We start from the raw sequence: 144179 nt of genomic DNA on the forward strand, positions 1-144179 counted from the left end.
CTTTGAAGCCTTGAAGTAATCTAATCATGTACGGATGTATGGGTGTGTGCAAGTCTGCAGCAGCCAAAACAATCTTTAACTTTGGTCTGGATTCTTCATAGAGAATCAGCCTGTGAGTTTGTCCATTTCTTTACTTTTACAGTATTTTTTTTTTTTTTTATGAGCCAGTAATGTGCACTTGCAGTAGAGAAAGCCAGCCATGTCCTGAGCTGCATCTAAAGCAGTGTGGCCAGCAGAGAGAGGGAGGTGATTCTGCCCCTCTGCACTGGTGAGATCCCACCTGAAGTGCTGTGCTCAGTTCAGGGTCCACAGTACAGGAAAGATGTGGATCCTGGAGTGGATCCAGAGGAAGGTCACAAAGCTGACCAGAGGGATGGAGCACCTCTCCTGTGAGGAAAGGCTGAGAGACTTGGGGTTTTCAAGCCTGGAGGAGAGAAAGCTGCAGGGAGATGTTATTGTGGCCTTTAAATATTTAAAGGGAGCATATAAGAAAGATGGGGATAGACTTTTTATTAGGGCTTGCTGAGATAGATGTCCCTGCTCCTTGTGGGGGACGCTGGACTAGATGACCTTTAAAGGTCCCTTTCAACACAAACTATTCTATGATTCAGTAAATATCAAAAGGGATAAAAATGTCATAAATCTGTATATAGTTCAAGCTGATACTCTATTTCTACTGACAATGTTATAGTATTTTTGCATTAATGATGTCTTGAGATACTTGCAAGGATGATTAGTCATTCATATGCTAACTTCTTTAACTGTGTTTCACAACATTAGGCATACATTTATTTTTATACAGTTTATGATCACACAGTCCATTTTATCCTTATTTTTAGAACCAGGAGTTTTAACAAACCAAACATTAAAAAAAGCTGCAAGACCTGCTTGACCGTCAGTATTAATTGTAGGAACATTGAATTGATAAAGCTATATGTGATGAATGTGATATAAATTGTCCTTGGAATATTCTTCTCTTTTGCCTTGAATCTGGGTGATGTGTCACCCAGAGTTTTGAGCTCCCTACTGTGCTGGAATTTTATTTCAGAATTAATTGCAATCCTGCTCTGAGTTCTGAGAGACTGTCTTTTCTTGTTAAAATTAGACTATAGTATACTACCTCCCATACTGCACCCACTGCAATTTTTGTATGTTTATGTACATGGACAGCTTATCAGTGGCCAGACTTCATTCCAACACTTATAAAACAGTACCAAGACAGACTATTCTGCCAGTTTATTACATAAGAAGGTGTGCATTACACAGAAAAGTGTGGAGGACACAAAGGGCAGACCACAGTGTTTCCATCACCCTGCGAACACCCCTGCAATGCCACTTGCTTTCTGCTGAGGGTGATTAACTCTCAAACACGCTGCTTGATGTGAGATCACCTGGCTGCAGGATGACAGCCCAGGTCTCCTTGTCCCCTGCCAAGGGTGCCATGGCTGCTGTGCCTTGTCCCTTGCATTGGGCACCCTGACAGCACCCACCACTCCAGCTGCAGCAAAGGTTTTACAAAGCAAACCTAGCGGGTTTTATAGGAATTTTATATTAAACACTAGATGTCACTGGCATACTCTTAACACAGTTTGTTGGAATTGACTGTACAGTGCTTGCTCAGCCCCTCACCCAAATGCAGAAGCTTTTTTGGTGCCTATGCCTCACTGGCAGAGACACCCCCCCCCCCCCCACAAAATCCTCCTCAGGTCAGGTGTGGAGGTGTTTTTAGTGCCCTCACTGCCCAAACAACGTGCTTGCTTGGGAAGCAGCAAGTGTGTTTTCAGAACGGTGGGTTTTGCTGCATTTGTGTATTCTCATTGGTCTCAGACAAACACGTTAGTACAGGAAAGAAGTACAAGTTACCCAGAAAGAACAGAATTTATTACCCTGTTATCCTGCCATTAAGGAAAAAAACTAATCCACAGGGTTCTGTCCCTTCTCTGAAGGAGAATGGTTGTCCAGCACAGCAATCAGTTCATACCTGTTTACCCATGCTGTGAATAGCAAAAAAGCAGATTTTCTTTAGAAAAGCTATAAACAAGAACAGCACTTTAACTCCAGTGTAATCAAATTCAAATATTGCCAGAGGCTTTGTTTTAGAAAATTACCTTGATCATGAAATAAGATCTGAATAAATCATCTTGGTTATTTTTCTATCCTTTGGGCACATTTTAACAACTTCTTTGTAACAGGGCTTATGCAACACACTCCTGAGTCATGATGCAGGTTCAAACTCTGTGCAGGCTTTTCCTCTCTTTCCAGTAAGTCTGTGACTGGTCACAGCAGCCTGGAACCCTGGCACGGCCAAGGTAAACAAAAGCAGTGCCCAGTGGCAAACTGGAAGGTACATTTCAGCTTGTATGATAGCCTTTGGAAAGAACTGAGGCATCCTCTTCTCAGGACCTACTGCCAGACGCTGGGAAATGTGCAGACTGAAGTGCAGGCTGGCAACAGGCAGGACAGCAGCTGTCCCTCGGTGCAAAAGTCAAGGAGATCTGAAAGTGATCTGGCATGTATGACAGTGTATCTAAGAGCTGGCAGAAGACTTTCCCTGCCTATTTTGTTTGGGGGTTTTGTGGGTTTGTTTTTCCTTTTTTTCTCCCCCAGAGAGGTGGAGAATTGTCCCCTGTTTTTCAAAGCATAGAAACAGGTATGGAAACATCTGAACTCAGGTATCTGACCAACTGTGAGCTAGGTATGATACGATCTGCTAAGAATGAAATTGTTTAATGACCTCAGAAAGTCTGAAAACAATTATAAATTCTAGGGTTAGAGCTGAGGTGCTCTTTGTGCCTATACAGAGGTGATCACACCCAGCTTTTATTCAGGACACATCCTGTGTCCATCTCTGAAAGTTCCATTGACCCAGAAAGGAGGTCCTGAAGCTTCTCTCCATTCTGACACAAGTTGGTCATTGGAGTGGTCCTTATCATGCAGGATAATTTGGGGCACCTGAGGCAAGGCAGGAAAGAAATAATTTTATATTACATCAACTCCCTTATCTTAAGGAGCAAATATAGAGTCTCATCAGATATCAGCCACATGGAGCAGAATTGCAACCATTACAAACTCAGGAATTGTTCCCTTCCAAAAATGAAAATAGACCCAAACACCCTGTTTCCTTCAGCTCCACTTCCTTTCCCACACTTCAAATGCTGGATAAGGAATTGGTTTTTTACTGTGCTTTAAAGAGCCACCACCTCTGGCACCAATAAACAATTGTTATTCCTATAGAGGTCTCTTTATGTTGAAGTAAAAGCAAAAAAGGCAGAGCCCAAGCTCTCTTATTCTGGCTAGGCAAGAAATGAAAATGAGTAGAAAACAAAAGATGCTCTTCAAGATAAAGCCACTGAGGGATGAAATCTGTAATACACCTTTATTTCTGAATTGTTCACTCTTCCTTTATCCATTCATTGTGCAAAGATTCCATACAAAAAGCATGATTTACGTGGAAATCAACCAAGTAAAAATGCATATTTAAAATACATTACAAATTTATATAGTAGATTAGTATAGAATTTTCTTTCACAAATTCAATAAATCTTTAAATATGTTGCATTTAGAAAGCAAACAGAGATTTGGTTTTTTTCCAAAACTAACCTGTTATTCTGATCAAAAAGGGAATACACAAATATTCAAAATTTTTCCAATCTTTTTGGTCCCCCTTCCTAATGTGGAGATTCTCATTAATGACTTTTTTGACTCTCAAATGCTGATATAGGTAAAAAGTCACACATTTGAAAATCTAATTCAGCTTTCAAGGATGTTAATGTTCATGTGCACATACTTCAGAAGATCACTTGTTTACCTGTCTTGAAGAGCATATCTGATCCTCATGGCACCGTGCCACACAAAGGGACATTGATGTCCTCCTGTCTTACTCAAGAAAATTTTCACTAAAACCCTAATGGCAAAGAATTTTCAAAGTGTGAGTATCCTTCCTAATCCATCTCTCCACATTGTGCTATATTTATATCAACAACTTTCAAGCGTTCAGTTTCATTAATAGCAAAATCATAAAACAGCTATTATCATTGTAATTGTATTAACTCCAGTAAACACAGACTTTTTTTTTCCCAAATTCTTCAACTTTTAAATCTCTGCTGAAGTGCTGTTGCATATAAACATAATCTACTTGCTCAGAAAGTTAACATGACAGATTATGAAAAACAACCAACCTTTCCTTTGTTTGATGTATTTCAACATTATCCATGAAACGTTGATGACACTGAAATCACTAGGAACTCTACAATTAATTTGAACAAAGCCATCATTTTATCTCTGTCTCTCTGTGGACTGAGGACGATGTTACTCTTTTAATAAATTTCAGTAATCAATCTTTTTCATTGATTTCTTCGAGAGAGAAGCCTACCCCAAACATGTTATTCACAAAGTAACTAATCTACAGACCTAACAGGCAAATAAATACTTGCTCTTTTGGCATTGGACAGCTCCAACCCCGTATTCAATAGCAATACCAGCTATTCAGAATGCTCTGAGGAATTCAGAGAGCAATCTGTAGTGTGTTTGTGACAATCAATCACTCAGCACCATCTGCAGAGTGCTGCAGCTCTGATGGGGATGCAAAAGGTGGGGTGCCACCTTCTCCTCCCCGTTGTGCTCCTACCCTCCTGGCCCCGTGTGCCCCAACTCCTGCAGTGCCTGTTTGCTTCCACGCTTAGGGCTATGCTGGTTCTCTGGAATATGCTGCAGCTTCTTTTGTCCTTCCCATCACCTTCTGCACAGTGAATCCTGTAGCCTTGGCATTTATAAAGATCTTAGATGATTTAGCCACGTACCACGTAAGCTATTAGACACAGCCTTTTATTTTCAGTTATCAAACTGCAAAACTTTTTTCATCCTCCCTTACAAGCCTGGGTTATTAGCAGACCCATCTGTGAGATTCACCAGCCTGTGTGATTAACACACCCATCTGCTTCAAATCTGTTGATAATCCGCAGATCAAAGTCCCACTTGACTGTGGTCATTAACACCTTTCAGCGCAAGAATATAATTCAAATATACTTTTGCTAAGATTTAATTTTTTTTTTTTTTAAATGCTAAGAATCTGTTTCAGATGACTGTTTTCTCAAGGAAATTCCAAGTGCTTAAAGGCTCTTGACAAGCAAGTGAAAAAGAGGTTTTGGTGCAATAGAATCTGGGGCACATTTCTTTAACTGTTTATTCTTCAAAGAAACAAAAGGGAGGGACTCACACCTTTCCCCAGTTCTCCTGTATCCCAGCTTCAATATCTGCAACACAAACAGTATTTTCTTCGCATGAAATGTCTTGTACTTCGAACTCCCTTTCCATTTTCAGTGCCTCTCAGGACTTCTTGGTAACTGAGCTTCCCTATTTATTAAATGTGACAAAATGTTTCTTTCTCAGAACAGTAAAGTGCTCATGTTGGCTATCAGCCTCCGCTGCTTTAGTTTGGAAATTATGTAATGCAAATGGTAAAGATTTTTCTGTCCCTTCATGCTCCAGGACAGCCACAAATTAACATTTGTTACAAGCAAGTTAACTATTTTATTGCTTTTTAAAGTCAGATCTATTGATTGCATAATTTTCTATTTGAGTCTCCTTGGTACAGCTCCTTTCTATTTGAAGCTCCTTGGTAAAGCAACACTAGATCACAAAAATGTTGGCTGAAGTGAATCCAGGCTCAATATTCAATGCAGAGCAAGGAGATAAATCTTTCTGGGATATCATCTTTTTGTTCTCACATTTCACTGAAATACATTACTTGCTGTGAAGGGGAAAAAAGCCTCAAGGGCTCTTGGTATTTCACAACTGTGAATTTCCAGCTACTTGCTATATTTATGGCTACATTATCAGTCTTCATCAGGATGCAGTAAATACCTTTGCAGAGGTCAGTATCTTGGATTTAGTTCAATTGTTATTTTCAGTTGTGGTAGAAACTTGGCTTAAATCACGTCTGTCATGTACTTGAGACACTCAGCTTGTTCCACTGTCTCCTGCTCCTTCTGAAATGAAGGGCAGTGTTCCTGCATGGGGCCACTGAGACTGAGAAACTCTGCTTTGCTGCCTTCCTGACAACTCTCCTTCCGTCAGTCTTCTTCATCCTAGCACTGGTCTGATCCTTTAGACTCAACAGATAAATCAGTAATTTCTGCTTTAACATCTCCAGATGGCTTTCAATCTTTTGGTCTTTATTCCTAAACTTCCTTTATTCAAATCCACCTGTTTGAAAATCTATTCTTTCCCATGTATACCTGCAGTTATTGCAGCTCAGCAAAAAAACCCACATTCCTTTTCCATTGTTCAGTCTACCTCAGGTTTCAATATGGAGCACCATAGCACTCAGCCATGCAGAATTTCTGTAGCATCCAGACTTCCAGATTTTATACTGCCTGGATTCCTGTCACTTTCTTCTAAGTGAAAACTAATTCTCCCTACAAGGACTTTTCCCCCTATCTTTCCACTCCTACGCCTTCTACCCACCTCCATATACTTCACTCCTGTATTTGACACAGGCCTCTAATTAGCCTAATTAAATCAGATCAATGTGTCCCCTTTATAGAAATAAATTATGTATAAAAAAATTGATTGAGCTGAAATGTAACCCTCCCTGGAACATTCCTGCTCAGAGCAGATGTCATTTGTAAAATGTGCTAGCAACTTGCCTGCCTGAGACACAAATTTCTCTCTAAGTCTTAACTTGGTTGTTTCTTAGTCACTTGTTGTAACAGTTTTAAACTCTAACTCAAAGTCATCATTTCATCATTACCTTCCACCTAGGAGAAATACATTCATGACCCATGTTCCTTCAGAGAGCTGAGATTCCCTGCTCTTTGTCATATTTCCTCACTTTCACTTGTTCTCAACTCCTCTTTGTGATCCACCAGTTTCCACTCAGCCTCAGACAAGGTTTCACATTACTTGTTCTAAAAATAACAATCTTTTCAAGCTGTAAATAAATCCATCTTCCTCTCGCCTTCATCTCTGGCATTTTAGAACCTTCAATCCGGTGCAGAGAGAGTAACATCGTGTCCAAAGTTCCTCTTCTCTGGGGCTTCCCTGCTCTAGAGGTGGTCCCAGGGCTCCACACAAGGGTCAGCTCTGCTGGCTCTCCTTGACCTCACAGGACAGTGAGTTCTTCTCCTGCTTCTTCCAGGTGGTCAGTCAGCTCTACTCACAACCATTTAAAAACTATCCTGGACTTCCAACATGGAAACTGCCAAACCTTTGCCTTACCTTTCAGCCCATAGATCACTGCTTGGTATCCTGTTCTGAGCAGTCAGAATGTCACATCTGCTACTTGGGTTTTAGGGTTCAATAACAAGAATTTGATTTACCAAGATTTCCTTTTCTGTGTTCGGTTAAACACTTCACACTGCTACCAAACATGTGAGCCCCAAAAGTTAGTGTTACTTCTCCCTGCACTTACCTCCTATTCTTGTCTGCCATCTTCAAATCATGTTTCTTCTTCTTTAGACTGCAAAACCCACTCTTTTCCATTCTTCCAACCAACCCCTTTGGCTGAGTAAAATTCATTCTCTGAAAATGAGGGGTGATGTCTCCCTCTTCTGCTTCTTCAGTCACAGCAACCCCATTACTGAGGAATTGATTTCACCAAATGCAAGAATAAAGGGACCACCACAGAAAACTAAGGTGACCTCTGTTACATCAGAGAAAAATGAAATATGCTTCTATTTCAGAGCAGATCCTTTAGAAAAAGCTCCAAGTTTACTTTTTTATTCTTTCTATTGATACAGAATCCACAAACACTGGTAAACTGGTTCACTGCAACTTGGAGAGAGTTTCACTTCCAGCTTTCATCCATTTGACCTTGTTTTTCTTTTTGCTGGAGAGCAAAGAGCCTTCTGTCCTTCAAGTGGAACACTTCCTGTGTTCCTCTTTCCTTAGAATAAATCAGCTGAGAACCCTAAGGTATGAGTCATGTTTTCGAGGGCTTCAATAGCCCTCAGAGCCTTCTACATTCTTCAGTAGTGGAAAGCTCAATTGGTTGGACACAGATACAATTTTCTACCGTAGGTTGTGCTGTGTCAAATAACAAAACTTTTCCCATTCACTTTATCCGCATCACTTGTACTTCAATATAAGTACCAGGATCCCAAGGCCTTCAAGTATTAGAAAGATAAACTTTCCAAGAGCCCTGTTCCTGTGGACAGAAGCAAAAAAACATGTTTCAAAATGGGGTTTCTAATAAATTTCTACATAATTTCTCCCTTGGAATGCAGAAATTCACAAAGCCCTTGAAATTATTTCCTTACTTAATTTTCTCCTCACTTGAATAGTTTTGAAAGCATTGGTTAACATGTTGTCACAAATCTAGGCTCTCCTTTGAGATGTGCATGATTTTTTTGCTGGTTCATAAGGAATTCCAAACTCTGGATTAGTGGAAGCGACCACTGGAACCAGTGGAGGTCCCATTGAGAAACCATCAGCTAATCAAAACTACTTTCCAGCCAGACAATTACTTCTTTACCAGTCTCATGGGTTAAATCAAATTTCTTGCATGGGCATTTGGGACCATTAGAATGGTTTCCCAAATGAGGAAAAATGTAATTATTTTTAGTCTTTTCCACACTGTTCAAATTTTATCAAATTCTTCTAGTAAAGAAATCATGCCATTGTCACAAAGATTCTGAAAAACTACACAGAGGAATTTCCTATTCATTCCATTGCTACAATTTTGCCATTGGACTTGACCTGTTTTCCTCAATACCCCTTTTCTGATGTGTCCATAATACTACATAAATAGAAATTGAACAATGTTGTATTGTTTTACTTTCTTGTCTTCCCTCTAAACATCATATTTGACTTCCATGTTAACAGGTCCATGTGTTTTGTATAAGTGGTAGAATGAACTCAAATGTTCCCAGAGAATAATCACAGGTGTTTTTTCTGAATCTTTTGTGAGTTTCAATTTAAATTTTATCTTTTATTAAAAGCTTTTATTTATTACCAGCATGAGTTTTATTCTGTTTGTCCATAACAAATGTTAACTAGCTACAGATCACTTTACTATGAAGTTAACACAGAACTTGGTCCAACAATCTATTCCTGTTTGTGTTTCAAGATGAAACTTAATAAGGACATCCCCCAAGCTGGACAGAAACACTGTTTAGATGCCAGTTTTCTCATCAATTTCCTCATCCAAATTCCTATTCTCCCCTCCTTCTGCTCAAGCTCTCATTTAGAATGAGTTATATCCTGCCCTGCCCCTTCAGCTGCTTTCTCACCAGCAACATTGTCCTTTTCATCTGGTTGTTAGCCACTTTTGCCTTGTTACCCCTTTCTGTTATTCCCCTACAATTTAATCTTTTATTAATCCTGTTAGAAGCACAATCTCTCAGAAAATGAATTTAGCTAAAGCTTCTGGCCAACAACAGCAACTTTGAAGGGGCTGAAGTAGCTGAAAGATTTGCTTGCCTGCAACACAAAGTGGTTTGGAGGCCTTATGGTTTCTTAGAACTGGTGTGTGTTAGGTGTTGCATCAAAGTCAGCAGCTTTTCTCCTCAGTGCCTTGCCTATCTGAGATTTTTCTGGGCATCTTGTACTGTAAGCAGAAAGAGAAACATCATCAATTTCAGCCTTAGGCCTGGGTTTGCTTGACCAGTCAAAATAATAAGGAATCCACATTTGCAGCACGGAGGAGAGAGGAGAAAAAAAATTCTGTTTGTTATTTTTCATTTAGAGAAAAAAACCCAACTCCTTATCATGCTTGAAAATTATTTGTTAATATGCTTAATAACAGGTTTGAAAAATTCAGTCCATAAATAGTTTGGTTCAAATGCAACAAATGCAATTTTTAATTCCAAAGCAATCAAAAGAATTATGAGACCTTTTCCCCCCCAGATTATGAAAATTCATTTAGAACTGAATACAAAGTACAGACAGTAAATTCTGCTTTGAGACAAGAAAGAAATATAGCCAGAATCTCCTACAGAGTCCCTGATGGCTGAATGTGTGAAATTAATCACTGACAGGTGGAGAGGACAATTTACCACGCAGTGTTGAGCTTCCTATTCTCTGAATGACAGCCAGTTAGAATAAGAGAGCCAGCACTAATAAGAGGTGCTTTGCTGCATTAACTTTCTGATCACTAGCTGTGCACCTGCAGCAAAAAGAGTTTTGCCCAAAACCTGACCTGGGAGTATGTCTTATATAAGTATATATTAATCCTGAACTTGCATTTCCTTTGTCTCTCTTCCAAATTGCTGTCACCATTTTCAAACTCCTCCCTCCCCAGCATTCTTTACACTTAAATTTTTGGTGCAGACTCTGAATTTGTGTTTTGGCTGCCCTTTATTCTGCACAGGCTCCTTGGTCTTCAACCTCAAACCTTATTTTGTGGAAATACCCTACCCTATGACACCCCCTTGATTCAGTACTCAAATTTTCTGCTTTTTTTTTTTTTTTTGTGATTTTTTGTGAGTTCATTCACCATCCCTCCCAAATATATGACTCTTTGGGGTGCCCAGGAAGGGGTGAGTGTGGAAGCATAACAGAGGCATCACATGAAACAAAATTACATCAGGTTCAAAAGAAACAAAATGAGTCAAAATGTGGAAATTCTTGCCATGGTGTGGTCTGGATACCAAACAGAACTGCAATGCCTACCAATAACATCCCCTCAAACCCCAAAGAATAGCCAGTCCCTCCAACACATGTTAAAAACAAGTAGAAGATATTAGGTGAAATCACTGAGTTGCAGACCACTGGATATTGGCAAAGTAAGTGTTACTGTGTGCTCTAAAACTTTTTCCTGGGCATCCAGTATTGTCATCTGTAAAAGCAGGGTGTTGGGCTAGATCATCTTTGACTCTAAATATCTGTGTATTTATGGTAAAACCAGCCTGGATTTTGCAGAGAGGTATATAAAACATTTTTTCTACTTCAGACAATACTGGTAACAAATTTAAAAATATCAAGATAATTATAAATACTTTTTAGCAAGTGTAAGAGTGCCTTTGTTTCTTCACAGAAACCAAATGTGTTCTCTGTTGCAGAGAAAGTAAAAGGATTCCTTTGTTTAAGCTTCCTCTCTCTTCTCAAAATGGTGGTTAAAAGAGTGATACACCTCAGTCTTTGTCAGGATGAAAACCTCCCTCTTCAGCTCCAAATCCCTACCAGCTGAATAAAGTCCTCCAGCTAGTGGTCAGTTGTCTTCTAACCATCTTACCCTGAAGGAAACACACAAATCAGTCATGGTCTCCCTGGTTTTTTTCTGCCAGCACTTCCCTCTGATTGGATGACCAACATGAAGGAGGTGCAGACTTAAAATGAGCTGCAAGTTTAATTCCTCACCCTGATCCATACCTGATTTAAAGGAATAATGCCACATGAATAAAGGTAGGTACTTGTAAGTTGAAATGTGCCAAATCCTGGATGTACATTATCTGTCCTGCAGTTTAGAATAGGAAATGTAGGACAAACATTATAAACAAGCAACTAGCAGGCAACAAAATACCATGTATTTTTTTCCAGACAGGGTTTATATTTTCATACATACTTTTAAATGCTTGAGAAATTTTGGCTTTCATTTTTCTTTGTCATGGGTATATAAACACGCATATGAAAAAATACAATATTTGAAAGTCATTCAGGACACATGACAAATTTAAAAAGCTCTCTTCTGCAAGCATGTTTGCCTACTGAATTTCTTATCCAGGTTTTAAAATATGGTTCTATGTTCCCTGACACTCAAATGGCAGTATTTAAAATCACTGTTAAGAAGAAGATAAGCTTGTTTCAGTGCTGTCAGCTAAGTCCCCATACCTTTATCTGGAGTTTTCATATGCTACAAATTCAGTGACTGCTTACCTCATGTTCACAGAAATATTTCAACATTTTCTGCAGTTAAATCAGAAAAATCTTTGAGGATCAACGTGTGTGCCAGGGCAGGATTAAGCCAGTGCTTGATAGTGCATTGAATTAGTCTTTCTGTTGGCCTGATTACTTTAAGCTCTATTAAAAAAAACAGCTCACAATTATTAGGAGAGAAACCTTTTTCTAAATATGAACCTAATGCCAGGACTTCAAGCAATTAAAACCTCTTCTGTAAAGTGCATGGTCTCATCTATTGATCTCAGTAAACCATTCTGAGGTGCAGCTATTCTGGTTACCTCACTGCTGTTTGTTTGCAAAGCATAACCAGGGTTCACCATTTATGATACAGTGATTAAAGGAACACTTGCAATCCACCCCTGCATCCAGCCTTACTCCTGTACATGCTACTCCTGTCCTAGCTGTGGTGTAATTACTTTTGCTCTCCAGTCACTGAAGGGAGCTTGTGTGGGTGGGAGCACTGCTGCTCCCTGCTCCTGCTGCTTTATCAGAAAGCCATGCCTGAAGACTAATGCCTTCTAAGAACTGGGGAAACTCCCCATTTTTCATGTGGGAGCAGAAAAAAGCAGAGGTAGATGACAACTTCCCATATTATTACAATGGCAAATCATAGCAGAAAGAAACTGGAACACTACGTAGGGCCAGTTCTTTGGTTGGTATACATTTATTCTGCCTAATGTACTTTGGAAGAGTCCATTCACTTCACCTGAGGCTCTGGGTCTTTAAAGATTTGAAAAACAATTGCTTAGAAATAGGTAGATTTTCTGTGAGATTTTTTCCTTTTATTGAGGATTATTTTACTAGTATAGATATCAAGAAGGAGCAGCTTTTTAAATTCATATTTTGTAGTTCTTTTTTTGTTTGCTTGTTGGTTTGTTCTTCTGTTCAGCGATGTGTCGGTATGACATTTTTGATGCAAGTCAGTTCCTGCCTGCACTTGGAGCTGCTGCACCTTGAGCAGTGACAAATTCTAGACTGATTAATGCTGCACACGCTCCACAGAACATCCAGTTCCTACGGACACCGGCATGACTGCAACAGCAACAGGATATGATGGGTCTCTATCCTGCCCTGAAAAGTATTACAGCCCACACCAACTGCTTTCATTATGTAATTATTATTTTTTAATCTGGATCCAATGATGAGCTTCTCTGTATGCTGGCTTAACACTGTTAAATGTTAATGCTGCCCACAATACTTGGTGTGTTTTGTTCCATAAACCTAACAAAGCGTCTGTGCTCTCTTGCCAGCCACAGATTTATTGGGGTATGGATTGCACATATTAAACACAGTCATCAGGCCACAAAGGTTCCATCACAAACTGCCTACGAGCTAACATCATTAAGAGGCAGACTTCATATATCTTTGTGAGTGATACGCCAATCTTTCCCACTCCATTGACTAATGAATTGACGCACGCGATGTTCCTCTACATTAGTGGCATCCCTTTGATTTACAGCACCAGAGCAGGGGGCTGTAAGCACTCACATACTGATGAATTCCAGACAGCACCTGCACCTGCCTTCAGCAGGACGCTTCCCTCCGTGGAGAACAGTGCTTGCATCCCAGGATTGTGCATAATAAACGTAGTGGGCTTCACCGTCTGCATTTTCACCTCTACAGTGCCATCAGACTGCTTGCCTTCCTCAGCCAAATTCCCTAGCTGCTATAAATCATGACACATCCATTTACATGGTTTGTTCTCTGAGCACTGTGCCTGAGCCTTTTGGTTTGGAAGCTTTAAAGATACATCTGGGAGCCAGCAATGTATGCGTCCTCCCAGGGAAGGTGTGCCAGTGCCAGGGAAAAGGGCTCAAGAGGAAGAGAACAGTGGATTTTTGCACACAATGAGTGTCAGCCCTGCTAGTCTGCAGCTGTGGTGAGAAAGTAGAAGCCACTGGCCCAGCACTGCCCCTGTGAAATGAGGGGAAGAATGAGATTGTGAAAAGATGGAGAGTAATAGGGGATTTGGCCCAGAGCTTTTGTCTGTTGAACTAATTTACTGGCTACAGGCTCATGTTTTGATGGCAGCCTTGTATTTATGTTACCCACAGCACAGGCTACCCAGTTCTAATGACTGGCATGAAATACAGACTAATTTCAACCCTTTGCAAGTTGCCATCACATAGAACAGTCATCTTCCAGTCTAGTACTAAATCCATCTGATGAAGGAAAAAAGCCATTCTGAACACCATCCATTCTGAGAGCAGGGTAAGGCAGCAGCAATTGCTTAGATGTGTCCTGGATGAAAGACTGAACAAAATTTGCATTGGGAGTTTATGGTGTCCTGAGATAAAAAATAGGATGTGAAAGCTTTTTCAAAGTTAAAATAGGAAATTCTTAATTTATGTAGCAAATAAATCAGAATTTTAAGACATCTGATAACAGATGTACCACTAAATCATGCAGATCTTCCCACAAAGACATATATTCCAGGCTCTGAAACAACATTTCAATGAAAGCTGAAATATATTACTCTTTGTAGATTCTTGGTTTGTTTGTTTGTTTTAATTTTGAGCTGCCTCATATATTTATACAAATTTCATATCAGTGAGATGTCATAGATTTACACCTAGTAAACCACAGGATTTGGAGACACGAGCAAGTTTCTTCCTAATACTCATGGAAGAATAACTAAAAAGAAGACCTGACCACAGAGTTTAACATGAGGGCAAAAATACTTTCATTTAGCTCATTTGCTAAAGTGGTCACCTTGCTTAAAAAACAGCAAACTCATTGCATGACTAATAAATACACCTAGCAACAGTTTTCAAACACGAAGTGGAATTTTTGTGACTGAAAACAGAAAAATGTTCCCCTGGCTAGAGAGAGATTAACATTAGGGGCAGTAAATTCCATAATCCCTTTTAAATTAACAGATCCAGAATTTCATTGAAAAAAACAGGGAAACAAAGCAGAAATTCTTATAGTTTTCCATGCTCTGACTTTCTGGAGAGAATCTAGTGGTAATAGAAACCAGTTGTTAGTTTTTGTAGTTGGCAAAATTTGAGGCTGGAGAATGAAGGGAAAAAAACCAAAAGAAAGAGTTATATCACAGAGGAGGTTGTTACACTCTTTGCAATCAAAATTAGATCATTTTTCAAAGCTGCTAGAAATAATGTAAGCTGCTTCTGGGCATCTTTAATTTATGTGACTGCTACTGGCAAAGCAAATAAGGTGTTTTGATACTGTTCTTAATAGCATTATAGGGATAAAATGTGTCACAGAGTGACATTGCCCTACACAGCACTGCAGCACCAGATATACAGAGAATAAAAAAAAAACTTTCCTTTTAATATCTAGCTCATGTTGTACTTTGCTGTAGATAGAGCATAGTTATTATGCTGAACTGAGTAATAGAAAGAAATGGTTTAAAAATCTAGGTAAATTATAAATTAAATTTCTAATGGGTGCTGAACACACCTTTATTGCAGCAAACAATTGAGGCTGACTTGAGGCTGGAGCTGAATTTCATCATGCAGAACCAGCAGCACAGGAGCTGTCAGTGGAGATACCTGGGAATATATTGTGCCACATGGAATGAAGGGATTAACTGGTGGGTGTGAGAAGAGGAGAAGACACAGAGATGGGTGTGAGGCAGTGGGAGGGAGCACTGTTTGTGCAAGGTGCTAGGATGATTTGCTCTGTGCCTGCATCCAGGTGTGATGGGGGATCAACTTCCAGCAAAGTCTGTGGAAGGAAAAAATCACAGGTGCCAAAACAAGCTGGACTATCTGCTCACTGAAGGACCTGCTTGAAAGAAAAACAACCCTGCCTTCTCCTGGTCAGCAAGTGCAGTGGGATTCAACAGAAGAAGAGAAGCAATGGAGGGGAAAATTGAAGTTCTTCACCACCTCATCTCTAAAGTACCAGCCTGTGTATTCCCTTTCATGGCAGGAGTCCAGGTCTATTTCCTGTGCAGAGGAGGCTGGCTTAAAGAAAAGAACCAGGGAGCCTTGTGGGAAATATTTCCCTAAAGAGTGGAGGGAAGAAATACAACAGGTGAATGGTTTGCTGAAATAAGTGATTTTATTTAAATGAATTTCCACAAAACCTCATGTTTATTAGTCTCTCTCTTAGTATTCTTACTTGTGAGATCCTTGATGCCTTGGCTTTCAGAAACTTTCCTGTGCTCAAGATGTTGTGAGAAATTATATCATTTTTTACTGAAAACCTCTTTCCTAGATGTCATTAAACTATCCTGAATTCACTTTCTTTTTGATGTTTATATTGCCTTTAAAATTCCACTCCAAAATTCTGTTCTGTCCAACTCCTCTTCAGATCTGCTGGCTTCTTCACTGCCCTAACCCTCAAGGCATTGCTGAAAAGGATAGTGTAAATTTGTCAGTCTGGTATTTCAGAGAGCAAAAAATGGAAAAACTCAGTATTGCTCAAACTGCACTTACTCTCTCATATACAGAACTTCCCCATCTCTTTGCAAAGTGTAGGAACTCCTTCATGGCAAAAAAAACCAAAAACAACTCAAAAGAGCTCACTGGGAGCATGATGAAACAGAAAGTCTTAAAAAGCTGTTGATAACATGCAATAGAGTTTGTATATGTCTCTATAAACAAACTTACAGAAAAAAGAATATGCTGTTCACTGAAAACACTGCAAAAAAATTTAAACTCTCTAAGTTTCCAGTAAAACATGCATTATGCACTAAAAATGCACTTGTTTACATATGAGAATATCCTGTATCCAGCATCCAGCAAAGTAGGGCTGGCCCTTGCCTGCATATCTCTATAAATCCTGCACAAGTCTTTCTGTATCTCCAGCACCATCAAGCATATACTGTTACTGTGACTCCTGTGACAAGCTTCTTCCTTCTCATTAGCTACAATTTAGAGATGGGAAAAGAAGAAAAACTACAAAGTTTGATCTGAGATGACAAGGCTAATTTTGGAAAAAAAATGTCCTTCTACTTCTCCAGTTGTCAGGTCTAATCTAAAGCAAGCACAGTGTGCAGATAGTAAACATAATATCCTCCTAATTATATTAAATTACCTCTCAGGAGCTGCTCTGCCCTCTTGTCAAAGGCCAGGAACTGGCTTTTAATGATGAATATGAACCTCAGTGGGACATTCTGTATCATCATTTAGTTCAGCAAATGTAGCCCAGATCAGTTGTATAGGTGTAATTAGATGCTGAAAAATAATTACTTTGGCCTTACCATTAAAAATTTCTTGCTCATATCCCCTTGTGATCTATGAACAAATTACTTTATTAGGAAATCATTAGAGCTCAATTTGTCTCGATATACTACAGACATCAATATTCATTTCTCATAATGGAACCACACATTCTTGCCGTAAATTTGAAAACTACATAGCAGATACCAGTTTGGAGTCATTACTGATCTTAACAAAAAGACTGTTTTTACATAGAAAGATGTTTTTCTTCTGTACCAGCTTCCAGCAGAAAACTGAGCAATGTGAGTTTCATTGTTAGGCCATTAGCTCAGACAATCTTTGTATTTTTATGCACCACTGCATAGGGAGAGTTTTTGTGTGGCTGATCCCTTTGTGCTACTGCAATATCCAAGTTTGGGTCATTAGGAACAAAATAACTCCCCAAACAAACTATACTATTATGAGAACACTACTATTATCAAGGCCCTTAGAGCATCCCAGGTGGTTGGTTCCAGCTGTCAGCCTGTGCAAGGCAGTGGGGAGGCATCCCCAGATGCCCACAGGCAGACCCTGGCTTTGCCTGACCCATCTCACAGGACCCACAGGAGCTTGCTCTGCCTGACAGTGAGCACAGGCCCCCTTGCAGCTTCAGTTTTGTACCTATTTCTCTGCAGATTCCTCTGAGCAATGACAAAGCAGGTGACTCCAATGTCCTTAGTGTGGGGACATGGTATAGTTTCAAGTCATATCTAGCAGTTAACTGATTCATTAAACATTAGGATTTACAAAGCAGATGTGAGGAGGAAAGGAGACCCATCAGTCAGACCCCAGGTCACCTCCTGCTACAAATTGCTTTCACATAGTTCAGCCTTTAGCTTTCACACAAGTGCAAGATATCCCTGAAATTTATCATTGCATGACTGAGCAAAAAAACTTAGAGAATTCTCTGCAGTGGTGGTTGGAGAGTCACTGGCTGTTGAAATAAGTCAGTATTAAGCAGCTGCCATCTCAGTACTTCTCTGAACATCACACACCTCCATGCAAGTACTCCTTACATTTGGGCTTCTGAATTTGCATGTTGATGTCTGTAAACAGTCCTGCATTTTATAGCATGACATTTTTTTTCTGGATTTTGTATGCCACAAACATTTGCGAAAACTATTAATAAAAACTGTGTCTATAACCAACAATACAAGCACAGAATTCATAATCACTTCAGAAAAAAGGCAGCAGTGGGTTTTAAAAAATATAAAATATTGCTTGGAACCTGATAAGGACTGAGCCCAGTCTCAGACTGTTGATTTTATCTTCCATTTCAACAGGTACATATAAGCATCTGTTTCCAGTTATAAACTTATCTGTCTAGAATCACATCCTTCACATTGTCCACACATTTTTGGTCACTGCAGTGAAGTTCCCTCTGCCATGGCTCTGGTTCAGAAGCTATCAGAGTCCCACTTTCTCCACTCACAACCCTTTTGAATCCCTCTGACAGTAACAGTGTCATAGGTATCAGAGCTGTTCAAGCTGCTGAGAAAATGCAACACAAGCCATGGCATTCAGCTAAGAGGAAATTAAATGCCAGACCCTCTGTGCTCCCTTGAAAGTACTTAATCTATGGCACTGAAGTTCTTAAAACTGTGAGTAGACAATAAGCATTTCAAGGGAAATCCTCACACAAATGGAACACAGTGCATAAGTCATCAATACAAGTAGTATAAATAAGCTGAATAGGCAGCTGGAAAATGACAGCTACCTATATTATGAGACTTGAAAAGGGAAGACAAAATATAGGTGGATTTTTATCCTTTGGGTTCATAAGGCTGTCTGACAGACATATGTGTCTGATAGAGCATAAGGTCTTGAGAGACTAAATGAGCCAAATTCCTCCCTGGGTTAACTGTAAGTTTGATTGCCTCCCATCAGAATGGCTTGAACCAAGGGATTAATGTATGCTACAGCACTAGTTTGAGGTATTTCTCTATTAAGAGCTGCCATGCCCCAAATGGTATAATAATTCCTAGACCAGGAAGCATATATCCAAAATTAAAGGAGTAGAAAGAACAACAGAGCACAGAAACAAGCAGAGAATGAGTGCTCTCAGCCAGCACAAACTGAATGGTGACTAAAGAGCTCAAATCTTGTCTTGCTGCAAAAGGCATCTTCCAATTATACTAATTCTTTTATTTTTCCTTTGCTTGTCTGACACCCCCAGCTCCCAGTCAAATCCCGCCAGCATGTCTGGAACAGCGCGCAGGAAGGGACTCTGCTTTGCTCAGGGGCAAGTGTCTTTAAACATTATTCTGTCTCTCTTTAAGTTGCACAAATTTCCCTTGTTTTCTGATCACCTCCAGCTCCAAGTTCAGTCTGATGGACTGTCAGCTGTTCTTGAAGCTGGTTATTACTCAACAGTTGCACTCAAGGACTTGAAAGAGAAAGAAACAGGTCTCCCTTTTAACCTTGGAGAGAGTAACTCTCAAACTAAGGTACTCTAAAGCATTTCAGTGAAGGTGAGGACATTCCTGCAAAGTGATTTAAGCCTCTACTAACAGTAGATTTTCCTGGAATTAGAATACAAGTTGGAAAACATTGCTTTAGAAGGTTCATTGCCTTAAATTTACCTTTTCCTTTTTTGACTCGAAGCAATCAACTAAGAATACACAGTTACAAAAGCATTAAATAACACGTGATATGTTCAAGATCACAAGTATAGAATATGTCATTGAAGTTCTTTCTGCAGTTTTACTTTGTTATTGACCTTTCTAAGAGGACAGGAAAAGGTTTTGATTGTGGGAAAAAAAAAAAAAAAGATTTTGCAGTTGGTGGTTAAAATACAACTTTCTGAGGTCCATGGATTCACTTGTCTTTCTTACCTTGTCTGTTTCAGCTTGTGGGTCAAACCAGTCTGGCACTAGCATTGAGTACAAGCAGAGAGTAAGAGAAGAAAAAATAATTTGCCCCCACATGACAACCACCAGTGCACTGTGGATGGGTAAAGAACCACTTTTGTTTCAAACCTGACTCTGACAAGTGCCACTTGTTGGCTGAAAGTAGAAGAATACAGGAAAGTCAGTGAAGAGTCAACACCATCTGTTTCAGGATGTTGTGTGTGTATTTTATCTTTTTCCCTAGGCTGCTCAGTCATTCTTTGCCGTTGATTACCCATTTCTAGGTACAAGAACCATTTAGCTCTTTTTTTCATGGATCGAACTTGTTCCCAAAAATCTTGCTTTAAATATACTACTGGAGTGTCTCCTTCTTCTCCCAGTGCATTGTTATATAGTCTCATAAACTAAATTTCAGCTCCATTTGTTGTCATGTACATTAGCAAGTGGTACAGCTCAGTAAAACAAGATTTTAAAGTGAGCCAATTTTAAAGTGAACCAGTTGATGCTGGGAATCCAATATTCACAGTATATACATTTTATGAATTGTTGGGGGAGGTTACTTGGATCTAGCCTGAGCTCATGGATTGAAAAGTATTTTGTATTCAGAGTACATCATCCAGCTTAGTTCCCTTAGACTGCAATGCAGATTGTGCACTCTAAGACTTTTTGACAATGGGAAATAAAGTGCAGTCATTGGGAATCAAAACATTTGCTTTGAAAGCATATTCCCAATAAAATCTAAAGTGCTAATGTGGACACTCCCCCCAATACCTTTTTTCCCTATTACACTTATCAACCTCTTAGAATCAGCAAATTTTATACTTCACTGCTCCCTGTATTTTCCATGTTATTCATAAATACATTGAATTTGAAAATGCACTCTCAAATTCATGTCAAGATAACACATAGCTCCTTCTGAAAAGCCACCTTTTTGATGGATGAGTCAGCTTTATCTCCTAATCATCTTGGAATTAAAAATGTTGGGCCATGAGTCATGTTTGAAAGTGACAGTTTCAGCTGTTAGTCTGGCAACTTTACATTAACTCTCTTGGGCTGGTCTTTTAGTTCTCTCACAGTATGTCAAATCCACAGAACCAAGGGCAAATTGTGTTAGTACCTTAAACCTGTCCTACCTAAAACCTCCTGTTTAGTTCCTGGTTGGTATCTGCCAGCACCCCCACACCCTATCCATCAGACCTGCTCCCCAGCTGTCTGGTCCCCAGCCCCTGCTGTTGCAGGAGATGAGTCTGTCCAAGGTGCAGGACCTTGTATTTGCCCTTGTTGAATTTCCTGAGTTCCCTGTTGGTCCATTCCTCCTTTCCTCCTCTCTTTAAAAGGCAACTCTGCCCCTTGACTGCCCCCCAGGTCAGTTTGGTGTCATCTGCAAACTTACACTCGGTCTTCTCCTCCAGGTCATTGGTAAAGATATTGATCAGGAGAGGTTCTAGCACAGAACCTTGAGACCCCCAAGGTACTCATAACCATCCTGGAGCTACAGCTCCGACCATGTAGCACTGTGTACTCTAATACTGTGTATTCTAGTGTATGTATAATACTCTGCTATAAAAAACCAAGAGAGAGTTTTTTTTTTTTTTCATCTCCAAATAGATTTATTTGCAATTATGCCAGTATTTATACAAAACATTTAATAGTTTTGATATCTGAATTTATGGTTGTTGTAAATCAGATGCGTCCTACAGTGAATTTTGTTTAACAGTAAAGGTCATTCAAAAATGCCATCATAAAGCTTACTCAGGAGAGCACTAAATCAGCAATAGTTATTTGTCTTTGTGCCTTTGTATGAAGTCTTATGATGTGAACTATTAAATGAGAAATGTGATAAGAAGGTGATAAATATAGAATGGCATTCACATCAGTATTAATGAAGCAGCAATAATACAGAAAATCAAGTTATTGTTATTTCAAAAAACATTTAACAGTCAGAAAGGAAAAACAGAGAAGGGGAAAGAAGATGGCTATTTCAGGCTGCTGATTTTCAGGAAACATTAGCATTGCAATTATGTAAAGTTTTATAAAGTTACTTATAAATGTGCATGCACTCAACTTTTTGGGTTAGGGTTTTTATTTTTTATACAGTATAACGAGACAGAGATGAGCCACTCTGGAAAAGAAAACAAGTTGAAAGCTGTATGATCAGCTTGGATCTTCAGACATTCAACAACAGTTGTCTTTTGCTGTTGGTCTTTCATCTTATGTTCCAGCCTGGGGGTGAGGGCAGAAAAAATATAAATACTGTACGAAAGCCTGGGTTGTTCATGAGCTCTTTTTATGACAAGGAAAAGTAAGAAACAACAGAAGTCTACAGAGGGAGAGATGCTATAGGAATTCATGCTCAGTGATGATTTTAAGTGTTGCTTGGTGAGGTATTAAAGCATATTTTTAATGGGCTCTGACAGATAACCCTTGACAAATTTTGCTGCACTGTGTACCTCTCTGGTCGTCTGTGTCACCTTTCTGATGAAGGATACCACCGGAGGGCAGAGTCAGGAAGAACAGAACTGCTGCCAGCCTCTCAGTTGCTCCCAAAACTGCATCTTGACCAAAATAAACAGTTACATAGATAGGCTTAAACATAAACTGAAATGACAGATTGCAAGCTGGAGCAGTGAACAGTGGAGCCCAAGAAGGTATTTGCTTTGATGTCTTTGACCATCAGATTAAGATGGTTCTGCCTGTTTGCTTTGGCCTAATGATTTATTTCTGACTGTGCTTCTGCAACTGGTGCTCTAAAATTGTCCTTGCAAAATATAGACCCTTCAAACCATAAGCCAACTCTCTAATAATTCTGATTCTATACAAGATGAATAGAAGTAATGGACACATACCAGAAAATTATATTTACTCTTGGCATCACTATATACATATATCACTGTTATAAGGATGCAGCTGATACACAGAAAAAATACTACATTACATTACTGGCAAGAAATTTCATTGTGCAGGTAGGCTGTTTTGAGCTGTATTCTTTCCATAAGAGTTGAGTATACAGCTGTGGGGAGGACTTTCTCATTCCATTAAGGATCTCAGAAAAAGCCTTATTTTGCAGCTGCATTGAAGAAAAATAATGTCAGTTCACCATTAAAGAGATGTTACAGAATTTTATTTTTGCATGTGAAATAATTAATATAGTTTAAACATTATTCTTAACAGAAGAGTTGTTTTGAAAGCAAAATACTGAAATCATCTATTACGAAGCCATGAAAATCTGACATTTTGCCTTTGCTGCAATTTACTTCTGTGTTGCAGTTTTGGGAGATCTTTTTTCTATGTATATTACTTTTAGAATTGGCCTAACTTTAGAAATGTTTTGTTTTTATGCACAGACTCTTAAGAACTACTCAAATCACTTATTTCTGGAGTAGCTTTGACATATAGCCAGATACAATCCAAAGATAGAAACTTGCAAATATGTATTACTGAGTTAAAGTACAGGACAGGGACTGATGTAATTTGAGATCTCTTCTTTACTTAGAACTAAATTCATGTACACGAGACATCTGACAGACCAAAACTGTCAGGTTGGACTCTATGATCTCAGAGGTCTTTTCCAACTTAATTGGTTCTGTGATTCTGTGTTCTCCTGATGAACAATTTGAGGGAGCTCTTTGAGAAAATGCAGTGAAATACTCTTTCTCAACCACCATGTGTTAATAATAAAAGTACAATGCTGTATTTGATCCTGACTGTCCTTAATGTAGTATGACTACTTCACATGGAAGATATATTCAACTTGCTCAGTATATTTGCTTTATTCAGGGTTTCAAGTGGTTTTACAATATTTCAATAGCTCTCTACAAATTATGGAAATAAATCCCATTAGATGAGAATGGTTAAGATTTGAGATGTGATTTCTTCTAAACAAATTATAACAGGTTTTTTGTCAAGGTTTCAACTAGAACACTATATTCAATCTGAATGCCATAATTATGAAAGATGGTAAAAGTGCTTGATAAGAGAACAGAAGACTTACAAATGTGATGTATTTTTAAAAGATTTGAATTTGGTTAATCTACAGAAGAGAAAGAAAAGGATGTGTAACCAGAGATAATGGTAATTACCGTCGTCTGAGTCCACTGCAGGTTGGATAAGAGGTAATAAGTTTAATTTGCAGCAATTTAATTGCAGTAATTCAATTTAGGAGATTTAATTTAGACATTAGGAAATAAATTTTAATTAGGGAAGTAAAGGTCTAAAGGAATATGAAGATTGAAATAGATTGTTGGGTGCAGAATCTCTAGTCCTATCTGAAAAACAGGACAGATGAATAACTCTGCAGCAGTTTTGTCTTTGAAATGAAGAGCTGGAGATTAAGAGCTTCTGAGGTTCCTTCTGGAATGTATTCTATGTTTTATAAGTCTGTCTACAAAATATGCTGGAGCTGAAGAGACATTGGAAATGCAGATGGACAATTCTCACTCCACACCTCCAATCATCCGCGAAGTAATTCCCTCCCCAAACCTTGCTGCTTATAGATGTACATTTATAAAACATTGCTGTGTTGACACTCTTTTCCGTGTTTGATTTGATTTTGACAGATTGCTGTGAACAAATTCTATTAACCACCAGTGCTGAGAAAACACTTTAAAGCTGTTACACAGAAATACACCTTGAAAGTGAATAGAAAAAAAATCACAAGAAATGCCATTTACACTAGAAGACTGAATTATATGACATATATTATTGTGACATATGTATTATATAGCTCAGCTATTCAAAGAAGAAAAAACTTTTGGGGTGAGACTGCTACTTCTGATTGCAAGGCTTAAACAAGCTTCATGAACAGTTTCTGAGAAGAAAGCAGGGAAGGAACTACAGTCTTCTCATGGGCTGTTTGCACACAAAACTAAACTTGATGGATAGATTTTTAAGGGCTTAATGAGTTAAATTTGTCCACTATTTTGTCTTTTTGTTTCTCAGTTATCCCTCACTATTAGTGTCCACTGTAAGAAATTGCTAATTGGAGAAATTTTTTTGAGAGGGTAAATCTGACAGAGGAGAGACAGTTTTATTGTGGCTAGGTAAGTGACTCTGTGGGAAGGAGGGCAAAGAATTCTTTCTCAAAGTCCTGAGTCCAATAAAACCCTCTTTCTTTCTGATTACCTGTAATAAAAAAGTGAAAGCAATGACTTCATTTATCATGCACCGAAGGACACCCTGGGAAACCCAGCTTGAAAAATATGGGTGATACTGTGGTGGAGGTGATGGGGCCCATATCTGTTAAAAAACCAAACCTAAAAAGAACAACAAAACACCCTGGCTCCAGAAAGCAGTAATACTGCTGTGGCTGTGGCTACTGCCTGTAGTTTGATGGGGTGGGTGGCTCTTCTCCCACTCTCCCCCATCTGCTCCCCCATCTGTCGGATGGTTTTCCTTTCTTGCCCTTGCCCCAGAACTGATTGGCAGACATTTGGCATTTGACAGACATCAAAGTGAAACTGACTGGTGAAAATTCACTGCTTTGCTATTTCTCACCGCCTTTGACAACAGGGAGAGGAGAATGTGCATTTATGAGTATGCATTATTATTTGTAGAACAGAAAGCCTCCATTGGCAACTGCTACTGCCTATGAGCAGGTGCTGATCACTATCCTACTGACAAAGATTTGTAATTCAGTTGTTATTCCAGAGAGCCCTTTATGAACCAGAACTAATTTGCAGTTAGGCCAATGCTTGCAGAATGCTTCATATATTGGTCTTGGTTTGCTTTTTACCATACTGAGGGGTTTAGCCTTAACTGTGACTTGTTCTAACATAAATCAAAACATATTCTAACATAAATCAAAAAGTAATTGAGAATCAGGTTTGTTAACAGGTACTGATCTGAAGGCTTGAACCTTCAGTTAGGGAAGTCAGTCTATTCAGTGACCTAGAAAAAACAAAAAAAAAAAATAGTCTAGTATGAAAAGTCCATCCCTTCATGACCTCAGCACAAAGAGTAAGCCTTTTGACTGATATCTGCTGAGAATGGGAAAAGAAGTACTTCGGGTTTCTTGTTGCTATTGAAAAGAAATACTGCCATGAGACATGTTTTCCTGGCCACCACTTGTGCAAGAGCCCATTTGCTAGGTTTCTCTCACTACAGCCTTTGCTTTTTGGAGAACATTAATCACTACCTTTGTTGAAGAGGAGGAAGAGCACAGGTACCTGAGCTGAGGAGAGTTCTATAAAGTAGTAGTGAGGAAATGTCATAGAATCATAGAATGACTTTATTTGGAAGCAATCCTAAAGATCATCTAGTTCCAATCTGGACATGGACAGGGACAACCTCTACTACACCAGGCTGCTCAAAGCCTCCTCCAACCCACCCTTGAACACTTCCAGGGACAGGGCATCCACAGCTACTTAGCCTGTTCAAGGAGGTGGGTGGTATTTTGAGTGCCCCCTTAGAAGCAGACAGGAGAAATTTTTATTTTAAATCTCACCTCAAACAAAATCTCAACTCAATCGCCTCAAAAAAAAATCCTTTTCTTTGTAAAGTACTTTGAAATTTCCTGCTTTCAGAAAAAAAAAATCACATTTGCAAAATTTTTGTGGAATGAAACTTATGTCCTAGACATTGGAAAAATGAATATGGAATGAAGGATATGTACTTCCATGCTTTCTCATCTCTCTCTGACCACATTCATTTTCACCAGGGATTTTCCTAGGTTGTCTAGTCTGGTGCTGCATGCATTACCCTTCCTATCAGCAGTAATTAATGTTATAGGCATGTTAAAAGGAAAGAGGAAAAAAAAGAAAAGGCTTCACAAGAAGAGACAAAATGTTTTGGAAGGACAGTGAGATCCCAGCTCCCAAAGATATGGGTGTGTCTTGATGATTGTTCTTATTAACAGAAAGTGTATGCATGAGCCAAAGAGAAAGGTATAGGGAAATAAATACCTTTTAGTGCTCCAACTTGGGAGTTTTGGTTGGTCCCCAGAGTACTCAGTGGTAATGGATCTGTCAGACAGAGACACTTAAAATTCAGCCTACATCACAACCTCAAAAGTCTTTGAGAAGCCTTTCCCCACACCAAGTCTCTCACTCATTTTATGGCATAGAGTTGCCATGTGTGATTCTGGACAGGATGGAAGCAGACTTATGGGAGGGGGCAGCCCTTAGCACAGTCTGAACTTCACACCTTTCAGGAGACCATTTTAAAGCAAGACTTGATCTCCACATAAGATTCCTTTACAATACAGATTTTTGTGTACATAACAGCTCCAGAGGCTGTTCAAAATCTGTGTGGAGACCACAGTCAGTGCAAACTCTGAATTATTATTCTCTTTGTTTTGCTTATTAAGATTATACCTTAGTGACTAAACTCATCATTATACAGTGCAGCCAAAACAGCTTGTGCTGTGTCAAAGCAGTGAGCGCTTCCCTCAATATAAAAAGAAAATTAGTTTTGCAACACTGACCAAGACAAGTAATGAACAACTCTTCTGCAACATTTGCAATTTGCAGAACCACAAGCTAGCACTGTTCCATGTAATGATCATTTGCTGCACAGTATACATTAGGAAAAAAATTGCAGAAGCACTAAGTCCTCACTTTCTCCATAGGTGATGAAAGATGGAAAAAAATTCAGGTGAATTCTTGATGCTCCTTATGTTCATGTTTGTTTAGAATGACATTGGTGAAATATGAGTAGTTAGCATTGTCTATGAAAACACAAGCTTAGATAAAGCACAGCATTTTTTTGAATCTTCTGATGAAACAAAGCCCCATTTCTTCTTTTAGGGTTGCCATCAAAATATTTCCTCTGGACATGACTACTCTAGTGTTGGTTCCCTGTGCTGTTACCTGAAGTGCTGATGGGTGCAATAGAAAGCATAGAAAAGCATACCACACATCATCCTAACAAGCTGACAAAAGATAGACAAGTGTTAGATGAAGGACCTTTTCAAACCTGATGCTTCCCAAGATACCCCTAAACAGCTGAGACAGCTGAGATTTAACGTGATCTAAAGCAATTGGACAGGAACTGACTTGTATCTGTGTGTCTGTGTGTGCATGTGCAGCACTATGAGATGCCACAAACTTCTATTTTATAACTCAGCCATAAACATTTGCTCCAGGCAAAACACAGTGTGCCATCTAGGGAGCAATTTTTGTTTAAACAAATTAAAAAAATATCAGTTTGCTCTTTTTAGCTTCATGAGAGCCAATATTTCCTGTCCCCCTCTTCTACCATACAAGCACAAAATTCTGCATATCATTTAGTAGGGATTTGATGTATTGGAATCAATTTGCCTAATTATTAGTTCAGAAAACAGAGTAATGTGTTTGCAATTCTTTTTTGGTGGAAGTTTAGTTAGAACAGAGAAATACATAGTGTGAGGTCAGGGTACCTGCCTGTGACTGTGCAGAGTTTCCTAAGACATTTGTGATCTCCTCTTTGCTTGTCCCTCTACTGATAGGCACAGCTTAATTACTGCTGTAGAAATTCTCCCCTGGTCCTGGAAATTTCATGTTAGTAAATTGACCTCAACAACATTTTACTTTCATCTCCTCACATTACAAACTTTTCTGGATTTGCTATGCCAGCATATTTGGATTTGCTAACTCCGGAGGAGCGGAATTACCTCATGAAGTTTACTTTTTATTGTCTTTTCTTCAAATGTTTGACACAAAACAAACTGCATTCCAGCAAGAAAAGGGGGAAGCTCTGTATTGCAAACCTAGAAACAGAATGATAGAAGCTCACTAAACACAGAAAACTAAACACAGCAAATACAGGCCTGGGAACCCTCTGATGCTGGTCCCCTGGTCCTTGTGGGTACCAGAGGTGAGGCAGTAGGAAGCAGAAAGTTCTGCCCTACAGAACTCCTTTGCCCTGACTCCCAAAATGGGATGCTGAGGCTCTACTGGAGCTGGCAAACCAGATCATTAATGCTTTGCTTCCTATGTGAGGTGAGCAACAGTGGTAAGGACAAGTAGATGAGCAATTAGCAGTGTGCTAATGAGTAATTGACACTTCTGATTTGATTTGAACCAGACTAACATGAGATAGGGTGGGAAGCCAGATGCAAAAAAAAGGATGAGATTTTCCTGCTTCCAAAAGAGAGAGGGGAGCAAGACTCACTGACAGGATGGTCCTGTATGGAGGGGGCCACTGAGGGTCATTTCCTTTTCAGCAGAGAGCTCTGTGGTTCATTGAGGGATGTGGCTGTTCTCTGGGTTGTTGTATTTTTGGGATAGTGAGAATACTTCAGCAATTGTTTTCACCTCAGGAAGGATGGTGGTTCATGCAGATTTCTGAACATACAGCTCTATAAAGTTGATCATTTGAAACCCTTTGAATCTCAATCACAGAGACACTAAAACATTCTCCCACTTACTTTTATTCTCTTCCATTTTCTACTTCGAAATCTCTTCAAAATGTGCTGGGGAAAATATAATTTGTGAGCCTTTTACATGTATTAAAACCAAGGATGCCCCTTGGACAGTTTGTGAAACTCTGAAAGGCATCTCTTGTTGGGGGTGAGACATCATTCCTGGGAATGGACCTGCAAACAAACCCAGCACAAGGAACAGCTCCTATCTGCATGCACACCTTCACATGTGAAAGGCAACTCTCTGAGCCCCTCTCTTTGTCCTATCCTTCTCTACCTTGCATTGTGTGGGAAGGTGAGCATGAGGTCCATTGCTGTTGGACCTCACAAACACAGCATTGCTAAAATAAACCATGAATTGCTGTGAAGCCTGCAAATGCTGATACAGATGATGGACAGGAAACTTCAGTGAAATTCCCTTTGTTTGTTATAGTATTTGAATTTTTGCTGATCTTAATCAGTTTCATAGTCTGATTGAAACCAGAAGGGATTATTTCTTTTGCTCTGGAATTTAAGGATGAACATATTTGTTCAGAGGCTAGACGAGACCAAATTAGGACATGCTACTGGGGCGTAATAAATTCACAGTAATTGCAAGCTAGTGTTCCTTAATTCTTCAGACACTATCATCTGTAAATATTCTGATCCTTTTCATAGCCAGCTCATTTGTGCTTTTGTCCTTATTGAATCAACTGTTGTCTTTTCTTTCATGCTGTCTCCTAAGGGAAACCCTTTTTAAACCTTTTTGCTTTAATTCCATTAATTGGCATATTGTCTGGTCTTACGCTTCCCCTCCTGGGCCTCGAACTTATGCTCCTTCAGTTCTTACACTCCTTAGCTATACTTCTGCAGTTTTGACTGACAACTTGGTTGATCAGAGTACAAAGCCTGTGCTTTCTTATCTTTTACTTCCAGGCTAATGTTGAACAATGCAGTCAGTTTATCAGTCAATTTATTAAGCCGGGGTGAGAGTTCTCTGTTCTGAAGTCATCACAAAAATCAATAATAATCAATTCACTTATTCTAGGATACATTAAAATATTATTAACTGTAATAATTAAAAATAAATAATTTAAAGGTCCTCAAGCTTTTAATGATTTATGGATAGTTCTTCTTTTGCCCTTTGCTGGAAACTTGCACATTTTGAACCCTTTTTCAGGGACATTAACGACAACAGCAACTAAATCATAAAGCCTTTTCAGTATGAAAGATCAGAAGGTGAAAATTGTGCTTTCAGCATCATAACTTCCCCCTTTTATTAGCAGAAGAATGAGTGTGCAGGAAGTATGCAACATGGAGAACAAAATAGTTTTGCTGAAGCGTTATTGCAGTAGCAAAAGAATGGGTTGAAAAACACAGACCTAATATTACTTCTACTCAATACATTTTATGGTTATAATAAACTGAATAAATGATACACTGGAAACTTTTTCTTTTCTTTTTTTCTTTCTTTTTTTTTTTTTACAGTACACACAAACCCCATGTAATATCTTTACTGTAAGTTACTCATAGGAATGATATGAAAACATAGTCTTGAGTAACTCTTCTATGCTATCAACCAAACTGAAAGAAAAGCAGGACAAAAAAGACATCTAAGGTAGTGATAAGTTTAAGTAAAAGCAGAATGGTTGTATCATTCCAAAATTTGTAAAAGGTAGTCTCCCTTACATACCATGTCCCTGATCTTTACCATGATATAAGATGCTGTTTTCAAGGGGGAGAAGAGCTAGTTTCATAAAACCTTTTCTTAGGGCCCAGGAAGATCCTGATGTGAAAACCAGCAGTGTCCTAAGCATCATAAAGTTTTGCTTTGTATTTACTCCTTGCTGTAGGGCAAGAGTGTGACAGTGCTTATTTATATCTATGTATGTATATAAGTAGTTTGTGAGGCAACAGCTGTGTAGGTTTTAAAGAAGCCAGCCCAGTGAGACCTGGCCACTTCATGACTCGCAGCAATACTGACCTCTCATTCAACCAACAAAGACCATATTCAGATTTCCTTCTCAGGCAAGCTCTCATTCAACCCAAATCCTGAGAAAAGGATGACTCGAAATCCAAGAAAACTGCTGACAATGTAAATTGCTGGACAACTGATCAACTTCAAAGAGGATTTTGCTATTATAAGAATTCAGAGTATGTCCCATGCACTCAAACTGAATGAAAAAGAAATTGCATACTTCACTGTGTTACACCTCAGAGGTATTTAGTTGCTAGAAGGGGGATAAGACCCACCTGACTTAGCTTGTGCATTTCTTTATTCATAGTGCCCAGATGGTAACAGCAAGATTAGAAAGACCAGAATCCTGGGAAGCATATGAACCACTCAACTCTGTCAAAAGTTCTGCATTTGACTTGGATCCCATAATGACACAACCTAAATAAATGATCACAAGCTGTGTTGCTTAACCTTACACAAGGAGGAAAGGACTACAACATGTTCTTTTCAGCTGTCACTCTGCTTACCTAGTCTTCTCAAAATACTGATTCTTAAGTTTTATCTGTGCCTCTGGCCAATATTAAATGAGAGAGCCCACCAAGCTGCAGAAATTAATCTAGTCTCTGCTCCAGAACTACTTCAAGGTGGGAGTACATACTAAAAATGCAGTTTGAAAATTTTAAGGATGTTCTTGTTAACATGGACAACATTTGCCTTAAACACATCTTTTGAGGGTCATCATAAAACTTACTCAAGTTTTCAATCTGCACTGCCCCTCCTGAAAGCTGTCTGAATTTCAGTGCTCTGCCTCTATACAAAGCTTCTCATTTCCAGTCTGAATACATTCCTTGTCAATTTATTTGTGCTTGGGACAATGTATTATGTTAAGCAGATTCTTTTTCATTTTGATTTTAAAGAGCTTTTCATATGAGTATTTGTATATGATGAACTGAAACACCAGCTGAGTGAGAAACTTGAACTGAGGTTTACTGTAAACATTCCCATGAAATCTGTACTTATATAGAATTTTAAGGGAGAATAAATGTTCCCTTAGTGTCAAAGCCAGATTTTTGTTTTATAATAAGGCATCTGTGAATTTTCAGTTCTCAGCTTTGTGAGATATTCATCTCCATGCGAGCAAGTTTCAGATACCAGTCCAGGCAATGCTGGATTCTTGCAAAGGGTTGTGTGATTTCAGTGTCTTAAGGTTTGAATTTTATTTTGCCCAAATTTCTGTGCTTTCTCCATGTTTCCCCTGCTGTGTTTTAAACAAGCAGGTCACCAGGGGAGCCACAAGATCTTAGCAGAGAATGGTGTACAGGCAAGCAGTGACATTTCAGAGGGCAGATTTTCAGCATGCCAAGAAAAACAACACACAGCTTGCAACCATAGCCAAGCATAACACAATTCCGCACATCTATAGGCACAGGCAATACAAATCCTGCAACAAAACTTTTAAGATGGAGAGCCATTTCAAGACTTCTTACACTACTGTGCCATGATTTTAGCATGTGTGTGCTGCCTGAAAGGTAAACAGAGGTATCATGCATGTAAATCCCTTGGTTTTCCTAAATGTCAGCCCTGTCCCCATAAACTATTCAGTCAGTTACACTAATATTTGTGGCATATTTCAGCAAACAAGAAATCCTCATATTGACATGATCCACTAGATTGTACCTGTCTTGGATTTGGCTATCTGTAACTTTTTTGGTCATCTCTAAAACCCAATGGTTTGGGGAAATATTCTGTTATTAATGTAACCAATATAGACATAGCACCTTTGTATGGCCCAGTTGCATTCCCTGGGAAATGAAGCTTTCAGTCAGTGTGGTGGTGTCCATGAAAACAGATCCTTAAGTCAGTTAAACAAAATCCACAGTGCAATTCCTACTTAAAGATCAAACAAGAACAGAAACCATAGATGACGCAGATATCAGACACAAGGCTGCATTTACTTAAATAGAAAAATCAAAATATCTACTGCTCAGAAATAAGCCTCAGCTACTTTGGCTTTATGTTTATTCACGTCCCTATTAGGACAAGTTTAGGTTTATCTTCCTTTTTCCATTGCCCAACTTCCCTTTGCAACATCCATGAAGACTGAACTAGATTAAGGCAATTCACGTAATTAGTTTCATGTATACTTAAGCTTCAAACACAGATGCTTGGAAAATGTATGTAATAATATTTGCAAAAATTTATTCATTTCTTCTTATCTAAATCTTAATAATTCTAATAACATTTCAAAATTTGGAGCACTAGTTCATATTTTGTGAATTTGGAGTTATATATGACTAACTTCTAAACATGCAATGTATCATGCTGTTGGAGAACACCCTCTGATTCTGAAGGAAAAAAATTGGAGGAGAGGGGAAATAGAGAAAAAGAGGACTAATAAAAAAAATCAAGTTTAGAAGGCATCCTAAACCACAGTTCCCTGCTTGTTAAACTTAACATCTGAAACAGGTGAAAGATATTGCAATCTATATGTTCTTTCCACAGAAGAAATATTGGTTTTATTTAGAGGGTACCCAAAGCTTCAATCAAACTGAAATCCTTTTCTGAGCTATTGTTGTTACTGCAGCTTTCATGCTCTTCTTTCAACTGAAGGTGTTCACGATGATTTTAGGCTCCCCATGCGGAATAGCAGTGACATGAAAATAATAAAAAATAAAAAAGCAAGTAAAAAATCTGAAGCCTTCTTGAGAAAGACCTCCAAACTTAAAAGTCTGAACAGGCCAATACATGATAGATGATAATTGCTTTTGAGCAGACAGTGTTATGGCCTCACATCAAGCAACAGCTAATTACTAAGGGCAAGAAAAGGGTGCTCTAGCACTAAGGTATATTAATCACATAAAGAGTAATGTACACATTCCTAGATAAAAATGATATAACAATAAATTAGATTAATTCCCTTTTCATTGGCTGGTCAGGCAGTCTAGTTCTATGAAACTCTAATATATATTTATCTGCTGGAACATAATGCTATTTTACTATTTTATTAGTTATTGCCCTTACTGCATAAAGTCATCCTCCCTTTTAAAATGCCAGACCATAACAGATAATGTGTGATGTTGATAATAAAACCAATGAATACAAATAGGGGGTTGAAATTAATCTATTCTAGAAGTGTTACATTTTTGCTGCCCATTTTGGTCATTAATGTTAAGGAAATAAGAAGTATTGAATGAGAATGTCATAACCTTTACCAGTGTGTAGCAAAACCAAGGCAAAAAAGGTTCTTTGATCATCCTGTGGGGGCTGACAGACCCTGGATGATGATAAATAACTATGAGACATTTAGAGGTAATTTTTCAAATTCTATCTAATTTAGCATAATCCATAATACATAAGATTTAGAGCTAGTTCAGGCTGGTACTTTCAATGAAAGATGAAACTTTTAGAGAAAATACTTTAGATAAACTAGGATCAATGCCCTTTGGGTAGAACAAAGACTGATGAGTTGTTAGCAGATGGATGACCACCCATCAACCCAGGGACAGCAGGGCCAAAAGTGCCTGTTGTTGGAAACAAGGAGTGAGCCATGAGGAGTGACCACAAGCTGTGGCCACCAGGAGAATAAACCCCAGCCACCATGTGTGGATGTTCACTGGTGGAGTGTCCATTTGAGCACAGAGATGGCTCAGCAGGTATTTGACCTTCCCCAAGATGTGTTCAGGGAGCAGGGCAACAGCTCACCCTTCCTAGAAAGGGTAATGTCATGTAGAGGCTCCAGGTACAGACCACAGCCCCAGTCATTTCTAACAGTGAAGTTCTCTAGAATGGTTACAGCATTTCACTCTACATTTTTCTGGTGAGATTCTAAGGGTTTTGAATATTCATGGCTTCCATAGCATAAATTGGCAGAGACCAGAACCCCAGGACTTTTTATGGTCATGGTTAAATATCCCACCTGTAATAATTGTAGCAATAGTGATGTTTAAAGGTAACATTGGTAGTGCTCAGGGACTTGAAATATAAGAGACCAACCCTGAAAGGTGCTGTAAACATTGGAAGTGTGGAATAGTTTGCATTTCCCTTGCTCAGGATGCTGCAGCTTCAGGCCTTACCTGTTCCACAGACCTCAGGGAGAATCCACACTATGTACTGCAGCGAACCTGGGTCTGCTGGCCAGATCTGTTCAAGAAACCAATCCAAAATAATAATGTCAACAAAGCATTAGTAGAATAAAGTCACTTCAAAGCCCAGGTGAGCATCCACAGTACTGTTCTGCTTGTGCTGGGTGCTGGGACCAGTTCTTGTCGACAGTGACTTGAGAGTGCTGCAGCATTTCATCAGAGGTTGTCAACAAGCCCACAGGTCCTGAAACTGTGCAAACTAAAGTCCTGTGGAAAGTAAAGAGAATCTAACATGGTCCTGAAACTTGTAAGAATAGTTACTCCCAATCTGAAATCTCTGACAGAGCATTCCATCTTCTCCATCATGGAAGAATTGGAGACCCTTTTAAAATCTACATTTAGAGTTATTTACACTGGCTGAGTTTTAGAATGTGTGCCTCCACTTTACAACTAAGGAATAGCTTTCACAGTTAAGGAATAACTAGGGAATAACATCCACTGTGAAGGTAAGCAAGTTAACCTCAGTTTTAATGATCCAGGGACAGAGTTCTCTGGGAAGGCATGTGCTCTAAAGCAAATGCTGATTTATGTATTTCTCTTTTATCTTTCCCTCTTGCCAAGCAATTTCAAATCATACTGTGTAAAGAATCCTGGGTAAATGACCCTTTTTGACAGGGGAGGTTAATAAATATTTTTTAAGTAATGAAAGATGGTGGAAAAACCAGTGAATTAAACTCAGATCTTTCAAAAAATGTCTTGGTATGTGTATATAAAGAAAAATATTGTAGCTGTTCTCTCAATATATAGGAACCTTGTCACTAAGATGGAGACTAAAAAAAATCCCTATTTAATAACTGCCATTTATAATTCAGAGAGAATTGATTTACTGATTTAAAAGCATTCTGCCAATCGAGAAGTTCCTGTAATATTGAAATCAATTTCTTTCAAGTCTATGCAAGTAAAACAAAGCTCTATCAGTTGAACAGCAAAACAACTTTTCATATTAATCAGTAGGAACTTGATAAATCCCACTGATGTAGAAAATTAGCACCTTTGCATGTTTCCCAGATTTTGATTTCATTTTGGACACTCGGTCATGCATTATAAGTGCTGCCTGGCTGGCTGCAACTATTTCAGTTGAAATCCATTATTTCTGGGAGAATTATGTGCCTTGTTAGTGAAATGCGAGCTATTTTCCACTCCAGCATCTGCACTGCAGTTGATCTATTATTAACATTGAGCTCATTAAAAAAATGAAAGAATCTGATTTGTGTCTTTAGGGTGGGGGCTACTGAGGCTTTTGCTGAAGCAAATAAGCTGGCTGCGCCGCTTCCAGTTGACACAGCTGTCAGGAAAGCGTTGGCTGTCGCCGCACCGCGCAGGGACGCTCAGTTACGAGGGCCTTGTAGCCATATGTAAACAATACCAGGCTGATGACAGGTTTATGACACTGGAGACAACATGTGCAGCTGTTAGCCACTGGGTTTTATGGCGCAAAACAAATGTTTTTCAATGCGCGGGCGTTTGGCACGGAGCCGCTGTAGCGGCAGCGGGAAGGGGAGGATGGGCGGCTGCCGGAAGATTTATCCCTGCCTGCCAGTGCTGTGCTGAAGAAGGGGCTGGTGGGCTCCTTCTCCTCACCTCCTCAAGGGGGGTTCTTCAGAGGAAGCTGTGTTCCTGTCAGTTCCACACATGGGTTTTGTAGTTTAAAATACTGAAGGATTTCCCATGGGGGAAGAGAGAACCATCACTCTAGGAGAGGGGTGCTCTGCTAGCGGCTGATTTGGGCCATGTCATATGGTAGGCACACTGAAAGGAGAGCACTTAACACAGGGAGAGTAAAACAGCTGTATTAGGGTTTAGAAATACTGACCAAAAAGTCTTGAATGGGAGGGTACAGAGGCCTGAAAGAGAGAGCTGAGTAGCAATGATGCCTTGGAGTAAGGCATCATCCTGTAGCACTTTTGTGTTATGAACCATGAGCACTGATTTCTTTCTGATCCAGAGTGCATGTTAGAACAGGTGGGGAAAATTAGGTGAAAGAATTTGGAAAAAAAAAAGTAATTTCCTTTAATAAGCATCAGTGATTCATCAGCTACATTCCCAAACAGTAACAATATTTTATAAGTCATTGAGTTGTCAAACCCTGCTACTTGTACTTTAACCTTGGGCACCTCAGCTAGCCAAGCCATTTCAAGTACAACTTTCTCAGCAACTTAAGTTTAAACATGTTCATCAAAACCTGTGGGCCTTTTGTGACAGAAGGATCCCAGCACAAACTGGTTAGTATGATGTTAGGCACTAAGTCATGGTGAGTCTGTAAGGAGTGCTAGTAAAGGACATGATCTGGGACCTGTTCCCCAGCCTTGCAGGCAGTGTCACTTAGTTGCTGAATTCTCTTCCAGGACCCTGCCTGGACCTCATTGACATCCAAGAGAACAGCCTCTGGACTATGCTGTTGTCTCATCCTAGACTGGCATTGACTAGGAAAGTTGATTATCCCTGGTCAAAAATATGCATAAGGAGTACACAAACAAATCAAGGGCATGATGGGCCAGGGCTTCTAGTTATGTCCTTGACATATTTAGCACACCACTGTGGATGCAGCTTTTGTACAAACCCATTTTCATGAACTCTTAATTATATAGGACAAAAAGCTGCTATGGGATACTGGAGCTCTGCTTTGCAGTGAGACAGATACCATCAGGATGCTTCATTTTAAAAGACTTTCATGATAAATAGGAATGGTTACTTGCTCACAAAAAAAAAAAAAAAAATAAAGTATCCAGGGAAGCTATTGCAGGTTCCCATCTGCAAATATTCTGAAAATGTGAAAATTGCTCACCAAACCTGCAGAGCTAACTATTTGTAAAATTTTCCCCTTCTTATTTGAGTGTTGTCTTCCTCACTATAACTTTTTCCTTCACATTTTTAAAAAATAAGCCATGTTTCCGAATGAAAGGCATAAAAAATTGAAGGAAATTCAGGAAATGTTTCTTACTTTGAGTTTTCAAGAGTGTGCTGAATTCAGAATGATATTCCCTCTTTCATTTAAAGTATCATCTTCTCCCAGATAAATTCAACTTTCACCCCATGTCTTTTGATAAAAAATATTTTTGTTTATGCCTAAGAAGCAAAAGAAAACAAACAAAAAAACTTACAAACTTATTTAAAAGTAATTTTTTTACCTCCTGAATTATTTTAAAGAGAAGATTAAATCTCAGCATTTGACTTTAAATAGTTGCAGTGTGAGACTGTAATATTCAGCAAGAAATGTTAATATAGCAAAATAATTGCATTGCTGTATAGCTGGGGGGAAATGATAAAGGGAATTATCTTGATTTGAGAGCTAAAGATCAGTAACTGTGCTGTATTTTATACTTTGCAGCATGTCCAGATGACTGGGTAACACATTTGAGAGAATTATTCCATCACACAGCTTTTGGAAGAGCTGTTAGTTATTGCCTTCTGAGATCTTCATCATCTAACTTTAATTTTTGAAGTTGTTCACATCCTTGTCAATATTGGCATTTTTGTAGTGAGTGCTGGAAGTAATGACTGTTTATGACACATCCTACTTACAAAATGCCCCTTTTTCTAACAAGATCATAGCATAGTCATCTACAAAAAGTGCATATTCTTGCCACAAAGAGCAGATGCAGATGGAAAGAGAATTTCAATTTTGAGCAACTATTTGTATGTGTGGTGCATAGTTCCATGAACAGCTTCCAGCCTTCCATAAGTGCTCTGCCTTTTAGCTCTGGGTGAAGTTTTATAGCCATCATAATCTTCACCCTCTAATAAAAAAACCCAGCAAACACAGATGGATGATGAGATTGATGATGGTGCTCTCCTAAATCCTCCCTCTCTTTCTTTCTCTACAAATATTGGGAGAAGACAGACCATGCCCACACAAGGCATGTTAGAGGTTTGCTCCTGTTTTAACTCCATCTGCTACACGGATGGACCGTGTAGGATCCATGGGCAGTCCTGGTGCTGGATGACACAGATAATATGAGGTCAGAGTGATGGGACCTAAATTGTACCATTCTTGTAGTATTAGTGACTGATGATCAGTAGAAACAACAAAAAAAAAAAAAAAGAGCAAAAGCATGAGTCAGGAACTATCAATATTCACATCCATCTGAAATCATAGCTGGAAAGTCTGTGCCTAAATACATACAAAATATTATATAAGTTCCTTTAACTTTTCTTCTGCCTATATGTTGACATTATCCACGATCTTAAGCCTTTTTCTCATATGTCTTATGCTTGTGGATTTGTTCACAGCAACATCATTTCTGTCACATCACTTCTGAGAGTCATATCTTCCTATACCATAAGCCAAAATTTTTAATCATGTCTTTATCATTTCCTGACTATTATTTGTGTCTTTTCAACCTTCTTGGACCTGTCTCACCAAGGAAAACTGAAGCCCTTTTCAACAGAGACGGGGGTGACCAGCACCTCTTTTCACTGGAACACAAAACCTTGGCTATGCCAGCAAAACTTGCCAAATATTTTGGAAAGAAAAAATGGAGCAATGCAGTTAGTTAGGCAGTATATACAGCCTTTTGGTGGGTCACCTATAAGGTTACAACAGAAGAAGCTATCAAAAAGTTTCAGGAGAACTCAGAACATTTCCTGTTAACCTGCAGCAGGCACTGCTGTAGCTTTCTGTGTTCCTGTCTTCCTCCTGGTTGTGGTTCAGAGCCCATTCCAAATGTTAAGTTGTGAAATTTAGTACACGCCCAGCAGAATCCCAAAAGAAATTTCTGACACAGAAAGAGTACTCTGGGGCAAAAAAAAATTGTGTTAGCTATATTTCAGCAAAATTGAAGAGAATGCAGGTGAGATAGGGTGAGCATGAAATAACTAGAGGACACATGGCTTCAGACAACTCCAGGACAAGCTGTTTCCTAATAAAAAGAGGGTTGATTGTGCTGTCTGTCTCCAGCATGGAAGGTCTGGAACAGGGAAATGAGTTTTGCAAGCTTAAATTCTAGGGAGCCAGTGGTCTGAAATCTCCCTTTGTAATCCTCTCACAACATGTGAGGAGTGTAAGAAAGCCTATATTTGCATGCCTTAAGGAATGTGAGGATATAAACCCATGATTCCCAAGACAGCCTATCTAATTTATAGCCTTATCTAATTTACAGATATGGCTTCCTTCATATATTGTAACAGGAGTTTTTATGCAATCCTAGTGAGAAACTATATACAATTCATATTATATTTTTGTTCTTATATATCTGTGTCTGATTTTGAAAATTTCTTCCCCAGAAAGAAAGGGTTTGCAAATTCTTTTGATAGCCTTATATAGAAGATTGTCTTTTCCCATGGAAACATTGTATGTCTTTTAAATAAGATGTGTTGTCAATACGGTTGTATTATTGCTAGGTTCTTGAAATATAGAAAACCTTTTATTAGGGAGAAGAGGCATCTTGAAATGAATTAAAGCTGAGAAGTCCAAAGTATTTGCAGAGCTCTAGTAATCTGACAGTTTTTCTCTAAGAGGTTTGATAGCTGAAGGTTATGAAATCAACAGTGCAGACAAGGAGATTTTCACCATGGTCTGGCTTGCAATTTGCACTTCTCAAAAACCAATATCCTTTTTTTTTTTTTTTTTTTTATTCCTTTAAATCAGCATGTCTCATTTCCCTTCATGGCTGGCACTTCTGCAAGAATTGTCATTCAAATATGCTAAAAGTAACATGACCTCCTAATGAACCTCTGCACACATACAGACACACAGACATACACACAATTCTCTGGAATCAACAATCTCAAATTAATTTGTTCTTTACTTGAGAATGGATTGGTTTGCTGACCTAAACATGGAGGTACAGATAACTTCTGACTACTGGCACAGTTACTTGCTAGCACACTGGTTAAGGCAGAAAGATTTAAATATCATTATTTTAAATATTTTAAATCAGCAAGCTGAAGCCCACAGTTAAAGTAGCTGATTTTAATCTCATTTTGCATACACCTTTTTTGCAAAAAAAAAAGTTGATTCTTTTTGCTACTCTACATTGTAACCTACTCACATCTTTTAGAAACAAATTATATAGAGCAGGCCTCAGACCTTCTTCTGGAGTCAGAGGAAGACCAGCCAATTAATATGTGACTATTGATGCAGGCCCCCAGTCGGGAAATAACGTGCTCTAACTCCATGATTCAGAAGGCTGAACAATTGCTTTATTAAGCTATACTATATTACATTACATAATATACTACACTATAACTGTCTTACACTAAAAAACACCCATGACCCTTACCAGACAGTCATGACACAGCTTTGACCTAATTGATCAATGAGTCCAAACAACCATCAGCAGAGTCCAATTAACAAATCCCTTTTGGTAAACAATCTCCATAATGCATTCCAATGTGCCAAACAACAGGAGCAGCAAGCAGAGATAAGAATTGTTTTCTCTTTTATCTCTGAGCTTTCTCAATGCCTTCCCCAGGAAAAATCCTGGGAGAGAGAATTATGTCCCACTCTGTTCAAAGAGTATGTGAGTATCACATGTAACCACACTTGTGATGCATGGGCAGTAGTGAATCTGTGTGAGTTACTTCACTCTCTATTTTGTGCACCCACCATGGCAGCATCCCTAGGAAAGCAAGGTTCTTGGACAAGGTTACTGCCAGCAGAGTGTTTCATCTGCCTTCCATGTTGTTCCTGAGAAATCAGTAGGAAACAGGGCAAAGAGGAAAGGACTGTTAGCCAGTGGAGCTGTGTTGGCAGGCTGCATAAAACCTGTGGATCACAAGTTGAACTCTCCTGACATAAATAATGAAACAATAAATAGTGTTTATTTTTACTGTCTGTCTCCATTATTTCTATTGTATATGCCGACACCTCACTGTTTAATTACCAAGTGCTAGATCTTTTCTTATGATTTGGACCAAGCTGCATATGGATATCAATTGGACATTCAGCTTTCACATAAAGAAAGAAAAAAATACCTAAAATGTGCTTAGAACCTTTTTTTAAATGGGGGAAAAGAGCCTTGCATTAAAACCAGCTAACTTTTTAAAGGGAACAATATCTACCAGTGAATTGAACAGCAGTGGTTCTTTCTGGTCACGATCTCACTAAGCTTTCAGAAGTGGTGGTAGATCTCCTCCTCCTCCCCTCCCATACTTTTTGAAAGCTCTGAGAGGAATATCAGCCTCTCTGCTTTTTCAACTCCCAGCTGGTTTCTCAGGTTTGAATTAAATAGTCACTGAATGGAACTAAGAGAATGCAGTGAAATGAAAAAAAAATCATCCTCTGTCCTGCAAGATGCTAGTGCTGTCAAAAGCCAGTTTAGCACTTCAGCACACTCTGGTTCCAGGTTCTTAACTGTACAAGCCATGTGTATAATGTTTGGACTGTTTTTGACAGCAAGTTGAGATTTCTGCAGGGTTTTATTTCCTGTAGATATTATCAGCTGAGACACTGTCATTTCTTGCCATGTTTTCACAGTTCATTGTACATAGCCTTGCTTTTATCACAGGCAAAGCTAAACCTTCAAAAATATGAATTTTATTTTATGTTGCTTCTCCTCTTTTCCAAAGCTGCCCTTCAAACTGTTGACACTTGCTAAACTAAAAGACCGGCATCCAAGCTGGAACTGCGGGGGACTGTAAAGCTGAGACACACAAAAAAGCTGTAGGCACACAGTTTGCATCTAAAAGCAAGACTGGTTTCATCTGTAGGCTGCTTTTCCTCACCTAATTAATGCCTTCATCAGCAGGACTAAGTAACTTGTGTACAGCTCCATGATAAAGTATCTATGTAATGCTGGATGGCTGTTGGAAAATCAGTATGATCTCTTACCACATTTTGCAGATTTAGTGACTTTAGTCCCTGCTCACTGCAGATAGGCAGTAAATATGCCCTCAGTCTGCTGCCAAGCATCTGTATAGACTTAAACATCTGTAGACCAGGAGCTGAAATGGATTGTCTAATGTGAACAGCAGGCTACATAATTACCCTTTATTTACTTGTAACAAATCAGTTACTACAAAGAATTGTATTTTCTCCGCTGAAAAAATGCTGCATCAATTAAATTGGAAACTGCACTTGTATTAATTCTGTCAATGAGCAGTATAATTTCAAAGTGGACAGGGTGAATATAAGGCCACAGAAAATAGATTTTTTTTCTTTTGAAGGGTTGGCAGTAGTACACCAAGTCTTTGCAGTAATTCCAAAGAGTTATTGATTTTTGGATCTGAGAAGAACCTTTGCTTTCATTTGGCTTGACCTCTCATACAACAGAGGGTTTTGCACAGCAAATTCTCCAATAAACCCCCTACCTTTTTTACTCTGTTTTTTAAAGACCTTTAAAAAAAGTCCTGAAGTAATGAGGAAACTGCAATCTGCAAGTTCAACTCATGCTGTAAAATAGATGTGAACAGAGTGAATTTAGTATTTCTGGCACAGATTTATCTGAGTCCCACATTTAGGGTCTGCCATATTTTCACACAGCTTCTGACCTTTATTCTGTCAGTCAGAGGAATACTTTCACTTTCCATCAGCACTGGAGTAAAGAAACAGTGCCACATTTAAGACTCATTTATTCTTGGACAGAGTGTATGAGAAGTGCCAGATGAGGCGTGCAGAATGTAACATCCACATTGAGGCTCTGGAGTGATCTAGATTGATCCAACAATCCGTGCTTGTGTTAGAAAAGAGAACAAAGGAGAATTAGAAAATGTGACTAATGTGCTGTAACACTGCCACTCACCTGAATGCACAGAGAACATGAAGCAATAGCTCTAAGGAATAAGATGTCTTGCATACAATTCTGTTAAAATATGTGACTTTTTCCTCCTTTGTTTAGATTGGGCCTTCCAATTCTGTCCCTACCCTTGCCATTCAAGGTAGGAAGAGGACCCAGAGATATTTTGTGTCAAGGTATGTCTGCCTTGCCTTCATTCACATCTGGATTTTTTTAAACTGAGGAAATGTGAAGCTTATGAAGCAAAATTAACCAAAGAAATATTATTCACAGGTTCCTTCACCCATCTGCTCAGCTCAGAAATTATCTTATTTCTCCATGAAATATTAAAATTTGGAGTGACTGAACTTGGCAGGAGGGGACTACCTAACTGCTGCAACCTGTCCTACCCTAAGGGACTCCGGCGTGGTGCTGAGGGCTCTGCACCACCTGGGGTTTGTCTGAGCTTTCCCATTGCTGAAGAGAACCAAAAAGACCACCTGTAGTCAGAAGTGGTTTTCCTTTATCCCTTTGACATGCATCCCCAATGGTGTTCTAACAAACAGCCAGAAACTCTTAACAACGGAATGAAAAATCCTACACTGACGCTCTGAAGGTGCTTTTAGGTCTAATACTGAAAAATGTCCTTTCTCACTCATTACAGAAGATTATGTTATGTGTATTATAGCTCTCTAGAATACCCAGCTGTTCAAGGACTTTTAAAAATCATTAAAAGTATTATCAGACAAAATAGCTTTGTATTTACCTTTCAAGTAAACTGGCTGTGTCAATTGAACTCATGTTGAGACAAACAATTTCTTTTACAGGATATACATGGACCTCAAGAGAGTATTTACAGCACTGGAAACTGCATGATGATATTTCAGTGCCCCACAACATTTGATATCTTTGATCCTTTGATCTGTTTTGTATCTACTGCAGAAGAGATGCCAAATTATTGAAAGCATGAGGTCTTAGGCACGTCTGTAGAATCTGTGTGCACCTGTCATACATAAAATACATCTTTTTGGGTTCCACTTGGCATTTGAACATGAAAAATGGGCATCTTTGCATTCTGAGCAGCTTGTGAACCCAGCTGTAGTTATCAATTTTGCATGCACGTAGGCTCTTTAAGTACTAAATGAAACATGCTATTCAATAGGGATGAGCAGTTAAATGTCTATACTTCTGAGAAAAACTAATAAATAATGTGTCTTGTGCTCAGAAGAAGTCAGGAAAATGTTTAATTCCAGAAATATAATTTGATGTTCAGCTACAATATTTTTATACTAAATTGCATATGTCTCAAAAATAGCGTTAGTAAATCATAATTTAATTCCTATGTTCTAACTATGACTACTAAAGTGTCCATATGTCACCTGTCATACTGGATTTTTAATTCCTGTTCTTTTCTTGATCCTTAAATTATATGGCTTTTACATTCTCCAGCTCCCAAATGCAGCCCTTCTGTTCAAGATACAGAGAATCATATTTTTAGGGCTGGAAATGGCTGGTTCACTTCTTCCTAGCAGTTAAGATGGCAGTTCCTATACATGCATATGTCTTAAACCAGTAAGTTCATGGTCACATCACTGCAGCACTTACACCTCCTCAACTACTGGTCCCAGATGTCAAAAGCACATGTCATATTTTAAAATGTAACTTGAACAGGGATGGCTATTAATGCTGCTGAACAACTTTTGCATCATACCTCTCTACTGATGGGGTAAACCTTCTGCCACCAGCAATTAGATTAGAAAAATGCAGCTCATTTTTAAAGTCCACCTCTCTTCCTTCTTCTGGCCTTGTCAGAAGACACCTGCTGGGTAAGAAGGGCCTACTGCAATTGATGTGACCCAATGATTTTGAAAATCTTAGCAATTGAAAACAGGCAAGCAAATAGAGGAAGACTTCTTTATGTTATTTTTAGCTGCCATTTTGAGCAGAACATCAGCAATTTTAGGGACAATGATTCTGTGACATCTGATACCAATCTCATGAGACATATTCTGCTGCTTTAAGTCCCCCAAGTACAGGTTCATTCCCTGACAATATTCTTGTTCAAAAGCAGTGGCAGCAGAATGTGACAAAAACCTAATGTTTTCATTATTAAAATATTCCTTTAAAAAACAAAAATGTTTTATTGTGATAAGCGAATCTTTCTGCTATGGTGAAATAAGAGGAAAGATGAATGGACATGATACAGATAATACTTTCCAGTGCACATATTTTTTGTACCTAAAACACTCTGCTACCTAAGAGGAAGATAATTTATAGTAATCATCTCTGCAAACCTTGGTCATGTCATTGCTGTTGCTCTGTGTTAGCAGATGAATAAACAGTAAAGAAACAGTATTTTCAGTTTAGCAGAAATTGCAGGATGGGAGCATATTACACACACATGCAGGCATACCTAGATGCACACACATACACACACATAAGTAACCCTTATTTACTGTGTGAAGAAATAGTTGTATGAAATGTAGCATTCACAGCCACGCTGTGTATCCACCTCCTTAGCCAGAGGAATGGGTTGCACCAGCTCCATGCATGCACTTGGCCAAGGTGAACGAAGGTTACAGAGACTCTGCAGAAGTACAGAAGTGATATGGGCCAGGTAAATTCCTTACTCCTGTATCAGGAGACTTACTGTTTAAATATAGAGCTGTATTTTATGTTTTATTGCAATTTTCCATGTTTTTAACAGTCACTGTTTTATCAAACCCTGCTGTCCCGAGGGCTCCTGAAGATGTCAATAAGAGTTTTGTGTAGACAGGGATTTTGGGACATGGCTCATAACAGAAAAGATGATTGATGTAAGTAAGAATACAGAAGCATTGATCGGTTGATCTGTCCAAAAACAGTCTGACACAGGTCCAGTTTGCAGAGAACAACATAAGGAAAAAAAAAAAATGGGCATTTATCTCCTGGGACTTACAAGCTTGCCACTTGAACCAACAAACTGCATAACATCCTAATGCACTTGGCCAGCACAGCAGTCAGCAAGATTACCCTTCATAGACTTTGAAATGAAACACCCTTCACCCTGTTTATTCTTCATGCATGATTAAATGCAAAGAAAGCAAGCCGTATCGGTACGACAATCTGTCAAGGAGAGGAACCTCTTGCACAATGATAAAACAAACATCTAAACACATTTTCAGTGTAAAACCTCTTGTGTTGTTTATAGAGAGTTACATGAAAATTGTGTTAAAAGGACATTAGGGCTGAAAAGTCAAGCTTCTCAAAGTCAGGAAAGAATGGAATTCAGACTGCTTGTGAAACTAACATTTTATGCTTTTGGTAATATTCATTATTACCCAGTAATTAGATAGCTGCATGCTGTATCTTTGCATTGGACCCAGGCCTTTCTCAAAGCAGAGCATCAATCGTGCTCTGTGAGTTAGAGGCTATTCATTATTTGGATTTAGCCTCATTATTCAGTTAATTTTTATTTATTTACTCACATACCTATGTACCATGTACTCACATACCTGTGCTATTCAATGCCACTTCAGACTCTAGCATTCCGTATGTCATAAATTGATGGAAAAATCTAGATTGGAAGGGATCTCAGAAAATCTCCTGTCCAACTGAAAAAAGGGTAAGCTGTAAGACAAGATGGCATTGCTCACAACCTCTCTGGGCAGCCTTGTTCATTGCCTCTTTTTAAGAAAAGGATCTCCTTAAATCCAGTCTCAACCTTTCCTCATTCCATTCTCCCCACTGCCTTTTGCAAAGGTGCCCGGTGGGGGGGGGATTCTTTTAGGTGCTCCCAAAGCTGCCTCTTCTGCAGTCTGAGCCAGTCCTGCTCCCTCAGCTCCTCCTCCAGGGTGAGTGCTGAAGTCCCAGTTGGTGACCCTCTGCTGAACTCTCTCCACTTCATCAATGCCTTTTCTTCACTGGGCAGGGCAGGGCAGAGAAGGTCGCAGTTCTCTAAATAGTAGTGCAATGAGTTGAGTAGAAATGCATAATCACTTTCCTGAACCTTGGAAGCACTGTTTGTGCTCTTGTTAATATAACCCAAGGTATTTTGGCCCTTCTCTGCAGGCAGTGCACACGGCTGGCTCATCCTCAGCCTGATGTTCTGCAAGATCCCCAGGTCCTTTTGTGCAGAGATGCTCCCCAGGCAGTCAGTCCCCAGACTATGAATTATGGCAGGGTTTTGATTCACAGGTGCAGAGCTGTGCATTTGTCCTTGCTGAATTTCATAAGATTCCTGTCAGTTTTTTGAGGTCCCTGTGGATGGTAATTCTGCTCTCAAGTGTATCAAGCAGTCCTTTCCAATCTTCTGTGACCTGCAAACGCGATAAGAGTGCACGCCATCATCTAATCTAAAACATCAATAAAGATAAAAGGATCGTCCCCAGGATAAATCCCTACTCTGGAAGGTAGTTACAGGTCCACCAGTAGAGTGAATCTGTTAGAGCCTGCCTCATGTGACCCATGCATCTAGTTGTGAACCCAGCCAGACCATAATGTCCTGTGAATGCTGCCATCTCCATCTTCAAAGTAAATGGATTCTGAGTGAAGGCATTTGCCCCTGCTAGAAGAGGCTCCCTCTGTTCTGCACCCCTTCTTACAAGACTACAAGCCCACCAGAATGCCTCCTGCCTGTGGCTCACTTGTCTCATGAACACTGGTGCTGCTGCACACTCCTGCCCCAGGGCCTCTCTCATAGCAATATTCCTTTTTTCTTTTTAATTGTGCAGTGTGTGGCCCTGTGACCCATGTACTGCACGCTCTTCAGTTCTCCTGATTAGAGATGTGGGTACTTCAGCACAGGCTTTTCTGTGGAGCTCACTTCTGTCACATGCAAGTAGCAATGCTTTAATCTCTGTAGCCCCTGGGAGAGGTAAGGCAGTGGATGTGGAATTGTTTGGATGTGGAATTGTCTCTGCTGATTCAAGTTATATTCAAAATGTGTAAGTCTGGTTATTCACAGGATTTAGCTTTCTGTAGCACATTGTACATTCAGATAGCAACTATCAGAAGTTTTTAGCTGGGCCCAGGAATAGCCTTAGAGGCTAAATTTGTGCACCCAGGAAGTGAGAAACACATTCCGAGAATTATTCAAACATGCAGACATCTGTCTTTGGAGCAGTCTGTCAGCCAGCACCTCTCTCTACTGAATGCACAGAGAATTTGGGCTCTGAATTTCGGACAGTTTTTGAAAGTTTAGCTTCAGAGCCCCTGGTAGACTTTAGCTCTCCAAGAGAGCAGCGAAAGCTACACAGTTGGTTAACTGCAGACCCATTTTCCCTCAAGAGAGGCCACCTTCTTTCTGCCATACATCAGCAGGCATCTGACAGGTAATAGCTGTTTTTCAGAGTGTTCTTGCCTAATTTCTTGTACATAATTCACCCATTCATTGACCAGAGCAGACACCTCAGATTATAGAGTTTATTGATTACACGTATCATCAGGCAGTTGAAGTCATTCATGTATTCAGAGACTTTCTGACTTTTCATCAAATCTGATGTTTCCTCAAAGTATTTGACTTTGGAACCCTCAGTAAAAATCTGGTCAATAAACTCAAACACTTGTTTCTTTTCTAAGGTAACTATGTATGAAACACCTAGAGTTAAATTGCTCTACACTTTTACTCTGTGCATGTTTGTGTGTGTGTGTGTGTGTGTGTGTGTGTGTATGTGTGTGTGCAGATGTAACATAGTTTAGGCTCCTCTACATGCTAAACTTCCAATAACACCACTTCAAGATGGCTTTTGGCATAATAGTTCATCTGATGTGAGGCAACTAGATGACAGAAGACTCAGATCTTTCTTCAAATCATACAACAAAAAAAGGCACAGATCTGAGGTCAACACAAAGGGTATCAATTATACAGAAAGCTAAAGGAGGGAGTTATGGGTGGGATAGAGAGAAATAAGGAAATATAAATTGATTCCGAGTTTTCAGATAAAGGGGAAATGAAAAAGCAGCATCACTAGATTTAATTATATGCTTCAAGATTGACTAGGAACATGGGTCTCAAATTAGCCATATTCCAGGATGACCCTCTATGCGCCCGAAGGTGGTAGGTTCAGAATTAAGTGTTTGCAATGAGAAAATCTGAGTGAGAATTCAGGCAGAATTCCTGAATTTCACCAATAACAAATATCCATCTTAATAACGGTGCTGTTCTGTACTTTTTTAGAAATATTTTCATTGGCCTGGCTAACCTGTGTTCATCACTGAATAAAAATTTACATGCTTGAAGCAGATAGAAATTTATTGAGAAATCCAGACAAGGATAGGCATGTAAGGGCAGAATTAAATTAGGACTGTGAAAGTGTAAGCTTCTTCTGACTACAGGCTAAAGAACGTTGCAGAAATTTTTTATGCTTATAGATTTCTTTTAAGAGCGGCTCGCGATGGATCTTGTCTTTAAAAAATATAAATTTGAGCCAATCTACAACTCTCTAAAAGCTGGCACCATGGTTAGCTTAACATATCCCCCACTCCTTTCTAAAATGAGCAGCTGTTAAGTCACAGAACAGAGCTGAAAGCAAGCTATCTGTACTAAGCACTCCAGCTACCAGTGAAACAGGAGGAAAAACAAATCACACATTACTAACAGCAGACTAAATTAATTGAGCTCTAGTGACAAGTGGCATATAAAAAAAGGTTTATGAACTGAAGAGAGGCCAAGAATTCTCTGTTGTTGCAGATTGCTGCAGACTGGCCATGTCAGCAGTGCGAACAGACAGAAACGTCAGCAGCATCAACCCACTAACAATGCTGTATTTAGAAAAGACTAAGTGTGCACTCATAATTTGGTTCTGTGCTCTGACTGCAGTACCACAAGGACTGGAGTGGTTTGGGTTTTCAGGCTTACAGTATCCTCAGATCCCCTCTTCCACACAAAATTACCATATTTACCAATTGTTCCATCCTAAGCAGTAGCTTTCAGGACTCCTGTCACATTGCCTTTGAAACAGCAGATACTCACCACCAGGGAATAGGACTGGCTGTGAAAACTCTGATGGCACATTTCTATCCCTGCAATTCTGGCAAAAGAAAAGTGCTTGGTGGAAATGGTTCAATTTTGACTATGATTGCATGGCTAAGTGATTGTGAAAGTATGATTTAAACTGGGGGGGGGTGAAATAAAGAGGTTTCATAAATTCTTGATTATTGCATGGAATTCCAAATATAAAAGAGCCCTTTGGCTTCCATGGTGACTGGTTACAGTCTCTGTAGAGGAAGAGTACTTCCTCACCGCCTCACACTATGCAGGAGGTATCAGTAAACAGAGTCACTACTACATTTGGTAGGTATCACCTGAAGGTTAGTTTACCATGTCTAAATTTAATCTCTCTTTCTGGCCTCATTCATTCACAAGATATATGTGAGAGCACCCTGGAGTCCTATGAATATGAAGAGAGAGAAAATTCTCCCAGAGAAGCTGAAAAACAAGAAAGACTAAACTATGGTTGATGCAGGAAAGCAGAAAACTTCTCTGTACTTCTTTATTTTTTACTCTGGAGATGGGGGCTGTATGTGTGTGCTTGTGTATTTCTTGTAGCTTTTTTTTGGTGAACATACCAAAAGCCTGACAGCACAGTGTATTATTCATATGCACTCTATCAGTCATTGTCTGGTCTCTTAGTCAAAGAAAATTATTGTGAGTAAGGGCAAAGGTGAAAAATAGTCCAAACCAGAATTATAAGTGTCTCTGTACCATATTATGTTAACAAATTTACAAACAGCCTTGTGCCAGGACAAACAAGGAGCTGATCCTTAGGACAACATGAAGCTAGAGATGGTGGTTTTGGCTCTCAGTTGCCTACATACTTGAGGTCTTAATTTCTTCTCAACAGAGCCCTAAGCCCCATACATCAAAAGCTTCTAAGTACAATGCAAAAATTTGCCTTCCTAAATATGTTGTACTACTAAAACCAATAAAAACTAGGACTAGTTTTGAGCAAATCCACTGCTCCTTTATAACATTTCAACAATAGGACTCAAAGCATTATTACCCAGAAAAATTCCATGGAAATCCTAATTCTCTCCTGGTCATGTTCAAAACCAGTACATGGCTAACAAGGGAGCAGAGACCTGATGTCCAAATGACCCGAAATTGTCCCAAAACTTACAGCATCTCCATTTTTTACTTGCTGCTCTTGGTCTCGCATCAAAATGTGGATTGTTAAAATGTGCAGCCAGATACAACTCTTACAGAAAAGAAAATGCTCTGTGCTACGCCAGCTGTGTTGCAATCCTGAAATTTGTATTTCTCCCTTAAATAATCTGGGTGATGTTTAAAGAAACCTCTGTGTTTTTTTAGTTTATGTATAATGGGGCTATAAATATTTCTTAGCTCTCAGACCTTCACAGCCTGTGAAGTACTGAGATGATTTGCAGACAAAAGTGTTGCTTAGAAACAAAAATAAAAAAAAACAGGGGTCTCTCATTTTGCCTCTCAAGGGGACTTAAAAACCAAAATAAGTTTTTGAGACCATGTTTCTTCTGAATTGCACAAGGGAAATCAGCTCAGAGGCAGAAAACGGTGCTGTGTTTTAGAAGAAGCCAGATCACCCAGCAGCAAGCACCATGTCCTGAGGTGCTGGCTGCCATCAGCTCTGCCACCTCCCCACATCCCACTGCTCCTGGCCTTCCAGGTGCTCAGAGCTCCAGAGGTGCCTCTGAACCCTCCAGCCCTCCCAGGCCTTTGGCAAGCTGAATATGAAATAGTTGTTATCCACAGCTGCTGCACTGAGTGGAACTCTGGTTTAAGTAATTCATTTTGATAACAATGGGGAGGTTAATTGATCAGTCATTAATTTTCTTGCTTCGCAGTTTTTCCTAATTATCTCCATTACACAGAAGGTCCGCAAGGCATGTTCCTTGGTGAGCATGCCTACTTTTTATTGCTTTGTGTAGAAGTACAACATATGTGTAATTATTCAATGCCATTTCATCTCTCAGCATCCCTCTTGGCACGGCATACTCCATTCCTGAACTCCTCTGGACAATAGTTAACCTCTCTTTCCATGGAAAATGCTGGTCATATATGCTGCAGCAGGAATTCAAGTGTTGACAGAAATGTCAGGAAACAAAAACCTTTTTCCAGACTTGACAGCTTTTCGTCTGAAAATTCAGTTATGGACTTGTGGAGACAATCAGGAGCAACCCAAATTCCCCTGTTCCTTTATTAAATCTGAAACAAAAGCTAGTGGAGAGAATATTTTTCAGGCACAAACGTTTATTGCAAAACTGTGCAGAGGCAGCAGGAGTCACATGGCCCATCCAGGTATCATTCTGTTCTGATACTTTGTAAGTGGCCCTGTCTTCTTATGCCACTGCATATTTCTGCCATGTATCCTGTGTGTTATCTCATTCTGGAGGCTGTCAGGTGCAAGAGATTTGTCCAAGACTCTAGGCAAGTTTGGGCTGGAGTGTAAGGGGACAGAGGGACAGAGTGTCTGTGTGCCTGACAGAGCAGGCTTCCCCCTGGAAGGTGTGTATGGGCACCTCTGTGCAGGCACAGGGCAAGGATCATGCCTTACAAGGGGAGATTTCTGATTTAACTGTTGGAACAGCTGCTTCAGCTGAACAAAATCAAGTTGCTGCAGCACATGTTTGAATTGAGCTGGAAGGAAGGCAAGGCAAGGCAGGCAGGCACTAGGAGCATATTCATCTTTAAATAGCAAAGCTGCATCAGCAGAAGCCTGAAACCATACAAAGTCACAGGGGCACAAGTACAGTGCAGGGTTCATTCACTCCCTGTTACATCTGTCCCATGAGATGTGTGATATCTGCTGGCCACATGCTGTCCCTGTGCCAGGAAGAATCCCAGGTGTTCCTTGTTTTCCTTGTCCTGATTTCCCTGGGGAAGAACAGAGCAGCTGGGAGGGACCCACATTGCACTCCCCTCTCATGCACTGCTGGAAGGCTGGGGTGTGTGGGATGAGCTGAATAAAACACCTGCTCTGCAATCCAGATGTAGGTGCAAGGTTTTCACTTCTAACAGCAGAAACTGTGCACATCACGCTGCTTCTTAGAACCTGGAAAATATGACCCCACTGACCCCATTGAGCTGTGCAAGATTGCTTAGCAGAGAGGAAATGTAAGTAGTTCATGACTATTTTTAAATTTCATTGTAAGAAAGGCAGCTTCACCTTGAAAAAGAAATTCATAAGACCCTAGGTACAATAGCCTGTGATAGAAGGATTAAGACATACATGGGCTGTAAGGAGATAAATATCTCTGTACTCTTCTTTTACCTTCCAATAGGTCATTCATCAAGAAACAGTGAGAGGCAAAGAGCAACACCTCTCTGACCTTGTGTGCCATTTTTAATTAAAATGCAGGATACTTTTTTTAGTATTAGATGTAGATGCTCACTGCAGTATAAACCCAGGTGTATATAACAAAATATTGTATTTTCCTTTTCGTCTCTTTAAATTCTCCACCAAATTCCCATGCCTCACCCATCACGATTTCATTCTGGTGAAATTTGCAGCCTTTCCTCACTCTCCTCTTACCACATAGCACTTTGTTTCTCTGCATTACTCACACCAACCTGCTCTTAAAACCCATGACCAAAAATTCTTATGAAACCATTGTGGTTACCTCACAGGAAACCTCCAAATGAGATATTCTCTTGGACCTAACACCTGGAGAAGTCTAAAAGGTTTGGTGGGGTCTGTGTGCCCAGACCCATTGCAAAGATCCTTCTCCACTGACTCCCTCATCTGCAAAGGGAGGACCCAGGTAGCTCTCCAGAATGGGAAGATCACAAAAGTTAGCTGTGTTTACTTCTCTGAATTGAAAAGGATGGAGAACTGATTTCCTTCCCTGGACAAATATTGTTATTTTTCTGCAATGCAGATACAAGAGCAAAATAGAGGTTTAAACGGGCTTATATTTGGAGAGAGGAGCACAGACAAGCAATTGCATTGCAACAGTGCCCCAACATCATTGGCATCTCCTTGTTATCATCATCATTACCCTGTTTTTCTGTCCTTCACCCTTAGTTACTCATGGTTCATCAGAAGAGGACAATAGCAACTATGGAAATTCCACAGTGCACTTGGAGTGCACCAAAAGTGCTTATTCTGAGAGAATCACACAACTGTGTGTTCAGTCTCAGAGGTGAAGCATCTGAGATATTTCAGCTCAGTGATCTGCTCAGAAAACCCTGTAGCTCAGAATACTGCAGACAGCCCTGCTCCTGCTTTCCCAATCCTCCTCATCCTTCTCTTAAACTGTCTGCACCTTCTGTGCATCCCACCCTCACCCCCTGCAATTATATTAATTCTAATGGGAAATATTTCTCCCCTAGCCCTTGCCTTTTTCAGGAACAAATTCAGGAAGATAATAGCATCTGTGACAGTTAGATGGGCCAGACCTGAAGCAATGATGCTGAACATCCATGCCTGTGGAGGAGCTCTAGGAATGAGTTTAGCTTGAGCTGACTGCTTAAATTTTTCTATTGGAACTACCTGAAATACATCAAAGCTTTAGGAAAACACAGATAAGTTTTGTGCCTCTCTTCCAGTAAAACAGTGTTTGAGTCTTAAGGGGAAACTAAATAATGGTTCAAACTTATTTTGAGGGGATTTTTAAGAAAGGAAAATACTGGAATCTCACATATTTGCAGACTTAACTGTCTTTGTTATATAACTATGTTTGTAGCACCATACTTCTATTTGATACTTTGAGTTTCTAATACTTCTTTGTTTGCACTCTCTTTAGCAAGTTCTTTCAAGCACAATGTAAACTTCTGCCTCTATTGTTTTGAGGTATTTCAGAGTATCAGGCTGCACTACTTTTATCATAAAACATGATCTCATTCTTGCAGACAGCCTAGTAAAGAGGAGGACTGCCATCTACTCTATGTCAATATGGAAATTCAGTTTACAGCAATTGAACATTCTTCTGTCAGTATCAGTTACTACCCATTTAGTTTACTTTTTTTAAATTATTTTTAAAATTAACTTTACATTTCCTAGACACATAGAATACTTTGGTCTCTGAACTAACTCCAGCTTTCTAATTAAAACTGGCACATGCTCTGACACAAGTCAAAATTATAGGTCGTCCTTCCTCCTTAGAAAAAACCACTTTACCATACGGCTTCTAAAATTAGCAAAGGTAACTGGATATTAAATCAGCGGCTCAGCAGATGGATAGATAAATTTTAAACAAGTTATATTCTATTAAATAAGGAAATATGAGTGCTGAAACTGTAAACATGGTTAGATCCAGAGTAGTTCTTCAATGCCGCTGACGAGTGAATAAGTCAGGGGCAGCAGTCTCTTGCAGACTTTTCCATAAGGTTTGTTCCTCCTCTTCAGCTCTTCCTTTATGAGTTTGCCTGTAGTTTATTCCTGCCTTTTCTGTTTGATTTGAAAAACCTTTCCTAGCTTTCAGCGTAGCTCTCCCACGCACTGATGACCTTTTAAATAATTAAAATGCTAACAGTTCGTTCAAGCTATCATGCAACTCTCTGTTCAAAGTAGCAGGCAAAGGATCAAAATGGAGAGAAAGAAGACCTTTCTGTGCTGCTTGGTTTTGACTTGCTTTGTTTTCCTGACAGGGTCTGTTTGAGGGGAACTGAGAAGTGTGCTTTGTTACTGGTTCAATAATCAGAAATTCTCAGTGCTGTGTCATTATTCATCTTTTCTGGTTTGATCATTTAAGCAATTTTTCATATTGTTTTCCTCCTGGATTTATTATCTGACACTCAACAGCCAGAGCTTTCATAAAGCTCTTTGGTGCCCATGGGTGCACATGTAGCTGATGCCTGTTTCAATGGCAGTTTCACAACTTCCAGAGTTGTGCTGCATCATCCAAAAGAACAATTGCTGCACTAGGAAGCTCAAGACACTCTTAAAATCATCTACTCAAAACAATGACATAATGTGGGAGGAGAGGTGGAATCTAGGCAAAGCACAACATTAAATTAAATATCTTGGACTTACTTCCAGAAATGCACAATTTATTTTATTCTACAGCAAATCAACAGGAGCATAGAAAATAGAAAAAAAAATAAATGAAGAAATCTTGACTTAGAGAAAAGAAGTTGGTAGATTTAAAAAACAAGAGTTACAGAGACCTCTGCATCTGGGCTAAACAAATGAAAGTGAAAAGAAAGCCAAGATAGGTTCTCAAAAAGTGAACAAAATTTTAAAATGGTGATAGAGCTGCTCCTTTAAAATTAATGGGGAGTGTCAGTGCTGGCTTGACACAGTTCTGCTACAGTAAGAAGTGGTATATGAGCCCTAAAAATGCACAGGATTGGACAAATAAAAAAGATTGTCTAAAGGATTATAGAAACAAAACAAAAATGTGTGTTGATGTGACTGGCACCCCCTGCTCCTGACAGTTACTTTTATAAACTTTGATAGCTGTACATGCATTTGTGTCCCTATACAATCACACGTATCAAGATAAAGAGATTGGGATTAAATATAGAATGAAAATTTTCTCAGAAGCAGGAATTCCTGCAGCACATCTCCAGGGTGTCAGGTAAAAATGCCGGATAATAAAACCCAGACAGCAGTTTTCTGTGATTTTTGCATGTTATATTTTAGGTAAGTGTGTTTAAATACATTTCCAGTCATATTTCCTCACTGATTTTTACATTTCAAATTTTAGTTGCACCTCAGATTCTCAGCTGTGAGAATTCCAAGCCTTTGCTATTTTTAAAAGATGTATGGACATTATCTTGCTCCAATATAGCATCAGCAAAAGAGGCAGACTTCATTACCTGCATTTTGCAAGAGGAATATCACATGCAAAGCAATGAAGTTGTTGAACCAAGTATATTCACAAAACCAGTGGCAGCTCAGGATGGAAATGGGAGCAATGAAATATATTTGAAGAGTCAACACAATGTCATAATTGCATCATTATTTTAGTGTTTAACATTATGGGAAGTCAACATGAGAATATATGCTATACACAAAGAAAAACAAACAATGTAATGACACCAATATACAAATGTAGTCTTTTGACATGGGAATGGTAAGAATTTAAATCAAACAAAAAAAAAAAAGAAAAAAAAAAGAATCTTTGACTAATGACAATTTCCTCATAATTTCTCTTTCTTTGTAGCAAGAAATTTGAGACCAAATGAAACATAAACATTTCAATAAACATGATATCAACCCCCTCAGTATTTTCTTGGGTGAGAAGACTGACTGATCTTCAAGGCATTTAAGGGTAATATCAGACGAGTCATTGCTATGTAGGAAACAATAGAAAACTAGTTCAAGAACCTCAGTGGACAAGGTCACAGCATATTCTGTTCTGTTTTGTAACTTCTGCTGCCTGAAATGTTACCCAGCAAAAAGAGATGTGGCATCAGGGTCAAGCTTTCCTATAAGATGCATTCCCTGAAGTGGCTGTAAACATCTCTTGCTTTTTAAAGTAGTGGCAAGGTTGTCATTCAAATTACAAGGGTGCCTCTTTCTAGATAGCCAGCCTGCATTCTGAAGGTCAGCACCACACTCTGACTGTCATAAAATAAAATAAAAATTTTTAAAAGTGATTGTATTTGGGATATACTCTCATTTTGTGCAATATATGAACCATTGTATCTTTTATTCTGAAGACAGCAAAACAAGAATAATTTCCTTCTGAGCTATATTTCCTAAAATTTATTCTAACAAATCTAATTCATGTTTTGCTTCAGTTTCTGGTTCTCTTAGATCTCTAGGGAACAGTGCCACCTGCTTTGCTTCAGAGTTTCCAGTAGAAAAAAATCAGCCAAAATTAAAATTTATCAAATTAAAGAATTCCCTCCTATGCCACAATGTTCATTGAAAGAAGCAATAAAAAATAATCTCTAAGTAAAAAATGAACCAAATAAGCTCCTAAACCTTTCTATCAAAGTTAGTCTGAATAGGCTGGTGGTGTGCACCATGTGAATTTAAGCTGATAGTTCAGTACAAATGCTCTACATCAACCTCTTATATCAGTAAAAGAACCACTCTCCCAAATTATAACCAGCATGACTAAAGACATTTTATCATAACTCTGAAATGTCTGTGATTTAGCTGCTTCAACATAATATTGAACAAAATATGCACTGTGTGATCCTATGCATTTTAGTTCCAATCCATATTTTTGCCTAACAACTCTGATTTTTTTTAATAGGACTTATTAATCTACATTTTCAATACTTGAGGTTATTAGATGCACAAGGATTTTCACATCATATATCTATTTAAAAGAGATTAACTGGATCCCTGAATCTCTGCCAGTACCATATTTTTTACCACATAATTCTGTCCAGTCCAGTCCAATCTCAAAAGCACTGGTTTTTATCACTTTGCTCTCCAGAAGGTATTGCATTGCCTGCAGTTCTTCACTAGTTATTCCAAGTTCAGTTACAGCAACTTGACCTTTCCTGCAACTCCCTAAAAATTATTTTCTGCCTATCTTGAGGTTCTCCTAGCACTTCTTCATACATTTTACTCCATTCAATCCCTCTAAACACTCAATTCTTCTTGAATTTAGCAACTGGTTTGATCTGTAATTTTGTTTCCCACTTAACTGGGAATTTTGTAAATCTCAGCAGCCTGCTATTGGTTAGCATTTCTCCATATACCATATTTACAGACAAGAAAAAAGTGTCAGGACTCACAAAGGCCAGCCTGATCTGTGACACGCATCAAATGCTTCCTGGTTTCTCTACTTGCTATATTTTTTAGACCACCAAACCTAGAAATAGTTCAAAGGAGACAAGCTTTGGTGAAAACTAAAAGAAATAAAACATTCTGGACAGGCTTAATTCCTGTAATTGGTATGGCAGATGTCTAATATGCCTCTGTAAATGTTGCATTGTGTGGTGGATGGCTAAAAAAGACAAATTTTAGAAAGTATTTTTTCTTTTATTTTTAAGGTAGGAATGCAGACACCAGTAATTTCAAGAGTAACGCTATATTAGTAAGTTCTTCAGCAAAAACTAACTTTCACTTAGAAAACAAGTCAATACACTGACAAACTGATACACTCTTTAAATCATTCAAGGGCATACTTGAACTGTGCATGCAAAAAGGCATTTGAAACCAATTTATCAAAGGTCTTACTATGAAGACCCTTGCACTGATCTGGTGGGCTTCCAATTTTACCCTGCAGATCTATGATCTTTTTTGTGATAAGCCACTGCTTTAATTCTTCCACAGGAAAAAAAAAAATTTGTAAATTCCTAAACCTATTTGCTGAGTTCTTCTCCAGTAGCAAAGTTTAAACTCAGGATAAAATTTTGCATTTTGGAGGCAGCCTCTTCTGAAGTTCTCAGCCCTATAACACGGACAGGCCCTATGATACAGGCAGGAACAACAATGTAATTGGTTTTGTTGGTGTCATTGCCTGACACCAGATAGAGTAGGAAGGATTGTAGACACCAGCTGATTCCTTTTCCATACACAGCTTGTTAATTATTTTTTTCTGGAGGATAGGTAATTTACACTGGTTGTATTGTCAGTCGTCAGTGGGTTGCTGCAGTGTGTAGTCAAGCTTCTAAGCAGTGTTTTGTTTTGTTTTCTATTCTTGCCTGGATTCCCCCTTTAACCTTATCAAAGCAGCTAAATTTCTTCAACTTATCAAGCTGAGCCATGTCAGCATCTTTGGATAGTCTCTGTTGACACGGCTGAGCAAAGCTGAATTGATCTCACAGCCCTCAGGACATCCTGAACAGCATGCATGCTCTATACTACTGCCACATGCCTGATTTAAAGTCCAGACATTTCTAACTCATTGCTGGCAAGTTAAAATGGTTTGTATCACTAACGCTATTTAAAATCATTCTGTTGCCACAAATGCTGTCCCAGTAATCTTAGATCATGCACCAGAGATGGAAAAAGGGCAGCGATGACATGCTTGTTTACACTAAAAGAAAAACCACAAAACTCCTCCAATCTGAAGCAAGAACAACAACAACAAAAAACCAAACCATGATTCAAGTTGAGCTGTACCTGTCTATCTGAGAAAGCAGCAATAAAACAAGCTTAGGTACATTAGAGAACAAAGTGTGGCTGACAAGGCTTCCAGCTACTCTCCATGAAGAACTTGACAAGTGAATGGCTGTTTTCCAAGATGTTAGGCACCCGAGTTACTGCACATTTCCTTGTATCCTGTATGTTTTCCATTAGAAGTGACAGTAACCCATGAATCATAAGAATCCTGTCCTTAGCACTGTGAGCACAAAAACACCTGGATTTTGAAAAATATGGAACTTCATAACCAGGTCGTCCAGGTCATCAGGCGAGCTCAGTCTCAGGACAACAAATGATCTTAATTACTCATTCTGTTTACTTCATTCATAACTTAATTATATTTGTATCGCCTAACTTTCAAGTAGAGAAGCAGAAGAAAATTCTCTTGGAGAAAAGAATCACTTTGTTTTTCAAAGGGTCTTTCTTTATGTATTTACATGCCTACCTGCTTGTGTGCATTTTAGTTAATGGCTGTTTACAGAGTGCCCCCCAGAGAGGTGAAAGACACTTATATGTGATCTAACTTCAATGCAACATCTAGATCAGTGAAAAATGAATAAGTTTCTATAGCGGCGGCCTATGAAGCAAGGGCCATTGATAATATGGAAAAAAGGTTACCTTTTAGAAATAAAGGACCAAATCCTGGGGCTCTGTGTATAATGAACATCCATGCTGGGGCACATAAAAAGTACTGGCCATACCACTACATAAGCAGGAAAGTATGTCCATTTTGCAGACTCTAAGTAATCATTAGAGAAATGAAAACTAGCAGCATTCATACACATTAAAGTCCTCTTTGTATAACCCCAGGCAAGGGTGTCTCCTTACGATTTGTAACTCCTAAGGTCTTAGGGTTTATTTTTAAATCACTGTTAAAATGGTGTACTGCAGAAGTGGTGTTTATCAAAAGAAATATGTGCAAATTTTCCACACAGCATTTAACTGCCTAGACCCCTAAAGTTCTTAACTTATATGGGAAATAGGGGCAAAAACCCTGGGTGTTTTTGTGGTAGAACAAACAACTATGACTTGGGAAAAAGAGACCTGAGAACCTGGCAAGCAGAAATCTACGTGTTCCCCAACTCAGTAGAAAGACATAATCTAAACTCTCAATACAATGTAGTTAATAGAAGTGAAAATCTGTCCTTTAACGCAACAACAAATAATGATCAACAGAATAAGAATTAACATAGATTTGAGGATTTCTTCTGAAATGGGATTTTTCAATTTGTGATGACAAGATGACTAATAACAAAGCAAAATTGTGGATAAGAGGCACTATAATGTCAATTATCTCATTAGCAATAAATAGGCTGTTGATACAGAACAATCTGTTCTTTTTCAAATTATGACTTATTGAAACATCATGATTTCAGAACTTGATTTCAAAAGCATTTCAGACCTCATTTTTCTTAAGAGCAAGAGGAATTTATATATTCTTCTCTTTCAACTAAAACCCACTGTTTAATCATCTTTCATTGTGCTTTTATTCAGAGTCAAGGAACACACTTTACCTCTTTCACAGAGCATTCACAGAGCATTCACAAAAAAACGTTCAACTAGAACTCTATTAACTTGTATGCATGCAGATGGTTTGGAAAGTAATTTTATTTGTATTTACATCATGATTCACAGATTGTGATTATTCTGGAACCCACCTGTTGGAGATTTTATACTAAATAAAAAACCACATTGAAATGATATTTTTTTCCCCTCCCTTTCTTTACCACAGCAAGAAGCCAGATACAAGTGGTGATGGTTTGTAATTTTACCTCTGACTACAAAGGCAGTGATTTCCTCAGGAGTCACTTTCTGTGTATTCAGATTAGAGACAATAATAACATATGTGCTATCCCTCCCTCATTTGTCAGCCAAAATGCTGAGCTATAAAATGCCCTACAATCTAAAATCACTGCCAATGCATTCTGTGCTGGGATTTTCTGTGTGGTGCAGAAGTGAATCTAAACAACTGGAATGAACACACACACAAAATCACAGTCATAGCATTAAAATTTTCAGTCCATTATTTACCTATAATTTGTAGAAAATTAATAATGTGATAGGTTCTTGCATGTGAGTAACTCACAAAATAGACTTGCAAGTTTTTGGGAATTCTTTAAAACCATAATTACAGGAATAACCAGTTGTGTGTTACCTTTTTACCTCGAAAAGGTAAAGGAAACCTCAGGGCAACTGAATGGTGTGTGACCTGCACAGAGGCAGCATCAATAACCAAAGGAATTTGGAGGAGCAGAATATCTCAATTGGAACTGGTCATTGATGTTTTCTGGGATTACAGTAAAATATATTTTGGAGATAACTTCTGGAGTAGAGGGAGGAAGAGTAACCAGACCAGCTGATACTCCCTGGCATTTTCTCATATTAAATCTTTGGGTTTGGTTAGCTGCAAAGCTGATATTTTCTGCCAGTAGAGGTGCTTCCTACCTAGAGATTTGAGCAGGAGACAGGTCTTTGGAAGTGCTAACATTGGCACAACTGCTAACAGGAGACAAAAACAAATCTTGTTCCCACACAGCCTCTGTTGTATTCAGCTACTGAGAGCTGGTGAAAAGCAACACCTCAGCACTACTCCAGTCATTACATGTCTAATCTCTCATGAAGAATAAAAATAAATGAGCTGCTGTGGTCTGAGCTAAATATGCTCTTCTCCTGAAGTATCAGCTCAGGTGTCTGCACATCAGCTTCTCAACAAGAGTTAAATGGGAGGATTTGTCAAATAGAAACACAGCCTGTCATGTATGAAGTTTTACTGTTATCCCACATACAAATAATTGAAAATAGGCTTACATATCTTGAGGACTAGAAATAAAAACCATGTCTGGCACTTTTCAGTTGAAAGGGGTTAATAATTGCTGCTTGTGGAGCGGTTTGGCTGTTTTATAAGGTTTTACCAGTTTTCTCCTTGCATGTATTTAGGAAGTTTTATTATGGTATTTTCCAAGCTTGCTGGAATGGGTGAAGAGATCAAAGGAGGACAGTATATAGTAGCCTTGTGTCCCGAAGTGAAATTATGATTCAGTTATTAGCTCTGCTACTCAGAAGCATACATGAACTAATGCAGCATCTATCCACTTTGCCTTATCTATTGTGACAAGCCTCCAGGGGATGATCCACATGAAATTCATTTCACATCTCATTCATTGAGTGCCTGGGATTTGAAATACCTTTCTGCTCTTCTAGGTTTCAATAAGCTAGACTGCACAGACTCATTGCCAGCAAAAAGTAAGAAAGTAAATATCTCTGTAGAGATGGTGCTTTCAAATTTCCTGTGATGATGCTGGAGATGTGCTGACATTAATTTCAGGAATTGTGAACATGTGTACCTAGGAAAAGGATGACTTAGAGAATAATCATACTTTTCAGACCAATGGAAATATGTTTTAGAATATTACAGCTAATATTGAAGTTTGTATCATATTAAAGGAGAAATATAAAAGATTATGTTCAATCTGAGATATATGACAAAGAAAGTTTATCTTTTCCCCTAACATTGATTAAAACAATCGTCATGATCCCCTTAAAGAAAGCTGAACTACTAAATATTTGCTAGTTTGTATTCAGTTTCTGTATAAATTTGACTGACAAAAGCAGGGCAAACAAGAGCCTACTGTTTTTCCAGAGCATTGCTTTTCATATTTCTAAGCAAAAACCTCGAAGAGAAACATTAGAAATATTACAGGAATTTCCTTCAGTATAAAGAAGCATCAATTGCCAATTGCCAATTGCCTTCTCTTTTCAATGCTCCTCAAAATGACCAAAACTGTCATGTTGCTGGGACACACAAACCAACATCTCCAGCAGCCTGTAGACCTAAAGGAAAAAGGGAAATAACAGTGTTTCTTGCTGCACAAACTTATGATTATCGGACGTCCAAGTGTGAGCTGCTGTATTTTTATGCAGTAATACTAAATCCTTGTATCAACTAGGACAAGACTTAGTCCTAGGGACCTCACCTATGAAAGGATATGCACCCAGAAAAAGGCTGAAATGAACATTATTTGCCTTTATGCAAGAAGCCAATGTATTTTTCAGATTGCCTTTGTGTTTCCTCCACCAGAGCTGCCATCAGCAAGGGGGGTAGAACCCAAATCACCCTTTTCTGGGACTCACATTACAAGACTAAAGAATCAGATTTACACTTTGCTTTGCTAGCTCAATGAATCTTTCAAAATTAATTCACTTATTGGGTCCAGTTATCTTATCAGAAACAAACACCAAAAATGCAAAAGGGATTACTGACAGTCTGTAGCCTCCCTTGCCAAGAGCACCAGCAAAGTCTCAGTGTATGCAGTGGAGGGGCCTACATGATCCAGCTGAGTTACATGGAATAAGGAAGGGAATTTAATACAGCTGGATCGTGAGACTATTAAGGGATTGCAGTGGCAGTCACTGTGAAGAAGAAAGCAGTTTTGATTCTCTGCTACCAGGTTTTCCTTTTATATCCTCATCCCCATTCATCCTGAATATTTGTTCATGGGATGAGAAAGGGAGGAGGTAACCATCTGCAGCCCATGAGAAGGACACACAAGTGTGAAAACGTGTGCAGCCAAGCCCTGAACTGGGAATACTTCTCATACAAACTCTTCTGAGGTTCTTCCTTTATTTGCTGGGCAAAGGAAAACCCCTGCAGGGCCAGGCTGTGAGTATGCATGCAGCAGCTGGGAGAGGCAGCTCCTCAGGGAGAGCTGAGCCTGCTCCATGATCCTCACTTGGGTCTGTCCTCTTGTCCCTTGAAATTATTCTGGATGTTCAACTGACACCTGAGGAGAGGTGTGGAGGGAAATCAAGACCAGAGCCCTTCTTCCCTTAGTAAACCACACCACAAGAAATCCTTAAGGCACTATACAGTACAATAAGTGAATTTTTTTCAGTGAAGTCATTTCCTTCAGCTGGATTATCAGCGCTCAGACTAAACCTACAGAAAATAGTACCACAGCTGGAGAAATGTGAATTCACTGATGAGGTATTCTAGAATCATAAAAATAAAACATATTCTGAACATTTTCTAAATTCGCATGAAACAAAATTGGGAACCAAATTTTTACTTAATTCTTCCTTAATTTCAATACCAATAATTAATTAATTCCTCCTAGGCAGCTCTCTAGGCAATATGCTGTAATATATTTAATTTTAGCATTCAAAATATCTCTAATAATGTGTCTGATTGCTAATATACCTTATCAAAATAATATTACCAAAATATCAAAATAATATTAACAAACTCAAACAGAAAATACCAATTTACAACTTCTGTCTAAATCAGCATGCACACTCAAGTTCTTGGCAGATTTTTCTCATTTGGTGATGTGCACTTTCTTCACTAGTTCCTAAATTACAAAACATGCAGCACTGGGGAATCTACAAATAAAGAAAGGAATTTAACAAAACCGTGGGATTCTCTTTGGATAATGGCCTCCCCACAAGTATAATTTTCTTCTTACAGCAGCTTTGTATTTCTCAGTCTCTGATGTTTGTTCACCCACACACATTCTGTGTGATTTTATATATTAGTGGTAGGTCTTGACAGCACTCTATTTCTTTTAGGCACATGTATCAAGGGATTATACTCTATATCCCTATAGCTTGCAGTTACTTTGCTTGAACTGCTTCTTTTAGTTGCTATCATGCATACACAGGGTAATATGCAAATCATTACATGCAACATTTTTTTCTTTGATGCTGAGCTTATGAACTAATTTAAATATTGGTTCCCCTTATAATAAAACACAAGCCTTGGTTACAGTGCAGTCACTCTATCTTCATGAAATGGAATTGAATTAACATGAGAGTACATTGTAATCTTTCAAAAAGCTACAGTTAGCAAACTTGGTTTTGAGATGTTGCCTGACAAAATACACACACCTAAGAAGTTAAAACAACTTAAATTAACAGTGAATCAAATTATTATTGTTAAAAGTTCTATATCGCTATTGAATTGTTTGATGCATGTCTAACATAGATATGATTCTTAAAAACACTGTTCAGAAATACTGTGACATTTCCTTCAGAATGGGACACAAATAATGCTCCCTTGCAACACTTTCAATTGGGGAATATCCAGTAACTGGGAATCTTCAACTGTCAGTACAAATCATATAAAAACATATGCCAATACTGCTTTAAACATCTTGCTAAGGAAGTGTGCTTCATCACTATGCTATAAATTAAGATTCTACACAGATTTTTATGCAAGCCAGATAAGCATGGCCATTTCTCTATATACTGCATATTTACCTTCTGAGATTGTGCTCTGCACCAAATTAGTGGGGCCCTGTTCTGACAAAGATATGCAGTATTAGAGAGCAGTATTTGTTGAGTAAGTATCATTTACACTATCCTGAACTTTTCAGTTCCACGATTTTGTTCTTGTGATTGTCTTATGAAAAATGTGTCAGATAAGTCACATCAGTTCTTAGGGGTTTTTTTCATCTCACATTTTGTATTTTAGCATTTTGGGGTTTCTTAATCCTTTTAATTGTAAATTTTTGATTGAATATAATGAAGTTAAAACAATGTAATGTTTATTTGGAAATACACTGCATAGGGAACAAAAAGGAAAAAACATTTGTCACACACCTGTAAATTCAATATTGCAACCATTTTACTAATCTCTGATTCACAGTTTCTGAAAAGCATGAACATTTCCCTCCATGGAGAAGTGAAAGATATGGAGTTTTTCCTCCATCTTGTTCAAAGTATGTTACCTGTCAGTAAAGGAAATAATGTTTATCCCTATTTTTCATCAGGATACACTGCTTTATTTAAGCCCTCCATAAAAATGGAGGCAATCCACTTCCAAATCACCTGTTATGTCTGTATACACAGACAAAACTGTGGATAAACCAGGTGCACTAAGGCAAATTAAGCTAAGAGATGAGCTCATCCCAAGCACAAATGCAGTCTGGACAGTGAATGGAGAGAGACCAGCCCTGAAGATTTGGGTTGTGTGTTGATGAGAAGCTCATAAACCTGCCATGAGTGCTTGTAGCTCTGAAAGACAACTGTGACCTGGGCTACACCAAGAGAAACATGGCCAGCAGGCTGAGGGAGGTGATTCCTTTCCTCTACTCTGCTGTTAAGGTCCATAACTGGAGTGTTGCATCCAGCTCTGGGACCTCCAGCTCAAGAAGATCATGGACCTGCTGGAGTGAGTCCAGAGGAAAACATCAAGATTATCACAGAGCTGGAGGACTTATCCTATAAAGACAGTCTGAGCTGAGGCTGCTCAGCCTGGAGAAGGTTCCAAGGAGATCTTAGAGCATCCTTCCAATACCTAAAGGGGGCTTGCAGGAGAGCTGGAGAAGGACTTTTTGCAATGGCATGTAGTGACAGGACAAGACAGGCTGGCTTTAATCTGGGTAGGTTTAGATTGGACATTAGGAAGAAATTCTTCACTATGAGGATGGTCAAATTCTGGAACAAGCAGCCCAGAGAGGTAATAGATGCCACCTCCCTGGAAACATTCAGAATCAGGTTGGATAGGCCTCTGAGTAACCTGATTTAGTCTAAGATGATTATTGAAGGGGAGTTGGACTAGGTGATCTTTAAAGGTATTTCTTAAGTGATCCTATGATTCTATGACTTTGTTCCTCACTATCAAGTATAAGTACGGGATTTTCTGATGATGCACTTGAGAGCTCAAATTATGTCACTGAGGCTGGGAAAGGAGGAACCTGCACCAACACGAGGCGAAATGGATGGTGAAACAGCACCTGCCTGGACTGCCAGATTTCTTCTCATGCTATGCCATGCCTGCAGTGCAGGCACAACTTTAAAGTCTGTCAATTTGACCAAAACACAGAGTGGAGAAGGAAACTCGCCACTGGGGAGCATGTTCAGAATCAATAACAGAACTGCCTCACTCTATTGCAAAGATCTTGTTAGGGGGCTAAAAGTACGATTAGAACTAGGGACCACCTTTTGTGTGGAGTGTCACAAATGGCTACCAGGCTGTCATTCCCAGGGCCTCACTTTGTGCTCTGCAGGCTGCTGCGGCACCGACGCAGCTGTAGCTGCCACCAGCCAACTGCGCTGAGCACTGCGGCTCTCCTCCCTCCTTGTGGCAGCACATCTCTCCCAGCATGGGCTCTGTGCACTGACCTGACTCTCACATGGAGACTTGAAAGCAGGTAAAACAAGACCTAAGACTCATATTAGCAGAAGGAGGCAGCGTGATCCAAATGATTGTAATACTTTAACACATGCTGACATGCCTAGTCTGAGCAGCAGAGACAAAAAGGCAGACAGTCCTGAACCAAAACGTATGTTCCCTGCTGTATCAGAGCTGCAGCAGAGATGTGGATGTGTTTGTCTTCAACTTAACAATACCCCAGAGGACAGTTTTGTATTCAACACTACAAAATATCAGCATAACCAATGCTTTTCCCCTTTAGCTTTATGGAATTCCTTTAAAGTCTGCTCTGCTTCCCAAATTTCCAGTGTGGCCAGCTGCTCAGAGTCAGCGCCTTGAAAAAATAAGTCCCAATATTATTGATATTCTGTCCTTTTATTCCTTTTTTTTGCAGATTTGAATATACTCTAGGAATAGTTTGGCCAGGGAAGCTTAATTAGCTAAGTCCACAAATTACCTGTTCAGATTAAATTCCTTGTATATATCTAGCACTGTGATATTTATTTATAGAGTAATTATTATTGAATTTCTGAGATAAAAGCATTTAGACTAAAAGCACTATTACAGTTCAAATGCATATTTATGTATTTCAAACCCCAAACCTCCAACTATGCTGAGAAAATGTTCAAACTCACAGCAGGACTCAAAACAAAGGAAATAAATAAAACATTAAGGTTGAATATGCAGCCATGAGATTGTGAGCTTCTTGCAGCTAAGGCTTTCCTCCTTATGAAGTATCTACTGAAGAGTCTAACAGACAGTGGATATTACTCAACATAATTATTATCCTCTTAATGTAAAACTTTCACATCACATTTTCTGTGGGTTTGTTTCTTGTATTTCTCACTGAATCATACTTTTGGAAAGATTTCTGTCAGGTACTGTGAAGGAGCCCAGGAGCAATTCAAGTTTTTAAATATTTGGGGAGGTTTTGATGCAAAGCCACTGAAATACATGTATAGAAAATGCTTAACAATATTTTTCTTTGATCTATATAACTTATGGCACAAATATCACTGGCCTTTGCTCATAAAATAATACTTGGAATTTTCTTACTGCACTTTACATTTTCTGAACTTGCTCAACATGCCTTGAGGATGCCCTGTATATTTTTTCCTGATTCCTACAAAAATACTAAAAGTTTTTATTTGCATGGATTAGTAATCTACAGGTCTTCTCTATCCTTCTCAAAAATGTGACTGTATAAGGACTAAGTATTTTGGAATCTATCTCCCAAAGAATTATAGACAAGTTAGGCATTTAGCTATTTTGAGAATCTTGGCCCAATTGATGGTGCTTTTCCAAGATGCTTTTCAATGCTGACTTCGAGTGAAGGCTGAGAAGAAGCCTCATTTCAGTATGAGGGAAGTTCTCAAAGACAAAACACAACTCAGGAAATTCCCAAGAAGTATAGACTGTGAGATTTTTTTTTTCCTTGGTGTATAACTCTCCACATTCATAGCTGCAGAACCTCCTGAGTTGAGATGGTCTTGAGCTTCAGCAGATGCTTCTGTCTTTCTGATATTTCTTGATCACTTCTCATTTAATGTAATTTTTTGCACTCAGAACTCCAACTGGGTGACAGAAATCCATATATTCAGTTACATATTTCAGTATACCTAAAAAAAGTCACACCACTGAGATTAGATTGGAAAGAAGTAATTTACTTAATAAGCAATGCAGATAGTCAAGACTGTAATCTTTGCACTAGGTTTCATCCAATGTCTCAGGCACCTCTGTGGAAATAGCTAGAGACAGTGAACCCTCTGAATATCTGACTCAAATTTCACTTACATATCCATGCATTTCATCATCTCAAGTGTGAGCCTTGCAAAAGCTGGAAACCAACCAGCTTCAAATCACATTTATGCTAAAAAGAAAGGAAAATCTATTCCCTGCCTTCACAGTATGGTACAGGAAGAAAAACAAAGTAAAATTTTGGCCACAGCTGTATTTTTCTGGGTTTTCATTAAAAAAAAAAAACCCTACATCTAGTGGCTACGCATTCTTCATTCTAGGTTTTCAAACTGAGGACATTTGCAGTCAGTGTTGACACCGTGTCCAAGGAATCTTTAAGCCACAGAAAAAGAAGAGGCCAGGCTACAGATAATCCTGAAAAGTCCCTCATGTTATTAACCTTGCCTTCATAGAATGAAAGACAAGTGCAAGCAATATTGTGCTCCTTGCAAACTCAAATGCTTCCTCCTAAAAGCAGCAGCGACAGGTAGAGGTATGTGAGAGGCAACTCTGAAAAAGCTAGCAAGACTCAGTTTTGCATAGACCATAGCTACATTTTAGATTTCTGGAAGCATGAATTCTGACAAAATGTCTTGGCCATGACAGTTAGAATTATGTTCTAAATTTCATTAAATGAATATCTGCTAGTAAACACATTGGAAGATACAAGACTGCACTGGGAATTACTCCCAATGCATTCACCAGTTATTCCATCGGAGTCCAGAATACCCCAGTAGCAAAACCAGGTCAGTGAGCATCAGTTTCTCCTGTAAGACATTTCTGACCAGAAACAATTTATGGTGTAGTAGTCGTGACTTTAGTATCTGACCTTTCAGGCCATGCAGAGGAAAATCGGTGGACAGATTATAGCACCAAATAGGAAATCCTGCTGAGCACCTAAAACAGGAAAAATTTAACACCTTTTCTCCTCAAAGAACTTACCCACACGCTGTCTTAAAGAATTTAGCTTTTCTTTTGAAAAGGGGGATCCTGCAGAGAAATCTCTATGTCATATTGTGAGCATGCCGACATGAGTGACTTTACAAAGTATCAGTGATTTTACAAGAGTGCAAAAAGATGGGATATGCTGTATTATTAGTAGTTCCTAGAACAATCAAACATTTCAAGCAGTTTCTAGAATAATCAAACATTGCACATGACTTGTGGGGAAAGCATGAAAATTTCCAAAATTTCCAAAAAAGGATGTCAGTTTGACCCCCAGTCACTCTTACACTTCAGAAAAGCTTAGCATGATTATAAACACTCAAATTGAGAACTGTTGCACACAGTGTCTGCCTTGAGCTGTTAATAATCTTGGATTACTTTTCAGATCTTCCTTGCTTTAGCAGCTTCTGTCAAGATGTAAATAAAGGAGATCATGTGACATTCCTTCCACCAGTCATGAAGAAGTCACTTGTTCACTGACTGGCTGGCAGGTTTTCAGGGCAAATCTGTTCAGACACTGGAATTTGTGCCGGTTGCCTAAGTGACCAGTAATCCACTCAAAGAATGACAAAGTTACTGAGGTGCCAAGGGACAGTGTCTAGGAATGAGAAATATTTGACAGTGGAAAAATATGTGTTTTTAGTGATGTTTGGTTCACTTTTCCAAAGAGAGCTGAAATTGCAGAAGGCAGACTGAGATCACTAAAACTCTTTTGCACGTGGATTAACTTGTAATTCACTTACTCATATGCATATGGGAATACAGCTTCTCAGACCAACTTCCTTCAGCAATAATGCGGTTTATGCTTCTGCTCTTGTGTTTCAATAAAAGTCATGAGATTAAAAATTCTCCCTGGTGACTGCCATCCAGAGCTGAAATGTAAGAAAATGGATCATATACGGTACCTAGAAACCACAGCAACTGCATTTTTATAAAAAAGTAAGAGATCAGTTGTAATGTGACATGGCTTCTCATGGGATATACTAATCCTGCTCAGAAGAATTAGCTCACTTGGCTCAATTGCTCCTTCGGGGCTTACAAATAATGCACGTTCAAGTAGTACATATTTGCATGGTATCAAGAACAGTGTCATTTATGCTTTAAGGTGCCCCATAATGTAAACTCTAGTTGTGGAGAAAATTCTAATCACATTAACAGAGCCTTATAATAAAGCAGTAAATGTTTTACAGGAGAAGCAGTAAACTTTGTTTATTTAGTGCTTATACACTTTCTGGTCCTGGATCATAAGAATAAATATGGGCATTGAAGTTAGATAAACAAGTCATGAGATACAGAGAAAAATTCCTGCAGCAAATTCCTGCTCATCAAGTTGCTTAGGCTTTGTTCTCTTTGCCCTGACTAACCAGGTAATTCATGTTAAATATGCAGACCTGTATTGTTTTTGCATGGCCTGGTTTTGTTAGCAGGGGTGGCCACAAAGATGGCTCTTGTGAGAAGCTTCCAGCATGTCCAGCAGAGCCAGCCCCTGATGGCACTGAAGATGGATGGACATGCTGCTGGCCAAAGCCGGGCCAATTAGAGGTGGTGGCAACACCTCTGTGATGACATATTTAAGATGAAATCAAAACAAGGTCACAGAATTTTTCTTCTAGTCAGAGAGGAGGAGGAGGTCAGAATATGTGAAGGAAATAACATGGAGACACCAAAGGCAGTGGAGGAGGGGAAGGAGGTGCTCCAGGCACCAGAGCTGAGATTCCTCTGCAGGCTGTGGTGCGGCTATGGTGAGGCAGCTGTGCCCCTACAGCCCTTGGGGATCCATGGGGGATGCAGAGATCCACCCACAGCCCATGGGGCAATGGGGGATACAGAGACCCACCCTCAGCCCTTGGGGATCCACAGGGATGCAGAGATCCTCCCACAGCCTGTGGGGATCCACAGGGGATACAGAGATCCACCCTCAGCCCATGGGGATCCACAGGCGATGCAGAGATCCACCCTCAGCCCATGGGGATCCATGGGGGATACAGAGATCCATCCACAGCCCATGGGGATCCATGGGGGATGCAGAGACCCTTCCTCAGCCCATGGGGATCCACAGGGATGCAGAGATCCATCCACAGCCCATGGGGATCCACGGGGGATGCAGAGATCTACCCACAGCCCATGGGGATCCACAGGGAATACAGAGATCCATCCACAGCCCATGGGGATCCATGGGGGAAGCATAGATCCACCCAGAGCCTGTGGGGGAGGTGCCCATGCTGGAGCAGGTGGATCCCTGGGGGAGGCTGTGATCCAGTGGGAGACCTGGTGGAGAGAGAAGGCCCCTGCTCCCAGGCTGGAGCAGCCTGTCCTTGGAGGACTGCACCCTGTGGGAAGAGAGCCATGCCACAGCAGTTTTGGGAGGATTGTCTGCCCATGGTGGGGGGAGTTTCCATTGCAGCAGGTGCAGTACGGCTGCTGCTCATGAGAGTGGACCCAGACTGGAGAAGTTAATGGAGAACTGTCTGCCATGGGAGGGACCCCACGGCCTCACAGGGGAAGGACTCCTCTCCCAGAGCAGAAGGAAAATCTCAGTGATGAACTGACCAAACCCCCCTGCCCTGTCTCCCTGCTCTGTTGGTGGGAAGGAGGGAGAGGCTGGGAGTAAATCAGGTGTTTTAAGGGCTTATTTTACTTCTCATTATCTTCCTCTGATTCTGTTAATAATAAATTCACTTTGCAACTTTAAGTCGAACATGTTTTCCTCTTGAAGTGTTTTCTCCCAGTCCTTATCTCACTCATGAAGCCTTTTTGTTTTTCCTCTCCCCTACCCAGCCGTGGCAGGGGAGGGTGAACAAACAACTCTCATGGGTGCCTGGTGTTGGGCCAGTGTTAAACCACAACAAGGTCTTTGCCCTCTCACTTTTAGGGCAGCATCCTACTCATGTCTCAGTGCCTCCACTTCTCCTACTCCTTGAGCAGTCCCATAATTCCCAATAATAAGAGAAACTAACCTGTGTGAGCAAGAGTGGCAGAGCAGGCCCTGAGAAAGGGGAAAATATCATTATCTCTTGCTGGCTTGCTGCTGCTCTGACAGCTGAGCTTTACTATAGGAGGCCACATGAAAAACAGATTGAGGGACACACACACACACAGAGTGTATTTCATGAAAGACCAAGAAGAACAAGACAGAGGAGATAATCTTATTCTTTAGGGAAGATAAGACAGGCTGTTTAAAACAATGTAGTGTTATCTACTTTAAGTAACGAGTACTAACACACAATTTAACAAGCATTGCTTACTCTAGGAAGCTTAATTACTCTTCAAAATGCATTCAATACAAAATTTCTCAAGCTGATTGCTTCTGCTTAATGTCAATGCATTACATTCTAGCCACTTCAGTAGAAACTGCTATGTAGCAGCCAAATTTACTTCTGCTCCATAAGTGACATGTCATGAAAAATTATTTAATGAGCTGCTGTATTCTGCATTTGTGTAAATAACTTTCATGTAAACATGCATTACAGATGATCAATGTGGCTTCCCCAGTGCTGAGAACAGTCAGCAGTTATGACTGCGTGAAGTGCTTCAGGGTGTTGTGGGAAGATGGAGATTTAGAGCAGATTATGAGGTAGTTTCTATTGGTTAAAGCTTGGCTTGCTACAGACCTTCTCTTCCTATCCTTCAAGATGTCCTTTCGTATCTCCTCCTCTCTTCAGTCACCAGTGAGGCTTTGATCCCTCTCCCACCTCTCATGACAGCATTCTTCCTGGCACCAGTGGTTCAGGGATCTGCAGCTTCTGAGTAACTCACACCACAGGGGAGACATCACCGTGTGTAGGGATGGTCAGGGAAGCACAGTAGGGACAATGTAGAATAGGCAAAACCCAGGTAAAGAAATACAGAGAAATATTAAGAAAGATGATTCTAGGAGAGATGGCTGAGGCTGGTTGAACTGCCAGCAAAATGTCTCAGGTACCAGTCTAGAGCACTGGAGGATGTTTCTGTGAACATCCCAGGGCACTGGTGGGAGGATTTGTGTGATACCTGAAGCAGGTAACACGGTGTGGCAGGGAGGTGGCACAGAGGAACAGTGGGTACCTGCTACCAAAGGTGGCAAACGGGGCAGAAAGCAACATGGGAGAGAGAAGATATTTCTGACCCCCTTCTGCCCTGCTTTATCACACTCCAATATATGTTTTGCAATGTTTGCAATTTTTTCAAAGTCTTGTCTCTCATTTCTAGCTGGCCTATTTCTAACTGACATATATGCCATGTATACTATTATATTTTACACAGTATATATTTCTATTCTTTTAGGAATGGAAATCCATCCTCAGATTTTACTTTGACATGGTGTGTAGGAACAGTTTTCCCACATAAGGCTGCATCCAGCTTTCACAGTGCATGTATTTTTGATGTTGCTGCTGGTAAAAAAAAACTAAATTCAATTTATTCATGTCCAGTTTGGTCTTCTAAACACACTCGCTTCTCAATATTTGAAAAACCAAACAATGGGGTTCATCTTCATATTAAATCATCAAGTCCCAACAGCCATTGCAGAAAATTAGTTGTTCATACTTTTGACCATTGTCACTGTATCACTATGTTTGTCAATATTATGCATATTTTACCTAATTGTGTGTACCATCAAGACATTTAAGATGCAGGATTATCAATACTGCCATGAACTGAGCTGCCCCAGATTATGTTCTGATTACTGTTGAGAGAAAATAGAAGAGTAAAGAATTTTTGGAAGGCAATGGATTACTTTCAAGGCATTAGCTGTTGAACACAGATTTTCACTGCAGACAGACACATTACCAATCTTTAAAAAAAGGCTTAATTGGCTTTTGAACTATGGTATGACCGCATGAAAAGCCCTGTATTTTAAAGAAGAATTTACAGCATGAACAATAGTCTGCTAAAATGAAAACATTTGGGTTTTGCAGAGGTTGTTGTCGTAACTGCTTTCAGCTGGGACTCATGGTTTTTGTGCATTAATCAGCAGTGAAAGCAAGCAAGACATAACATGCTACTCCTTTGAGCTTCCTCAGCTATATCAAATAGAGAAATCTGAGCATGAGACACTTGGAAAATCTTTGCCTGCTCTTGGGGAGGAAAAAAAAACCTCACCCAAAATAGTATCTTGAGTCATGCTACTGTACCACTGATATTAAGAAACAAAATTGAGCCTGTGTCTCAAATTTGCAGTGAGGGTGCCTCACTAATGGCTATGGTGGCTGTCAAGATGTATTCTGAGGTGTGGGCTTTCAGACCTCTACATCCCCTACTTGTCTCCCTGCAAGAAGTATATTTTAGTCTCTAAATTGCTAAAAAGCAAATGCATCTGGGAACCATTAGTATAACAGGCAGCATGTAGGTCAGACAAAGCAATAGGCTGCTGGCTTTGGAGTCTGACCTCATCTTAAACTTCCCTAGAAAGAAGAAAACAGCCCAACAAATTGTCTTTTGCCCAGAGCTCTGCTCCCAAGTTCCAGGAGATGCCCACTCAGAGGGGACTTGCCAAGTGATGAAAACCCCCTGTGAGAAGATAATGGTTAGCAGGCAGTTTGCTCACCAGGTCTGTCATCTGCCCAGCAAAGTTTGCAGTAATTGCAAAATATGTTTCTGAAAGGGTTTCTTCTATTGTGCTTGTCACAACTCTTGACATGTTAAGTAGGACAAAGATCAGGACAAACATGGTGTATACCCTAAAGACAAATAGCTGTCCGATTTTCCTCCAGCTGGCTACAATCCCAAATTCTCATCAGATGACACATGCACCACACATCCTCCAGTATCACAAACCCCAATGTATCTGTCATTCATGCAGCAATTACAATGTTAGCTTAAGCAAAAAGAAGGGATCTAGGACTGTGAGGCATGAACAAATGACAAACTGAAGAAATCTGGAGTTGGATAACATGCCAAGCACTCAGTTCAGAAATCAAAACAAAATTAATTTCTACGTCTTCATTACTTGTGACAAGGGCCTCGCTTCAGCTCAACTCACTGGCTGGAAACCCGCTGCTGCCACCCGGTGTCACTCTGCCAGCATCGGCCTGCATTTACTGGGAGCAAGGCCTGGGCCTGGCCTGCAATACCAGGAGCCCCAAGACAGGCGCTCACAGCTCCTGGAAGAAGAGAATGGAGGAAATGGCAATGTATGCACATATTTGTGTGTGTACATATTAATCCCAGCTATCTAAGCCATCGTGTTGGCATGACCTGAAGAAAAATAAAGAAATGTGGGAAACAAGAAGAAATAACTCTGGTTGTTCAGTTATTGCCTGTATGAAGCAATCAGTAGATTGTTTTATTTGATTTGGAATCACATGCAAGCATATTAAATCCCCAGGAAATGAGTGAGGAGCAGGTAACTAGCAACATCATACCTCTTTTCATTTAAATAATTCACTTTCTTTCAAGTTTCATTTCATGAATTTTCTTCAGTGGTGCTGCTTTGCTAAGCAAAACCTAATGCATTTATTACAGCCCAGGGAATGAGCTGCAGGCTGAAAGGTAGATTGAGAAGAAAAGCATCCATTCATTGTGATTTTCCAGGTGATCAGTAATATTCAGGAGTCTAACTTGCCTTGCACTCCAAATTGATTGTTTTACCCAAGATAATTAAAACCTACATTCTCTGAGTGCAGCAGCTGCTTGTGAATGTCAATGTTTTGGCCAGAAGCCTTTTCTCAAGACAATTCACAGTGCAGTATTGTTAATATGCTGTCCTGTGGGGAGCATGTTGTGATTGAGAGACTTCTGCTCATCAGACCATACTCATTATATTCAGTTTTGCACTGAGTTATTCTTCTGTGACAGGTAGGGTTTCATTTTGTTCAGAGGAAATCGAGCTAAACATTGTTTTGTATGACATCCTCTTGAGAAGGAGCAATGTAGGAATGTAAAAATAGGGAGGGAGAAATTTAGCTCTGTAGGGTTACTGGGCTTTTCTTGCATGAAATAATAGACATGTTTGATTGCTAGAACATAAGTCAGGTTCCAGCAGAAACCTTCACCACCCTTAAGAATGATACAGTATGTAGATTGGGAAAAAATTAAAAACAAATAGCAAAATAATTTATGTTATATAAGATACCTCCAATCCCTGGACTTTCCAAAGCCCTTAATGAAATTTGCCAAAACCACAGCCAAAAAAGTAGAAACTGCTTGGGTGAAATTCCTCCAGCTGGCTGAACCAAACTGTTGCCTTCTAGCTCTTCCATCAGAGTTGGTGAGTCTGCTTCCCTTGCACTGACCACGGTGACTGGTCCATCCTCTGCAGAGTCAATTCAGCCCACCAGAATGGCAAAAATCCACTCACTGCTCTATCTTGTTGTCTTTATCTAGATGCACTGGCTCACAGCAGAGCTAGATAAGCCTTGCAGATGGCAGAAAGAAAAGAAGGGGAGTAGGAAGATTGGAGGCAAGGATCAAGTACTCCTGCTACAGAACTCCAGTCATGCAACTCATCCCTATCAGTGCTTTGCTTGCAAACAACCTTATTAATTGTTAGGTAGAATTTTTGAGACTGCATCTTTAATAAAGATGTCTTCATTAAACAGCAACAAGACCTCTATTCTGGGGAGAAAGTTACAGAAGAGTAGGCTGTCAACACAAACTTACATTTGGCTCTGGAATTGGAGCAGAGATTGACAGCCACACCAAAGAAATGGGGACATATTCACTAATGTTGGTGTGATTGGAGATGATTATCAGCTCTCACAGCAGGGAGTGTGTTTAATTTTTCAGGAGGTATTTTGACCTTGCCAGTTAAGAAATAAATTAAGGAACATATCTGCTTATGAAAGCTTACATAAGCATATCCACCCTTCCAGCTCCTGTATGGTAACAAGGCATTTCCAGCTGCACATCCTTCTCCTGTCTTGACAGGAAGGAAAGGACAACCAACCCTTGGTGAACACTGATTTTATCTCTTTTAAGCTGTTGACTGTGAATTCAAATAATCATCTTGAGACACAGAATCACAGAATGTCATACTTGACAGACACCTGGACTCATTTTCTTCTTTCTTCTCTCAGCAAAGCTAATATGAATCCTGATTTCCTAGGATAGTACTAGGTGAAACAGAGCAAAACAAGGAATAGGCCCTAGGAAAAGAGATATTAACACAGAAAGATCCAATAGCTTGTAAAGCCAGCATTCAGGTCACCAGAGTGCTGTCTAAGCAACATCTAGACATAGATACCAAAGAGGACCCCAGGTTATTCAAGAGCTCACCAAGTGTCCTAGTAGCTCAAGAGAGGGGAGAGTTCCAACAGTGATTGAGAAGGAGGGTGCCCTTTCTCCTTCTTCATCTCATATTGTAGCCAACCCTGACATTGAGTCCAGTTCTGGGCCCCTCTCTTCAAGAAAGACATTGAGGTGCTGGAGTGTGTCCAGGGAAGAGCAGCAGATCTGGGGAAGGGTCTGGAGCACAAGTCCTATGAGGAGTGCCTGAGGGAGCTGGGGCTGTTTAGCCTGGAGAAAAAGAGGCTCAGGGGAGATCTTCATGCTCTCTGCAACTGCCTGGAAGATGGATGCAGCCAGGTGGGGGTTGGCCTCTTCTTCCAAGCAACAAGTAACAGGACATAGCCTCAAGCTGCACCAGGGAGGTTTGGATTAGACATCAGGAGGAATTTCTTCATGGAAAGCATTGTGCAACATTGGAAACAGGGAGGTGGTGGAATCAGCAAACCAGGAGGTGTTCCAGAAACAGCTGGATCTGACACTTGGTGCAATGGTTTAGTTGACATGATGGTGCTTGGTCAAAGGTTGGACACAATCTTGGAGGTCTTTCCAACCTTAATGATTCTATGATCAAATCCATTAATGAAATTCAAACAATGGCCTGTAGAAGTTAAATCAGAGATCCCATATAGCCAGGCAGTTCCTGTGAATAAATGGCTGAGGCTTCCTGTTAAGCTTTCAGTGAGAAACAAGTCAAATCTTCCTTTGTGCTTCTCCTTCCTCTCAAACTCTGAAAAGTTAATGTTTGAATTGAGGCTCCATTATTTCTGTAGAGAAGGGAGCTTCAAAGCAGCATGAATACAGCATGCAGGCAAGTCAATAAACACATGTGGTAGAAAGTGAAAGCACTGATAACACACAAACAGAAGAGCAGTAAGAAGAGACACTTATAAGTCCAAATGTAGATGGTTAAATATGGGTCCATTTCAAAGTAAAAAATGATTGGAATTACGTTGGAATGCTATTCATAAATATCAAAATGTTTTACAAAGAACTGTATATTATTAGTTCCTTCTTTTGTTTTACGTAAGAGAAAACTGAAACCTAGATCTCTATATCCTTCCTAGTACCCCAGTGATTAGTGCTAACAGAGTGTGAATTCTGAAATCTGGGCACTTGAAAGACTGAAGGAAATGTCTTAGAAAACTCCCTTACTTCAACCAGTTCTGCAAGAGTACATCCTGGAGTTAACAAGCTCCAGTTCTGTTTCCCTGTCTCATGTCCCAGCCTTCATTCATTTTGCAAGCCCTTTGGTAATACTATTTCTATAGAAGCTTTGGCTCTTCTGAAAGAAAATGAAAAGCTGCTTCTTCATGGCAAGTTAGTTCTATCAGAGAAGAAAAAAATCAACAGCTTATTTAAGCTTTCATTATTTAATTGAAATTAAATGTGGCTATTTAATTACATTTATAACTGAACTTCTACTGCATTACAGTGGTATCTCTGTGAAGATGTAGCAAATTGATTAACAATGAAGGAGCAAATAATGTTAGCAGAGTTTGAGCACAAGCAGTAACCTCCTCTTAAATGCCCATTAACTATTGCTTCATTGATAATAAATTATGATAGACCATGTAAGAACTACCTTAATATTAAATGATCTTACAAGGGGTGCACAGGTAACAGGTACAGAATTAATTCATACAACTGGGCATAAAGTCTTTGCAATGAAAGAATTATTCATAGAACAGTCTGAAATAATTTTTCATTGCATTATCTTCATGATCCATCAAAAGACATAAAAATACAACAGGACAAATTATGGCATCCTCTGCTAAGCATGGCCATATCAGATGTGATCAACAATAATTGAAGGAGACTACTGCCTTTCTCACCAACAAGAGAGAATGTATCCATTTAGCAAGCTCCATATGAAGTTGAGGAGAGGAAACCCCTTGGACTAAAAGACATAATCTGATAGATGACTTCATTTACATTAACAGCAGAAATAATAACCAAGACAGGATACCAAACTGGCTGGTTGGTGCATATTGAACATCTCTTGTTCAATATGCACCAGAGTTCTTCAGAATTCTGAGACAGCATAAATATCCAGAGTTCTTCAGAATTCTGAGACAGCATAAATATCCATGTAACATTTCAATATACCAGTAGAGGCCACCACACACTTCACAAAACTACCAGACTGCTTGGTCAATCAGTTCACTCCTTTCCAAGTCTGGTGAGAGCTCTGGGCTGGATCACACCAGGGCCATGTTGCTGCTCACATCTTCACACAAAGTGCCTTCTTCTTCAGAGGCCAATTTATTCTCAAGTATTTTCCCCCTAGTTTGTCTCCTTTCTCCTGCAACCCAGAATTCAATCCCATACCAGTTCAAATTCATTCAGAAGATCCCATCTTTGTGATATGTTCTCAAATATGCCACTGAGGTTAGTTCAGTTGGTTAGAGGATGGTGTTAATAAGGCCAGGGCCCCTTATGGGCCATTCACTTAAGAGCTGGACTTAATGATCCTTGTGAGTTCCTACCAACTTAGAATATTCTGTGGTTCTGTGAAATTCACTGAAGAGTTTCCCTCAGTTTACCAAGCCACTGTGGGTGCAATGTGGCAAGGCTTATCTGTATGGAATACCAGTGTTCAGTGAGAAAGATGGCAATGCTCTCTCTTCAGACAGTGATCTACAACAAAAAGCCAGTACCAAAACCATGGCTAATCTACTGCCTCACTCACCCTCTAGATACTAGCTGAAGTTTTTAAGGTTCAGTGATAGAAAACTCTGTTTTCTATTTATGTTCATCACACAGCCTCCTAAAAGATATTAATAGTGTTTCTTGATACCCGAGTTTTTCAAAAATACACACAGGCTAGAAGTCATATTTGCACTCTGCTCATCAATACATACCAAAGCTTATTTTCACTGTTATTTACATTGCAGAGATAATTTGCAATTGTAGAAAGACTCTCTTTACAAGGTTTATATTGGTACTAAATAAAGACACACTAAAGGAAAGAAAATGGCATTTTCAGCATGAATATGACCAAGGTATTTTAAATTTTCATTCCCTGTTCAAATTCATGCATTGAACTGCAATAAAACAGCCAGTGAATAAACACACTGAAAGAAAGGATTTTTTCTGCTGTCTCTAAGGTTCGTCCCTCCCAGGCCATTGTCTAAATCCAGGACATATTTGGGATTTCTTACTGATGAATATTGCACTGCTAACACACTCAGATGTTTCTGTTGAATGTGAAATGTAAAAATCTAGATGTGTCCAAAAGTCCAGTAGATAGTGAAACATGGCCCTTGATTCATTAAAAGATGCTTTTAGGACTCTGTAACTTTGAAAGATTTTCTGTAATCTATTAAAATGCTCTTTCAAGAGGAAAGTGTAGGTGTCTTGTTATCTGAAGTACACAACACATATAAAGTTGTGCAAGCAGTATTACAGAGAGGAAAATACGTCTATGGAAATGAAATGCCAGACAGGTAGAGAACTGAGTGGGAGACGGATTAACAATGAGTGATAAAGATGGCAGACAGTTCATTAATGCTGTTTCTGAGCAGAATTATTCAGAAGATGAAGCTAAGACCATTTTATAATGTACATCCCCACAGTGAAATGCATTCAGTATTAGGCTTTCTGAGCCAATGTACAAAACATGAGGAATGTCTTTTCAATAGGCAAAGAGCAGCATTATGGAGTCTTGTTCAGAATGCCATTTCAGTTATGCTTTGAGAAAAATACAAAACAGGAAGAATAAATTAGAATTTTAAAATCTTACTTTAAAATTTAAAACTAGCTTGGTTTCCATGCAGAATGAATCCTCCAAATCTAAAGTAAAAGTCTGAATGAGTCTGAAATCTAAAAGCAAATATAGAGTGTGTGTACCCATAGATGTGGGATTTTTTCACTTGTTCTTTTCAGTAAATATTGTCTGCTCTCAAAAAAGAGAAAGAGCTAGGAACCTTCTGCTCCTGAAAACAAATCTTTAAACCATCTGTAACAATTCCCGAGGGTTAGCTCTGCAAAATACTGATTACTGTGTGTAAAACATCTGTATCTTAATTTCAAGTACAATTACACTTTGCACTTAGTATGAGTGCAGATGTAAATGAGTCCGCTGATTGTATTCAAGAACCAAAATAACTTGTATGAGTGTAAGGAACTTCTACGGGTACAGAAAATGTGTTTGAACAGATGTAGTTTTTTAAGTCTAATACTCTGCTATCCTGGAAAATATGATCATATTTTTTTCTTAAAACTAGTAAAAACTATTTTCAGAACAGTTCTGCAGCCTTTTTTTTCCCTCCCCTAGTCACTATTCTTAACAGAAGATCATATCAGACCTCATTTCTCTTACCAGAAGTCAGTTAATTCTAATTTCTGTTCTGAATTATTTCCCTGGAAACTGTGCCAAAGTTCTTTGCTACCTTAAGTAACTTTTCTTTCTTAGAGTTTACTTCTGTGGTGCATAAATAGTGACCTCCCTTCTCAGCTTGTCTACATCTGATGTGGTCCTCTAGCAAAACAGGATCTTGTGAAATATGATCTAGATGTTAGGTCATGCTCATAGCTCTTTTCTGAACGTGTCTCTTTTCACACTTCATGTAGGAAACCACTACTGTGTACAGCCTTTCTGCTGAACTGTGCCAGTGTTTTGCGCAACAACATCATGGTTTTTATTATCTCTGCCAGAAATAATGTGTCCAAATATTTGCTTCACTCCCTATGGCAGATCCTGATTGCTTATTTCTAATTGTTAAGACTTTGAGCTTAGATGTTGCTGCAACAATTAATTGATGCATTCCTAACTGTTATCCATCATCTCATTCTTCATAGTTAATTCTCAACGTTTTTTGGCTTTTGTGCATGTGATTCTGGTTCCATCACTCAGTGCTGCTTATGTCTGTACCTCCCTGCATTGTGTCATCCACACAGTGTACTCACTGCCAATGCATTTACCTCTTCCTGCTTTGAGCTTCTAAAACATAGCTTTGAGGTAGACCACAAATAACTTCTTTGTGACAACTTCCCTTTCAGAGTGTCTACCAGCGTAACTGTACAGTTAAAAAGCTGTCACACATCTAGTTACCCTGATGGCTGCTCCTATACAGGAAAGGGTGTCACCACATCAGTATCAGGATGAACTGATCTATTTAAATTTAAAGAAAAATTAAGGGGCTGCTACATTTCAGGCAATGGCATCAGTTGGAAAGAATATTTATTCATTTGAACCCCTTCTCCCAGCACCCTATTTAGCCTTAAATTTTCAGTGGGCTTCACAAAAAAAAAAAAAAAAAAAAAAAAAAAAAAACAAGGAAAAAAAAAGGTATGTGATACTTTCTATCTTTAATAAAAAAAGATAGCGGAAAGAAACTTGAATTCTTCCAAAATCAAATTCTAGCATATGAGGTGCAGAAGTTCAGGGATTTGGGAAGGAGGTGAACACAAATAAACATGCTGTGAATCTCAGCAAAGCCAACTGTATGTGTTTATAAATCATTAGCAAGGTCTACAACACCCTTGGTCCCCTATGACTTGAGTTTAAAGGCCATTTTAATTCAGTCACAAAAAAACTAGGGAAATAAGAGATTATGAAAGAGGCAAAAATACAGTACTAAAAACATTCTTATGGGTTGCCTGACTATAAAGAATGCATGTAATATGAGCACTTCATCTGGCCTGTCCTGCTGTTGGGTCTAGCTATGAATGATGTCTGTGCAATCAGAGGAGCAGAGAAGGAGGGCAGGGAGGTCCAGCAGCCAGCCACAATGCCAAATGATTTTATGTCCTGCCTGCTGCAGTCCTCTATTTCTCCATTCTGAGAAATTCAGTTGATGGGCCCCTGGGTGTCACTGTCATATTTTCTGAAAAGTCCCTTTACCAGGATTTCTCCTGAGAAGCTGAGAAGCCTCAGAGAAAAATGAAAATAATAATTATCTGATTGCTTCTCCTGTGTTTTGCTGCTTTGGAATGTGGTTGGAGATTGTTATATGCAACAGGTGGTTGTTTGATTGGTTTCACGTGAATTGTTTTGACTTAATGACCAATCACCATCCAGCTGTGTCAGGATTCTGGAAGCAGTCACGAGTTTTCATTATCATTCTTTGTAGCCTTCTGTCTGTATCCTTTCTCTATTCTTTAGTATAGTTTTAATATAGCATTCTATGGTGTAATACAATATCATAAAATAATAAATTAGCCTTCAAAGAACATGGAGTCAGATTCTCAATTCCTCCTTTGTCCTGGGGACCCAGCAAATACCACACTTGTGTATGAGGGGAATTCCTGGGTTACTCAGGTACAGGTAGACTTTCCCTGTAACAATCTTGCACCCCAGGAACTACACAGAACTACACTCTGATTGCCACCAAGAGCAGGAAGACAGTTCTACTTTGTACCTCTCCCTGCCTTGAGGCTAGTACTATTTCCATATGCAAGAAGAGTGAAATGGCAGATTTTTACATCCAGAGATTGGGAACAATTCTGGAAGCTTTAATATGCTAGTGTGATATATATTATGTAAATAATCTCAGGGACATAATTCAAGAATGCACAGAGAATAGAGAGTCACTGCTGGAGACCAGACATAAAAATGGTCCCTCATAACTTCTTGGGATTGATCTGGGCTCATACGTCAAAAGGCAAATAGAATGGAAGTAGCAATTTCATTACTGCATCTGTCAAAAGAATGTATTAATTGGTCCAAATTCTTTACTGTCTTTAATGGATTGAGCTGCCAGAGAGAATTAATGTCTCACAAATTTGGGTGAATTATAGGTTAGGATGCTCACAAGCTTGTCAGAAGAAAAATGGTCTCTCTACAACGAAATTGATGGCTAAGCTGAGCTTCTCCAAGGGCTAAGAAGAAACTGTGCTAAATTAACATGTTTAAAATATGTTTTGAAAATAAAAGAAAACAAAAGGAGCAAATCAAAGAAGTTTTCTGCTATCCAGTCTTATACTAAATATCTTGATTTCAAATTTAGCAACCCATCTCATAAAAATCTGAACAACACCACTGCAGATTAATATTTAAAAGAAAGGTGCCTTTGGGGGCAACTAGAAGAAAAAAATTACCATTACTCACATGCAGGGAATTCTCACTATTTTTTTACAAAATAAGAAAATTCTGTGCATAGAAATAGTATCCCTCTATGGACTAATTAGGTGGAAGCTGAAAACAATGTTCATAGTGAAAAACAACACTGACAGACCCTGCATGCGGACTTAGGACTTGCTTTCTGTGTGAAGTTCAAGATCTGAGCTTTTGACAACTTTAGATCACTCAGTGCTTGAAGACAGGCAGGGATTGTGGCTGATATAGTGAGGAACGCATGGATACAGTGACTGAACCTTTCATAAGGAATGGTATTTTCTCTACCACAGTTATAGCCAGTCTCTGCAACTCTCTCCTTATAAAGGCTTTGTTTGATAGCTTTTCTTTCTCTGTTGTCCCATGTTTTGGCCAATGATGCTTTTTTTTTCTCTATTTTGAACAGAGAGAAAGAGAGGGAAAAAAAAAGCCAGAAAGAATGGGAACTGAAATGAAAATAGTCTTTTGATGTGTAGTGCTATTTGTCACTCTTCACCCAAAACAGCAGAGGTCTGGAAAATGTTAACTGTCTGGAAAATGTTTTCCTACCTTTTAACAAAAAAGTCCTTATGATGCATGTTCTGCCAGCAAGTGGGATTCTGGTATAAAAAAGGTCATACAGAACTCAGATACTTTTATTCAGAAGTCTTGCAATGAAGCTTCATAGCTAGAGCCAGGCAGCAGCTTTCCTTTACACAACCAACTTCTTATTGGAACTACAGTGATGATCATATGTCATCTTTTCCTCACTGAAATCCCTGCCCATGGGGAGCAGGAACAGAGGATGTGCAGCTGGGATTTCCGAACCACAGAGGAAAATGCAAGCACGCTATAATAGGGAAAAAAATATAAGAAAAAAAAAAGGTTATCTGAATCTAATTCTTTGGATTTGCAAAAAAAGCAAACATTTCAGCTAGTTAATTACCAATTTTTCAGGCTGTAGTCAGTATTTGCACACATTCATTTCAATTAATTGTGATTACCACTATTGGAAATATTATTAAACATTATGTAGAGCTGATACAAAGCCTCTGTTAATCTCTCCAGTTGACAGAGGATCCTGGTTCTATAGACATACCCTGAGTTGGCAGGTTCTTGCCATCTCCATGCAGTCTTTCTAAAGGCACTGAGAAGCAGTAGGGTAGGGGAGCACCATCAGTGGTTCCCAGGTATGAAAATCATGTTGTTTCCTGAAGTCCTGCAGTGCAGGCTTCCCAGAATCCATTTCATATCTCCCCAGGATTGGAAGGGCTGGGATGATGCAGGTGACCTGGTGATCATTAGTGATTTGCCTCCTTCATAACTGGAAGTCTGAATTTTCCAGCAGCTCCTGGACAAAAACAGCTTGTTGCTTGGCACAAGACAAGGCAAACAGGCTGCATTTGAGCTGCTCAAGCATAACACACAAACTGTCTACTCTTGCCCTAAATTTAGAAGCTCATTGAATCCGTCTTGTTATTTCCTACTGCCTTTACATGATATGAAATAAGTGGAAATTTTGGTTTATAACCATTGGCTTACATGTTGTCAATCTGTTAAAGAAACTGACATAAAGAGATGGGTGTTGCATCTTGCCTGCAGCATTCCCAGGGTGAACTTCAGCCTTTAAAGACAAACTCAGTTTTGCCCACAGACACTGAAAACCAGTGAATCCAGTCTGGTAGCTGGTCACTGCCACCACAACCCACAGGCAAACAGGTGGACACTGACACAACCAGGACCTTTCTTTTCAAGGATTTAAAACTGAAGCAAAACACTTTCAGTACAAGCAAAACTGCATATAGTTCCAAGACAAGCAAAGGGGAACTGGGCTGATAGATGTCTTAGCAGTCTGTTTTAGAAGAGGTGCAGCTGCATCATAGACCAGCTAAGCTTTCAGAGGTTGTTTTGGTACATCCAAGGAGAAAGGATTGCAATCATCCATATCATAAAAACCCAAAACTTGAATTACAGAGAGTTGGTTCCCCTCCAAAGCTGGATTTCCTTGCCATCCACAGGCATTCCTTTCAGTGTTGGTCATAAGCACTCAAGAGTGGAGGAAAGCCTGAGTAGCTGAATCCAGTGCTATAACCTAAACAAGGGATGGCAGCAGTCCACCTGTGAGGCTTTTCATGTAGCTCTTTCCTCTCATCAAAGTGATGTCCCCTTTTTAAGAAGTTACAACTCTCATTTCTTTGCCTTGAGCCAGGTCCTTTTCATCTCAAATCCCATTTTTCAGTGAATTAGGATATCATTCATGTTTGACATTTAAGGCACTATAAACGGATGTTATCTTCTGTGACACAGTATTACCTGTAAGCTCACCAAAACTAGGAAAAGTGGTATTCAAGAGATGTTTTCCAAGTGAGAGCTGTTGGGGAAGGAGTAGAGGACGTCCCTAACAGTCTCAGACTTTTCTGAGAGGAATAGAAAAAAGGTATTTTAAAAGGGATGAGATCTCCCTACTCTCCCAAATTTCTCAGGCAAGTCAGCTGCATCAAATGCCAAGTAAGCTAAAAACAGGACTAGAACTTGCTAGAACAGCAGGGGCTTACCTGCTGTTAGCCCTAAGCAGATCATCTATCAGTGGCAAAGGATTCTCTGTCTCTGCACATAGACCAGCATAAAACTTCCCTGGCAGTCAGTGAAGCAAAACTTGGTCTGGCACCAGCTCCTCAGTGCTGATGTGAAACAGGATGTGGCTGGGGCTGTGGAGAGCACTGATGTCAGTGATGACTTCTTAGCCAGAAGAAGGGGATATCATTTAAGAACTGGGCAAATCAACAAGGCAAAAAAGAAAAAAAGAAAGCCCATGGATGGTTTCCAGGCTCCTACCTGATCTGCAGGATCCTAACTGCTGGTTCAAAATCATTTTCCTATGAAGCTGAGAAGGCCTGAGGCTCAATTCAAACCCTGAAAATCCTTTAAGGGTAGCAAAAAACAAACAAACAAACAAACAAACAAACAAAAACAAAGAAAACAACCAAAAAAAAACAAAAAAAAAAAAGAAAAAAAAAAGCCAGTGGAAGACAGTCTTGGCAGAGTAGATGTCTAAGTTTTCAAAGTCACAGTGAGAGTTCATGAGCTCAATAAGAGAATGTGTTCCCTGGACACTGAATTATGGTATCTTTATTTCTAGCATTTCTAATTACCATCTCTGTGCCGAGTTTGAAACTAAACCGCAAAGCTTAAAGCAGTGGCTACATCTCAGTATATATCAACTTTCATTTCTTGAAAACTCTTCATGTGTTAGAATTGCAAGCATAAGCATTTTTATTGAAAGACAAAGCCTAGATATCTTAACAGTGACTTTGTACATTTGACTCCTGCAAAAGTAGCAGGCCTGTGTCAGACAGTCATTTTCAACTTTTGTGTTTTGAAAAGTGCTAAAACCATAGTAGCACTAATGCTTTTCCAAGGTTTGTTAACCTTGCTGGCTAAACAGCTGCTCTCTGTCATTTTAGGGTTGAAAAGGAGTTAGAATGGCCTTGGCATTGCCAGAATTTGGGAAGCTGTGCTCTAAAAGCTTGAGACCAATTTCCCTCTTAGTGAAGGATGATTGGCAAATGTCGACAGGCTGAGGACATTTACATCGTGTGATGATGAATGTCACAGACATTAAATAGGGCTGCTGCAAAATTTAATGGCTGCTTTAGTTGCCTCATTTCTTATTAGAAAAGGTCACTTATTGTCCTAGCTTACTTGATTAATGCGAGCTCCTGTATCTTTATGGGGTATATTTACAGTATGGGCTTTGTTTGTTCTTCTTTTCAGACTATACCAAGGTTTACTACTCAACGTGAATTTAGATTTGTTGTTGAATACAGGCATTTTTCCAGAAAGCTTGTGTAAGCTATCCTGCTGGGAAGAGGCTTATGTCTGGGGCCTTAACACTTGTAGCACACTTTAGTACAATTTACTCTGGTGGGATGGCTGAAATTCTTGCCTGCAGTGCCATTTTAAATAAACAAATTACTAAATCCATGCAGCACTCCTCTACCCACATTCTATGAATTTCAAACAGGACTTTTATTTTTTTTTAATCATTGTTACTTTCCTGAGGTCTGGGCAGGTTAATGCCATCCATACAAAGGAAAAGCATTAACAAGTCATAGTTTCCTCATTCCAAGGATTTTCACCTTATATCAATGAGCTTTGCTCCTTCCAATAAGTCTCATTGCTGGGACATTGGGAAAAGACAACCACTTTTCTTCTAACAGGAAGGGACAAGTGACTTTGGATAAGACCTGGGACAGATTGGTAGGCAAGTTCACATTTGATATAGGAATCTTCATTTGATTTAGGAACCCTCAGTCAACTCAGTAAAGTAAAGTTTGTACTTAACCTCAAACATTTAGGCTTAATACCCTTTACTCGGAAGTCAATCACTGGACAGCCAAATGCAGCTGTATATCAGCCAAAAATGGAAGACTGTAGTGAAACTAAAAGCCATGAGTACTGACTACACTTCCCAATTCAACCATATTACTTAATCATTCCACAGTCCATTTACAATTCATATAAGACCTATCCTACCCACAGTCCCTCAGTCTGTTCTTATCAGTACTTTCCACTTTGCTTCACAGGCTTTTAAAGGGGCAAGGCACTAAACAAAGAAGTTTAAATAGCTGAGCTAAATATCTGCCACAGAAGTGAAATTGTGCATATGAGGTATATGTAATACAGCCATATTCATAGGATTAAACATAACATAATTTTATGACAAGCTAATGTCACAGACAGGCCATCCTTCTAAACTCCTGAATTATTAATAGGTATGCCAAACCTGTGAGGAATTCTAAAAGGTAGGCATTTATACAACAACTTCTAGGTTATTAGGAAATAAAAATAGAAATAGAGATGAGATATTTCATATATATTGTGTCTCAGCCTAAAAATCTACAGCTTGATTTTGCTTCTGAGTTTTGAGCCCCAAGCTTTGTTTAGGCTCCATTTATTGCTGTAGCTACCCCTACAGCCTGTCCAGCACAAGCTTTCAAGCAAAAGAGACAGCTGAAGGCTTTTACCTGATATTCTTCACAGATATGTCTCCCATTAGAGCAAGATCATCTTATGTTGGTGTACTAAACTGCTGAATATGGATAGCAATTATTTACCACAATTTAAAGACATTAAGAACTTGCCAGAATCAAATCAATTCTTGGTTAAGTAAGGTACATTAATAATTGCCAGTTGATGAAACTAATATGGATTTTATTTTAAACTGAGAGAGAAAAAAATATTCATCATCCTTGCCATTTTTATGGAGTTATTCAGAGAATGAATTATTGATTATAGGCACAGGACAAGTGAGTAGACTCTAGATATTTAGGTACTTGTCAGACTAAGAACTATGATTACATTCAAATGCAGAATTGTGACAAAATGGGTGCAGTGGCTAACAGTCCATTGCCAATGGAGAACAGCTACACATGGCTTGAATTAATTGTACAAAATCAGGCAAAAAAAGAAAGAATTTGGTTCTGGGAAATGCACAACGCAGGAACAAAGCGCTAATGTCAAAACAACACCAAAAATAATGCCCCTCCCCTATCTTCCACATTTCTGGGAAGGCCCCATTCACAGCTAGTCCCCAAAGTGGCAGCTCTGTGCCAGTACAGAGGTTCTTGTGTTCCCACAACAAGTCTGCAAGGGACAGCAGAAGAAGAGCTCGGGGGGCCACCTGCTCCAAAGCTTTTGGCACTGCAATTGCTCCCATGAGTAGGTCAGGTGCAATTGCATAGCTGTAGGCCAGTGTACACTGATCAGGGATCAACCATTCATTTTTGTGCAAATGCCTTTCTTGGATTTTTTATTATATTTGAAGGAATTATAGTATTAGAAATAATTTGCCTTCAACTGTTTCCTTGCTCTCAAAGGTCATGCTCTGCATTTTGAGCTGCATGAAGGCAGTCATGATCTTTCTTTGTGAGATAACCTCTCCACTAATTCTATTTTTCAGCTATGCTTATTAATAGTCACACAAGGATGTGATTTAGGGAACAGCATAATGATAAAATAAATTGTTACATTTGGTTAATGTTATAATTTGTTGGTGCAGCTACGCATGTGTGGCTAGGGTCACCATCTTCATAGAACTGTGTAGCAAGAATAACCTTTGATGCTTCAAGAGTGATCCCGCTGTTGACATTTTAACTGGAACGTTTTCATGGGGCTACTGAGAATGACATACAAACTGCTCTTTGAAAGGTCATACATATGTGTCTATTGATTTAATCTTTAGAGATGATTTCAGCAATCAAGAGGTACAGGTTTCTGCAAACATCTGTAAAAGCTCCACATGGGTTTCTTTTAGAACTGCAAGCAGAGTATTCACTAAACTAAATTAAAACTGGGATTTAATTCTAATTATTTATTTGCCCTTTAAGAAATATTGAGCATTGGGAAGAAATTCAAGCTCATTTTTGTTTGGAAAACTGAATCTCAGTAGTTAGACTCCAGTTATATTTCCTCTTTTGGTCAATGACCCCCTGAGAGAGTTAAGTGAATAATATTTTACTGTAAAGCATTTGCACCACCTGTAATGTGTTATATTCCAATATATTTCAGACCACTGAACTGAGATTTTTTAAAGCTGACTATACAGATACATATATTTGAGAATTTAAGAAGCTGTTTTTGTAGGAATTTACCATATAATGGGGAAGACTTTATATTTTCATTTGCATGAATACCATCAAAATGAGATAGTAGATGCTTGTCCTTCGTGAGTAAATAAATCCTAATCCTTAAGGGGAAAATGGGCATTAGATTACCCAGTGCAATAGCTCACTTGTCAGTCCTTTGGATAAACTGATGATTAAGGAAAAGCACTTTGTAATGCGTGATTTAACCTTGCTGATTTCATTATAATGATCTGAATGAGACATGTATGATGAAGTAACTTAAAATACATTAATTTCTCGACTGTAAAAGGAAAAAGAAATCTGTAAAAAGAGTCACAATATGCCACCCACACAAACAATTTGAGACCCTGCTGATCCTTCATAGGTTTGTTATGGAGGAAAACACAAAGGTCTGGAGTTATAAGAGGACTTCATTTCCACAGTGCTGGTGTTACATTATTTAACTTCAGTGCTTGGTCCTCCAAGCATGGCCCACAACACCCCCTAGAGTGACAACACAGCGTGTAGGAAAACAAAAACCCTCCCAATCAGCTCAAACATCCTGTACAAAATCCCCTCCTTAAAAAAAACCCAGAGAAAAGCCATGTTATTTCATTTCATTAATTTTGGTGAAGTAGCTGTTACAAAAGTGTACCAGGCTCTGTCCAAGCTTCTTAGAAAATGAAGAAAACATTGATCCTAATCAGATTTATTTATGAACTGGGTTCTGGACTTACCACGTCTTAACCACATCTTCTTTGTATTCCAGTCATCCTCAAAAGCAGGTCCTGATTTGGGGGGAACCTGCAGTAGCCCAAGTACAGTGGAGCTGGGCAGCAACACAGCTGCAACCCTGAGGATCAAAATTTTTTATTGAGAACCATAATATATACTTAAATCACTTTTGGGATCTGTGCCCAAGTTTCTTCCTGGCATTTTCTCTCCAGCTTCTGCATAACTGGAGTGTATTTTAAGGGCCCTGTAAAAAGGACGTGGTAGGGACTGGAAAGCAAAGTCTGATAGGGGATGGAAACATGGACAAAGTCAATGGCATATCTGGTGGGGATTTACAGTGGAATGTCCCCCAAGGCTGCAATGACACTGTTTCCAGTTGCCAGTGTTCCTGCACTGGTTGCTTAGCTGTCACAGTCTTTTTCTTTGTAAGCTCTGCAATCTATAGAAGGTATGATAGTCTTTCCTGAGACCAACCCACCCACTGATCTCTACCGCCATGGGTGCAAGCTATCATCTCTCACAGGGTGCTCATCTTCCTGAGGCAGATTTTTAATAGCTGGAGAAGCCAATTTGCATGTGGATTGTTGTTTTTAGGCATATAACCTGTAGGCATATAATCCAGTTCAAAAATGTGTTATTCCTTTTCTTTATATGCTCTTTTAGTAATTTCAAATCTGTACACCTTAACTACTTTTTATGGCTGTTTTTCATACAACTTTTAATTAACAATAGCTTTTCACATTAAAATTTAATTAATTTTTCCCCCATAGTGAATCATTGGTCAACAATTCACAGCAAGTCTTATTAAAATCCGATGTAATTACTCTCTGCATGTACTGAGAACATTACAAACACTTGGTTCTTATGGTCACAATGATTAAGGAATTGAATTTGCTGAATATTATTGTTAGAGCTTACACGTCCACCAAATCAAATGTATTGGTCCTTTGTGTTAGACTTGTAAAAACTCCACTTCACCCAGCCAAGCTACTCAGCTAAATCCTTTCTATCAGATTGGAATTGGAAAGGACTGTGGCGTTGGTAGGAAAATTTGTAAGTGCCATTCTTCTTTTTGCTCTTATTGCTTGGATTGCTGATTGCATTCTCCCCTGTCTGCCTCACTGGATTTTCCACTGGGGATTTACAACAGCTCACCATATAAAGAAGGAAAGAACAGAATGAACCATTGATGCCTGCCAATTCTGAAGAGGTTATTTACCTGGGGCTTTCAAGTATTTCATAATTATTTGACGCTACTGATGGCTTTTGCCAAGTCCACATATTTTGGGCTCCTGCTGCAAGCTGCACAAATACATTCCAGGGTTCCAATTATGCACCAGCTCAGCCCAACACGTAGCTCTTCCACTCAATTTACGATGCTAACAGGTGTTTCTTAGGATTTATTATGTGAGGTGCCACTCATCACCTACCTGCCATCACTTCTTAGGTGTCAAAGACTTATTCTGCCTTCTTTGTCCCTCCTCACCCTCTGTACTTGCACATAAATCACCTCTATTCTAGTAAACTGCAAGGTTCTTTCCATGATGCTTCCTTCATAGAGGCCAATTCACAATGACTGTAGAAAGTAAACAGACAGAAAATTATTCAAAGTGCAGAAGACCTCTGATCTACATTTCTAAGACCTGGTCTACATTTTCAGAGCAAAATTCCTAGTTAACAGGACTGGATTAAATGTGCAAAATAACTTTTCTGGCATTTTGATTTTTCAAAAGCTTTTAAGACACAAAGATCACCCACACTGCAGAGTAAGGATCAGTGCCCTCACAAGTCTGAAGGCAGGGTGCATTTCTCTTGCTTTCCTTATAATCAAAAGTGTTGGAGACTCTTCACATCCATGTACTGCTCTGCAGGTATTGACATTAAACCCTGTTCCCATTCCAGGTGGGCTTGACTTTGACTGACAGTGACCTAATCTATACTGGTAAAGGTGTCCCTTTGGGTGTCAGTGCAAGTGATGAGGATATCGAAACCTGGATTTACAGAAATGGAGATACTCAATCTGACTCCTTTCTCAAGCTAGTAGTGATTTTCAGATCTGTTCACAGTATCTCACACTGATGATAAGAACATATTGTATTTCAAAGAGTAATCAGTTAGGGAAAAAGCAAACACATCCATTCTGTCAAAACAAAAGGAAAGGAGAATAAGAACATGTTTCCTTTGCAGGACAACTCACCAATTTCAAAATGCAACTTCAAGGCATTTGGGTGCAAAGATCTACTTTCTTCTTCAAATGATTCAACTAATTGGCCCAACTAACTTGAAACTGTAGCTCTTAGGGGATGAATCATACCAGAATGACTGGTGAGCCTCTGTATAGGTACAGTTCCCCAAGAGCCCCTTTATATGTACAGCTCCCTATGAGCTAGGCGCTCCTTTTAAAAAGAGGAAAGATAATTTCCCTGATTTTTATCTCGCTGCTATTATCAACAAACATGATTCCTAGGAAAAAAATGAGAAGGAAAAAAACCACAAAACACAAAGAAGAGTTGCTAAGTCACACTGTTATGAAGCTTTCTTCAAGTGAAGGTATTGCAGAGGAAAATGTATGAAACAAGCTATCAGGGGAAACCATTGCAGTGGGCCTGTCTGCTTTTTTGCTGGTGTTGTTTTTCCTTCACACCTGAGCCTTGGATAGCACTTATTAGAGCATTCCTGACAGAGCAACATAACCAGGAGAGGTATTTGGACAGAGGTAGAGATACAACAGGGAAGGCCAACAACAGTTCATGACACAAGGACAATTTTGTGTATTGATTCTCTTCAGAAAGCCTGTAGGGAAGACAAGGGACTGAAGAGGGGGAATACATTAAGTATAACATGAAAAATTAAGTTCCTACTAGAGCTCTAAAATTCCTAGCTTCTTTCTCTTTCTTTTATTACCTTCCAGTATTAAATATTTCCTCTAATTCTATAAATTTACCTTCGTATTGGCAGGAATTTTTTGCTCTCAAAAAGAAGAACAGAGAGTTTTCTAAATCGCAGATAAGATCTAGCATCTGCGGTTGCTGAATAAAAGAACCAAAACTTACACTTTCTTTGATGACAGACAGAAAAGTGTGATGACAAAAGCTGTGTGAAACTTGGTGATAACAACAGGAGCAGTCTGCATGGCTGAGGCAAGGGTTTTAAAGAGCTTTTCTGTCTGCGCGAGCTCACAGCAATGTTCATTTTTAGTTTTGAAAGTTACAAAGGAATAATTACACCTTTTAGCTGGGAATGGAAATGCAGAAAGGCATTGTGGGCCCACTGTAAACTTTCTGATGGAGGAATTCTAGGCTTTCAAACTTGCAGTGTTAGGTTAGACTTGCACATCATAAGCAAAACACATTCCAGCTGATTAGGTTCTCCATCATGTGCTTTATAGCACATGAATGCTTGCTTCTTTAAAAATACTTCTATAGTTAACTTTAATGCCTATTGCATAAACTATTAATGCCAGGACTCCAAAATGGTGACAACACAACCAGTTGTAAGCTGCAGTATTTTATGGCTAAATACTAAGTGTAAATATGAAAATGAGATTGGAACAGGCCTTGCTCAGCACTGTTTAACATTGAGTTTAGACTCTTCCCTTTAAAGCACACATAACTTTCCACATCAGCTTTCCCTTATGTGTGTTTGATAGGTGCTTGAATGCATCCCTCAGCCCTGATGAAATAGGTGCTCCTATAGTACCCTCAGAAGACCCACCTTTCATGGAGAAATAAATGACTGCAGTGGCAACTGCAGAACAAACACAAGTTGGCTACTGCATATTGTCACAGCAAGGATTAGTCCTTATGAGAACTTTATTACACTTTGTCATATTTGTGACTAGGCAGCTGTGAAAACATGTAAGAATCCTACACAGATTTTCCATTTCCTGCCAGCTCACTAAAACAAAGCAATGTGGCTGGGAAAAGCAGGGTATATGCAACATAAATGGTGAGATAAAGCTTAGCAAGCCCGTTCAACTTCATGGCATGCTGCAGGATGGAGAAGCTCATGGGGTTTTTAGCTATCCAACCCTCCAAGGCAGCTGGACTGAACAGCTGGGGGAGTTCTTGTTTTAGCATTTGTGAGCTGGGGAGCTTGAGTGATTTCAGTGCACAAACTCCTCAGAACACACCCTTCTCCATCTAAAAACTTGGAGACAGCAGCTACTTCTCATTCCAGATTCCAAACATATCCCAGGCCCACCTCTCCCTCCTTGATTCTTAGGAGATGCTGGAAATGCTGGTTTTGTACAGCTGGTCAGAGAGTACCTTAAGCACCTGGTTATTCTCATTTCCCATTTACACCTTCCTTACTCTTCTCAATAATCCTCTCATTGCCTCGTATGGCTGCAGAAGATGATTAGCAAATAGAGACAAGCTAAATGAGTCTACTTTAGGGAAAATTTGAGCTCTTCACTGCAGTGTCATCATCTCTGCCTTTAGGCCTGAGATGGCAGCAACCTGAGAAGAAAAGCACAAGAAATGTTAAGCATAAAGGAGAAAGTGGCCACTGGTGCATTACAAATTCCCTTCACATCCCAGTCTTCACAAAACTTTGCAATTCTCTGCCTTCATTCCCTATGAATGGGTGTAGAAGATACCCGCCTGCCCCCAAAAGTATAAGGCTTTTATTAATGCAGCTTGATAAAATATCCAAGAGCAATTCTTAGTGGTTTTGGGAGAGGGTGTGTGTGTATGTGTGTGTGTATGTGTGTTCCTCAATGAACAGAACTTTTTCAGAAGTTAAAATAAATAGGTTTTCCAATGAACTACAGACAATCATGAATCCTAGCACTTTCATTTTCCCCTAGGAATTTTATAGTAGCTTGCATGTAAAAAATGAATCAAAAATCCTTTTGAAACCAAACATAAAGAAGAGACACCACTGTCCATGCTTTTCTGCAGAAGAACAAAAGAATTAGATGAAAGATGGTAGACATGTTGCTTAGGCAATATGGAAAAATGCTCAGAGGTTATGCTTGTGAATGAAATATAAGACTCTGCAGAACAGAAAATAGAAATAGAGGTAGAAGATTTATATGGGGTGCTTGTTTTTGTGTGTTTTTATTTTTCAGGAAATTGGTTTCATGTTCCCAGTACTGAATGTATTGAGTGTCTTCATTTCCCCTTTAGTTTTCTTGACTACATACCTGAAGCTCTATTGTGGTGGCATTATTTTGAATTTCCTGATTTCAGGACAGGTGCTTGAAATCTAAACTAAATAGCCTGAGATGATTCAAACATGTCCTTAAGTAGCACTGGGCTGCTGTGTATTTGCCACTTTAATGAAGTGACTGCAACAAGACATTCTGTCATCCAGAGCAGCAAAAGCCTCACTGCATGCTGCAACAATTTAAGCTCAGCTATTCTTTTTTTAGATTTAATATCTTTCCTCATTTTTTGCTTCATCTTTTTGGTCATGGTGTCTACATTAGGAATTTCAGCTGTTTCACTCCACAGCTCTTTTCCTATTGAGCTTCATGTCCTAGTGTATCATCAGTACCCATTAACAGCTGCTAGATTTGTCCCAGCTGTTTTATGGAGCTCACCCTGACACATTGTGGCAAATTGGTATTTTACAGTGCACTGTCTATTTATTTTTCCTGTGTATCATAGAACTTGCATCCCTTGCTGTTGTAGGAGATCCCATCATGTATTGCTTTACATATTATTCCCACATATGTTACAAAGTATGAAGCACTCACAATAAATATGCCAGTGAAAGCTGTTCTCTGGTCAGCCTTTTTTTTTTCTGCTAAAGAACTTTCTTTTTGTGGACAAGAAAAAGTCATTAAGGATGTTTTTACTCAAGTAAGAAAACAAATGAGCAAAAGGTTGGATCAGAAAAAATAAACATCAGATGAAGTGAAGCTATGGACTACAGATAAATTGCAGAATAATTACTGTCAATAGCTTTGTTATTCATTTTACCATTGCCAATCTCCTGTTTTTTTCAATGTATAATATTTAGATAAGAGATTACCATTGGGAGTTACAAGAAGGAAGACAGGAAGAATAACATCCAGCTATCCAGGCTCTAGATAATCTCACAGTCAGGATGCCTTTGCAAAAAACCTGACGTGTCATTAGACTATACTAAGATTACCCTGAATCAATCCTATGTATCTATCTGCCCAGCTGGAGGCTAAACAGTGACAGATGTAGGGCAAGCACACATCAGCCTCTCTCAAGCATTCCCCAAGCTGCAAGCAGCCCTACCCCTACCACAGAGTGCAAATGAGGTGTCTCCAAGCTGGAAAACTGCTTAGGAGAGGGTCTGCATCCCAATCCTCCACAAGCATGTTGCAAAACTTTGAGGTAGTGAGGAGTGAAGAAAACTGTGTAAGCTCCCTGTGAGCACAGGGAAGAGTGGGTTTTGGACAGGTCAGTCTCACAGGTGGCCATCACTAGAGACTGACAGGCCAACAGACTTGCAGTCTTTGCTCAGTCCATGACCCTTTGTGTTGTGTCAAGCCTGATCACATGTCATGTGCACACAAGAGAAGACCCAGAGCACTCTGGATTCAAGCAAGTCTTTCTGACCTTCGGGGAGTACATGAACTTTAATGCAGCTCTGCCATGAAAAAATAAACAGAACTACTCTACTGTCTCTTTTTTTAACAAGCAAGGGGGCACACAAACCTCTGTGTCCTTCACATCTGTGAAGTGGCTTTGTGTATGTGGCAGGTTGAGATTATGTTCTCCACCCGTGAGCAGACTAAAAATCCCAGTAGTGTCTCTCCCCTCACAGACCACAGGCTTTTATGGTAGATGAAGCCCTTATCCAGCTGTGCCCTTCTTCCCAGAAGTAGTTACAAACAACCCCAGGCAGAGGGGGCAGGTTTCACATCACCTTCATTCAGAGATGTAGATTCACACATGGAAAACTGTAACTGCAGGACCTTGGGATACTGACAAAAACTGGATTAAAACTCCTCAATTAAACCTCAGACTTCCATGAAAACTACTAGCACTTGACCTCCTCTTGTGATGGATCTGTAAGTGTTAATTTAGAAGGGGTAGCTGGTGACATTTACCTGATTCCCCCAGTCACTTTCTGCATCAACTGGACTGCAGACTCAATGGTTGGCCTCAAAAGGTGGACTTGATGCTTTTAGGGGCCTTTCCAACCTTACTGACTCTCTGACCAATTCATACAGCTGCAGTAGTAGTACTGTCTGTCTGTTAGGGGAGATTCCAATCCCAGCTTCAGACTGGGGTCCGTGTTGTACACCCACAGAAGATAACCAGCAGCTTGAGACAGGTTCAAAACTGTTAGGAGCAGATAAAGTTGCAAATAAGACTGTGAGCACAGAACTGGCTGAACTACAAGCAGGGGAGTTACTAATGGCACCAATATGGTGTTCTGTAAGGATCTGTCTTGTGTCCACTAGCTTTCCATGTGGTTGTTAATGGGCTGGATGGTGGAAAGGATAATGATTCCTAAATCTACAGGGTACATCAACATGGAAAGAGAGAAAGGGAAGAAAGAACAAAAATTCTGACAAATTGGAAACACAAACAGACAAAATGGTCTTAGGGACACGCAGAAGCACTGACTTGCGTAAATACACCTGGCAAACTTCTGGAAAGATGGGAGTTTTGCAGACAAGAATCTGGGCATATGTTTTGTTTGAGTGAATAATATAATATCTGCTGTCCAAAAAAAAAAACAAAACCAACCAAACAAAAATAAATCTTATTGGACCATATGAGCAAAATCTGCAAGGAGCAAAATCTGCAAGAAAATGGCAATTTTCTTCTGATTGTAAAGGTTCTGATGAAACACTCTATACATTTTTAGGTAGTGTGTAACAAAAAGGGTGCAGGGTAGAAAAAAGAGTGAAAGTGTATATTAATAGATCCAGCTTGCAACACAAGGATTAGGCATAGATGTCAGGGAAAAACTTTCTAGTGGTAAATATAGCAGTGCACAGGGATAGATTTCCTGGGAAGCCTCCCAAAATAGATTGGCATCTGTCAGCTAATGTACAGTTGACTACTGTGGGTAAAAGGATAGATGGGATGATCTCTTGATTCTCTAATTTTTGACAAAATGTTTAGGCAAAGCAAAAAATGCTACTGAGTTCAAATGATCAGGTTACATTGCACAGCTTAAAATGCAGCTAAAAAGACATGAAGGTGTTTATGATTTATTATTTTTATTGACAAAAAAAATATTACATAAACTTTTCATAATAAGAAGATATCATTTAAATTACTCCAATAGTGCACTAAAGCTCATATCTTCCAGTAAATAAGCAATGTCCCCTCTTTGACTAACCAATATTTGCATGGAGACTAATTATCTGTGCACATGGCTGCAGCCTCACAATGAAAGACAGTAAATTTAATATGAAGAATAATGGAGATCAGAGTGCTGAAGGAATTTAAATTATTACTTTTTTTTAACAGAGGAAGGTTGTGCTTGTGCATATGTGGGTGTGTGTACATGCACACACACACATGCTGTGTTTCTATGAATATGCACATTAATGTCTAAATTCACACTGTATCAAAATAATGTTTTATTTTATTGATTTGTTGCTTTTTGGTTTTGGGGTTTTTTGGGGGTGGATTTGGTTTTTTTGGGTTTTTTTTTTTGGGGGGGGGTTGTTTCTTTCTTTTTTCTTTAAATGATATTAAAGGACTCTGGCTTTACATCTTCATAGTGTTTATTCGTTGCTAATGGCAATTTGAGCATGGTGGTCTCAATACCAGCCTCTTATCCACACAGGCAGAAGAAATTTTTATAGAGAGGGTTGCAAATTATGCTTTGCATAGTGTTACAATCTAAGCAAAACACTCATTGAGCACACACAGAGGTGGTCTTATTTTAAACCTTCTTCCTTCATCTCCAGCCAAAGAAATCCTTAGCAATTGCTATATACAGGCCAAGCTTTTATCTTCAACTAGTTGTGCTATATTATTCTACTAGAAAAACACTGGGAGAATATTTGGATAATGGATTATACTTTTCAGCCTGAGGTGATTCAAAAGGTTGAAGGGATTTTGCTCAGTGTTATATCCAGTAAACAGAGTATCACCTTTCAGCACAGCCAAGAATGGAAATGTTCAGCTGAAAATGTAAACATGTTGGTAAGTTATGAATGTGAAGAAAGGAAATGATATTGTTTTGCTATGAAAGTTCAAAATAACCACTGAAATGGCTCTAAGCAAACCTCAAATCTTCCAGTCACATGCAATTCTCAGCACTTCTTATTTACCTTGCTATTAGGAATAAAAAAAAGGAAACAGATTTTTATATTAAACTGCTTTTGTCTTCTAGAGAGAGATTCCAAAATGCTTTAAGTGCTCATATACAGAAATCAAATACAGCTATGGAGTGAAGCCACAGTTTTAGAAGTATACAAATTCTATGTGCCAATTTTTCTAAACGCCTAACTGAAAACTGAGGTTGCAAACCCACTGATGGCACAGATTGTCCCTGGGATGCCTGGAAGAACAGTCTGTTACTGTACATGGAGCTATGGGATTCAGGATCATGGCAGGTCAGGTTCTCAGCTCATGTCAAGGATCCCTTGATTAGAAAAATAGTCCAGCTAAGAGATGATTTAAATTTCCTCCAGCACTTCTGGAGTGTACAATTTCACACAAAACAAACCTGAGATAGGGTGTGGGTCTTTCAAATCTTGTTGTTGAAACTGCCTACAGTCACTAAATGATGGAAACTTTTAAAATGGTGACACTCTGGTGCTCTTTTGGTGGTAGTTCACCCTATGCTGGCAGCCATGTCCTGCGCCTATCCCACTCACTGCCACATCTGCTCAGCTGGGTTCCTCCCATGTGCTTGCACAGACCCAGGGATGTGTTGGTTGGCAGGAGCTGCTGGAAAGGGTGTTGCTGCCTGCTCTAAACAGGTCCTTGTCCAGCCCTTTGTCAAGGTCAGCTCTAGGTGTTTTAGACATATGCCATAATCTTCATCTCTCTCCCTCTTTGTCCTGGCTAGCTAGTCTTGTTAAGGTTTGCAGGAACTTCATGAGCACTCAGACCCACAAAAACATAGTTTTCTGTACCACACAATGCATTCTACAAAGAGATTTATCCAAGAGCTATTTGCATGAAGAGCCAAAATAGTGATAATGCACCTGGTTACTAAATATGTATGAATGGCTGCTTAGGTATGCAGGAGAGAATGGAAACTCTCACATTTGGACCTCCAGGGCTGTCAAAGTGACCTCTTAATAGACTGGCAGGCTCTATAAATATAATTCATTCATTTTATCAGCTTATTTGTGAGAGCTTGAATTTCTTCTGATGTATTTGCCTACTCCCAATTTCAAAGGTCAGTTTGGCTAGTATGAATCGTATTCATGACTCACAGAATTACACTCTGTAATGCTGCCAAGAAAACAAGCTGAAACACAGTAAAACAGCCCTAGGAATAACATTCACTCTCTACTAGGTATCCTGAGGGTTGTCTCTTATGCTGCAGGAAGAAACCACCTCTATTGCTCCCAGGAGCAGAAAGAACATTCAAATTCTGGTGAGCAAGCTCTCTTTAAGCTTGAATGGCTGCTGTTGTTCATCCATTAACTGTAGATCTTACTCATACTGTCCCTTCATGGTTACTGAGTTTTGATTGCTTTGGCTGGATGTAACAGAAAGACTGTGGTTGTTATCAACAAACACTGTCAATCAGCTTATTTGTTGACTTTGGTGCAGAAATTCACTGGCTTGGCTTCCTACTCTGTACACAGCTCTGGAGTGCATTTCCCTGTAAAACAAATGTGCTCCTCCATAATCTTCCTTTTTGTTGCCAAATCTCGTAGATTCTGAAACAGTGTCCTGCGATATGGTGATAGAAGGCAGCACACAAGCACCACATTTCATCCACAGTATTTTGTTTCTCTATTTTCAGTTTGCAACTGGCTATTTCCAAATGATGGATCTATCAGTGTTTACCTTAAAATTAAAAGCTATAACTGCCTGGAATTTCACCGCTAGATATGAAAGCTCTGTAGTAAACCTACTGCCTTTGGATATGAAGTTTAATAAGGTTAGTGTTATTGCTCTGTACCAGTGGGATTAACTTGAATTCTACCACATTTCTAGATATAGAAATGTTTGTCTATTAATTGCCTGTATAATATTATGTATTGAAGACATTTACTACAGCCTTGTAGTAAGGTAAGTAAATACTATTTTGCCCTATTCAATGCAGTTCCAAAGGAGCGTTTAATTTGCCTACTATGGAGAGCCTGCCTGCACCCCATGGCTGTCTACCTCTGCCCCTCAGTTGCCTGCCTGTGCCCCACAGCTGCCTGCCTGCCTGCCTGCCTGCTGGGCACCCCACAGCCCTGTGTAAGTGATAGGCACCAAAGAGGTGGGGGTCTGATGCCGAGTGTCTTCTCAGGTCTCACCCTAATCACAGCAGTTCCTGCTTGGGATTGCTTGCTCTATTTAATCATTTCTATTCTTCCTTACCATTGCAAGGAAATGCTGCAGAGTGCTGCAGAACTTCAGTTTCCTAAGCATCTCCCCCCTTTCCAGGCACTCTGCATGCCTGGCTGCCTGCAGATACCTTCCTCATGAGTGTGAAGTGCCAGAAAAATGTTCCTCAGAGAGGTTTTTTGTTCCTAATGGCCTTCTCAGACAGGGCCACAGTGGAATTAGGAATCAGTGTGGTGATTTAATTGGACAGCTTGCTTTATTTTCTACACACTAGAGATTTTCCCTCCATCTGCTTTCATGGGAATAAAAACTACAGCCCTTAAATGGAAGAATTGGACTGAAATTAGTGCATTTTCCAAGCAGGAGGGATGAGTAGAAATGGAAAAAAAAACCATATTCTGAAGAAAAAATATTTCCAGATGATTCCCAGTGAATCAAAACTGCTAACTTGTTTCTCTTACCTTGGTACAGGTCAAGAATGCCTCTTCTTCAGCCACATTGCACACAGTGTCATCTAAGCCTGGTATGAAATACCCTCACCTGACTTTGAAGAAGCTTTTGAACTCTTTCACTCTATCAGTATTACTCCTTCAGGCTGCCTTTACACATTTGCAGTGCCCCAATGCCTCATGGTTTGCCAGCAATTTGCAGGTCTAATATTGAGCAATCACTTCAGCAATAAGAAAGTATATAATTATGCCAGATCTATTCCAAGCTATGTCTAATGACAGGTTAGTCTGCCTTTCAATACTCAAAGTGCATTTTAACAACAAGCTGTGTCAGGACTAAGGGCAGAAATTGGCTTAATTGAACACTTTATATGAAGGCAAGGGCTAATGTTACTTTGACAAAGTTAAGATAGCATCAAATCAGAGATGCTGTCTTCATGGTGAGCTACTCAGACCTATTAATATCCTGCTTTATATAAATTAACTTTTTCCATAGGAAAATGTCTGCTGTTAGACTAGTTCTATTTTATTCTCCAGTCAGGAGAAAAACATGCCCCTGGAGTGATCGAAAACATTTCCAGTTTGAACCACATTACTTAGCAGACATTGATTTTATTAGTCACATGGTGTTGTTCCTATTACCCAGATGAGTGCATATTCAAGCTCCTTGAGCAACAGTGCTTACCTTGGCAAAATATAGTATTTGGTTTCCAAGGGCACTTTAAAATAAATTGCTAAAATTGTTTTTCTACGAACATGGAGGACAAAATCCTTTTCACTTGAATGTTCATAGAAAGAGAAAACAAAAGGAGTAGAGGCATGTATTGCTGCTTTCAAATCACTCTATTGAGTAAACAGAAAATGTTTTTACTGCCTCAAATTAAAGGTTTCAAATATTCCCCCTTTCTCAGTTAGGAGAGAAAGAAAACATTCAAACTGGGATGAAAAAGAGGCCTCAATAACTGGCAATGAGGGTTTCCACTTACAGGGGATCAGGTTGAGTCTCAGCCTAACTCTACAAAACAGAACTGCTGCAGGAAGACCTGAGTTGACACTGTCACAACGCAGCTGGTGCAGAGGTTTGTGTTACTGATTCAAATTGAGAAGTCAAACCCTGAAAATTTAAATCCCTGGTCCTTGTTCTAGTGTAGGGTTATTTCTTATCCAAAGATAAGAATCCTTATCCTTCTTCATTCTGGAAACTCCTTCTTGTTCCCTTGAAAAATTTTAATGTTACGGAATCAAAAATTCCCAGCAAAAACCAGTTTTGTCAGCGAGGTGCTATTTTAAAAGGAGAAGATGGTGAGCTATGTGAACATCATCTCCTTACACCCGGACTGAAGTTTACCTGGGGATTTTGACATCCAGCCCCAAATGCATGCAAGCGTGGCAGGGCTTGTTCCTTCTCAGAAGAAGATGAACAGCATTTCAAAATTGTATTGCATACAGATGGATCACTTTTATCCAAATGGTTCTTTGCCTTAGACACTGCATAAACTCAGCCACTCAGAGTCACACTTTTCACTCATCCCAAGGCAAAGGATCACTACTGGTATGCATTAGGAGTGAGTCCCCAACACAGCAACCACACTAGAAATATTTTCTTGTTTAACTGAATGTTTCTAAGCTGTACTAATTTATAGATGAAACCTCTTCTGATGCAAAGCTTTATACACATAACAGGCACCATTAATAAACTGTTCCGTGACATTTGGCAAATCAGTAAACTTCTGGCTACATTAATCAATGGGAAGCAATCACTTCAGAAAGTCTGCATTCCTGACGAAATGCATGCATGTTGAAATTAATGTAAATGGATGATAACAAAATCTTTTCACATATTACTGACAAGTAATGGTAGAAATCATTATCCTAATGGTTTATGCACTTTTTACATTAGAGTGATGTACAGTGGATATATAATGACTTTCTATTCTGCACTTGACATAGTAAATTAATGGAAATTATTAATGCAGAGGATTTCATTTCTGTGTATGTTTTTTGTTAACTACAGAGAGAATACAAGTGGTGTTCTGTCCCTCAGCATATCTTAACCTCAAGTCTTCATCTACACTAGTATAACAGTCTATTTAGTTATAATGTACTAAAACCAGCACAATTTCTCCAATCTGAATGCAGTTATATCTGTCATACCAACAGAGCAGTTCCCTTATGGGCAAGAAAGTAAATCAGTTATAAATCTTTCCCTGTCTGCACCTGTGCCATTGACAACAGACACCTCTTTAATTTATTTATATTTCTTTTATTTATAATAGCAATGTGATTGGTATTTCCAGCATTTAGGAATAACTTCTGTATTTGGATCCAACTTCAATTATAAATTGACATCAGTATTTCTCTGACTCCACGTGCTCTCATTAACTTCATGCTGTGGCTGAGGTTATCATCACTGATATTTCAGGTAAGCATTACTGTGCTCTTGGGAACAACCAACAGTGTCCTCATGGAAGGTGGATTCACTGCAGCACATCAAACCTTTCATTCTACAGTGCTACAGAGCTGCTACAGCCTTGAGTTCTGTGTTTTGCTGGAGTTGCTCGAGGTGAAGCACTCTATATCACCGTAACTTTCATATCCTGTATTTGAGGTGGTTCTGCTAGGAAAATCCCAACAGGACAGTTACAACCTTGATATCCTTGCCCTGTCCCTTAGGCCTTTTTGCTGCTACCACCACAAACTACTTAATACAGGATTCATCTGTAGTTAGATATGCCACTAGAGATACATTCAAAACTTGGTAGGACCATTATCTCATATATCTACATGCACATTCTTGGGAAAGGGAGATCTTATACCAGCAGAGTTAAAGCAGAATAAACAAATAAGGCTCTAGAATCTGTAAAACAAAAGATTTGGAGCCAACTGCCTGAAAGAAAGAAAAAGAAGGGTGTTGAATTTTGGGCCACTGTCCTACTGTAACTTGAGAGTAAGAAGAACACAACCAGCTTTCCCTTGAAGAAAAGAAAAAAGAAGAAAAAAAAACAAAGGAAAAGGATAAAAGAAAAAAGAAGAAAAAAAAAAGGAAAGAAAAAATAGCCAAAAGGAGAAAGAAAAACAAAAAGAAAAAAAAAAGGAAAAGGAAGTAAAGGGAAAAAAATCAAAATGAAAAAAGAAAAAAAATGTAAAAGAAAAAAAGTACAGCTTGTGATAAGTTCAGAAAAATGTAGTGATGTTTGCAAAATCTGTAATAATTACAGTTTTTCAGTTAGATTGAGCTGTTACCAAAAAGAAGAAAAAGTTTGACACTTAGAATCTCTCTTCTGAAGAGCCTCCCCATCAGCATGTCCTCCCAAGCAGGTAGCCAGCTCGACAGGTTGAGGAAGCTCTTGCACTTCTTGTGATGATGACGTGCTCTCAGCAGCCCATGCATCCCAAGCCAGGAGCAGACAGAGGAGATGTCACCTCTGGGACGGTGGTAGAAATAGCCATTTGCGTGTTGGGTTTTGTTCTTATCAGCAGGAGAAGGCCTTTGAGGAGTAAAGCCTAGATTACACAAAAGCATAAAAGCAGAACTCCTTTTTTCTTGTCTGCAGGCACTTCCATTATAAAAGTTAGGTCCTGCTGCACACGGAGGTTTCTGTGTAAATGAAGGTCTGCCCTTGTACTGCTGCGGCGGAAGAAAGGAGTCTCAAAGCAGAAGCTGGCACACGCCGGTGTTACAGTTCCTCACAAAGGCCATGTGGAAGCAAAGGACATGTGCAAGGGCCTGGTTCCTCCCATGCACAGCCCCCCACACACACAAGGGGTGCTGAGCTTTGCCCTGGGAGACAGAGCCACGTTCCCATTGGGAAGGCACACAGCAGTGCCAGTCGTGTGATGATGGCGCAGTCAGAGTAACAAATGTGTGATGAATTGTGTGGCTCTCATGCAATTCATCACACATCTGACTCACAGCCAGCCTACCCCCAGCACAGGGCCCTTCCTGTGCTCAGCTCTGCCAGAGCAACCCCAGGACACTGCAGACTGCTATTGAAAACAAGTAAATACAGAGACGGAACTTTCTTTTGTAAGCTTCTGTCTCTTCCCTCATTTCAGAGCTTTCCTATCCACCAACAGCTCATGTCTTGCTGTGTATTTCTCAAAAGCCAGGAAAGAGTAAATTTAGATTCTCTCAGGGATAGACTTAGAATGAGAACATGCACAGTACTTCAGGGGAAAGAAGAAAAAGTCTTTTCTGGCTCACATAAAATTGGACTTCTTAGTTAAATACAAATTCTCTGCAGTTATTATTGTCTGGTATTTCAGCTGACTCAGCTACTGTCTATAAACACAACTGTTACCAAAGGATGCTCAGTCTCTAGAACAGTCAATTAAAAAAAAAAAGTTTGATTCCTTCAAAACCATGATCAGAAACAGCAGCACTATTCAGAATCTAAGGAAGGAAGCAGTGACTTACTGCTGAAAGACTTCACAGACAGGCAGTAAGCTACCAAGTTCTGCTTCATTCACTGGAAGAAGGAAACCTAATTCATATCATACAACTTGAAGAACAGGAAAATAGGCAAATGTTCCTCAGCTAATACTGAGCAAACTTCAAGGTGTCTCTTCAAGGTACAAATCAAAAGGTAAAGGGCATCCATTTATCTACATGAATTAGAGACACAGGGGAGAGAATCCCCTTGGCTCTTGCTTTCTACTTGTGCCAGAGCTGTTTGATGGTTGTGACGCTAGGAGAGAACAAGCAGGAGGGAACTAAAAAATCCATCCATAACCTTTGAAAACGAGCTCAGGAGTCTTTGAGTGAGTGGGTATCGTTCAACTCATGCCAAAGGATGAGGTGCACCTGCAAGGAAAAATTAACTATCCATCTCTTCTTTATGACTTCATGTCACCAGGATCTTTTTGAAGGTCATTTGAGACATGAATCTGACTTCTCAGGTGCAATTTTTTTCTTTTTTAGTTGTAAAACAATATTGGACAGCTCAGCAATGTGATCAATATATTTCAGATGTTTTCTGAAGTTGAATCACCTGACTTATGTAGGAGGGCAGTATATAATGATGCTGTTTTGCTTTACAGCTCAAAAGGACAGGCAAAGATGATACAATATCTTCAGGAATCTTGACATGATTGATATCTACCCATATTCCCGAGTAATAGTACAAAATAAAACCACAAGGAAGCAAACTCTGATCAGGGTGTGCCATAAGCACGGTAGTAGAGCCAGTTGCATCCCTGCTTTGCCAGTGCAGGAAAGACTAGCTAACACACTAGTGGGCACATTGCTATTTAGCTAACAGAAATGAACCCTGCAAAGCTGCCATTAAATAAAAGAGAAAAAAAAACCCACAACTAAACAGTCTGTCAAAGTACTCTCAGGAGAAGAGGAATACTGAGGCAATGTCAGCCTGGTTGCCATCAGGCATGGCTTGATGTTTGTGGAGAGTGACATTGTGAAATGCTCCTGAGAAATCTCCCTTTGGCATGGGGGAGAGTTTTCACGTTTACCCTAGAACCACTTACTGAGCTATTTGCACTCATTGCCGCAAGAGTTTCTGTCAAGAGGACAGCTGGGAGTTCTGGCAGGAAAATGTTTCTTAGGGTGCCATTCACTAAGAAATACATGATACAAGCAATCCAACTTTTCTGGGTTGTTTTAACTGTAATGCAAACATTACCCAGCTTGAAAACACAGAGATGCTCTGGATGAAAAAAGGAATGTTAATGAGACCACAGAGGAGCCAAAAACTGTGAGTGTCAGGAGAAATATGGACTCCTTTTGCCCTTCATGGCAAGGATGAGTAAGTGCTTCAAGAAGTTTTCTCTCTTCTGCAGTTGCATATTTCAACAAAAAGAGAGATAGAAATATTTTGGTGCTGTTAAGGAGGAGAAAATCTTTTGGTGAGGATGAGGAGGAAAGAGGTAGGTGGGTTGATTTCTTGTTTGCAGTTTAAAAAGAACAAAATAATTTTTCAAATAAAAATCTTGGATGAAGATGAAAGGTACATTTCCAGAAACATCAGCCTTTTAGAGACAACTTATCTAAAGCTTGATTTAAATATATTTTAATGCTCACAAAGTAGAACAACATTATTAATAATAAGTAGTCATAGTAACTATTGAATGGTGCTTGACAAGATGAATGGATCAACCCTATCACACTGTTGAAAAGATACCTGTACCTTGATTTCCTAGACTTCTAGGTAGCTCTTTTTTCAGAAATGGATGCTTCTAATACCATATGTTTAAAGAATCATAGCCTAGCTGATGAGCTACTTAAATGTTTCTGCTCCACTAGGTCATGCTGGATTGTTACTTGTCTGCACAACGTTTCATTCTCTAAGTGACAAAACTTCCTATGCCTTTGGATGCAGAGTTGGGGTTTCAGATCAAATTGCCTGTTTTCTGCAAAATTATTTTGCAGAAGGGGAGGAACATGGCTGGACATCTTAGATAAAACCTTGCATTTTCATGCACTCTCTCCTTCACTGTTCGTTTTCTTTAAGCAACAAAATCATCTACAAAGTATGCTTTCTGTTAATTAAGACAAGGATTTTGGCCTTGCTGCCCTCCTTGCTTCATTTACATGATCTATTGAAAGTTGCCCTGCTGACACTAATCACATACTGCCTTGTTGACAATCTGATTTCTGCTCAAGTAATGCACTTAAATTGTAAAAACTCTAGGTCTCAGCTGTCTAGCAAAAAATTCAACTCTACTTGCAAGTAGACCAGACTCTACCACTGACCAGAGTGCTTCATCAACACAAGGCATTAGGTAACTTCTTACTGCCCTAGTGCAGAGGCATCAGGTGATTGCTATTTTGAAGCACTCATCGAAAACTCTGGCTGCACAAATCACATGCCCACTGCACATGCAGTCTGGATTTTAAAAGGTAAAAGCAATGGGGTATATTTGCAGCTCTATAATGGTGGGAATTAAAAGCATAAATCCTCTCAGGGTGTACAGGAGGTTTGTACCGTAGTTGCTGTTAAGTGTGTGAAAAATTTGGACTAATCAGGCCATCACCAAGAGGTACAATTTGCAGGGGGGCCACTCAGTATAAAACATATTAGGACTTTTCAGGTTCATTCTCTCTTCTACGAGTTTTAGACTTTTTGCCTTACTTTGACCCTATCAAGCTATTTAAAGGATGTTAAGTGCTTTGTTCTCTGCAATTCACAGTCCATAGCTCCCATCCTCTCTTTCATCTCTGAAGAAAAGGACAAGAAAAAAGGAAAAAGGTGGGGAAAAAAGCCTCTCCGTCCTCGTTACAATCATATGGCAAATGCTAATGCTTTTTACAGAAGTGCCTCACCTGGGATGTTTTACTCATTCCCCTTCGACTGATTGTTATTAAAGGTCTTTGGAGATACTTTTGTTTCATCCTTCTGTTCTAGTTTAGCAAGGGTTATGACATACCAACTGAAATGTCTGGAGGCTTGTTAGCAAAAACCCTGTCACTGGGAGGGATCAAAGTGTTTTTTGTGCTGAGTCCCTGGGGCACTGATCCTGGCAATACAGATGGACTCAGATGCAGCCTCCACATGGTTTAACATGACAAGCAGCTGGATCCTCAAGCCAACAGACAGAGAGTTGTTTTCTCAGGATGAATAGCGTTTCTCAAAACCAAGGGGTGAAATGAGCACCACTGCCAGAAAACCTTAATTTATTTTGGGATATAGGGGAAAAAATATTACTTCTTTCATCTTACTGAGAAGAAACTGATTCTTGTCTCTGCAAAAACCACAGAATGAGGATCTGAGCAAACTCATCAGTGCACATCAAATTTTTTTAACAGCAGGGAAGGAGAACAATTCACTTTCATGAGGCCAGCCTTCTGTGTTAATAAGTAATGGTTTTAAGCTGAAAATAAGAGCACATTGGCTGTCAAATGTATATATGTAATCTTTTCAGTCTAGCTGGAAGATGATCTACAAACACAAGCTGACTGTACATCCATAATCAAATAATTGACTGGCTGACAACTGAGACCAGTATTTGGCTTGATGCCCCTGACCAGACAGGAAATGGCATTTCCTGCATCTTGATAAAGCAGATGTCACTTGGTCCCTCCAGCAAAATACATGGCACCAGGGGCATCTTTAGTAAAGGTTTCTTCCAACACATGCAGTAGCGGTCAGTTAAAAAATATCCTCCTGCAGTTTCATTAGGCACTAGCTCTTAACAGGTTAAATATTTAGGGGAAAAATTATGCAACAGATATATGTTCATAGCTGGCTGCATCTGTTGCACTGCTTATTTCCCAAACTGGCACTCCTGCTCTCATTTAGGTTGTGTCCCTCCCTGAGGACACACTCCCTCCTGCACAGGAACACAGCACTTTCTCAGGAAAGCAGGGATATGGCAAAGGCTCATGAGTTCAGGGTGACTCTTGAGTTAAGTACAGCTTGGTAGTTCTGAGCTAGTTGTTTTGCTGTCTGTCTTGGTTTCCATTAATTTAACCCACAAGGTTCCATTCTCTTTGTGGTTTGCCGGTACAGAAATAGTAACTGTGCCTGCAGTTAGTAAATAGTATATGATTGATATTTTCCAGTTAGAATATGTGCCTTTCTTCAGCAGTTTACTCCACAGATGAGGATTAAGCTTAAATCCCTAGGTCACCTCACATGCTGTTTATTTTGTTGCCCAGCACTTCAGAATGTCTTGTGGAAGGTAGTCAGCTTCTCTGGGGGTAGCCAGAAATATGGAGGAAACAATGTGCAACATGTGCAAGCACCAGTCTCTTCTTTTTCTACCATTGCTTTTCAGTTGTTTTAATTCCCTGGATCAGCTCACCTCAAAATCACACAAATACCATCGAAGAGGAAAGAGAGAAGATGAAGAAGGGACAGGGGGTCAACTGCAATCCCAGATGGCAGCTGCCTCTGTGAATGTGAGATCAGGATCCCAGCAGACCTCTATTTATAGACTTTCCCAGAGGGGAGGGGAGGTAGTTTAGTTCTTGCCTTCTGGAAGAAATAAGAGCATTGCCATCTTGCCAGAGATCAGTGCTGCCAGTCTGTTTTGCCAGGAAGCATTTGGGACTGCAGAGTAAATGCTCCCTTGATGAAATATGAAGAATTTGCATTATCAGATTACTCCACCAATCTAATGCATGTTCTGTTCCTGACAGCAGCCAGCACAGGTTCTTCAGAGATTAAAGTCCTTATAATAAACAATTTTACAGCCAACAGAATTGTGGAAGCCTGTATGCAGACAAATCCCTGCAGTTTTCACATTCAGTTTGCAGAAGTTAAAACTGAGAGTTGACCATCGGATTTGGTCTAGAAGAAAATGTCGAGTCCCCGTTACCCTCAGAGCTTATGAAACTAACAAACACTGAAAACACAGAAGCAGTCCTAGAGTTATCTGCACAGTAACAAAGCACTGCCCTTAAAGGACACAGCCTTTACTTTATATTTACAGGAAAGATGGGTACATGTTCCTGTGACTGCTTTTTGTCTTCCCACTCCAAGTGCTGATGTCTGAAAGCATCTCTCCAGGATGAGTGCTGCAGGATTCCAGATGTAAAACATAACCTCAGTGTGATCCATCAGGCTGGTTATGGCACTTGGTATGCTGCAAGGATAGCTGAGCTGAACTTAAGGAAGCAAAAATCAATTCATAAACAACATTTAGATTTGAAAACTGTCCAAATGTTTGCCGCTTGGGTGAAGATATTTGTACTTGCATGCATTTTTGAAATCTATGGCCAGGGTGAAAACAGATATCATTCAATAACTCATCTCTCAACAGTAGCTGTAAATATACAGGTTGATCTATAAAGATGGCTTGGATTAATTTTTTGTGTTCTTTCCTCCACTAGTTCTTCATTGCCTCCTTTTTCTTGTACTCTCTCACCCCCTGGAATTAGTTTGCACAATCCCTGTAGTACAAGCACACCATACACTTATACTGCAGCCTCTTAGGATCCCACATGAGGAGTAGAAAAGGCTCAAAATTTTTATAAGCATTAATATTTGCAAGAAACAACAAACACTGCAAGGACTGCTTTGGAAGTTGGAAGCAAGATCTACGGGGTTTTTCATTCTGGATCCATGGGAGTGATAGAGTTTTCTAGGCATGTCATTGGACTAGACAATTATTTAGGCATAGTCTGTAATCAAGGGCTAAATATAGCTCACTTCTGCCAGGCCTGAAACAACATTAAACACTCAGAATAGTTAACGAAGATGCAATTCCTTAGTAAATGAGGTTGATCTAAGTCAGCTGTGCCCCAGCCCAGCCTCACATCCAGCAACTCTGCCCCCAGCAGTGATCTTGCCCTCTCCCTTGCACCAGGATAGATACCCACACTGCTGCATGAAGAGCTTGTTTGGGGAGATGAAACTAACTGTATAAAACTAAGGAAAAAAGCTTCAGAAGTATTCAGTTTTCAGATCTCATGCCATGACCTTACAAGCATCAACAAAAAAAAGGAAGGGAGGGAATATACAGCTGGGGTCAGAAGAGAGGGCAGAATAAGAGCAGGTCTGTTTTGGAATGTTTTATGCTGCATAACATTACATTCTTGCTCTTTTCAGGGCCTCCTCTTACACTGTTATTGGTGGGCAGAGAGACTTCAACATACAACAGAGTCCTCACACCTCAACATATTAGGGTCTCCTCATGTCTCCAAATGCAAACAAATGTGCACCTTGAGGAAGGGTCTGACTTGGACTCTAAAACCAGGCTTCTGATAACATTGAGAAGACTGTAGGGTTTTGTGCTGGTTTTTGCCCCCAGTCCTGGAGGAGAGATGTATTGGGAGGTACCGAAGGGAACTGTTTTGCCTGTGCACCCCTAATCCTGCAGTTCCTCTTACTTGCATTTACCTATCAACCTGGGGATACTTCATTAATGTATAAATTATTTATAAATTCTCTTCATTAGTGTTTCTGACCCATCCGTTGGGGCAATTTTCACCCCATGATCTGTAGAGACCTGGTGGTTTATATCACTTAATGACAGTCCACAAAGCAAATGAAGCTCTGGGGCTTAAGTCATCATAAACTTGTCTTGCCCCCAGGAAATTACTAGGGCAGCAGATCTGTCTTCCCACTTGGGCTTTTCATTTCAACTTCCATGTAATTTTATCTTTTGATGGGATGCAAGAAAGAAGGTAATACAGAGGCAGGACCAGTAGGCTGAGCATGGCACAGCTTCATCTGGCTGTGGCACTAGTCTTACACTGCCTGAGAGAAAACATAAAATAATAGACTGAGAAACTGGGGATATTGCTGCAGGCTAAAATTTGCCAAGGATCTCCTGCTTCTCTAAAACATTTCTGTGGGTTCACAGAATAGAAGAGGCTGTAACACCACAGCATTACAATATCCTGTGTGTATCAGGGCTGCTTCAAAGAGGAGAACAACTGCCATCTGACACAATGCAATCAGACCTCTGGCTTCTTCTCCATGCCTTTGGGATTTAAAGTCTTTCTCTTTTTTTAAACCCTCAGTTCTCCTGCAAACCTAATCTATCTCTTATTCTACACAAGCATGTAAAGGTTAAACTTGAGTTACACAAAGTTCATAGTGAGGCGAGCATCTATTATTGCTTCTAAGCACCAAAAGTCAACTTGTTTCTTTACTATCCTCATGTTAACATTTCACCCTTGTCTAACACAAAAAGGGTGCTGCAAGAGAGCACAAAGCACATGGTGGAAGCTGAAGTCAGTGTATACTCTGCTTGCCTCTTGAACAGTGTGTTGTGGTACAAGCAAAATGTTTACCTTCATGTATGAACCTGATTTGCAGTGGTACAGCTGGTACAATGAGAGAAAAACAATTATTTGGGAGAGGAGGGCAAATATAGGGATGCAGTCCTGAGCTGCTCCTGTCTAATCTGCAAGCTGATGAACATAGATTGTGCAGTGCTGGACTACTGCCTGCAGACTGCCCAAATCCTGGATTAAACAATCATGCACTAAACTGCTGACTCCACTACATTCCTGTGCAGCCCAGTGCCACAGATCCTGTTGTCACTTCTGTTTAATAATAAAAGCCCTTACTGCTTTGTATTGTGCTACATGCAAAACCAACAACAGTGAAAGAACATTGTGGGTGCAAAGTCAACTGTTTAAAGGTTAGGAAATGGCAGGTTTAAGATTTTCTAGTCCCCTTCCTCTTACAACAAAGCCTTTCATTATAAGGCCACATACTATTTTTTCTGATGAAACCCTGTGCCTCACTCAGTGCAATAGATGGTGCCAATGCACAGCTGTGCAGTGTATTGTTTCATTCCTTCACCTACCATCTAGTTCCAGCCTCTGCTTAACTGTACAGTAACCAAATCCCTTCCCTCTGCATAAAATAATTTGTCTCTTCATGGACTCTCCTGTGGTGCTTCTCAATATGCCACTTGAATGCTTCAGAAGCAAAAGTTAATTTATCTTTAAATTAGAGAGGAGTTTATATTCCCTCCATTTTAAAGATGGGAAGCTGATGAAGTGAGGCTGCACTTACAAAGCAGAGCAACTCACCAAAATGTACCCTTGCACCCCATTTCCTCCACTCATCCATTCACGACCCCCAGCTTGTGCACACACCTCTCTTGGGGTGTGCAGGCAGGTGTAGGTGTCTGCCCCCAGAAAGGGGGGTGTGAGAAGAGAGTCAGGCACCTCCACTTTACCCCTCTGATGTGGGGCTGCCACACAGCACATGCAGCCACCACTGCCATGCACCCCTGGCTTATACATTAGCCACTGAGATGAATTGGAAAAGCCATCAGCTGTTTCTCAGGAATCACACAAACAGGCTCCTGATTTTCAGATTTTTACTTCAGCACTGTCAAATTCAACCACTCTTGATCTTATGTAGCTCAGCATTTTGGTGTGGGGTTGTAAAATCTCCAAGATCTCCAGTCGGGGAATTAAGGAGCACAGTCCAAGCCTGTCTGCTGCTATATTTAGTCCTGCATTTTTTCCAAATGGAGGAGTGTCTGCACACAAAATACAGGATCTTTAGATTGGACCAGACACTTCTCAGTGACTTGAAGCCTACAACACAGCCATTAAGAACAATAGGTCCATTATTCCTACAATGGAGAAGGAGCTTGTGCAGAAGAGCCATGCAGCCACATCGCAGCAAGACATAAACTCCCTCCAGCAGCTCCCTGGCCTCAGCAGCACAGGTTATTGGTGCTCTGGAGCCAGAACCACTATCACCAGCACCTCAGCTCACAGCAAACAGGTCTCAGTAATGACTTGTCCATTTTGTAGCTAAATCAGCGGCAAAAGCCATACACTTCCTCAGGAGGAGGAGTCATAGATGTTTCCTTGCCTCTGAGACACAGAACTGTGATCCCCTCCCAGGCAAGGATGCCCTTCCCATGTGTCCTGACAGCCATTCACACTCCTTCTTTGCCCTCCAGGGCTCACCCCTTTTAATGCTATCCTGTCCAACCAAGCCTGAACCTGAGTCTTCTCCATGCTGGCTGTTTTTTCTAGCAGGCCATAAATAAAAAGCATCTGTTTAGCTGCTCATAGTGAAATTTTTTTCACACATTTCCCAGGCCTTTCATTAGTATGCCTGTTTCACAATGATTACTTCATTCACCCCAAGGACATGGAAAACCCTTCTTCCCTTTCAGATCTTTGATTATCTTTTATTCTTTTTTGTTTTGTCTGCCTGCATCTTCTCCCTGAAACTGCTGACCAGCTGCTTTGTCACATTAGTTTTTCTAGACCCAATGTTCTTCTGGCAACAGTCTTTTTTGTTTCACTCTCACATCTCAGAGCAGTCTCTCACAGCCTTACTGACTGCTTTGTATCCTCTGAATTTTTCATATTCAGTGAAATTGTTTTCAACAACACTGTAATTATTGTTGCATTTATAATCTCACCTGCTTTCACCTTCCGGCACAGCAGTCTGGGCCCTGTTTTTGCTGGCCACAGGGATTCACCCCCAGGGCAGCTGAGTTTATTGGAACATTTTGCTTCAGCCATCACATTGCTTCCTTGCAACAGTCAGAGACAGACTTTAGGGAGAATGCCTTGCACTGAACAACAGTCACCTTTCATTTTCAAGCCAATTCAGGAGATTTCAGGGACTCCTGTACAGCCAGGAGGCATTGCTATACTTAAAGTAATCATCTCTTAAGCAGCACTGGATTAAAACAGCTTGTGCTTGTTATACCTATAGCCCTTTCCACTCTCAATCAAAAGGCAAAAAGTACTTTTCTAAGATCTGCTCCTTTTCCTGAGAGCCTGTTGGGTGATGTATATGCTAGAGCAAGGATTCACTAATAATCTTTGGCAGCATTTACGGCACAATTTGATGGGCTCCTACCCCAACAATGTGTAGGATCTGACAGCTCTTTTCTTTCTACTGTTTCTCCCCCATCTCTAAGGAGCTTTGTCCTCTCAGTCCTTGCAATCCAATCTGAAGATTTCCACTCATTTCCACTTCCTTGTTCCCAGGTCTCTTTGCTTGGTTGTGAACATCAAAGGGGCATCTGCCAACTCCCTCTGCATGGAAATGCTGCTGCATAGGTCATTTTTTCCAGGACCTGATGAATTTGTCATTTAGTGTTGTTTTTCCTTTTAACTTCCTATATTTCTAGCACAAATGTTGGGGCATATTTTTATATTTATCAATTTTGAATTTGTTTTCTTTTCCAAATGAAAAAAACCACTTCATGTACTGCTGAAGTGACACTTCCCCCTACATCACATCACATAATAAATCACAAAATAACAAAACATGCAGCTATTGAGCTTCCCAAAATAACCAGAATCCCCAATGAGGGAATTACCTCCCCTTTTGCTCACAGTCCTTTTGTCACCCATAAACCAGACAGTTCCCTCCAGGTCCCAGCTGCTCCCAGGACAGCTGCAGCAGCGCATGGCAGCACCTGGGGTGCATTTCTGGCCGCATGGTTTGCCATGCAGCCGGCAGCTGGGAATGCAGCTCAGTGCAGGTGGGACAACAGGGCCCTGCTTGCCTCCAGGCAAAGGGAGAGGAGGACCAAGTGTGGCAGATAAGGGCTTAAGAGGAGAGGAGAAGGGGGAGAGAAAGCAACCCCTGTACAGAGGAAAAGGGAGGAAGGGTTGAAGAGCAAGAAGCAGTTTTGGAAGGAAAGAAAAATAAACCCCATTCTGAATTTCTAGATGTGTCATTTCCATCTCTCTCCACTTATCACCTATCATAGCAACTAATAATTTCATCATATCTCTCAGAAGGGGGAAAGGATAGAAAACTAGGAAAGAAACAGCTTGAATCCTGAGAAAAATTTCTGCTTATAACCTGGCAGTTCTCTCACATTGCAGCTGCCTGACACTAGTGCTTTCAGAGAGTAATAACCTTCCCCACATCTGTTTATGTGGAAACTGTCTAATCCAGTCAATTCATCGCAAGGAACAGGCTCTGGCACCCCCACCCACTCCAGCATGAGCCTTTCTTTTGCCTTCCTCATTCACATTGCAGCAGAAGGATCTCAAAGTATTCACTTAGTCCTCAGTTCTTTACCCAGGTCTCAAAAGCCATATTTCACTGTATCAAATACTAAACATGGGATGACATTTAATTTTCAGCTCAGGTTTTATACCATTCCAGAGTAGTGATCTACAGATCTAATGCCCTGATGTGTGCTCTGTATCTTTTCAGCTTATAACTACACATTTAGAGAAATATCATTGCCTCACCATTCAGCTATTCTAAATTAATTAAAAGGAGACTCAATTTTCACATCCAATCCCAAATCTCTTTGCAAATTTTCAACCTCTGCTTTCTTTAGACACTTTTTTTCCCCCTTTCTCACAGATATCACCTTTCTTGGACTATAAGACATGCAAGATAACAAATTAAAACTGATTATGCGGGAAGGAGCTGTGTGAGTGGTCATTCTCACACATACCTAGGGCAGGCTGGCCTTCCTTTTGCTCATTCTCACAGTATTGTTGGGAGCTCATCTCTCTGCATCTGGTACTTTTTAAGCCTTCAGAGTCCAAATAGAAACCAAACCTCAATTTAGGTTAAAAAATGTAGCCCCATTCCAGGACTGCAGTTCATCTGCAGCTTCAATTCTTTCTGTGAATATGCCCTCTCTTCCTCCCCCAGAAACTAATCCCTAACTTTTCTGGAACTGGACTCCCAAACTCTGTCAATTTACAGAGACGTATGAGGAACTTGAGACAGTCAACCCTTGCATTTTTGGGTTTTTTTTCTCTTCTCCTGAGCAGCTCCACTAATGGTTTGAGCCCTTACAAACACCAGAGCAGCTGTACTTGGGTCACATCAAAGGTCCAGCAAGTCCAATACCTCATCTTTAACAGGAGGCAATAGCAGATGCTCATTATAAGCTGCTATCAGTTTACATTAATATGCCAGGCTGCACAAATCACAGCTGAAGCCTCTGACTCATCATCTATCTTGGATTTAGCTGCCCTTGTTACAACCCTCACTCCTGCTTTTGGGGGTGGATGTGGTGGGGAGAAGGTAATCAGTTTAGCTGCAGCTATATGAAAGGAAAAGTGAACCAAAGCCTTTAGACTTTTCCCAGTGGTTTAAATGTGACCTCTTTCTTTTCAGTCAGAAATTGAGCTGAGACTCCAAATTGCTATAACTATCTGCCTAGCTTCATTCTCCTGCCCCTGACCCCCAGAATGAAAGCATTTCTTCTAAAGATTTATGTATGGTAAACTCACCTGAAAGAAGAAGAAGTGTTTGAATGTGTAAAATAAACAACAGAATTAAAAAACAGGGTTGTTTTACCTTTGCTGGTCTAAGCATGTAGATATTACTTGCAGTAATGAAAGCTGGAAATTTTTTAGATTAAGGTGACATTTAAATTGGAAGATGTCCTTCTTTAGAATAGAGTTTTGCACATTTGACAGGGTGTTAAATCCCATAGAAATCCTTATGGATTGTCACCTCTGGGAAAGGCTGTGAATATACAGCTTTTTGTTGAAATGGTCATTGTCATTTGGAAATGTAGCTAGAGAAAAAAAGTTTGGACCCGTGTTGTCTGGTAAATTAGATCACTTGGTAAATTTTCTTTGTTTAATGGGCTTGTATGTGCTCAAATAATTTAAAAACTGTGCTGTTGCTACATGAAGCATTGGCAAGTATTGAGTCACTGAAGTAACAGGAGTTACTTCTTCCATAAGGAGGGATATGTAGGAAGAGAAAATGCACAAAGTCTGTAATATTGTTATGGTGTTAGAATAGCTTGGCTACTAGCAGATGGCAAGACAGGTTAATATTTTGAATTTGAACTCATTAACTTTATGAAGGAACTGTTTAATTTTAACACTAGGCCTGAAATCATCACTGCTTTACCACCCTTCCCTGGACTCTGGAAGACCACAGGGAAACAATCTTAGCCAAATTATAAGTGCAGTACTAGATGGAAAAAATGAGCTTTAGGCTGAAGGGATGTTTTTGCAGAAAGTACTTCTCCTCTTGCAATTTTTTTGTCATTGTTGAAATAACTAAATGCTTGGATAGCAGCAGAGCTCTCTCAATTTACGTCTGAAAACTCTTCCTTGCCCTTCCCTCTTCTAGACAGAAAGACCTATACTTTTCCTTCCATGGAACCTAGTTTTCTAGCCAAGGACACTAGTAAATCAATATTTTTTACTGCTTTTGCATGTGTGTAAATAGCTATGCAAAGTGATGAAGAAAGGGGCTGTGGGATTTCCGTGTACTCAGGGTTTTTTTCAAATCCATTATACTCCATGGTTACAGTGGTTTTTTTACAGAGTTTTTTTTTTTTTTTTCTTTAGTCCTTATGCCTTCTTTTTGCTACACAGTACACATTAAAAAAATCCCAAAACTTGAAGGCAAAATTCATAACAACAGCAGGTTGGAACAACTGCCAGCTTTCAGAAACCATTGTTTAATTGAAAAGTTATAAAGTAAAAGCAAGTACATGAATTGTAGAAATTGTCTGCATGAAACATTTATTGTGAAAAACTCCATTTCGTAAAGATAGATGGAAGGACATCTTTTATGCAGAAAGAAAACAATTTATCTGCCTGCAAAGCTGACATCTCGTAAGCGTGCCTCTGAAGAGCAAACTGGAGCACTGAGCAGCAGAAAAATGCAAACTCTGCTTGCCAAAGCATTCCTGCATCCACATGAGTGACCTAGGGAGGGAACCAGAGGTGGCACTGAGATGAAATGAATTAACCTGCCTCCTCCCATGTGAAGAAGTGTAAATAAAAATCAAAGGGATCTTTATCCCACTGACAATATGGTATGCAAGGTCACGTGGCCTAATATTTTAAGAGGATTAAAGCTAAGTCTCTGCAAACTTTGAAATGGCCCAACCGACCCTGTAAGCTTTTCAATTTAAATGGGTGCACAGCATGACTCTTATGATCAGTTAGAATCTGGTAGGATGAGATGTTAGTGAAGTGGACTCTGAAACAATTCAATCCTGCAGTGATAGGTTTTACACATTATCTGTTAATTTGGAGCTGTGCAGGAGGTGGAAACAAAGCAGATCACCAAAAATAAAGCCCATTATGAAGAAAGTTTGTGTGAAAAGGAAAAAAATCCTTCATATTTATTATTCATCAAATTAGGAACATAATTTCTGTACTTCTGCTTTATTTCTAGGAGAATTGAAAACACCAGGGTCTAACTGGAGCACACAAACCACTTAAACCACACTTCCATCACTCTTAAAAGCCACAGTTCTCTGAAAATATGAGCAGCATAGAGCAGAAAGCCCTACTGTAGATAGGGAAGAGCAAACTTTCACCAAAACATCTCTGTTTGAACCTCAGATGTTATCAAATGCAAGGTGCACGTGGAGTAAATCTATTCACCAGATGGGGAAAATTGCTAATTGTCCAGCAGAATGTAGCCACCAGCTGGCAGGCAGCTACTGACATGCAAACAAGAACCAATCCCAATAACCACACATAAAAATAGCATAACAACATGCATTCAACCTGAACCATCAATTCTTGTGAGGGGCACAGCTGACAGGAAAAAAAAAAAAGAAAAAAGAAAAAAGAAAAAAAGCATCTGCTCTGAAAGCAGCATGTGAATTTATGTGCTCATGTTTAACTTGTGTTTTGGGATCACTGCAAAATGTTTCCATGTTAAAAGCAGTGGTAGTAAAGCAGCTGGGAGATACATTCCCTCTAACACTGCTGGCTGCCCTTTGGAGCTCAGACTTGAACCCTCACATATGGGAAGATGTGAACATTTGCTTTCCAGAGTACTGTCCCAGACAAGTAGTTTTGAAATAATTGTGCCAACATGGTACCTGCAATTACCTAGGAAATGAAACTGCTGCTGATCTCCTAGAAAGTCTGGGAAGATTCAATAATTTTGGCATGAGTGCATAACCCTTTTAGAGCTTAAGAAAATTGCTCTTTTACGAAAAAAAAAATTAGAACAATTTAAATTATTTTTGGAAAAGGGGTCACTGATGAATTCTGATTAGCTCTCTACCTTTTACCCTTCCATGCAGAAATGCTGATGTGGAGACACAGCATTTCCTTTCCTTTGCTACAGCCAATGCTTTTTTTTGCAGCTCTTTCTAGTCCCCTTTCTTCCAGCTTTCCTGTGGCTTCTATTAAAAAAATTCATGAGCTAGCCAAGAGACTCTTGGGTGAAATGGGAAACTACAAGAGAGACAGCATATTTTCAGGAAAAATTGTAAGGAGTATTTAACCAATCAAGCTTTTAACTCAGGCTCACTCAGGAGGCAATGTTCCAAATGCATGGACTGAGACTCTCCCAGTGACCCTAAAGACAACAAGTGGCTTTCAAAGTATTTTTTTCTTCTCAATGTTATTCAGTGCCAATGTGTTCCCAGAGGCTTCTCAGTAAAATACAACAGAGGCAGCAGGACCAAGAAACTGCATTGTGGGCTGAGCATTCTCCAGCTACAGTTCACCAGCTCAGAACTGCCCCGTACACCTCTGTGTCCCTGAGAGGTCAAAACAGGGTGGGGGGGCTGTTTAGTTAAAGAAAACAACAACAAAATACTGAAGAAAACAGTATTTTTAAAAGGCACATTCAAGTAAGCAACATTCTACATAATAACCCAGTTTTAAGCACCTATCTGAAGATCTTAATTAGCCCATTCTGCTGTTAATTTCACATATCCCCTCTTTGCCTTCAGTATCTTTATAGAATAATTTTCAAGCAACTGCATCTATGTTTAAATCCATATCCATCTAGGCAGGATATGATTATGATTATTTATGATTAGTCCTCCAAGCATTCCCTCTTGATCAGTGTAAGAAGACTGAGAAATTAACCCGCTGCACTCCTGTCCCTAAGTAACCCCCTGCACCCCACTAAAATAATAAATGCACTTTTCCCAACGAACTTTTTATGGGTTATTTTTTCTTTTCTGATACACTGTTATTAGTTTTACAGAACAATCTCAATGTTTTCACTTGAAAGAAGATGACTATCTTTTTATTCATAGATATTCTTGGGACAAAATGTCAGTTTGCAATTTGGGGCCAGCAGGTTCATCCGTTACTGTCCCAGGTAAAGTCCCCAGGGACTGTTCCTGACAGTGTTAGCTGTCTGAAGTGACAGCTGCCAGTGCTCTTGAGACTGGAACGGGAGGACATTGGGATGCCACTCTGGGTCACCCAGCCATCCCCTTGTGGGATCAGAAGAGCACACCATCCTCCAGCATGGAATTCACAGCCACAACTTTGGCCCCTGTGATACAGTCAGAAGAACAGGTTTATCTTACTGGAGCAGGGCTGGCCATCAAGTGTCCCCCAGACAGCTCACAGGGTCTGTGCACCTTATTATCCCTTTTCCCTCCTTTCTGCCATGCTCACAACTCCCCTTGCCTACTGCAGCCTCTTCCCAAATAAACAGCAGCCTTTTTATTTTCCCATGGCTGCCAGCATCCACACCCAAATAAAGTGTTACTGATGTGGTTACCTAAGCACTTGCAGGACTATGGGCATGAAGGTCCCAGCACTCCTCAGCTCTGTTATCTGTGAAAGCTGACTGTTCCTCATGTATATCATCCTTAGCCACCTGCAAAACCCATCCATCCATCCATCCATCCATCCATCCATCCATCCATCCATCCATCCATCCATCCATCCATCCCTCCTGGTGCTACCTCTAACTTCTGCCATCTCCTCACATGTTTATCTGTTACATCTAGCAACTTCCTATGTCACGCCCTGTTCTTTTCCACTGAACATCCCTCTTATTTGGATTAATGGCAGGGCAGGGCACAGCCAGAGGTGCAGACAATTTCCTGCAGCCCTAAAAACCAGGTGAGGAGACCCAGCATCTGTGTTATTTTTTTCTCTTCCAAAGCTAATTGTTCTTTAGTGCCCAAATGATACCATAAATTCACGTCCAGTGTTTTCTGACAAATCCTTCACGAAAGACTGCAGTGCAGGTCAGTACCTTTGGCAGTCAATTTTCAAGCTTTACTATTTTCTTATATCTGGTGCTTGACTTTTCTTCTGGGTTCTGGTTCATTGTTCCTTTTTTTTTTTGACCATAACTGAGGCAATACACTGCACTTTTTGAAAGAGTAATTTTCTGCCCACAAGCCTAACAGCAATGAGCTTGTGTGTAACAGGACACATGAAAATGGGAGGCCCTTCAGATCTTGAACATAACATATCTATGGAGTGGTCTGGCTGAAGTTTAGCAGTTCAGTGAGATGGGTATAAAATGAAGCTTCATGTTACCAGTAAATTGAACAGATACTGAAAATTCAATCCCTGGTTTTCCCAGCTTTCTTGAAAACTCTTCCCTTACATCAACTCTGGATGTTCATCCAAACCCACGGCAGAATGTTGCAAGAAGGGAAAATACAGCAGGAAGCTCTTCATCAGTATAGACAGCAGCTCACTAATGCAAGCTTAGTTTAGGCTGGAGGCTCCATTCATTTTTGACTCAAATCAGAGTCAGAGATTTGACTTTTCAAAGCAAATGCAATCTGGATGACTCAGGCTTCTTGCACCCATGCTAACAGCCATAACCCATGCCAACAGTGCAGAGCCAGCTGTCCCAGATGTGGACATTGTTTTCTATCTCATTTTTGCTTTTTCATTAGCAAGGAAAAATGATCCATCTCTCTAAAAAAAAAAATTATTCTGTCAGATATCTCTGGATAGTTACCACAAAAATTAAAACACTGAGAAGGGAAAAAACAGTCACTTTTGAAAAGTCCCTAAGATATATATTTAGCCTAGACCTGTATCTTTGTTGGACAGCACAAAGATAGAATAGCATCTGAAAGAAGCCAATATATTTTCAATATCGAAGAGGAAGAATACTTTGTACTAAATTAGTAATATTGACTTTACTGCCATTCATAAGCATTTGAAGCATTTGCCTCTGCTGTGGATGTTCAGACAGTACCCTTATAGAGCAGAAATAATTTTCTTTTATAAATGTACATGATATCAACATAATACCACTTAAAAAAAATGGAAGGGGATGAAAATAAAGGCTGCTAAATTAGCTTCTCTGGGGTTAGAAGTGCATTATGGGTAGCAATTAGAAAATGCTTGCACTAACCATCAAGCAAGTGAGCAGATTTAGCACATCACAGAAATTAATGAGTCTCCATGTAAAAGATGATAGCAATCTTTCCTCAAAACTACCACCTTGCTTGCAGCACAGCAAATGCAATTTAGCTTCTTGAGGCAATAGAGATGGTTTTCACTGAAATGTTGAGAAAGATGAATGTAGATGCCATGGTCCTTGACACAAGGAATGCATAAGAACCTCTGACCTAACCTGCTCTGCCTTCCTGCAGCTTGACTCACTGGCCAAGAGGCTCCTAAGCCATATTCCTGCAGGTTTTATGTGCAATGTTCCCTGCAAGATATCTGTTTGCTGGAACACTTGATCCTTTCATGCTGTTGTTCTCCCTCCCCATCTTCCTAATGGGATTCCTAGGTAAGGTCTTCCTTTACAAAGAGAAAGAGAAAGAGAAAGAGAAAGAGAAAGAGAAAGAGAAAGAGAAAGAGAAAAACTTCTATGAGAACTAGTAAAGGGAAAGAGATCAGAAAGCTGAAGAGTAAGATAAAGCACAGCCTGGCCTTGTGCAATCGAGATTCCCATGCTGGTTCATGTCTAGCCAGTATCAAAACTCCCCAGGCCAGATTCATACGCTAGAGATGGTCCTTGTGAAATAAACAGCCCGTCTCCTCACTGAGAAACTGCCACAGGCCTAGAAAGCAAACAGCCACAAGGGAGGGGGAAAAAATGATGAGGAGAGTGTAAGGATCATAACACTAATAGAAACAGTGAAGCAAGACAAAGCAGAGGAGCCTGGAGCATCCTCACCTCCTCATGAGAAACCTGTAGGGAGAAGGCTGGCAGCTTCCAAGGGAACAACTTCTCTTTGAATGCTCTGCAGGAGCTGGGACTTCAGGTAGATCTCTGGCACAAAGCAACTGCATTTCAGTCTGCTGTGCCCTAATTAGGCAGCTGGCCATTTTCCTTACAGTAAGTAAAGGAGTGGCAGAAAGGACTGATAGAGAGAAAATAAAGACAGATATTAAACAACTGTAAGACTTTGATTTGCTATACTGCAAAAAGTGCATGCTTTTCTTTTTTAGCCTCCTTTTTTCCCTCCTTTTATTCCCCTTTTATACAATTGTCCAGGGAATAAGAGAATTTCATCATAATTGTATTTAGGTCTTGACTGAGTAGTTGAAAGGTCAGGAATTTGCCTTAAAAGTAATTAGTGGAGAACAGAACAAAACAGAAATATTTAAGTATATTTATTAATTAACATTCATTAAAAGAAATTCCTTCATTGTTGCTTCATTCCATCATGTCTAATGTCACTGTAGTTTTGCCACGAGAGGACATGTTTCTAAGGGGTTTTTTTTTTCTCCCCCACAGGGACTCACTTTCTGTCTCAATGTGTTTTTTTCTCCTCAGTCACTCCAAGTCTTTTCTCTCTATCCCTTAAACATCATGCTCCAACCGATTGGTTTCACCCTTCCTGAGCAGTGGGTCCCTGAGCTGATGCTGCATTCACACCTCTGCCCATCTCCTGCAGCTGGCACAGCTCTGCCCTGCCACCCCAATCACTCCAACACTTCACACGCACAGCAGTCGCCTTCCTACAGAGCAACACCCAACTGGATCACGTGGAACCGTGAAATCCAGGAATTACACATGGTATTCTGCAAGGGAGTGATTAGAAGAGCACTGTGTGTTCACTCAAAACAGGACTGATTGAAGCAGTGTACCATTCAAACAAAGGTGATGGCAGAGCTACGTGCACTAAACGTACTGTCATGGGGATTGCAGGCCCTGCTTGTTAAAAGTCCTACTACTTAATTTAAAGAACAGTTGAGTAGCTTTCTTCATCTTTGACAGAGTCTGCTGCTTGTCTGCCAGCTGTCATTTTGTCCCTATCTGAGGGAGTTTTTATACTTGGAGATCATAAAATATACTTCCGATGAGCTCTCTTTGCCTTCCTAACGAGATAGATTACACCATGCTGGAGATATTTTCAGACATGTTCTCAAGGAAAAAATAAATCCAATACTCCAGAGGGAAGATTCACCTTAAAAGTGAAGCAGCACAAGTGCTGCATATCTTTTCTCCAAAACCATATATTGTGGTTCTGCAGCAGAGTTCATTGTGGTATGTCTTTACCAGTTGTTTTCTACTTCCATAATTATGAATGACATGTGTGCTCAGCTTAAGAGAAGAAAAAGTGTCAGGCCTTTCCCTCAGCCTGTAGTACATAAATGCTTTATGTGGAACATGTACTTTCAGTGGAGTAGAAAAGGTTTGTGGGTCTCCAGTATACAGGAATCTCATCACCAAAATACACGACCCATGTGTCTTAGACAAGCACTGCGTGTGATTTTACCAAAAAAAAGAAAACAAACCCAAAAACCAGTGGAGGCATGCTATTGTACTCAGTAGCTTCAGTGGGGCAACTACACCTGTTTTTAACACCTCCACAACTGGATGATTACTCAAGGTGGGGAAAAAGTACATTACAACATAAACAAGGACAAATATTACCTGTTTGAAAACCTATACAAGCAATAGCACCCACCTCAGCTACATCTCACATAAGAGGAAAACTCATCCAAACATTGGTCCCAGGCTTTTAGGGTGCTCCATGCAGATGGCAAGATTGACATACAAAGCTATTAAGGTCTACAGAGGAAGAAGCCACATCAGATCATGGATCCATACATTCTTCCAAGCAACTCCAAAGGAAAAGCTTGAGTACTACTGTACAAACTCATCATCAGGCAGGTCATGAAAACAACAATGAGACACCAAAAGAGAGTGTCTTCTGCTGTCTCTTCCAATAGCATGAACCCTCTCCAAGTCAGGTTAAACTTAGAAATTAAGGAATTACCAAGAAAATGAATGTGTTACAATTATTTATGTCCATGCTGAGAAGAAAAGCAGTGTCAGTACTATCTGTATTATTAAATCATTGCCTAAAGCATATCTACTGTATTCTTATAATCAGGATGCAGCAAGCTCCTTTCTCAGTCTTGTGCCTTTTCTCTGTGCAAAAAGTCACATTTTCCAAGAAATCTTTCATTCTTCAACAAGAGAGGGAGAATACTACCTCCAAAATAGTCTGTTTGTTAATGTAGTCTTGTAGGAGGCAAGCATTTGAAATTGCTAACTCTTCAAAACTGTACTTCTGACAGGCATCTGATCTCCTGGGTGGATGCTATCACAGATATGCCTCCTCTGTTAAATGGAGGCAAGATTCAAATCTTCAATGCTTTTTAGAAAGGTTTGCCAGAGTCCTTGTGTTTAACACAATGCTTCAGATAAACGTGAAAAGCAGGTACATCAGGGAAGCTGGCCACAAAACTTCCACATTTTTGATGAGGTTTGTGATGAGGTTTAGGCAGGAGACAGCTCCTAAAGTGGAGTGGTTAGTACAGCAGAATGTCTGGGAGTTTCATCACTGAAGATGCATTTGTGTTCTCATATTCCAGGTCAGGGAGCCTTCCAACCACAAGCCCAGAGTGCCTTCCAACCACAGAAACACACCAGCAAACAGCTGCAATAAAAATTATTTGTCTGGACGATCAGAGAACTGTCCCCTAAGGCTATGATGTTAAATTTGGATGCAGCAGTGGAGAATTTTGCACAAGAAAACAAAATTGACTACAGTTTTTCAGATGCAGAATAAGACAGGCTTTAGGCATGATTTTTTCTCTAGTCTTAGGAACAGAAATCCTTTAGAAATCCTTTTGTGGGCTTGGATTGCTGTCATTTAGTTTTTTGGTCCCGTATAAAAGATTCCTCCACCTCTTTCAGTGCCTTAGAAAGGATCCACATGAATGATTACCTTGCATATGGTCAGCCAAGCCCACCTGGTTGGGTGGTGCAGGCAGCTGGGTCTTCACCTTCTAAAAAGAAGCAGTAGACTTTTAATAGCTGACAGTCCATTTACTGGTGCTTGCTTCTCTGCATTGCTGTACTGTTTTATACTTTCAAGGGTTTTTTGCGGACCTAAACGAAAATGAAACTGCTGGAATTCCCAATCTTATGTGCTGGAAATGGGCAATGTTTAGCAAACCAATTCCATGGGAAAAGCTGGGAGAGGATCCATAGTCCTGCCATAGTCCATCCATCGTAGTCGGGGCTCCTGATTTGATTTTTGTATACTTGATGGGTTGAGCTGAAGTTATGCAAAAAGTGGCCTGTGACACAGGTCAATCTTAGAAATATTGACCAGCAGCCATGGTTTGGACTTAATAAATGTTTAGATGACCTTCAAGGCTTTTGATGATAATCCTTACAGGTTAAGACTGGGAATAAGACATTTCATGGCTTCAAATATCATGCTGTCACACCAGTTAATTGCTTTCATCACAGGGTAGAAAGTGCAGGCTAGCTTCATTTAAATCCCCTGTGGACCACAGGGGGTTCATTGCCTACACTGCTTCATCACTTGCTCTTGAAAATCTTATAGAAAACTGAAGGACTCCATGGAGAACCAAAACAAATTGGGAGATGAGTGAAACAGGGAAGGTGCAGTGGAAATGTCAGATAAGATACATTCCCGCTGTATTTTTGACCAAGAGTGAAGGAACTTGTTACAGCCCATCGACAAAAAATTTCTTCCTTTTGCCCCAGCTGCCACTTTTTAATTTCTTTTTTTATTTATCTCACAGTAATTGACATTCATGCTTGGGCTTTACTTAGTTTTCTGTTAGCATTTCCAAAAGCTTTATCATGAAGGGGTAAATCCTGCTGGACAAAGCCCCATACAGAGGATGGTGCTGTATATGTATAATCATCATAAATCATAGAGTGATTTGGGTTGAAAAACCCCTTAATGATCATGTAGATCCAACTTGCCTGCCATGGACAGGAACACCTTCCACTAGATCAAGTAATGTTTCTAATAAGTATCTACTATATATATATATATATATATATATATATATATATATAATCAGTATCTAGGGTATATAATATGATTTATGATGATTATAAATACAAACATATGCATGATCCATACATGTATTTGATTAAATCCCCTGTCCACATAAGTGACAAACAGCCTGACATGCTCTTTCCTTCCAGATAACCTGGCCTCCACATATACAGAGAAGTCAAGTGTGAGGCAAACAGGAGCCAGAGCTGGCTCCAGGAGGCAATCAAGGATCAGCCATTGTATCATTTTTTTCTTCAAATCAAGTTTTAGAAGACTGTTTATAATCAGTTTATTCACATAAGTGTCTGTTTCCTCACTCAGATTCCAGTCATCTGTAGTACAATTAAATGCATGAAATAAGAGAGCTTTCCCTGGACAATACTAAATTACTACTCTCTTCTGAAAAGGAAAGTTGTTTTGAAGAAATTCACAATACAGGCAAAGCTGTTGATCTACATAGGCAGAAAGACATACCATGCCAAGTTTAATTTATGTATGTTTTTGTTTTTTCAATGTTTTGTCAAGCACCCTGCAGCGCAGTTCAGTGATAGCGGGTAGTGTTTGAGTGAGTAAAGGATGTCAAACTGAGTACAAGAATGAATGCCTTGGCCTTGACTATCGAAGGTCTGGTTGATTTAAAAGCTAATTCAATGATACAAGCCTTCACTCAGCTGGTTTGTTCAAAGTATGAAAGCAGACTTTTTTCTCTACTTCTTTTTTTCCTCCTTGTCTTTCCAATGTGTGTTGCAGGCCTCAGGCATCTGTTCACAGGCTTTCTTTTTTTACTGTGGAGAAAAATCTTCTCACCTGTCTGAAAGATGGAGTTAGGACACCACACCACTCTCATTAGTTGTGAAAGAATTTTCTTGCCTCCTTTTGGTTCTGGGCATGCCTTTTTTAGTGTCACTCATGCCTCCTAAACCTCCCCCAGCTATATCACCTCAGGACACTCACAGCCTAGTACAGCAAGCTGTGAGATGCTCAGCCTTTTCCTCTGATCATTGCTGGTCCTTTGTGAGCCAGCTGCTGTGCCATGAGGAGGATGGGGTGGGCAGGAGGCGGGGATGGGAACTCTGGCTGCTTGGAAATTAAGCCAACGAGCTCCTCCTTGATCTTGTTTCTAGCCCACTGGTCTGCAGAATGACTCCATTCTGCAGAATGACAGTCTGAGGGTCACTTCTTGGTCTAGATCGCCAGCTGGGCTCGTCATGACACCTAGTTGAGAGCTGGGGCTGTCTCGTCCTGTTATAATTGGATCAGTCTTCTGGCTTGTCTGGACAACGGAGGAGTTTTGTAACACTTGTGTGTATATCCAATACTGTATGGACTTGTCTTGTAAGGACTTGTTTTGTCACAACTGAAGTGACATATCATGTAAAAAAAGCAGAAAAAGAATAAATCTATTAACCTGCCGTATAAAAATGGTCTTCTTGAATCAATCCTAATTTGACATTTGTGTAATTATGGATTATTTACCCAGATCCAGTCTTCTGCTCATAGTATAGAAATTGTGAAGGTGCCTGGCACTAGTAAATTAGATAACAAAAAGGGTGATTTGTCATTATTACGGATCATTAGTTCTTTTCATGTTTAAACTTGCCCTTTCCAAAGACAGACTTCCTTTGGGTGTCTGGAAGATACAAAATGCTTCATTTAAGGCCCAGCTGGTCTGTTGGTCATTGCACTGCACTGATTCTGCCCTTGCCTAGAAAACAACATTAGAAGCTACATAAAGGGTGAGCTAAGAAAGCAAGGTGCAAGTGGACAAATAAGTCTTTGCCAATAGAGAGATTGTAAGGTCGGGAGCTTTATCAGCAGCCAAAATGGGAAAAGTACAGTTTTTGCACCTTTTCCTTGGACTGGTACATCCTCTGTTCTGCAGCTCTTTAAGAAAAGAGATCTCTTAATGGGGGATACATGAAACTCCCAGAGGTTTGACAAAACTGTCTGAACTGGACCACTTGGAAATGATGGCATCCTAAAATCCTTTTCTTTGAAGGAAGGAAAGTGTTACTGTGCTGCCCTCTAATGCTCAGAGCCTTGCATTCACTTGTGGATGGAGAGGTTTGAGGTTAGTGTTGCTTAATAAGCAAACCACTGTTTTTGTGTCTGCTCTCATCACATAAAATTGGAAAAACAGGGCTTTATGCTAAATTCCGTGTTGCTTTTCCTATGCAAGCACACTTGTTATTATGCAGTGAAATCATGAATTATGGAGTGCTTTGGGGCGGTAATCCAATTTGTGGATATTTCATTTGGAGTGTGCCATGAGTGAATTGTCCCACTGTGATGTATTGATGAGCCCTAGGCTCATAGTGTCACTGAGAGGTAAAATAAGGCAACTCAACACAACTGGGAAAAATAGGGGAACCATCCTTTTACAAAATTGTGATAGACATGTCAGGTTCCTGTGTCTTTAAATTTTAGAGCATGTAGAAATGATGCTCTGTGGTCTATTTTATCTTGCAGAACCATTTCACAGGATCACTTAATCTTTTTCAGGAGTTTCCCTACACTGAGTTTCTTACTGTTCTCCCTCTGCATCACCTAAAACCCTATGAAAGCTTAAAACTGCCGTCCTAATCCAAGAGTGAACACCCAAGATTTGTCCTTTCATACCTCCTGTTTTGCACTTAAATAGATGCCAGCAGATCCCCCACTACTTCCTTGCAAAGAGATGCAGAAAAGGAGGAAGCGGAAGTGGTCAGGAGCTCCAATTTAAGGCTCAACAGTATTCAGGGCCCTTTTAACTTCAAAACTTGACCTTGAAGTCTGAGAGCTATAGCAGCAGCCACACAATTATTACTAGGACGGAGGGCAGGAGGAGGAAGAGGAGGGAGGGTAGGGAAGCAAGCAGAGACACATCTCCACAGAAACCCAGTGAGGGTCAGGATCTAAACTAGCTTATCAAGCTGCATAAATATTAATCATACTGTTTAAGACTATATTCTGCTCCATCTGCAGAGTTGCACTCTAAGAGGTGTCTCTAACAGGTCATGATGTCTTCAAGTGTCTTTTATTAATAATTAAAACACTGTATCTTGAATTACCAACTGGTTCATGGAAGATATTGCTGTGTTGGCAGTGTCAGGCAGGGGAGAGCCTAGTGCATAATGACAAGGTGAAGGGGTTAGGTATGCAGCCTTTTGCCTTTCTCTTCATTATTTACATTTCAGTGCTTCCTAAAAGCTGTGAGAATGTGCCCTTCTTGTGCTAGGATCCTGTTCCACAGCTCTTTTGCCCATCTGCAAAATGGCAATGCTTTCATTTGTCAAGATCTTTGAGGCCTGACAGTGAAAAGCCTTATAAAGGAGATGCTCTGGAAAAGAACTTCTATGCCCAAGAGCTTGTTTGTTAAAATGTACTAATGGCATTGTTAAATGCCAGCACCAACAAATTTTGCTCTGTCTGTGGCCTTAGTCGGTAACAAACAAGCTCTCTCCCTTCAGGTTCTGGAAAAAGAAAATTCACATTAAGGAAACAAAAATATACATGTCAGAATTCTTTTCTGCCAAGGAGGAACAGGAGAAAATGCAGCACAGTGATTCAGCAGAGCATCAGCAAGGACTGCTGAAAGGCACTAGCAAGACTCAAGTGGTGATGGTGGAGGAGTGTCAGAGCCATGGACTAGCAAGTGGAAAGGTGGAAGGATGACATGCCAGCTCATCATATGGCTTGTAGCACACAGGAATATGTGTGTGACCAGCAACCACCCCCCTTCAGGGATCTCAGCCATAGGAAATGAGAGCAGAGTAGTAACAAAGGGAGAAGATGCAGCCAATCCAGATATTTTAACTCTGAGCTTGTGTTTCATTTTTCCATTGGAGGTGAATTTGCATCTGGCAACAGGCATTAAAGTGTGTACAAAGGCAGGTCTGTGGCTCCTGGTCTGCCATGACAATAAAGTGCAGGGAATGAAGTAGAAAGAGACAGCATTGAGGCCACACAATGCAAAAGGGACTCTGCAAGATAGATGTCCAAGGAAATAATATTCCTAGCATTATGGTTGATATGGTGTAATCCCTACTCCACCAAGATTATGGGTTTAGCAATGGATGTGGTGAAACTGAAGCAACCAGGACTCTTGTGGAGTGTGGTATTAGAGCGCATCCATGCTTGAAATTCATTTTTTTCTGGCCACTTGTGATGTACTTAGATCACTCTCTGCTCTACGAAAATGTGCAGAAAAACTGAATCTGTGAGCACCTGTATCTCAGGCCATACTTAAATCCATGCAAATAGGTGTTGCATGCAGTTATGTTTGAAATTCCTTGTGTCAAAAATCTCTTTTTGTCTTTGGAATGGTGCGAAAGGATTTCAGAACTGAGTTCACATCATTTGCAAAACAATGTCACCCACATTTTTAATTCCTATGCACATTAACTTTACATGGGGATGGGGGAAGGGAATCTCTGATGAGAACAGTTGAAGTTCCCAATGAAGCTGCTGGGGAGCTACCTGATTTTTACAGACATGGGAATTTACTTGTTCTCATCTAGTAATAAGATTTCTTTAGGCTAAAAGAAGCCTGGATGCCAAATTTATTAGACAACAAATCTGCAAGAAGTAAAAGAAATCCCTCAGAAGCAAATGCTGTTGAGATTGCTTAGAAAAAGTTTTGTATAGTATAAGGCACTCACACAAATGGAGATGAACTTTTTACTTCCTTTTTGGTAACTATTTTAGCACCCATTACCTCCTTTGGTTTCCTTTTGTGCTCCTTCTGTCATTGTTTTCTAATTCCATTTTCTCATGATAGCTGATTCACAGGAGGCTCTTAATCTTTTGGCAAGGTGCTGTAATTCTGTGAAAAAATATTAGATAGCTAAGCTGAGGGAAAAGAGAATTAAGGGACATGTCTGAGGTCACACAATAGGTTAATGGCTAATCACAGTTTGAATCCAGGAACTTCTAGTTATTAGACTTTTCTTGCAATCGACTGTGCTGTCTCCTGGAACTCTGAAGTGCTATAATATCACTTAAAAATTGATATAAGTGTCGCATAGGTGGAAATTAAAAATGTGGCCAGGAGAAAAAAATTGAGTTATTGGGAATCATTAACAAGCTTCCAACACTGATCACTTCTTAAACAAACAGGCTGGATTCTGATAAGACATATCTGACACCCTCAGAACAATGAATCAAGTCTCAGGAGTGGCAAGCTTCTGTAATAATATCTTACTTGTAGATCACTGAACATCCACTGAAGACTGTGCTTGTAATAAAAACTTTCTTCCTTTTGTTTCCATGGTGGAATATGTTGGCACTTACTGCTCTGCTGGGAATGTTGAGTGGGAGAAATTCTGGACCAAGGCAGAGTACTGCTCTCCTTTACCTGTCTCCTTCCAATTAAACATCCATAGATTTATGTCTTAATAAAACAGCAGTTATACTTTCTTTTTTTCAGTTCAAATTTGCAGTTAAAAACCTCTACTCCACACATAATAAGTGCTGTCTGCAATTGCTTAAATTGGGCATAAACATTCATTGCCTCCTTAGCTAACAAATGCAACCTTGCTGTTCAAAGGAATGAGGAAAATTCCACTCAAGGTCAAGTGATCTGATGTTTCCAGGCAGCCTCATTACCCACATTAGCACTGTAGAAGACGAGGCAGAACATCTGGTAGTGCCATAATAAAGATAGAAATGTATGCATATTTGCTTAACTCTTCATGTTGACAGTTGAGCCTGTGCTTAATTTTGGGTCAATGTTCTGAAAAGCTGCTAGTCTCAGTGTTTAAGATTAGGCTCAAATGGTTTCTTGGTCTCTACAACTCCTTATGTCCAAAACAAAACTATGGGGATACTGAAATTATCATCTCTTGCTGCTTGGCAGCACTATCAGATATCAGGCAGAGATGGCCCAGCCAATCTGATATGGATTTTGTCTCACACACCTGACACCTATGAGGTAGCTCTTTATTGGAGAGCTATTGGCAATTCTCTGTCATTGTGTCCATCAGCAAGGTTTGCTCACCATAATGAAAATGAGTAACAAACCTGGAAGAAAAGAGGATGCGTTTGCAGCACTAGAGTTTTTGAGCTCCTCTTTTACTGCCCTCTAATGAGTTTCTTCCCCAGTGGCTTTGCTTGCAGATTCTTTGGAGGGTGTGGAAGAGCAGCAGCATCTCACCAGCTCCTGCAGGAGCAACCCTCCTTCGCTTATTTGAGGTGCACAGCTGTCATTAGCAGAGCTCCTTGTTTCTTTGCCTGACTCCCATCCTCGTGAGTACTTCTGGATCTATTTTGCATCCATAGGTTATGATCACATACTGACAACTGAAAGACATTTCTCTCAGGCTTTGCATTTTTCCTGAAGTCTGACACATCTGAGGTGTGGAAGGAGGGAAGTGTAAGATCTGGCTCTATAACTCCTTGTCATGTGGAAACACTGCTGCTCAGAGTATCTTAGTATGGAATTTAGAAGAGCTTTTTCTCCCTTAAAGGCAGGGTAGCACTGCAAAAGAGTAGTGCTGGGATGAAAAGCTGCCTGAAATACATGTTCAGTACAGCCCATCCACACGGTATGACTGCTTTGTATCCTATTGGCACTCCTGCTTGTTTCAGTGCAGTGCACATGAATCTATTCAACATTCAGAAACTCCTGCTGCAGGTGCTATGCTCATCAAAACCTTCACCTTTTGTGATCAAAAGATCCCAGACACTCGCTCCCAGAAGGTCCAGAAATAAAGTCATGAAAACAAAAAGTTGTCCAAAGGGTTGCTGTGGGGTATGCTGTGTTGGTCTGGACCTTGATGCAGAGGGCAGCCAGGAAAAAGGGAAGATGCTGCGTGGGGCAGTGTCAGACATGAAACTGGTCCTCTCTCACTCCCACCCATTTCTTCCCTGCCTACATGTCTTCATTTTAAAATGTAGAAGGGACATCAGGATCGTCCTCCAGTGAAAATATTTCAGCCTCAGTCATCATAATGCTGCAACCAGGAATAATAAACACACACTTATAGTGACTGTTTGGAAACTGCTGCAGACAGAAGCACAGGAACAGTACCCAGGGATTAACAGTGGGCAATGCTGCCTTTTCTAAGGTGGCCTTAGTGGAGTTCCATGCAGAGATGTGAAACCGAGATAATCTAAACCCACATTTCACTCCATATGTTGTATTGCCTTAGCACACTTCCTTGCCTGTATTTTAAAGTGCTTCAATTCAGAGTAATTTAAAACCTCATCAGTACTCACTAGAGGGTTGGGGTTTAGAACCTCAGTCAATTAAGCCCATGCGGATGAGTTATAGGAGTAAAAATCACAGTTTTCAGAGCAGAAAAAAAGAGAAAGGAAAAGAAGAAAAAAGATTCTATAGCCTAGCTATTCAAAAGCAATTATATTTTTAGTTACACAGAGAGACATTTTCAGACTTCTAATTGCTCCAAATCTATCTGCTAAAGAGTCATTACATTCCATTTTAACCCCTCTCTGACACCAGGAACTAATGCTGTAATTGAACTGTGTCACCAGTGATCTCAGTTCAAAATCATTAGTGGAGTTGTTCTTTTTCATATTTGCTCTAACATTTCTGCTCATTGCTTACAGGCATGGGGCCAGATTTGCTGCCAGCATATGTGGGTACAACACCACTGAGATCGGTGCTGTTGTGTCCAATTAGGCCTGTGATGAGGTTGGCCCCATGTGCTACGAGCTTTCATTAACCAATATATTCCCATTACAGACTGTGATCTGTTCACCCAACTACATCTTCTTAAACATGTGGCAATGCAGTAGAATAAAACTCAGCAGGGTCATGCTTTGAATTCTCCCAATTTTTATGGTTTTTTTCTTAATATCAGAACCCCATCTTTGGGTAATTTCATATCCACACACGTGATTCACATTTTACGTGCAGACAATCAAGGAATAATATTTTTTAAAGAACTTGGGTTGCTGTGTGCTCTCTGATTCCTTTTTTATAGCAATGGGTATTTCCATCTCCTTTTTCTCCACAGACCTTAACTGAAGAATGAGAGAAACTGAATCAGAATATCATGGTAAACATGTTAATAAGGTTCCATGCAGCTTATGTGTTATGGGTTTTGTTGCACTTATGAAAAAAAGAAACATTAAATGTCAGGGATATTTCTAAATGCAGGCTTGTAAGGTGATATTTAACCATAAACAGTATGATAGTTATTGGCAACTGATAATGTGAGTCCTAGAGCAATTTGTTAATTAAGATTCCACCCACATTTCTAGTTTAAACTCTGCCATAAAAATATGCTCTGTACTATAATCTGGAACACAGATTTTAGCACAGCAGTGCTTTTTGTTTTGTTTTTAATTCCAAAAAATCGTTCAGCCATTTTATAGCTGAGAAAGGCAAAGACGAAGCTAGAAGTTTCCAAGCCCTCAGTTATGATCTTGCACAACTCATCTGAACTCAAGATTAATGCTTGCAAATGCAGTAACTCAATCCCATTCCCATGGCATTTGACAGCTTAGAGCCCAGCATTTAGTCAGCAGGTACTGGAGGGGTTTGCTGGTGCCAGTGTCTATCAAACCTGATTCATAACCTGCCTTACTCCTCTGAGCATGTGCAGGCCAGACAGATGTCATTATTTATGACCCAGCTCTGCCTGTGCTCCCTGTGATGGAGTGTGCACCACTTGGCTGTGTTAGCACTTACTGCAAAGCTCTCCTCAATATAACTCTGGATTCAGCACAACCATGCAACCAGCATTTTCTGGCTCACATCTGATTAATGCAGAGCACAGGAGAAGCTAGTTTGTGGCCATCTATATGTTATTGTGTAGATATAACCTGAGGAGAAAATACTTTCTGGGCCAAACTGTGGCTCACAACCTGTTGGAATGGTTACATTGAGATGAGCAACCCAATTTCCATTTTTACCTGTCTGATATTGAAACCAGGCACCCTAGGGACAGAAAAATTAGCTTGTATCTGGGTCGAGTTCCTGGTTAACTAGGTGACTGCCATGAATGTTCCACCTGCAGCCAGCTTTGCTCCGAGGGGAAGAGCAAATGCCATGGGTGACACACACAATGTCGGACACACTTCCAACACTTCCATTCAACAAAACACAACTTCTTTCCCCAGCTCAGTCAGCCTGTGGCTCAACAGCCCTTCCCTCTCTGAGGAGAGAGCATCAGTGCTGATGGAGACACACAGTGGTATGGAGTGGAGAATGGATCCTTGGTAAAACCAACCCAGAGGTGAGAGGGAAAAAAATGGACAAAAAATCCTCCCAGCTAGTTTTAAGCTGCTCGGTTTCCCAATCTTATGCACTTCTGGCTGTATCAACACTTATGGACTCATCCACCATAAGATCTGATGCTGGTCCAGTGGGAGAGCAAAGCGGAGGAGAGTGCAGAGTAATCTGCTGTAACAGCACTGCTGACTGAAGGCAACTTAATGTGTACAGGGATCTGTGGCTCAAAAATTCAGGTGTGATGGTGTAGTGATCACCAGCATCACTCTGTAATCTGCTATGTTTGTTTGAGAACTCAGTTTTTGACTCAGGCTATGACCAATGCATAATAGTGTAAGACCAGATTGACTTCATGAATCTTTGATCTGGTTCAAATTCAGCTTCTTTCTTTGAAGTTTAATAAGAGGTTTTATGTCCTTTTTACAAAATTGTATCTAAATTTACATTAGTTTTACTGTTATTATGTGACTACCAAATCAATAATATAATCTTTTTTCAGTATTTACTTAGCATAATAAAAGCTGGAAAATTACCTAAAAAAAGTGAAATGAAAAATGTTGCCCAAGCACAAATGGAATTAAAAGACTCTAAAAACTCCATACTCCCAGCTCCTCTCACTTTATGTAAACATTAGCCTGAGCTTCTCTAAGGCACTCACTACTGTTTTAGCTCAATTCCCCAAGTTCAGCACCTGCCCACGTAAGCATCCCTGGCCTTTTCATGGCAATTGGAGGGCAGCTCTGTGAGACCTTCCTAACAACTCTACTCTACAGCAGGTCACAGATCTGGCCCCCCCCATTACTTCCTTCATTTACCTTTTGGGTACCCTTTTACCTTCCTCTCAGCCATACTGAATGCATCCAGATCATACAGGAGGCAAGGCACCAGCATAAATGCTGATTATTCTTATTACCTGTTGGAAAATAATAATTATCATTACGTTTCCAGAATTAGGTTCCACATTAATGTCTTCCTGTGGTGCCCTTTATATTACACCATAGAAGTCTAATCTGCAACTAGTCTTTCTTGCTTCTGTGGGATTATTTTATCACCTTAATGTTCCTCTAATAGACAGTATTTTTGGCACATGAAATGATGAGTGTGTACTGTAAACCAATTAGGCTTCATTTTAAAAAGAAACTGTGATAGGCTATGGAAACACATCATGAAGCACTGAGAAATGCTTGAATTTCTTGATAGCTCCTGCCATCAGAAACTGTGTTGTTTAGTCATTCTGCTAAACCATTGGAACTGTTTTATTTTTAGATTATATGGCTCCTTTGCTAACCTTTTCTTGTTCTGTAGAACTAATTACCATCCCATACACTGTTGCAAATACCTTGAGTTTAAAGCAAAAGTTAGATTTATTCAGTGATTCTTTCTAAAAGAGCAGGAAACAAAGACATGCATGCCCTCTAACTAATATTATTCTGTGGAAAATTTCATTTCAGCCACCATCATATTTTAAAGAGTTAATTTCCATTTTGCCTGTG

At 39.8% G+C, this 144179-nt stretch overlaps 1 long non-coding RNA gene across 1 annotated transcript; it reads right to left on the bottom strand.

Annotated features, from left to right (window-relative positions):
* Window positions 1–26759: 26759 nt before the first annotated feature.
* LOC143696003 (uncharacterized) lies at window positions 26760–94684 on the bottom strand. The gene is made up of 3 exons (XR_013185482.1): window positions 94321–94684; window positions 35205–35271; window positions 26760–26817 (listed from the first exon to the last, which is right to left on the bottom strand). It is a non-coding gene; the product is annotated as an uncharacterized LOC143696003 (long non-coding RNA).
* Window positions 94685–144179: the final 49495 nt, after the last annotated feature.

Source organism: Agelaius phoeniceus, chromosome 1 (genome assembly GCF_051311805.1).
Source record: "Agelaius phoeniceus isolate bAgePho1 chromosome 1, bAgePho1.hap1, whole genome shotgun sequence".
Classification (NCBI taxonomy): domain Eukaryota; kingdom Metazoa; phylum Chordata; class Aves; order Passeriformes; family Icteridae; genus Agelaius; species Agelaius phoeniceus.